The sequence below is a fragment of the Leuresthes tenuis genome, unplaced genomic scaffold (assembly GCF_036924035.1).
Source record: "Leuresthes tenuis unplaced genomic scaffold, fLeuTen1.0.hap1 SCAF_3, whole genome shotgun sequence".
NCBI lineage: Eukaryota > Metazoa > Chordata > Actinopteri > Atheriniformes > Atherinopsidae > Leuresthes > Leuresthes tenuis.
In genome coordinates this window covers 17,278,256-17,420,074 of record NW_027325357.1, presented here as the reverse complement: position 1 = coordinate 17,420,074, position 141,819 = coordinate 17,278,256, and the positions used below count along the sequence as shown (strand labels likewise).

General features: G+C 40.6%; 10 protein-coding genes across 19 annotated transcripts in view; 6 read left to right on the top strand and 4 right to left on the bottom strand.

The window, feature by feature from the left end:
* LOC140303448 (prostacyclin synthase-like) overlaps positions 1-2,647 on the top strand; it is a 7,239-nt gene extending 4,592 nt beyond the window's left edge. The window contains exons 7-10 of the mRNA XM_072382215.1: positions 966-1,119; positions 1,476-1,657; positions 2,076-2,227; positions 2,345-2,647. Coding sequence (XP_072238316.1) covers positions 966-1,119; positions 1,476-1,657; positions 2,076-2,227; positions 2,345-2,495 — 639 coding nt within the window. The 3' untranslated portion in view covers positions 2,496-2,647. The remainder of the gene's footprint in view (positions 1-965; positions 1,120-1,475; positions 1,658-2,075; positions 2,228-2,344) is intronic.
* A 981-nt stretch (positions 2,648-3,628) lies between these two features.
* On the top strand, positions 3,629-38,694 carry LOC140303456 (potassium voltage-gated channel subfamily B member 1-like). Its single transcript, XM_072382222.1, has 3 exons — positions 3,629-3,870; positions 4,707-5,364; positions 35,572-38,694. Exons 2-3 carry the CDS (start codon positions 4,810-4,812, stop codon positions 37,408-37,410), a joined length of 2,394 nt encoding a protein of 797 aa, XP_072238323.1. The 5' UTR covers positions 3,629-3,870; positions 4,707-4,809; the 3' UTR covers positions 37,411-38,694.
* Positions 38,695-46,194: 7,500 nt separating this feature from the next.
* LOC140303460 (retinol dehydrogenase 10-A-like) lies at positions 46,195-49,734 on the top strand. Its single transcript, XM_072382226.1, has 5 exons — positions 46,195-46,644; positions 48,354-48,452; positions 48,573-48,718; positions 48,807-48,938; positions 49,024-49,734. The coding sequence occupies exons 1-5, from the start codon at positions 46,195-46,197 to the stop codon at positions 49,142-49,144; spliced, it is 948 nt and encodes a 315-aa protein (XP_072238327.1). The 3' UTR covers positions 49,145-49,734.
* On the bottom strand, positions 49,414-59,677 carry cse1l (CSE1 chromosome segregation 1-like (yeast)). Its single transcript, XM_072382224.1, has 25 exons — positions 59,597-59,677; positions 58,317-58,409; positions 58,038-58,180; positions 57,647-57,748; positions 57,403-57,548; positions 57,228-57,318; positions 57,020-57,127; positions 56,605-56,697; positions 56,242-56,409; positions 56,011-56,140; positions 55,818-55,883; positions 55,262-55,464; positions 55,037-55,121; positions 54,753-54,814; positions 54,526-54,662; positions 53,173-53,276; positions 52,966-53,063; positions 52,714-52,864; positions 52,411-52,619; positions 52,181-52,278; positions 52,003-52,088; positions 51,776-51,857; positions 50,906-51,052; positions 50,190-50,421; positions 49,414-50,027 (listed from the first exon to the last, which is right to left on the bottom strand). Exons 2-25 carry the CDS (start codon positions 58,399-58,401, stop codon positions 49,938-49,940), a joined length of 2,916 nt encoding a protein of 971 aa, XP_072238325.1. The 5' UTR covers positions 58,402-58,409; positions 59,597-59,677; the 3' UTR covers positions 49,414-49,937.
* Positions 59,678-59,914: 237 nt separating this feature from the next.
* pbrm1 (polybromo 1) lies at positions 59,915-71,900 on the bottom strand. The gene is made up of 30 exons (XM_072382214.1): positions 71,807-71,900; positions 70,129-70,275; positions 69,884-69,981; positions 69,633-69,780; positions 69,393-69,542; positions 68,848-68,964; positions 68,699-68,767; positions 68,508-68,606; positions 68,332-68,417; positions 68,149-68,234; positions 67,807-68,023; positions 67,088-67,229; positions 66,898-66,992; positions 66,510-66,789; positions 66,170-66,275; positions 65,444-66,083; positions 65,145-65,356; positions 64,851-65,030; positions 64,543-64,700; positions 64,188-64,439; positions 63,957-64,102; positions 63,499-63,656; positions 63,173-63,356; positions 62,680-62,881; positions 62,389-62,590; positions 62,111-62,263; positions 61,524-61,685; positions 61,052-61,101; positions 60,566-60,779; positions 59,915-60,317 (listed from the first exon to the last, which is right to left on the bottom strand). The coding sequence occupies exons 2-30, from the start codon at positions 70,264-70,266 to the stop codon at positions 60,154-60,156; spliced, it is 4,908 nt and encodes a 1,635-aa protein (XP_072238315.1). The 5' UTR covers positions 70,267-70,275; positions 71,807-71,900; the 3' UTR covers positions 59,915-60,153.
* Positions 71,901-75,288: 3,388 nt separating this feature from the next.
* On the top strand, positions 75,289-79,069 carry wdr77 (WD repeat domain 77). The gene is made up of 10 exons (XM_072382213.1): positions 75,289-75,685; positions 76,076-76,261; positions 76,341-76,482; positions 76,897-76,946; positions 77,182-77,252; positions 77,734-77,791; positions 78,137-78,208; positions 78,295-78,403; positions 78,486-78,554; positions 78,639-79,069. Exons 1-10 carry the CDS (start codon positions 75,577-75,579, stop codon positions 78,784-78,786), a joined length of 1,014 nt encoding a protein of 337 aa, XP_072238314.1. The 5' UTR covers positions 75,289-75,576; the 3' UTR covers positions 78,787-79,069.
* Positions 79,070-79,896: 827 nt separating this feature from the next.
* Positions 79,897-89,236, bottom strand: LOC140303444 (uncharacterized). The gene is made up of 5 exons (XM_072382212.1): positions 88,934-89,236; positions 85,638-85,726; positions 83,533-83,623; positions 80,912-82,940; positions 79,897-80,810 (listed from the first exon to the last, which is right to left on the bottom strand). The coding sequence occupies exons 1-5, from the start codon at positions 89,010-89,012 to the stop codon at positions 80,714-80,716; spliced, it is 2,385 nt and encodes a 794-aa protein (XP_072238313.1). The 5' UTR covers positions 89,013-89,236; the 3' UTR covers positions 79,897-80,713.
* Positions 89,237-94,345: 5,109 nt separating this feature from the next.
* irf6 (interferon regulatory factor 6) lies at positions 94,346-99,586 on the top strand. 5 transcript variants are annotated; one of them, XM_072382207.1, is made up of 8 exons: positions 94,346-94,440; positions 94,945-95,123; positions 95,450-95,645; positions 95,730-95,822; positions 95,955-96,194; positions 96,539-96,931; positions 97,272-97,390; positions 98,528-99,586. In XM_072382207.1, exons 1-8 carry the CDS (start codon positions 94,353-94,355, stop codon positions 98,756-98,758), a joined length of 1,539 nt encoding a protein of 512 aa, XP_072238308.1. In that variant the 5' UTR covers positions 94,346-94,352; the 3' UTR covers positions 98,759-99,586. The 5 variants fall into 5 exon arrangements, with proteins under 5 accessions (XP_072238308.1, XP_072238310.1, XP_072238309.1 ...); XM_072382209.1 differs by having other exon boundaries at positions 94,357-94,620; positions 94,949-95,123; XM_072382208.1 differs by having other exon boundaries at positions 94,357-94,620.
* Positions 99,587-103,087: 3,501 nt separating this feature from the next.
* eps8l3a (EPS8 signaling adaptor L3a) lies at positions 103,088-110,972 on the top strand. The gene is made up of 20 exons (XM_072382206.1): positions 103,088-103,227; positions 103,793-103,872; positions 103,989-104,062; positions 104,171-104,235; positions 104,317-104,475; positions 105,580-105,729; positions 105,814-105,857; positions 105,969-106,051; positions 107,032-107,180; positions 107,329-107,434; positions 107,522-107,595; positions 107,687-107,761; positions 108,000-108,145; positions 108,238-108,436; positions 108,524-108,567; positions 108,655-108,751; positions 108,866-108,970; positions 109,295-109,380; positions 110,340-110,472; positions 110,588-110,972. Exons 2-20 carry the CDS (start codon positions 103,808-103,810, stop codon positions 110,597-110,599), a joined length of 1,866 nt encoding a protein of 621 aa, XP_072238307.1. The 5' UTR covers positions 103,088-103,227; positions 103,793-103,807; the 3' UTR covers positions 110,600-110,972.
* An 11-nt stretch (positions 110,973-110,983) lies between these two features.
* LOC140303440 (AMP deaminase 2-like) lies at positions 110,984-141,522 on the bottom strand. Of its 6 annotated transcripts, none has more exons than XM_072382204.1 (19): positions 141,288-141,522; positions 141,135-141,207; positions 123,572-123,702; positions 122,993-123,123; positions 122,367-122,435; positions 120,172-120,283; positions 119,885-120,071; positions 118,824-118,965; positions 118,396-118,485; positions 118,179-118,308; positions 117,867-118,061; positions 117,636-117,767; positions 117,376-117,539; positions 117,004-117,130; positions 116,741-116,904; positions 116,415-116,535; positions 115,129-115,302; positions 114,911-115,021; positions 110,984-114,498 (listed from the first exon to the last, which is right to left on the bottom strand). In XM_072382204.1, the coding sequence occupies exons 2-19, from the start codon at positions 141,142-141,144 to the stop codon at positions 114,283-114,285; spliced, it is 2,406 nt and encodes an 801-aa protein (XP_072238305.1). In that variant the 5' UTR covers positions 141,145-141,207; positions 141,288-141,522; the 3' UTR covers positions 110,984-114,282. The 6 variants fall into 6 exon arrangements, with proteins under 6 accessions (XP_072238305.1, XP_072238303.1, XP_072238304.1 ...); XM_072382202.1 differs by lacking the exon at positions 141,288-141,522 and adding an exon at positions 130,233-130,355 and having other exon boundaries at positions 141,135-141,250; XM_072382203.1 differs by lacking the exon at positions 141,288-141,522 and having other exon boundaries at positions 141,135-141,250.
* Between the last annotated feature and the right edge of the window lie 297 nt (positions 141,523-141,819).

Sequence of the window (141,819 nt, the reverse complement as noted above, 5' to 3'; positions counted from 1 at the left end):
TTAGTCATCTTGTTAAGCCTTACTCACATGTAAATGGACTTGATTCTGACTCATGCAGTGTTGCCTGCAGTTCAGCTGGAGAGATATTAATCAAATATTTTCTTCATCTAGCCTTCAGGTTATATACTCACCCTTGTCCTCTTGGTTTGTTTGAATTTATTCAGGAGTTTTAGAGTCACGTCTTTAGCTGTCACGTCTTCAAATGATCGTAAAACGTCAGTAGGCAGAATTGATGCATATTTGCATGGTGTGCTGGAGATTTATTAGGCAGTAAAAACATGATGAAAAACGGTACTGCTATCAGACAAAAACCTATTATGTTTTTATGTGAAATACATGCGTGTCTGAGGAAAATTACTTTCCTACAGATCTATAATATACTGTATGTGCTAAAAGCTGATTTAATTTAATGTATTAGTGAAACATATTTTGATCAATATACAAATGATCTAATGTTTGTTTGATAAAGTGATTAGTAATTTTCCAAGTCCTTTTTTCTCCTATATACCTAAATGTTCTATGTTTGTACTCTAAGCAAAAAGGACTCTTCCTTTTTTTCCATAAAACCAAATAGCTTCGATGTCCTGCCCTTGGATGCAGGCAGATGGCAGGAGACCTCAGGTTTCCAAAGGCTTTCCATTTTAAGTAAACCATTACTCCGCTGGGCTTTGCCAGCAGTGAAACACTCCAGAGCATAGCCCTTCTCATTCCAGACACATGAAAGGAAGCCACTCTTTTTTTTAACTTCCTGCAATATAAAATCCTTAGGCTTTTGGAATCAATGGAGCTTACATTTCAGTGAAATCTGTGTTTTGTTACAACTGTAAACAGAAGGTAGATTTGAGAACTGCGGCTGTCATGTGATGCTTTATTTGCTGTTACCAAATAGCCACCTGCGCTGTCACTATGCAACGCCAGAGTAAAAGACCTTATCACCAACCTCTTGTGTCTTTGTGTGTTTCCAGGGTAATGTTGGTCCTGCTGCATTTTGGCTGTTGGGCTTCTTGTTGACAAATCCTGAGGCTCTGCTGGCAGTAAAGAGGGAGTTTAGCCAGATCTCACAGATGGAGACCTCACAGACATCCTTCATGGACAGATCCGTGAACACACCGGTGTTTGGTGAGGATTTTATCCCAGATTTGTTAAACAAAGGAACATTTGATGGATTTTGATTTGAATGTATTGTCAGATTAATGACAAATTAAAGTCTTTTTTACTGTATATTGGCAGAGAAATTGTAGTTTCTAGAGTGAAATCTGGAATAATAGACAATAGGTACATTGGGAATGCACACAAAGACAGATTAATACAGAATTAATTGCTGTACAATTAACAAACTGATAAAAAAAAATCCTCCAGATTAGTAACAAAAATGTATTAGAAATAGTAAAATATTGCAGACTTTTGTTTCCACAAAAGTTATGCTGGCTCTTGTTTTTTTTACAAATATTAACCATTTCTATCTGCTCTCTCAGATAGTGCCTTGGAAGAGGCACTGAGGCTCACCGCTGCCTCCTTCATCACAAGAGAAGTAGTGCAAGAAAAGATCCTCTATATGGCTGATGGCCAAGAATACCTGCTAAGAAAAGGAGACAGGGTGTGTTTGTTCCCCTTCATCAGCCCTCAAATGGACCCTGAGATTTACCATCAGCCACAGGTTTGTCATTCTGTCTTGTTGGAGCAGCTGCTTTCTTGCTTCCAGCCTCTCAAAACCCTTCTGTGCTGCCAACATGAATTGTAGTAATTGTCTTAGGGACTCTTAGGAGGCAGACTTGAGTGCAATTAGCATCAGTATTTGTTTATGTAAGGGGGAATCAGCGCCTGCGAAAAGCTGACCCTGTACAACCTGGTGAGAGGTCAAACTAGGAGCTGAGGGCCATTAAGGGATTTCTTGTGCACGGGAACAGAAACAGAGCTAATGGGCGTGGGAAGGACAGTAAAAGTCTGCTTTGGAAAAAAAAAAAGAAAAGACACAGATCCACTTGTAATTGGACAACCAAATAAGCTGTGGATTTCATGATTATGAGATTGCTTGCATCTAATATCTGCTGTCCAAAACTATGCTTCCTCTGCAGAAATTCAAGTATGACCGTTTCCTGAATGAGGACGGATCAGCAAAGAAGGATTTTTACAAAGGAGGGAAGCAGCTAAAGTATTACACCATGCCATGGGGCGCAGGGACCAATGGCTGTGTGGGAAAGCCATTTGCCATCAGTACCATCAGACAGTGAGTGTCCTTGACATATTTCAACAATAGTTTTCAGATCGCTGAGGACATCAAAATATCGGTGACAGAATTTCTAGATTGTGTTAATTTTGTGTTAAATCTGTGTTTACACCTCAGGTTTGTTTACACTTTGCTGACCAACTACGATTTGGAGCTCTGTGATTCAAAAGCTCAGATGCCGGAGATAAATACCAGTCGTTATGGATTTGGAATGCTGCAGCCTGAGGGAGACCTGCTTGTTCGATATAAACCAAGAAATATACTCTAGGAAATTAAAAACCATACTTGCTTTTGCACATTTCAACATTGTTGATATTGTCAATATGCTCTTTGTACTTTTGTATTCTTTATTTATAAAATGTATATGAATTTTTTAAAATATTTATCAATAAATGTGAGTATTACGTTGTTTTACAGTCATGTGTTGTCACTTCTCCAGTGTTTGTGGTTATGATTTCTTCAAGTACTTCAGTAAAATGTTCATTTCAACTTCAACAACATTGTTTTGTAGATATTACTGACATGAGACAAAGGAATTGAGCTAGTGCTCACTGTTTTAGCTCCAAGAAGCTATGGGTTCTTTATGTAAAAAACGGAGGGTGAGTGTAATAGGAGGACAGCCTGTACTGTAAACGAAGCCAGTCACACATCTGTTACACTGACACATTCTCACTGTTTGGAGAGTGAGTCAGAGTGGAAAGCATATGTTTACTTGTTGTTAAAAAGCAGTTGAATTCTTACTTGCAAGAGAGAACATCTATCACAGACAAAGTACTACAAAGCAGATGCTCATGTTTTAACTTCAGTCACTTAATAAGATACATAATGGGCTTTCATGCAATGAATTATACCTCAATGCCCTACATGTTTGACCTCAGTGTATTTGTTTTCATTACTTTTGTGAAGTTTATTAACTTGCTTTTTCTTTACTGCTGACCACCATGAAATGAAGCCAGTCCAGCTACACTGAGAAGAATAAAGTTGACCTTGAACTCTCCTCCTTTAAGATAATGTATTTCAACAGGTGGAGAGCTCTCAGGGATTTTTAGGATCACTATAAAAAAATCCCAAAGTGCTTACAAGCACGTCTGCTATTTATACACTACTAGTCATCTGTGGATCCTTTCAATGGACATATTGTGTGTTTGATTTAATCTGTAACAACTGAGTTAATGTCTGGTCCGTCTATAGCCGAGATGAATGGGAATCCTGATGAAAAAAGTAGGAATGCAGTTTAGATGCAGTGAGATGTGACTCGCCGGCTCTGTAAGGGTTAACTTTCACACAGGCTGAGCCGCTGGAGGAGCCTGAGTGAAATCAGCCCCGGATGAATCCCGTCCACAGTCACAGGCGCCGGCAGTGACACTGTGAGCAGGTAGAGGCGAAACACCGAGAGTATTCCCGTCTAAGATCAGGAATTTACTTGTTGATTCTCACCAGGAGTGATGGAGCGAGCAGACTGGACACTTTAATACCTGTCTAACCCAAAAATGTTCACCATGTATGTGTGTAGCTCAGGATGCTTCCATCAGCTCCCAACAGAGCGTCGGAGACATTGACAGGCTTAACAAGTTGTAGCGCACTTACTCTTGAGATGTTGCTGACGTTTACCCATGAGTTGAATCGGAATATAAGGAAGACACGTATGTATTGTATTTGTTCTTGTACTGTATTTAAACATAGTTCATCTTCAGGTCTTATTATTGTAAGCGTTATTGCTCTGTAGCCCATTTGCTTTCAGTTAGTGATGTTGAGTCCGGTGTGTATTTTGCGTAGTTGGCTTCCACGAAAATTAGACTGCATATCAATTTAAATGCCCCCCACCCCCCACCTAAAAATGAATTTCTGATGCGTGACTCAGATATGCGCATGTTAGACGCAACAAAAATAAACTTCATAAAGCCTATCGGTACACTTATTACTATTTTGAAGGCCAAAAAAAAAAGCTCCGATCATGTAAGCGTCCGTGTGGGGCGTAACATTACAATTAACTTACAAAGACTGTCTACGGCTGTGTTATGTCCTAAGACTGCTCTCATGGTGTGTTATGGGCTGTTAATCAAAGTTGGTAATCGGTGCCAGTATTAGTCCAGCTTAATACCACTCTAGAGAACAGCTTAGCGACGCATTCACATAACAGCCCAGAACACGACAACTTTTGGGAGAAATTGATCGCCGTCCCACTCGAACCGACACCTTTCAGCACGGTGGACAGCGACACACCGGCGGAGTGATAGATCGGGCATTTCAGCACCGGACAGCGCTTACAAGCAGAGTCCAGTTTATCATTGGCCCGGCTGTCAACCCCCCCACCGCCACCCGTGTCAGCAAGAATAGCGGCTGTGCCTCTTAAAGCTGATTAAAATATCTATTTGGTTCTCTGATGAGTGGATAAACCACCTGACATTGCTACTGTAGGACACCGGCGGTGCCGCTCAGCAGCCCCCGAATCATTTCCCTCTTCTTTATTTTGTTTTAGAAACAAGAAACGACGGTGGGCCCTGATGCGGTCATCTTCAGGACCATGTCTTCTTAATTTACTGGACTACGTCTTTTCAAGTGTTTGACTGACTTGAGCGAAGATGATCAAAACTGGGCCTCGCTTGACCACCACGCTTCCACCGGAAACCATAGACATCATCCGGTGCAAAACCCATTCCCGCCGAGTGAGACTGAACGTTGGAGGGCTTCTCCACGAGGTCCTTTGGAGGACGCTGGACAGGCTGCCCCGTACAAGACTGGGCAAACTGAAGGATTGCAACACCCATGATTCTATAATGGAGATATGCGACGATTACAGCTTGGATAACAACGAGTACTTTTTCGACAGACACCCCGGCGCCTTCACCTCCATTCTGAACTTCTACCGCACAGGCAAGTTGCACATGATGGAGGAAATGTGCGCCCTCTCGTTCAGCCAAGAGCTGGACTTCTGGGGCATCGACGAGATCTATTTGGAGTCCTGCTGCCAGGCCAGGTATCACCAGAAGAAGGAGCAGATGAACGAAGAGCTCAAAAGAGAGGCGGAGAACATGAGGGACAGGGAAGGAGAGGAGTTTACAACCACATGCTGCTCCGAAAAGAGGAAGAAACTCTGGGACCTCTTGGAGAAGCCAAGCTCATCATTTGCTGCTAAGGTAATGTCTTAATCGGCCTTTCACTTGTGTCACATTGCTAAGGCAGATCAAGTGAAGGTGGTGGGTAATCTGAGAAATGGCAACATGGGCATGCAGCCAGGAGACCTCTATAATTGAAGTTTTAAATAATGACGTCTCCATTTTTGGATCCAGACTAAGAGTCTTTAGAATTAGAAAATAGCTCGAGAAATAAAAGCAACAACAACCCACAGTGAGCATGATAACATCCAGAGGCCAGCATAAACCTCTCTTGCAGGTTGGCTTGATCTGATGTCTCTTTTAACCTGAACAGGTGCTTTTAATCTATCACTTCCAATGGCTGGACAGGGGGAGAAATCATGAGAGAAAGCTGCTGATGTACTCAGAGAAGAGCAAAGCCATCTGCAAAGCGTGACTTGTTTCGCCAGTCAGCAATGAACAGCATGACATTCAAAACTACTTTGGCTCATCTTCTCTAATCGATAATATGAAATTAACTTGGTGTAATTTCCAAAGGGGAAGAGAAAAATCTCTGCTGTATTAAAACCTTCTGTTCCAGGTGCTTTTTGTAGGTGAAAAACATGACAGCCCTTTTTGTTTTGCTTTATTAGTTTCAGTCAGCTTGCCAATATGTGGATGTAATTAATGAACGTTTGTTTTCTGTGGCAACAACGAGGGTGGAATGAGCCTGTTCACTTGCTGTTAGAGTTGTTAGCATTGTGGGAAACCTTCCTGTGCAAAATATTTATTTTTAGACCTTCACATAACACCCTCCCTCCCCTCCCAGGCAGGGCTCTTGGCTTCATTTGCCACCTCTGCCTCATTACCAATCCAGTATTCAATCATCCAGCTCGTTAACAGGCTCATAGCTCACAATCCAAGAACAAGAGAACTTTCCTTTGCCGGACCAATAAGTGCCATCATGTTAAACTAACTTTTTGGAGAGCTAACTAATTAAAGATGGGACAGGGCCAATATTCACTCAAAATGTTCAATAACTATTGGCATGTGTGAAATATGAAACAATATCTGAAGTATAGACACTATTTTATTTGTTTTGTTTACAGTCATTGTAGCTTATTACATCACAGTAAAATAGTGTAGCTTTGTAATGAGGATGGGGTCTGAAAACACCACCTGTGCGGAACAGCATGCTAAGTGCTACAGGAACATAAGTCGTGATGGTCAAATCATTACTCAAAGAAAAATTCAAACACCTCTTTGAACAGGAGTTCCTGCATAATTTATGCAACTCGTCTATTTAAAAACCCTGCTCTATATCTGACCCTGAGTTACTGAAGCTTTTAATTATTTTCTTGAACATCCACAAACTTTGCGTTAAGAAATGCATCATTACAGCAGATACCTTGAACTTCGTTATTGTGCTATCAAGGCTGAATGCCTGCCAGCAAAGAAACAAGAATGTTAGATTAACAAGCAAAGTAAAAACGGACTTTTACTGTTTCATTATGATTGTGTGTACATGCACACTGGTTGTGACTATGTGTTTAATTCCTTTTCATTTAAACTTTTAATTCTGCTTTTGAGCGGCCTGGCTATGCTCCTGTAGAAACCAGCATACTGTGGCATGTAAACGCCTCGTCAAAGTTGTTGTGCTTTTCTGCTGGTAAATACAAGATTTAGATTACTGTTTTTATTAAAGATAGACTCAACTGTGCACTTACAGTCAGAAACCTTGTTACTTTAATGACCACTAAAAACAACGTGTAATGCGTATGTAAGCACACTGTCTAGTCATGACAATGCAGCCTCTACAGGCAATCTGTAAAACTGCTTCTATCTTCCATATATGATTTCATGTCTTTTAGGGCACACATAAAATCCTGTAAACAGACTGAAGAAGCTTCAGCTGATGCATTGCTTTTAATGATTGGAAAATATTATTTGATTAGTGATTTAGAGGTCTTCTCCTAGTGTGGGAGTATAAGAGCCCTGAAATAGTCGCAGTCTCCACACAATGAGATAAGAGAATAAATAAAAACCCTGTTCTTTCCATATTCAATAGATTAGGTTGTTTTGTATCAGGTGAGTTTTATTGATAACTACGAGACGGTTGTTGCTGATTGTGCTGAGTCAGCTGAAATGATTTGATCACTCAGGTTAACTTCTTCTGTTTTTAAGAAGCATGTTTTTAACATTGGTATGTTCCTGATTTTTTTTCTTAGTGGTCATTACCAAAAACAGTTTTTATTTCACTTCTTTTTATCTTCTTTCTATCCAAACATTTCAAATGGGTCAAGTTGATTTCACTTAAATTAATAAACAGCAAAAGTACCTGAAATAAAAACGTTATATAGTGAGCTAATTAAAAAAACTTGACAAATGTTTGATTTGAACTAACAAATGAACAAACCAACTTAATTATTTGTCAATGTGATTAGTGAGTACTGCTTCAGTTTGCAGCCTCTGGTGAGCCTCAGCTTTGCATGTAGTAGTTTTTTTTTTTTGTTCGTTAGTTTTTTTTATACCATATTATATCCTTTGGGATTCTTCCCTTTTTTTTAAATTACTACCACTGTAATCCATATTTTAACATAACCCTTAATTTGCTGTTTCCTACTATTAAAAATCAACATGATGAGCAAATATTTGTGTTCTAATGTAAATATTTGCTCATCTCTACTGCTGCTCATTGAGCTCAAATGACTTGGAACTACAAAGGAGAGATTAGGAGCATAACAAAATATCATTAATATTTTTATGTAATTATATTTTCGGTGCAAATTCATGACAGGCTCATGACACTGACAGTTTGCTCTTTTTTAGATTTGCACAGTCTACATCCTAGCAAGCATAATTTCCCTTTCATTCTGTCACTTTCGGTTATTTCATAACTTTAAATTTGAACATTGGCTCATCTCTGCTGTGGATGTGCCACTCGGCTTGAATTTATTTACACACTATTACAGAACTGGAAAAACATATTTGTGTCTTTTTGTGCTCTTGCAGTACTGGCATGCACACTCTTATCCTCAGATGAGCACACAGGAGCTGTACACGGTGCACCCTGTGTTCATTTAGGAGGTTGAGAAACTTCTACATGAGAGAAGGGGGAGGGAAACAGGTGCTTTTTTTCATATGAGACAGGGAACAGTGAAATTGACATGTTGAGATTCAGTTTGTTTCTGAAGCTAAGTTGCATGCTGAGTTGCATCTGTGAAATGTTTAGTTCCCAGATAAATATTGTGCCTCACTTATTTTTCAGTGCTGCTGAAAATCTTTTGCTTAGCTCAATGCCAGACAGAAGGTGAGATGCACAATACCTTTAACCCCAGATGTTTTCATTCTGGGCCTTTGGAGGTTATAACCTTCCCAAAATACACACAGGCTCCAGCGCTCTCTCCCAGACAAGTCATTTTTCAGAACAAAGCAGCAACAAAGAGCACAATGTGTGGGAGTGTTACTGAATAGTTTCACACTCTCTTGAATCTCCATATTACCATGAACTGGGGAAACTTGCAGGTAATTGTTTCATCAATACAAGTTTAGCTGTGGTTGAGCTGAGGCAGAACAGTTTGGACTGAATGGATGTCAAATGTGACATTTTTACATTAGCATGGGCCAGGGTTATGAAAGGGTGAGTGATTCTGAATGAAACCAGATCACATGACACGGCATGTCCCAGCATGCCTCTGTTTCTCTGCTTCAGTACAGTCTCAGAGGGGCTGAGGTATGATTCACAGGGTTTTTTTCATAGTAAGTTTTTAACTATAGAATACAGAGTGGATCTTATGTTTTACGTAAGATTTATGTTGTTATCTCATTGTTAATTTATTATAAGATTTATAAGTTTATGTTGATTTAATTTGCTGACAGAATAAGAGCTGGTTCTGAGTGCTGCGGTTTGATTAAGAGGTAAAACAGTCATTCTGACTGAGTTTTCACTTAACACTTGCCCACTCTGGGAATATAAATTCCTGTCGCTTAAAAGCCTTTCGATACTGTCTTAACTCTCACACTTTTGACCAGAAGTGCATACTGGGCAGCAAAAACCCAGTAATTGCATGCAAACTTCTCGTCCCAGTGAGCCATGGGCGATCATGACTGGAGGCACTTAACAGCACTTCTTACCACACATCAGTTATGCCCAGCTGGCTTCACCGTAAACAAAAGTCTGAGGTCACTGTGTGTGTTCAGCCATGCCTTGTTGCGGTGTCAGAGTGGAGTGATCTAATGAGTTATGTTACCTGCCACACATTCTCTCCATCTGTCTTGGCGGAGGAGTTTTTGTGAAAAAGGATGAAAAACATTAAATGTGGTGATGTTTAGTGGGCTGACATTTGATAGGGTCAAGGGCATGTGACTTCCAAGGATTACTGCGTGCTGATGGTGGTGTAGACAAGCATGCTGACCTCTTGTAGAGAGTCACAAAGAGTGCAGGAAGATCAGAGGAGATATGACTATACAGTTACTATGATTTTATCGATATTTTCAGCATTGACCCTGTGCGAGGGAGAGGATTGCTTCCTCCATCTTGATGTGTTTCTTTCTGTCTCTGCCTCTGGACCAACGTGCTTGGAATCAGACGGGATGTATTTTATCAGTTGTTTACAAGATTTGTTGCCGGGTTACGGCATTTCCTCTGCTAAGGTGAGCTTTGAATAGCCATAAATTTATGGCACACAGTTCCCAGCTGCCAGAATGATTATAGTGCCGTATATCACCATGTGGGCTAACACAGAGTCCCAAGTAGGGTTTGGTACAATGACAGAGAGATTTAGAGTCTCCCTGTTTATTTTCCCATCCTTTCTCTCACATCATCCCTTCTGCCTCTTTCTGCTTTCCACTGTTTTATTCCTTCCTCTCATTTTTCCAGTCCATGACAAGCTGTAGTCACATCATTGGACAAAATCTAATTAAAGAAAGAAAGAAGTACACAAATAACTTTGTTTTATTAATCTAAATCCATTGAGGTAATAGTTGAATTCATGCTTGCAGAAAGCTCATTGAAAATTCCTTTGATAACCTTTTCAATACTTCAACTTTTCACTGATATCAGCAAGCACACATCACTTACTGTTTCTTGTAGTTTTGCTAGTTTTAGACACAGGGAAAAGTTGGGACACTAAAGCCACCTCATCCTTCTTCTTCTTCTTCTTCTTCTTCTTGTTTGACAGAAATCACTTTTGTGCAATGGCAACCACACAGACACTAACGAAGCTGAGCTCTAAACAAAGAAAAATTAGCATTATCGATTTAAAACACTCCTTTGATCAGCGTGCAGAAAGACATGAATGGAAATTCAGGAAGTGGCTTCCCATCAGAGTGGCCGTTAATCTATAGAGAAAATCTGAGCGGCAGAGATAAGGATTAAATTGTTTGTGTTGTGGTCAGACGGTGCTCCGTATGCTTCTTATCTACTAAGCCTAAATTATCTCTTGTGGACTTCAAAGACTAATATTGCAACTTCCACAGTGCATTAATGCTAAAGTTTATTTCCTCCTGTAAACTATTACTGGTTTCTGCTGTGACGAAGTTAAAAACTTGGAGAAATGTGCTGTTCATAAGTCCATGTGTTTTCCTATTACCCATGAAGATGGTTTGAAAGAGCATGACTCAATTCTTGTGGTCTCTAAATAACTTTTTTGATGGAGTTGCAGTGTTACTAATGTGGACAGCATGCTCAGTTTGCCTGCCGGCAACTGTCTCCCACCACTGGACCTCGTTCATGTTTGACTGATTATGTGTCTACACAAATTATCCAATGCACAGACTGGCGATACATTATTTAATTTCCCCTGTGTGGCGGTACATTGGTTTACAGATTTAGCTCCTAGAAGACATGTACAAATACTAAACAATGAAAATAACATTTTGATGAAAAAAATATTTTCATGCCTGTTTAACCATCCTGAGTTGAGTCACTATGAATTAAGGGAGGGTTATACACATTCTCCATTTGAAGTAATGACACGGGAGACACCAGAACTGGAGCTCTGGGAGGACAGGAGTGATAAGATTATGCATTAATTTCAAAGCTCCTTCGTCTCTGTCATACATGTCTTGCACTGTATTACCAATGCATCAGATCAGTATGTGTGTGTGTGAAAGCTTAATAACTGCTTCACACTTATTGCTCATCAGCGGTCAAAGCCACATCCTGCTGTCTTCAGTGGAAAGGCTCTAAAAAGCTTTTCTACTGTAGAAGAGTTGTTCTAAACAACTGAGAAACACACACAAACAATCACAGATGGGCATTTAGCTGCTAAAAGCCAAACAATTTCCCTAAAAAGTTGGTGGAGAGGAAATGCAGAGCTAAAAGGAGAATTACCAGAAAACTTGTATTCATCAGGTCAACAGAAGCATGTTGTTCTGTTTCAGTGGGCGTCTACATAACTGTTTGTCTTGGAAACTTAAGAAGCACTCCATCACCCCTTATTTGAAAATTAATTTTGTCATGAAAGTTTAGGTTTTTGCTTTAAACATTAATGTTTTTTTTGGTATTTACTGACAGTGGGCAGAGGGAGAGGGGGAAGACATGCAGGCCCCAGGCCCAGGACTGGAATCTGGACCTACTGCGATGAGGATTTATAGCCTCTGTACATTGGGGAACCCACTCAACCCATTAAGCCACCCAGCGCACTGCTTTAAACATTATTGTAATAGTACGATGTATATATACAAATGATGCATATGGCTGAATAATGGAGATGGTTTCCTTTCATGACCTGCGTGGCAGTGTACAGGATGAACCTTCTCATTGTTAATTTATCATATGTTCTTTTCTCCTGGAATTGTATTGTATTGTAGTTGTCACAGCTTTTTATTTATTTGCAGAATGTACCAAAATATAAATATACAGTTAATTACTGCATTCTTGTACATTTCTGATCATGGTTTTGTCAGCAATTTATGTTTTCATCTCAATTTAGTGATCTTTAGTTGTATTCATAATCTCTATCTAGTAATTATCATTGATTAAAATCCCTTTGATGCTGCTAGTATTACATCAGCTACTGCTAATAATGATAAACATAATAATTATTAATCCATTGATTATAGTGTAACCGCTTTATCCTGGTGACAGGCTTTATCAGTTGACATTGGGTGAAAGGGAGAGTACACTCTGGATAGGTCACCTAGTCTATATCACAGAGATTGCATAGACTCACACTCACGTCTCTGGTCAGTTAACTAACAAAACTTGAATGTCTTTGGACTGCAGGAGGAAGTCAGAGCGACTGAAGAGAACCCACACAGAACAAACATGCTCCAAATAGAAAGGCCCAAGTGGCCAGAAAGTTCCTGCTTACTAGAAATACAGCCCAAGCTATAATACCACCATACTGCCATATGTTATATTAGCGAAAATATAATGGAACAGGCAAAAGTAAACTTTTTCCAAAAGTAATTCTCAGATTACCAAGATGCTCAGCTGTTGATGGTAAAGATTTGAGTACATTCCTGGAAATAATGATGTTCTCTCAAAAGTCCCGCATTACGTTGACTACTACCGAATACTGTTGAGATTTAACTGTAGAACATTCCTTATTGATGAGCTTTCGGGTTCCAGTTTGGCACATTTCTCAGGAAAAAAGTAGGTGACGTTTTCCTCCGGAAACTTTTCATTGTCGGTTTCCTCGGAGAGGTAATGTTATACGCTACATTAACTTGTCATACAAGCCAGCAGAGGCAACATGCACACTGCACATTCTTACCACGTGATATCTCTGTTTGACAGACCTACAAAATCCATGCTGTATTTTTCTTATCTGTCTTTGCCTTTATTCCTCACACACCGCTGCAGCCATGGCTGCAGATGTGCAGAGACATTCAGATGAGCTTGTCAGCGAGAGAACATCACTCGGGAGGATATAGAGTGGTCTGGGGCTTAGTGGTCACCCACAGAGTAAAGCACAACTTTCCAGAGAGTGAGACTTCATAAACCAAAACCACTGTATGCTCTTGAGGTAAAGCCGCAAGTCATGCTGAGGTTTTCACTGCTCACTAAGCAGGCTGAGATTGAAAAGGTCAGTTTTCAGCTGCATGACTGAATGATGGATCTGAATTTAGTTGACAGCGGATATATTTTCTGTGGATGGAGTCCATCTTCAAACTTTCAGACTTTTAAGTGCTACTCATACTTTAGCCTAGCTGTCATCAGCAGGCAACGACACAACAAAAAGATTGCTCATGTATTCTTAACTATAGTCACCTTGTTCATGTGTACCTCAACCTTGGTAACTCAGTAGCTAGGCCCATAGTGGAAAAATGCTACAGTAGCATTACAAGTTGAGAAGCTCAGCTCTTTGTTTGGCTAGATGACAAGGTCTTTTCTAAACATTGTACTTTAAACTCCTGTAAAAGTCAGTCCTTCTATAAGCAGGTAGCTTCTGTTTATTTGAAATGGTTGAGGGGGAAATTATTTCTAGAGGTTGCTAAGTCTTAGAGATGGACTTCAGTGTCATAATTTGTGAAAGCAGAGCAGCTCTCTTTTATTTGATCTCTCAATTGTCTGTTGATTCATGAACAAAAAGCTGCTTCCTCATGACTAAGCATGGTTTAATCTAGAGGAAAGACAATCGACACAAAAAATATTGTCATCATTTTTACCACTGTAATGGTTAACTGACGAGCAGTGTGCAGTAATGGTTGTCACCGTGTCTACTCGAATTTGAAATGGGGCTGGTCACATGATACCAATGGTAGACATGGTTCAGCGCACATATTCAATCTTCTTCCCTTTAGGTCCATTAGCTTATTGTTGTGTGTCCCTGTAAATTACAAGATGTGTCGTGTTAAAAGGAAGTGACAAAGAATAAGTAATGTTGTTGTGTCAGATGTGTGTAGCTATTTTTACAATAAAGACTATACTGGGAAAAAAAACAATAGAAGTGTAGGTTAAGAAACATTTTCCTGCATTAAAAGCATTACAGCCTTTGCACTACTGTAAGTTCCTCATATCTGAAGGCAGGTGCACACTTCAGTTTCCAGACTAACAGTAATTACCTGAACTTGATACAGAACCCAACACCTGGAAGCTCCGAGAACGAATAGTTAACAGTGGCTTCAATTAACACAAGATCACCTACAGGCTCTCAGTGCGGGGCATCACTCCTGCCATGGTAGACAGCCGGAATTAAAGAAAGCGTCAAGTTACAGATGCGAGGTGGTGATGTCACCTTGCGATAGCTGCTGGTCACACATTGAAACATGAAAGCGCAGTAAACAAAGCTTCATTTGCAGTGTGTTATCTCCGTGACAGAGAAGCAGAATAGAGAAACACTGCACTGCACATGTTATACTCAAAACTTTCCAGACTCTCTCAGTTGTTTCTGATTTTTAACAAACCCAATGAGAACAAAGTTCAAACACGTTTCAATCCCAACACCTATTGTCTCTGTAGTACAGCTACTTTTCAAAATGAGCCATGTCCTCTTAGGTACCAAGCCCAAAGCTTTAAATCCAGTTGTGTGATTTGAAAATATAATGCACAATGGATCCTCTGTTAGATGAGGAGATCGAGGTTATCTCGCCTCCACAATGGGCCTCAATGGGACGTATTTGTGTAGTTTATAGGAATAATTCAGCACTGTAGGCCAGGTGGATTATAGTGGGAGTGAGGTGAGAGGCTTTCCCAGAGGCTCCTCTTCTAATGACGGCTAGAGTAGTCTTTGCTTTGCTTGTTTTTCGGTGTGTTTGTTGATCTCCTCAACTCTCCGCTTAGCTGCGTGGACTTCAAAGGAGCAGTTGCTGCATTAGGATTGAGTGTGTGTTCCCAGAACTAAGGTGCTCCATTAAGGCAGAAAGTGCCGTGAAGAATTCAGTTCGATTTCTGGATCAATGCATCCTCCCACTCCCTTTCACACAGAAGAACTCATTCAAACACAGGTCTTCAATAATGACCGACTTTTCATAAAAAAAAAAAAAAAAACCTGCCTGTGAATGAAAAACCTGCAGTAATTCAACGGAAATCTGTGAGCCTGATGTATTTTCCCTAAAGAATCTGTGCTGTTTTTAAGTGGTTTTCACAATGACACATAGAAGGACAAGGCACAAAAGATGCTTTTGTTAAAATGATCCAGAGTGCTGCTCAACTTAATGAGGTACAGCCTATGTGATGAAACCACCATTGTGTGACATCCAGCACAGCCCCAGCAGGTTTTTTTCTATCTTAACACGATAATGGCATTCCACTCCCAAGGGACTTTTATAAATAAATACGCTGTCATATGCATGTACACACACACATAAACACACATGCATACTCCAATTTGTACACACACACATCTTTAAATAGACACATTGATGTCGTAATTTAGTTGATTGTTTGTTACAGGCTGGAACCTTTTCATTGGACTACATCAAGCTGTATGACAGTCTTCTAATTTCCCATCTGCAAAGTGCCAGATACACAAGTGTGTTTTGTTTCTAAATCAGCAGAAGGTCCATTAGAGGTGATTTCTCATACAGAGGGAGTGGGAAAGAAGAAGTGTGTGGGAGTGAATGAGAAAGACAGATTTAGAGTAAGACTGACTGCCTTTCAACTGATTGGTGTGATAGTGTAGTGAGATTGGAAGGTGGTCGAGAGGTGGTAATACAGTGTTCTTGGTTCTCCTCCATACAGGTGGAAGCTCCATCACATTAGATTGTACAGATTGGTGAAGTTGAAGAAAGAAATACAAACACACACACATCTGCTGTTCTTCTTTTTCCAGTGTAATTTTTTCAGACTTAAAGACATGGTTACAAAATGAATGTATTTGTACGCTTATCAACAATTAGATAAGAAAAGTGATACATTTTCTCATGTCTATACACTGGTTATCTTTGCTTTACCTGGAATCAAGGGGGAAGTGCAAGCCTGGCTCTTCCCAAACTTCATCCACACCAAGATCAGATGAAAGCCATGTACACGTCTGCACTGTTTATTGTCACTTGGCAAGAGTGGACAACATCTTACAAAGCTGTCTATAATGAGAAATCCCAGACACTGACAGCAGGATTTTCTGTGAATATGTTTGCCTACAGTCTGAAATCACACACTGGGAGGGAATTACGACAGCTGTGTTTGATTCAGTTTTACCAGTTCCACCACTGTCAACACTTCGAAGTAAAAAAAAGACCATTTCAATAGAATTGATAATTTGATCAATTGAATTGTTTATGTTTATGTTTATGTATTTAGCAGACGCTTTTATCCAAAGCGACTTACAAATGAAGATATAACAAGTTATATAAAAAGCTAACAATAAACTACATAGAAAATAGAATTGATGAAAGAGAATGAAGAGAGGGGTGGTTATCACAACGACACAGCAGTGAGCTAAAAATCCCTGCACAATCCTGTAAGAAGGTGCCACTTGGCCGGATTTTGTATGGATGCAGATTAATTTGTCTCATCATCTCATCATTTTGAAAGAGCAGCAGCTAATGGAGAATCCAGAACTTGGCTGGCTGACCAGTCAAGTAAGTTTTTCTCTCAGTCAGCAGCATGTGAAAATGTATGGTTGCACCTCTATGTGATCCAACCAAAAATCCACAAAGTTGCTAGGTTGAAGTTACAGCAGTTACATGGGGGACTGTTTTTTAACTGTCGCTAGTAACTTCTCTCCACCGGCTAGCTAGAAAGAGGTCAAAGTAATATTTATCTTATTCACCTGGCTCTTTCCAGGAAAATGAACAAGCATATTTTCAAAGACACTGAATTATTCTTTAAATGAAGATTAGCCAATGGTAGACTGCATCCAGAAATACAAGGGCTTGTTTGTACTTTTAATTTTCCAAAGAAATCTCTTTAATGTACCAAAAAGCAATTGGTAAGAGGAGGTTATAAAGCAATAGAGGCCCTGACTCATTGATTTCCCAAATGAAATGTGACTGTTTTTATTTCTATTTGAAAAAAAATATAATGACTGACTTTCCTGTCTGTCAACTGTGTAGTCTATCCTTCAGGTCTTAAAGTAGAGTTGTCATCCAGTGTGGCAAATATGACAACAAATGCACCGCCAGGTCTGACAGTCAAACCACACTGATTAGTGAGCAAAAGTCTGTTTAGAATGCTTAGACTTCAGCGTTATGTGAGGATTAAGGCCACATCCCTATGGTATGACTATGATAATATTGATGGTAATTATGTGAGACATCTGTGGTGTGCTGACTGAAGAGGAACTGGTGTTCATTTGTTGTAATTACAGTCAAGAGTAGCACTGTGGGTAGCAAAGTATTGAAGACAAGTCATACGAGTTTCAGATCACCTTAGTGGGACATGACTGATTGCCCGGATGATGACACAACAGAGGGAATTCGTTGGGAATGGCTGAAAGCTCTATACCTCTTCAAGTAGCCCACTCGAGATCCTATGGCCACTCAGCATAATGAAATACTGACACGATGGTGTTTCTCATTAAAATGATCCAGGAAAGATCCAACGCATCCGTTTGCACTTAAATGTTCACAGAGAACCTGTGACGCTTGTGAGTTTTTAGTTACTATCCCACTAATCTCTAGTCAGCAGTCTCTGTTTTCCTCAGTCTTTGCTGGCTGCTCTAATTTCTGTCGCTCCCTCCTCCACCAGACACTAGTCACAGGTACATCACCTTTCCTTGGCCTGGTGCTAGATATAGGCCACAGAGACATACATGCAGCATGAAGTGGGCCAAGGAAAGGAAACAGGAATAGGAATAGAGAAAGGAAAGAAAAAAGAGAAAGGAAATATGGTTCACATATCGAAAGTTTGGGAATTATGGAAGATAAACAGTCATTTAATAGTGTTCTACATACTTTACTCTTCTAATCTGTTGTTATATACAGTATTCTGTTTCATATCATGGTCACAGTCATACAATATGCATCAATAAAATCATAATTGTATAATTTGCTGACTGGCCACTTCATTCTGTGTGGCATTGCACTCTTAGAGGGAATTAAATTGAAAGCGTTGGTGAACTGTGGGGAACTTGACCCTCTTGTTGTTACATTAAGACATTTGTGGTTCCTGATGCAGCTCTCTGAGGACAAAAACACAGACTCAACTGGTAGAGTTTGGGTAGTCTCACTGTGGGAGTGTCCCATTTAGCTCACTCCAAGGATCGTAGTGTTGAGAACTGTTGACGTGACTGGCTGGTTGATGGGTGAATAGATTAATTGATTTTAGCCCAATCTCCCTCAGTTATAAGACTTCAGCGGTATACCAGTTGAACCTTCTGTGCACTGGCAGCATTATAATGTATATTTGGAGACAGATGCAGTAGTACGGTAAATGCAAGTGGACTTTATCAGCTAATTAATCAAGCAAGCATCATTTGCATGAATATGAGACAGATAACATGATTTTAGTCACATCATGTTTCCAACTGTCTCATTTCGAAGCAACAGTTATGTCAAAAAGGTCTTAGATGTGTTTTTTGACTGCAACGTGTTTCAGAAAATGTGCGGAGGCTCCAGACAGTGAGTTCTGTTTTTGAACATTTGAATATTTGCTTTTTCCTCTGCATATTCCACTTTAAACACATATTTGAAGAACTTTCTATTTTTATAGCTGAATGACTTAAGATGTTTGCGTTTTGTAAAAATGTGTTCTCCCCTCCAATGCCTCAGGATAATTTGATCCAGTGTTTGTCTTCTCCAGCCTTTCTTGTGACGAGGTCTCTGCCTTTGGTCTGTTGTTAAGCAAAAGTAGAGCTCTTCTCTCTAACATTCCAGTTTAGCTCACTGAAGAATATTCCTCTCACTGTGAAAAGCGTTGGGGTGCTTAGGCTGCATATTTAGGAAACTCCTGAAAGAGGTGCATTGAATGGGGTTGAATGACTTTTCAAACATTTGTTTGAAACTGAGCACTCAAAATGCCCCTGTGAACTTCTGCATTCATACTGCTGCTTCTGTTTGCAGGAGTTATCATCAATAAATGCCACTGTGCCTCTTCCACTGGCAGCCATAAATGCCCAAGTCATTATAAATGACAAATGAGGTGGTGCATTGGGCCGTGAGCAGGCTTCCTTTTTTATCCAAACCTTTCTGCTTCAATCATGTTGACAAAGACAGATTTTTGCCTCGTTAGGTCACAGGACTTTTAGAAAGCTGGTGTTTTCTTTTTCTCTGTTTTTGTCTAATCAAACCAGACTTTCTGAGACCCACAGCTTTAGGGTTGTTTGGTCTTCTTTTAACTGTAGATGAGGGAAACTGTCTTTGGAGTTTTATGATATTTTTCTGCACACCTTCTGTTTCTGGAATGAAATCAACTGAAAACCAGTGACCTTTAATAGCTCTGATACTATAGAGGTTCGCTGTGTTTCATTTAAACTTTATTCATTTGGAGTGTTCGTTCAAAAGATAACACTGCTAGCGCACCATATTGAGAATTAAAACCTTCAATCAAGCCTGAGCCACAAGATCTACTTTGCGTGAATGTTTAAATGGTACATCACTGCTCAATTAATATTTTGCAGCTTAGCTTAACATTTGCCGTGGAACCATTGCAGTTTTGGTGTAGTGTGCTAAAAGTTCCCACACAGTTCTTGAGGCCCTAGTATAAAACAACATTGATTAAATCACAGAGCCTGAGGATATTGAAAAAAAAACTGGTTGGCATGAATAATTTGAAGTGTGGATTGAGGGTTGATCAGTATCATGAGTTATGGGAAGTGCCACACACGTGATTGCTCTCATGTTTTTGGTTTTCCAAACGCTAATAAAACACATTACTCTCCACATTCTTCTAATACAGAGTTTTACCCAGCTCCATGCACACTGCTTCAGTATGTGGAAACATCCAAAGATTGCCAGGCTTGTTGAATGGTTGCAACTTGTCTACTTCTATTTTTAAAAAAAAACCTTGTGATATGTGTTAGGCCATGATATATTTAATCCTCTGATGTTGTTTTAATTCAAAACAGAGTAGTGATACATGCCCAAGTCATTTTTTTCTTATTATGCCATTATGTAATACTGTTCCTCATGCGGTTATTTCAGAGGAGTCGTAGCCAGACAGGACTGAGAAAATTAGACGAGAGAGTTGCTTGTTAGAGCTTCTTAATCAGTCCCTCTCCCCAGATCAAAATCAGTATTAGCTGGAAATCCTTAGCTCTGGTGGGTAAAGCAAAATCTCTAAGGATTTGCTTTCAAATCTTACTGAGATCTTGCACTTTCTGAGTGTAATGTCAAAAAGTGACTGTGGAAATGTTAAACATCTCAGACTCTGTCATGATTTCTGAGCCCTTCCATAAGAGTTTTTGTGGCTGAGGGATACAGCTACTGTAGAGTAGTACTGTTGCTATTTGGAGATGTAACTGGTTTACAAAAATGTTTAGGTAGAGGGCAAATGTCAAAGAAATATCTATGTGAATACAACGATACAGGTTTCCGCAGAAAAGCATTACTTTGTAACAAGATGAGAACTATTACTCACTTTGCCTGTCAGTGGTTTTAATATTATGGCTGATCAGTGTAGATTATACAATGGTAGAACAATGGCAGATTTCTATACAGGATATAATCTGTATCAAGGTCTACAAATCAGGATGTTTAGTTCTACGAAGAGAACCAATCTTAGAACTAAGACTCATTGATTAGGTTACTTATTACAACAAATAACTTTGTTTAAACTCCTGCGCAGGTTAAAGTAGTTTAATGTTGATAGTGCAGGTGACTTGATCCATGTGAGGTGAGATAGCTGAAGTACAGGTACACTGATAAAGACAGATGACTGTGTGGTGTGTTTACACTGTTTTTTTCTTTTTTTTACACTTGTTATGATTGTTTTGGAGGTGACCTTTTGAAGAAAAGAAAAGTAAATGCAATCTTAATGATTTCTGAGACAAAACAAATGACCGGAATGAAGTGGCTTTTACATTACCATGAAAAAAAATGAATGAATGAAAAGGTTTTGTTAAAAACATCAAGAAGGAAAAGAGAAAATGGCTGATTGAAAGGTCAGAGGGAAATATGCTGTTAGCAAATGTTGGCATGTCTCTTCAATGTCGCTGAAAGGCAGCTACAACTCTTACCATTCTGAGTGTACAAGTGATGTCATATGATAAGAACTATTACCATGCAGTATGCTATGATTACTCAAATAGTCTCTTGAACAGGGTACATGGAACGCAATACATTTCTCATCCTTAGAAATAGACGTCTTGGCTATATTATGGAAGGAACTAAAATAGTCAGTAGAAAGAAGCTATATCATCAGCATTGATGGTGATGCTAATGCTAGCTATCTTGCTAACAGATGCAAATTTTTATTGGGCATTGATGTTGCATGTGTTTTGGGCTTTTTTGTTTCATCTTCAATGTAGCATTATGCGTCATCAAAGGTTTGACGAGTTTTAAAAATTTGGAAAAAGCACAACCCTGTTGAGTACTATGTGTCTGTGTAGCCGTCATGGTGCACACAGTGTAACAAATTTGTGTACTAATGGAAGTATCCAAACTGAGATGCAGTGGCAGTCATTCACTGTTTCTTTTCATCATAGGGTTTGGTTGATTAGATTGGTTCAGCTAAGAGGAAATCTGATTTCACTACAAATCCGTATCCCGAGATTAAACCCTGTCAAATTCTTCATTTGTACCCCTCCGCTATAAAGATGAGTGTGAGGTCACAACACCACTGCAGACAGCAGGGTGGAAGCAGGTCAAAATGCTTGAGACTTAGAAAGCAGGCTCACTGTTGGGACACCCTGCAGCCTCTCTTTAATACATTACAGTAGCAGCAAGGCAGGACACCAGCTGTGCTAGCAGCAGAAGAAGCAGATTAGTCATGGGAAGGATAACGGCTGCAAATTAAAAGAACTCCCTGACTGATTTCTTTCACAAAGCAAAGCACTGTGGCTGGCCATTGAACAGGCAATACAGTTCCGTTAACTCAGCCTGCCAGTAAGGTTTGATCATTAACAGGGTTTGTGTGTGGCCAGAAACTGAATATAAGGTCAGATCAGATAAACATGGGGTCTGAATTCAGTGGGAGGTAAATCCAGGTAAAACATGTTATTTCCACATAAAATGTTGTCTTATGGAGTACGCAGTGAGGGTCAGGAGATACAGCAGAAGACTTGCTCCATGGTTTTAATCTGGGGTCCGAATTTCCATGTATGGCAGTGATTGGCTGGGCCAGCATGCTTGACTGTCGGCCAGTTTACAGCAGGCTGGATGGATCTAGGCAGTGTGTGGAGCATCATCCCACCAGTCTGACATGTGTTTAGCCTTTTATTCAGTGAGTGTAGCTCTCGTCTTGAGCGTTCTGTCTGGGAAACCGAAGTGAGGGCTCATAATTGTGAGAGGATAGTGTGTTTTTTTTTTTCTTTTTTCATATAATGGGGATTTTGTCTGCCATGGTGAAACAATAGCTGCTCATGTCTTAATGACTTGTGTCTCCCTTACTGTCTAACATCTCAGCACCAAGATCCCGAGGATGGCAGCAGCAATAAACAAATCCTTTCATAAACTAGAGCTTTGTTCCACTTGCAAATCATTGTCAGTGTCTTTACCACTTTATACAGATGGCATGTTTGAACATGGTCTGCTGCAGAGGAAATCAGGTGTCTGCTATGGTCGATAATGGCTCAGTGCCACCTACATACGGGCATTTCTCATGGGCATGATGAATATTATGAAGGAAATGTTTATTCTGGATGCATTGAGATAACAATTACACAATAGATTCCCACAGAAAATCTTCATGTTTGATTATTTATTTTGATTAATAGGTAGACTGCTTTGTTTGTTGTTATCAGTTGTTTTAAAGACAATACGATTTGTTTGTGATTTTAATAAATTTCCACAATTTGGTTCCATATTTGTGTTAAACGTAGAGTATGTCTGAAAGGCTTGACTTGTGAGCACTTAGTCAGTTTTCTTTTTTATGTAGAATTTTGTTTTGCTTTTTCTTAATGCGATGAAGAGTCTGAGCTCGATGTATGCCCTCATCGTTTGTCGCTTACATAACGGCACAGAGAAGCCCTGTGACACCGATACTGAACTCTTATCCAGAGCTACATAAATAAACTTCAAGCACTTGTCCATGTCTAGTGGAAATAAGAGGGATTATATACACTGAAGAACTGTAGTAAGTAGGATTGTTCTTGCTGACGTCATAATTTCCTTCAAGCACTTAGGTTTATGAATACACATTTGTGTATGTGTGTGTGTGTGTGTATTTGTCTCTATGCACGGGGTTTGTTTTACTATATTCAATGAAACCAAAAACTAGGAGCTTTCTCAGTGGCTATTAGCTGAAGACCTTAAAATTAGCTGTTACAGCTTTTAAACGTATGATTATTATAGGTTACAAAGGAAATAATTTTTTGGGAATCTATGTTTTAATGGTGCTTTTGTCCACAAAGACAAATAGGATGCACATGTGGGAGTTTTGGGAAACTTATTTTGTGGGGACCTTAATCTGTTTAAACAGTCACATTATGGCAACGTGTCTTTGTTATGGCAACAAAAATAAAGTCATGAACAGAATGTGACACACACACACACACCACTTTCGCAATCTCTCTCAACATGGAGAGAATTAGGGCCCTCAAAGAGAAGTAGAGGGATGGGGGATTGGTTCTTTGAATTGAGCAAAAAGCATCTTAAGCTAATTAGAATCTAAGGTGGGAGGATTTTTTCTCTGGATGGGCTTAGGGTTGGACTGGCAAAAGGTACATATGGTTTATACTTTAGTTGTTTCTCAGGAAATGAATGTCTGTCACTATAATGTTTAACTCCTAGCAACACAAGTGTGTGTGGTTTAGAGCTCCAGCTACAATTATTTAATCATTAATTAATCATTATTTAATCCACTCATTAGTTTGTAAATTAATCAGACGTCTATAAACAACCAGAAAAATGGAAAAAAAATACTAATAATACTAATAATTTTCTTTATAAAACCAAATAAATGTCTTAATCTTCCATTAATTTCAGCCCAGTCTTTCTCAGAATTTGTGCAGATGTGTTGGAATTTACAACAACATAAAACACCATAACTTCTGTGTAATCTAATATGTAATGTTGTTGGGATTGGACGTGGTCTTTGGAAATGTCGTAGCGAGCGGCCTGTTAATCAGCAACTGACTGATCCTGCTCAGGTATAAATTTCTTCCTTTATATAATCACGAGTGCCATCCTCTTATAGTCCCCTGAACACACTGCTGTATTAACAGCAATCTGTCAATCGATGAAAATTCGTAGATCGTCCACAACGTTTGATCACATGTGCCCTGGCCCTTGTTTTGTTCGTCCTGTTTTTGTGAATGCCTCGCTGCATCTGTTATGCAAAATTCTGAAAAGCCTCGTGTCTCCATGGAAACTATCAGCTGAGTTGCATATGCAGCAGTTTCGTCCTGAGGAGATCTGTGGGCAGTCTTGTGCTGCTGTTTGTCATGTGCATGTTATTTAATATGAAAAGGAAAGAGGAAGATGTGTGTAAGAGAAGCAAGGGTGAGCCTGTGTTCCTTCTCCCCCCTCTTACACACTATTATTCTCTTTGTCTTCTGCATTTTGTAGACCTGTGCAATTCCTGGTTCAGTCAGTCAGTCAGATCGCAGGCAGCTGCCTGTGATTGTTTGCTCTCTCCATATGTTGCCACAGACAGCTGGCCATGCTTCTTTGTCCCATTACAATCTCTGCCCACTGTCATAACAACTTGGCTCTGACGTGTACTGAAAATTTCCCAGTCTCACCTTTCATAGTGAACACAAACACGCAATGTGATATACAGTTTACTAAAGGTAAGTATGATGTATTAATTTTCTGCCCCTTTTAGCCAGAAAGTCTCCGTAGCCAACATTGTAACATTGTTTTATTTTCGTATCTTGGGCCCTTAAAATTAATGTTAATTTTAAAGGTTAGATCTCTCTCAACTGTAAATGTCAAACTCTCCGTTTTCCTTTCATGCTGCTCACCATCTTTTCTTTCTTTCTTTCTTACACAACTTCTTAACATTTCAGTAAGATATTTTAAAAAAAGATGGGTCACTTCCAAAGTTTCTTCTCTGCCTGTTGCCTCAGGGTTCCTTAGTGCCTGCACATCACAACTGCATATATTATACACCATACTCTGCACTTCAAACATCTTCTACTCTTAGTTTCTTTCTACATTATGCATTTCTCACCTTGCGTATGAGTGGGAGTCTCCAAGTGCAGTATCCTCCAGAGTGCAGGACAGCTGGACAGAAATAAGCAGGGCTGGGAACATTTGGAAACAGTTTGACAATGGAGTTTGAAACAGTATTTCGCGAACAGATAGACACATGCAGCTGTGGCTGTCAGTGGTCAGACAGGAGCTTCCCCAGTCTGCACACCCACTCCTACTGAATCATTCAAGAGGAGACACTGGCTTGTATACAGCTGCTGTTTCATCTCTGCAGAGTGAAAAATAGGTGATTTGATATTGCACCTATCATTTTTTCTACGTACTGTGGGATTTTTATATCTTTTATGTCACCTCTGGATAATTTACATAGTTGAATCCCTTTGGATTTTTAGTGCTACGTGAAATGATTGAATTTCACAACGAAACGCTGGGCTTTTTCTGCATTGTTTTCGTCATCAAATATTTTCATATGAACCCAACTGTGGAATGGAGCGCATAGCATTTGCCATCTGGCTTTTACAGCCAGCCATTTGCTCGTCATCCACTGCTTGGACAAAAATATCTTTTTACCCGTGCACACAAAGACGTGGCACACACATACCCTGAAAGAGGTATATGGTAACAATCAAATGGAAAGGGAAATGGTACAGAAGGAAATAGATCCTGACAGGCATCCAGTGGCGCAGCACTTTATATGATTGCAGCCTGGTGAATTTGTTGTCATGGCTACACTGAAAGGTGGGCCTGGCACAATGGGACCAGTTAAGATAATTTTAGAACTGATGCATTAGTAGTTTTACAGGTACATACAGAAAGGTGACGCCACTGTTTCTCTGCTTTAAAAGAAAAGACATAAAAAGTTCAAGACATTGTTTGATGTTGCAGCACAGCTTTTATCAGGGTATCCAGCTTCAGCTGTCAAATGACAAATAATTGAATGCACAATGACAGTAATGTGCCACTATTATAATAAATAAATGATCTGGCATCTTAGGAAGTACTTTCGTTTTTCCTGACAGGATAGCACTCACTTGTTTGGATAGTTAGATATGAAGCCTCAGCCTCTTAGCTTCAATGGTATCGTATGCATGAAAAGTGTTTGTGCTACCACTAAACAAATTTGAATCCTGTTTCTTATACCTCAAAGTGGTGTGATCCACAGTCTGCTTTCACACTCGCCATGAGCATCTACGTCAGCAATGGCTGAGCCTCAGTATCTTGCTACCATGGGTATCATAAAACTGTCAATGTATCAGAGTAGAATAAAATGTTTTAAAACATTTTAGCCCCATACAATTATGTCTACAGAGACAGGATGACTTCAGTGGTTTTAGAATATGTTTAATATCTATGCACTTCCAACATTTGTAGACGTTCTTTTATAAAGAAATTAGCTTATTTGCTAAATATACCTTCAGAGCTAAAATCAAATGAAAATAGTTACAAAACCAACAGCCAAATAAATTCTAAGGTCTTCTGTTCATTTTCATTTATGAAAACTATTTTATTACGTTTTTATAACTCCGAGGGCCAAATTTCAATATGTCATAATGAATGATTAAAAATCATTTATGCCAAGAATAAACCCTCATATATTTGATGTACAGTATTGAGGTGGAGAGGGAGCAGCTGTATATCCTAAAATAGTGTAAATGTACCTATAAAATATTGTACTGCACCTTTTCAGTTGATGGTTGTCAGAATTGTGTAATTGAATGTCCAGCACTGAAACTGAAGAGTAGACCTGATGATGCATCATTTGGGTGGTTGGTAAGTGAACAGGCATCTCCTGTTTCAGGTAAGCAGTCCAGGTAACTCTCTCCACTCACTGCTGACACCCAATCGTGTCACAGGAGCCGACTGACATCTGGTCTTCATGGTTAACTTTGACCTAGACCGCTACACCACAGAGAGAGGTCACCAGAGACAGGAAAATTAGTGAATGCTAATTAGCAGTCAGCAGACACCACTACTTGGTATTTGCTTGTTTCAAGTCTAAGAAGTTGAACAGTCTTCTTTTCTTTTAGAAGGTTCCTTACTTATTATGTAAGTTAAATTATTATGAGGTATCGAAGCGGCAGCCATGAGAAGAGCTGGTCGAATATCCTAAATATTACGGAAAGGCGCTTTAGTGTTTCTGTTACTATCCTCTTTAATGTAGAAAACACTGGACCATCCTTTATTAAAGGAAGGGATATAATTACATCCCACAATTCCTTGTGGCTGCAGCTTTCAAATCAACACCTGACTACTTTCATACGGTGTAAATAAATGAGAACAGAAGGGTGAGCATGAGCGGCCTGTGACAACATCTTTCACTTTGTGGCTTTTTTATTTTCTGAATTTCCAACACTGGTAATGAAGTGATATTTTATATGATATCTCAATAAACTTACTGCTAAACGTACTAAATTTAATTCCCTTTCAATAGAATATTTTTGAATAGGTGCATAGGTGCATTGAATAGAATGCACAATTTTCACTATACAACGGTACCCTGAGATCTTAATCATGTGATGGGACTTCACACGTTGTAGCCATGGAGATGGTTGGTAAGTAAATACAAGAGCTTGAAAACAGAAAATAGCTATTTGTCCTCAAAACAATAACTCCTCCAACTGAAATGATCAAAAAAGGTTCATAACAGCATTCTGTAAAATACTCCCCCTACAAGCGGCAGAAGAGAAATAAGACTCATGATTGGTTTCCACATCAGAGAAGACGCATTCTCAAGTCTTTCGTTTAACAAGTCCCAAAAGGAGGAAGTCAGAGAGAGATGGAAGGAGCAGCCAAGTTCTGTGCTATGTGTGACTTGATATTGAAACCAACATACGTCCCATCAGTAACACTTGCCTGACATTACCTTCCAGTTGATTTCAGGCAACAACAATATCTTTGTTTAGCAATTAAAAAGAAAAAAATCATCACAGAATCAAATTGCTGCTATCGAATGGATGCATATTTAGCATTAATATGACACACATCCAGGTGTCTTTTGGCAGAAAAGTCCAAGTTTTTTCTTTTCTTAGATAATTTTTCTTCCTGCATTTCAGTGTTTGCGTTAATACCATAGTATTTTACCAATGGAGTGCAGGTTTACTACAGCTTGCACCAAGTTATGACATCAACAAATTTGTTTATATAAAGGTAGAATCCCTCAGTGCCTATAGCCCACAACCAACTAAATAATCACCAACCACATCTTGACTCGTGTCATTCTGCTTCTCTTCCGGGCATCTCTCTTTCCTCTAGATGTTGATTACCTTCTCTAATTACAATTAAAGCTGACTTGACTTAACAGACATATTAATTACAGCGCACCCTGGTAACTTTCTCGACTGACACTTATCCTCTCGTGTAATTAACATCACGACAACCTTTGTGAAAGATTAAAAAAATATGCAGCGCTGGTTTCGCTGTGTGCAGCACTGCCAAATGGTTCGTTTTCACAGGGTTGACAGTGATTCAGCATGATGAATTCTGGTCTTTTATTGTGTTTTTCGTTTTATTATTTTTTTCTTTTCATTTGCCTGCCAACACTGCCGCCAGTTTCATAGTGAGCGAAGACCGTAGCAACAAGAGACAGCTGGAGCTCCAGCATGCAGAACAAAGTATCAAGAACAAAGCCAGATTTTGAGTATGTGTCATTTTCAGCTGGGCGTGATGTGTCTTCGCTGAGTGGAGATGTGAGTGTGTGCTGTGAGCCATGAGTCTCACCAGCGTGCTGCATTTCAGGCCCACACAAAAATATCCAGTGTCTATCAGGAGCGAACATCTCAGGGGAAACCATACTTATTCCATTGGTAGAGCTTAGACATGCAGACTGTGTGTGATTTTGTTTCCTTTTTGCAAACTGGAGGATACATACTCATGTTCATACTCATGTTTGGAAGAACTGCCTGCTTCTCTGCTGTAGCAGAGTTCAGACAGCATAGAGCAAATTAATAGTTCAGCTTATTTCCCATCATTTCACACATTTTTAAACACTTCTGTGAGGAATAAGAGTGAAACACTACATGTAAACTCGTCCACAACATTTATTCAGCCCCTGCTGAAATATCAAAAATTGAAAATGTAAAGACAGAATAAAGGGATAAAGAAGACGCCTCAGTTTCATATAGGCCAAATTTCAGATTCAGCTGTGTTTCTATACAGTTCAAGTCCAAATCAAAAAGAGCCATGTTCCCACTTTTATGTCCACAATGAAATTAATGATCATAGAGGTAACAAAATGGCAGCCCTTCAATCAAATTGTAAGAATACACAGGATGAAGAGAAAAGATTGTATAAGTTGCTGAATTAAAATAAAGAAATAAATGCGGAAAATAATCAAATTGAGTCACAAAAAATCACCTCCTTAACCAAAGCTTGAGCTCTTTATTAAATAGTTTGCATCAGAAATATTGCAGATAACAAACACTCTCCCTTACTAACTGGTCAGCCTATCTTGCATTGTTTTCTAGGCTTTTGAACACATTTAATATTACAGCAGCCTTTTCAATTGTTTATTACCTGTTTACTACAGTATTTCAGAGTTTTGTTGCAAGTTTAAAGAAATTTGATGCCTAAGATATCATGGAATTCTGGATATACAGTACAGAAGAAAAATTTGGCAAATGTAACATGTACTTAACAGGTTTGTTAAAGTAATTTCTCACCATAGAATTATCTGCCACCTTCTGGTCTTTAGTGTATACAGATGCTCCAGGTGTTTCAGAGTGAAGGCTTTTTTATCCCTGGCTAAAGTCCAGAGATGAGAGCGCAGATGTTTGATGGAGGGGACTGACACTCCCAGGGTGACAGCACTGGTATTGGTTTGTTCATCACCCGGGAGGAACACACTCATTTTATTTTCTCACTCATGCCTTCGTCTTTCACAGTGTCACCTCTGCGCCTTTTCTGTTCCACTCAATTTTTCTCTGTCAAGCATGAAGAAACATTCATGTCCCCTGAGAGCACAGACAGGTGAAGCGGCATACAAAAACCATTGCATAGAGAATTATCATTTACACAGATTTCCATTTAATTACATCTATTCCCATGTCCTAATTCTTTGGACAAACATTGAAATCATACATTAATTGAAATCAATTTTAACGTAAACTGGCTAAGCTTTAAAATAATCCATGTTGGACCCAGAGGCCAGAAACTATACATCAGTGCACACTCACTAAATGCTCTGTGCCTGTGTGCATCATCATTTTAGCACCATCTTCATACTTTGGAAAGGACACATCCTGTGAGTAGCCACAAGCTCAGTAATCCATCTCTGTCTTCTCCTCAGTCCAGAGGAACAGGATTCATGCTATGAGCTAAGAGGTGGGATAGGGAAGGTTGCCAGGCAAGGTGAAACAAGGCAGATGAGGAGGAGACCACATCTGTGCAGGACACAGGGGGTCTTGTCACTTTTGGAGATGCTTAATTGCACTCATTGTTTGTGTGGTTCAGAAAGAGATGGGAGAAGAAGAAGACAGACTTCATTGGGGCACTTATGTAACTTGACACTTTAGTTTGCTTTTCAACTATATTTGCTTAAGTTATCAGATTTGGAACTTTTTCATAACATACATTATATTATATTCTAGGTTCTACTGTTAATGATCTTCTAAATTTGTCCTGTAGTAAACGCATCTCATAAAAACACCAAAACCAGCAATGAACTGATCCTATTAGCAGGTATTGTCATAATCGCTAAGGCCTGATCCAGCTTATTTCTCTGTTGTCCTGTTGTGTAAGAACACATGAGTGAGCCACTTTGTTGCATTCTCTGACAAAGTACTTCTTTAACACGAACACTTAGCAGCTGTATGCTCACCAGTGCACAAAATCTATAGCTGAAAGAGGACCCCAACAAAGATGAGGTTTTCTCCGAATAAGTTTTACTTGCAAAGACATAATGTACCAAACTGTTTTAGAAAATTACCGAGCAATTTTCTGAAGGAACCTATGCATTTGTGACCCATTTCTGTCTTGGTGCCCCATTGACAAGTTAGGAAGGATGGAAAGCACTGGAAACAGACTTAGATACAGCTAAAAAAGAGAAACGATGAGAAGTGCAAAATAAATGTCAAGTCATTTTTAGAGAGCGGCTAGTGAGGATTAATTACCGCACCGCAGTCCTCAGGTGGAACTTTCCAAGGGGTGGCTGTAACCCTGGGAGAATGTGTTTGCAGCTGCACCGGGCTTCTAGCATTTCCCCTGCTGAGGAAAGGATTCTCCTCCTTGTTTACTGGGACTTTAATTTCATCTATCTTTTCCACTGAGGCCTCTAATGAAAACAAAAACAATGGCCCAGTATCCTGCAGAGGGAGTGTCTGCAGAGCCTCCACAGTCTCTGTGGGAGAAGAGTCTGCTGTCAGGGCACAGGCCAAGATAAATTTAAAGGCAAGTCACAGAAGTAGTACTATAAGAGGATTAGAGATGTCACTTTACACTCATGCACACACAAAATGACATAAGTGAGTCATTGTAGCACAATCCCTCTATTGATTCAGCTCATGTGATGAAAAGGGCAAATCCAGTTAGAACAAGATTGGACAAGAGGTGAATCAACATTTCACACAGCATGACGTAAAGGAAAACCCATAAGTACGAGACAAGAGGATTTCTCTAGTGACTACCATGCCACTTTGTTCATCATGTTATCTGTTTTCAGATCCAAATCGTGTTGTCTCGTGTGTCTGGTCTTTATCTGGCTGTCATCTCTTTGCCCTGACTGCTCTCAATCTTATTTCTTCAGCCTGTGATGTTCTTGAAGATTAGAGACGCACAACTTTTGTTACATTTAGTGAGAGTGTAATAAATAACCAAGGTACTACAAAATATGATGAGTCTGAGAGCATGTACAGTTGGGAAATCCAACTAACACGCATATAATGCTTTGTTTTTCACTCGTGGAAAATGAGCATGACTGAGCTGCACACTTTAAAACTGAACTTCTAATCCTGATGGGACACTACCTGTCTGGGGAATCTTCCTATCTACTCCTACCTTGGTCACATATGCAGCCCAGCTAACCTTGTGTGGGGAAAGCTGTGTGAAAACTAGGCTAAAACTCTGGCTCTGCAGTCTTTCATGGTCCACTGAGGATCCTCTTACGCCCACCTTTTTCAGGACAGGATTGCTTGCACTTCGGTAGGATATTAAATATTCAGCTTCCGTCCTCTCTGGGCTTGTAGGGAAATGATGCTTAGAGCTAATTAGTGAGGTGGGAGTGAAATGTATGTGTGATGCATGTGGTTATGTCCATTAAAGATGAGCAAGTGTTATAGTTTTGCAGAGGCAGCAGTAGTCCTGATCGGATTCATCTTTAGTTTATGCCAACAGGAAGTGAGACGGGCTACCTTCTTGACCCCAATGTTTGTCATTAAGAGCTAATGAGGTAACACAACACTATCCATAACCCTCTTGAACAGTGGATCTATGCCTTTATCCTCTGCAACGCACTACACCGCATTCCAGCTTTGGCACCTTTAGATGCACAGAGAGAATAAATGCTTCGTCTGTTATTCTCAATACTGGTATTTATTTTCTCATTGGGGTAAAGCTGCCCCACTCAATTTTTTGCTGCAAATATGACTTGGATTGCTTCATTCTCGCTTTGTCACAGACTTGTCACTGTGCCAGGTCTCCTCGGTAGATTTTTCTTTCTGCCTGGATGTGTGTCTTTAGTGAGATCACTTCCCTATATTCTCCTCCCTGACTGACTCTGGTGGGATTACTTTCAGGTTGGGAGATGAAAATGTGAGTCTGGGTGAGAAATTGATACAGATTGGAGCCAGTCATCCTTAGGGTGTTCTCTTTACAAAACATATCCATTTTATTCTCAGTGCTGTCTATTGTATTTAGTGTGATTCATCAACTGCACTCCAGCCATGACAGTGTGTCAAGAGAGATAAGCCTTGATCTGATGTGTATATTTTCCACTGTACAACCCAGTTTAGTATTGCTCTGATTTTGTTTATTTTCAGTCAATGCACATACAACACAATTTCGTTCTCCTGCCACTTCAGACTTTTGACATTCAGATAAGCTTATAGACCTCCATAAGCTCAAAATGTACTGAAAATAGTAACACATTTACCTTTAAGGGTGAAGTCAATGTTATATTGACACTTTATTTTTGAGTATGGTAATTGAATCGCAATAAATCAACCTCCAATGATTTTGTTTAAGTTTTCATCCATCATTTTGTGTCTCTTGGGATCCAGATCACATGGTTGGCTATTCTTGGAATGGCTCTAATAGAGTTTACTTTTTTTCTATGGCCCTAAATTTACTCTTACGTGGGAACTGTTTCACTGTCTACTCACCTGTGTCTTCTCATACCTTCCCCACATTTTTAAATTTTAGGTCCCCTCTCTTTAAAGGCTAAGGTAGGTGTACAAGCAGTCACCTGTCAACATTAATTAAAGCTTATGGGGACTGACTGGTACCAGGGAATAATCCTACTCACTAGGCTCCTGGGTCATAGCCTCCATAGTGACCTTGTGTTGGATTTCGCACTGACTGTGGGACAGGAATAATAGGTGTGGCACAGCCATACAGCCACAACAGTGAGTGGCCTTCTTAATCCACTGCACTATGGACATACCCTGTTGTACTCAGCAGATTATATCATTATCAGGTCCCTAAATTCTCAAGAGGTCTATATCGGTCTTACAGTCAGGCTCACTGGCCATGTAGGGTGCGCTTTGTAAAACAATTGTAGGTGTCTTGTTGCTCTGGGTATCAAAGGATTGCAGTGAAGAACTGTAAAATTGCACACTTGCTCAAAAAATTAAATGCAAGACACTTACAGGAAAAGAAAATATCTGTCCCAGAGATCACATTTTCAAAAGTTTAATGATCTGTGGGCAACTACAGAAACAGGAAGAATATTATCTCTATGGGATATTTTGGCACATCTGAAATGCAATTTAATGTCACAAATGGAGCTACACCACCATGTCACATTGAAGCAAAGTTTCTCATGGGACTGACCTTTCTCTGACACTGTTAAAGCTCCATTTTCCTTCATGAGACGTTGTGACTTTCATTCTATAGTTCAGGGGCAATGCTAACTTTAGCCCCCCTGGTCATAGACTGTCATGTTCGGCAGCAGTCTTTTCTGCCAACATGATAAACTGAGCAGAAGCAAAACCTCTCCTTTAATTATACAGTGTGCTCTGTGGTGCAGAATGTCGAATTAATGATTGGATCTACTTTTCTTGTGAGTAAAAATGTGATGAATTACGTTTAGAGGGAAATGTGCTGGCAGCTACATCAAAGGTAGAAAGACCTTCACACAAACACAAAACATGTTCAGAGCTTTCTTCTAATCTTTAAGCCTTTCAGATTTTTTTAATTGAAGAAACCGTCTCTCATTTGCATCAGTTTGTTTCTCATCTCTTCCAGACAAGACTGGATTAAGCAATAAGTCTTAAGCCATCCACATTTTTCTATCATGCATGTCCTGGCAGTAATTTGATTTGTTAGCTGACAAACTCAGTGACAAACTTTTCAGTAAGTAAACAAGAAGAACATATTTTACAAATAGAATACTCTAACAGCTATTTCAGGAGCTAAATTAGACTGGAGCCTACTTACACAACAGTGCTTTTAGCAAAATGCTAACCTCTGATGCTTTCAGTGATGTTGTCAACATACTGATGTTTCAACACATTCTCACTGCCAGGGCTATTGCCTTTTTTTCTTTCAAAACATACTAATGACCTCCTTCCAAATCTTAGTTTAATCTGTGAGTGTGCTAACATTAGCACTGAAGCACAATGGAAGCTGATGGTATCTTTTTCAATTTGAAGCAGCTTGGTTATGACACGGACAAATTGAAATTAGAACTGAAAATGGAAAAACATGGATATTTGGGGGAATACCAAAGTGATTACTGCTGAAGGGAGCATTCATTTCTGTATTAGATTTAATAGCATTACATCAGTTATTTAGTGGGTTATTTCAATTGAAACTAAAAATGTCAAATTTGCAGAACTGCAACAAGCAAAGTCAGGAGATCACAAAAGTTATCTTGTGGGAAGCATAAGTATCTGCTCAAAATATCCCAGTTGATCATCCGATAGTTGATGAGAATTTTCAGTCTAAGCCATAGAAGCGCAGGATAGCATTAAAGCACTAAAAATCTCACACGACTCAACTTTTTAAAAATTCTTTTCTTTCTGTGTTTTCCAGATCCTGGCAATTGTCTCCATCCTCTTTATCGTTTTGTCCACCATTGCCTTGTCTCTGAACACTCTCCCAGAGCTGCAGGACAAAGATGAGTTCGGTCAATCTACCGACAACCCACAATTGGCCCATGTCGAAGCTGTGTGTATTGCTTGGTTTACCATGGAGTACCTGCTCCGCTTTCTCTCCTCCCCCGACAAATGGAAGTTCTTTAAGGGTCCTCTAAATGTCATTGACCTGTTGGCCATCTTGCCATACTATGTCACCATCTTTTTGACAGAATCCAATAAGAGTGTGCTGCAATTTCAGAACGTCCGTCGGGTGGTTCAGATTTTCAGGATCATGCGAATTTTGCGTATTCTGAAGCTGGCTCGTCATTCCACTGGTCTTCAGTCTCTTGGTTTCACCCTAAGGAGGAGCTACAACGAACTGGGCCTGCTTATCCTCTTCCTGGCTATGGGCATCATGATATTTTCCAGTCTAGTGTTCTTTGCTGAGAAGGATGAAGAAGATACCAAATTTAAAAGCATCCCAGCCTCGTTCTGGTGGGCAACTATTACTATGACCACAGTAGGTTATGGAGATATTTACCCAAAAACTCTGTTGGGAAAGATAGTTGGAGGTTTATGCTGCATTGCAGGAGTACTGGTGATAGCCTTACCTATCCCCATCATCGTGAATAACTTTTCTGAGTTCTACAAAGAGCAAAAGAGGCAGGAGAAAGCCATCAAAAGACGAGAGGCTCTGGAGAGGGCTAGAAGAAATGGTAGCATTGTCTCTATGAACATTAAAGATGCATTTGGCTGCAATGTGGAGCTCATGGATGTAATGGTGGAAAAAACTGATGAAAAGATAGAGAAGGTGCATGATAATCATGTGTCTCCACAAAGAGGGACCCCCAGACGCAAGTCACCGATTGATCCCAGCAGCCCCGCTAAGATCCTTGAGTCAAGCTACCAAGAGCAGGCAAAGCCCTCTCGCAGCCCTCAGCATCTCAGTGTACAAAAACTGGAGGAGACATACAACAAGATGGCCAAGACTCAGTCACAGGCCAACATTAACAAAGAAAAGGGGCCCCATTCCAAAGCATTCAGTCAGAGAACTGAATTTGAAATGGGAAGCATTCCACACAAAGCCATCTCCAGCACAGTGGAGGCAGTGACAGACATGAAGAGTATGTCCAGCATTGACAGCTTCATCAGCTGTGCCACTGACTTTCCTGAGAGTTCTCGTTTTTCCCACAGCCCTGGCAGCAACATGACTGGGCGGGTCAGTACCAACCCCGGTCTGGAGCCCACCCTGGAAAATGAGCACGAAGGATCACATTGCGCAACTACATCCCAGGCAGAGGAAGGCACCAAGCTCAGCGCGTATCCTGACAGCCCCAGAGGCCTGCGCCTTAACAATCCACTCAGGAGCCGCTCACTTAAGGTCAGAGGTGGTGAGGACTCAGGGATGGGAGTCCTCTCTGACAGCTCATCAATCCAAAGCCCTGAGCCGTCCATCTACACAACTGCCAGTAGCAGGACACCCAGCAAGAGCCCAGATCATTTACTGTCCAGCAACTTCACATTCCATGACGCATCCATCAATAAGTTTATAGATGCTGACACAGATGAAGAGGAGCACCTACATGATGGTTCAGGCACCAACACGACCCAAAGACTCTTGGAAAAAGCCAGTCCCAGGTTTAGCCATCACTCCAGCTTACAGCAGGGACCTAACCACATGGAGGGCATCCAGAGGAAACTGGGGAACAGCACACTGCCATTAGAGGGCCAGGAGAACCATGTGGCTCAGGAGCTGCAGCCACTTCAGGAAGAGAAGAGTCACTCCAACTCTTAGAGTCACTAGAAAGAAATGTACCGCAGAGAGAACAGAGATGAGAAGAGGAAAAAGAGAGTAAATCAGAAGCACAGTAGACTTCCTGAAAATATGACAAGTACTGAGAACAGTTGAAGAAAATAATACAAAATGCTTCTCTCGTGAAAATACAAAAGTTGTGGATCTGCTCTCAAACGTTTTCCTGCCAGTGACTCCTGATCAAATCTATCAAGCAGTGAACTCTCGAAAGTCTGAGGAGTTTCACAATTCATGCATTTCTTTTAGCCTAGATCACAAACTAATTGTCAAACTCTAGTTGGAAGAATACTGAGTATCATTTTTATAAGCAAAAACCTACTTTTCTGAAATCCCTGGATACCACTTTAAAGCCACTGCAGCAAAGGCTCTCAAATCAGTAGCAAACCACAAAGGGCATTGAAACAAGGCACATTCAGGAGAGCTATTCAAATAGCTGTATTGCAGTATGGAAGGGGGAACATGCATTTTTCACTCTCTGCAAGTGTATAATTATACACAGTGTATATTACAAAGAAGATGGGTTGAGAATATGTATAGTTTGCTTCCTATAACTTCCTCCTTCAACACTGGCCTTTGTTCACGTTGTCTCCCATGTTTCATGTTTCTGTGAGGAAGTGAAAAAGCCTTAGTCAGACAGGCAGATAGTACATACATATGTGTGTGTGCAATACTTATCTTTCCGATATGGTATATTTATTGTAATGTAGCATTGGTAGTCTCTTGTCTTCAGTGTGACCTTTAGCCGAATCAAGAGTTTCATTCTGTTTCTGTTCAACAGGAGTTTAGTATCGACACTTGTACTGCACAGAATACATGTAGGTGACACAGAAAGACGCTGTAAGATAGCATCCATCATTTTTCTTCTTGTTCCCATTGTGCCCGACTGCTAGCAAGAGAAAGCACCTCAACGTGATCATTTCTTTTGTTACAAACACAGACTGAAAATGTCTTGCTCTTGCAGGTGTAGGGGTTTTTTTTTTGTCTTTAAATGTCTGTGTCTGTCCCTAAGATCGTTGTTATCAGATTTAATTTTCAATCAAAACAAAAAGTCTTGTGCTGTTTCGAAACTTTTTCAAAGGAGTGGTCATTCCTGTTGTAGCAGATAAACGGAACTCTGCATAAAGGACTGAAAAGCAACACTATAGCTGGAAAGACGGCAATGAAAATCGCACAGATTTTCTGTTGATCTCCAGTTTTGTAGGAGTGTTGACATGTCTAACTATAAAAGTCGAATCTCCTACAAAAACACACATTTATTGCATAAGAATTGAGATAAATTTATATTTTTAAGATATTTTATAAAATAATGGACTCTTAGACAAATATATTGTGCTAACCTCATAGTTTTGCATTTCACTGCACTGTATGTGCTGTCTTTCTTTGAAGGAGTTGCATTTATCTGATGATATTCTGTAATAGATATATTTATATTGTTCTCCCTGTAAACGCCTGTCCCTCTATCTTTTTTTGCAATGTGAAGAACCAAAGAACTGTTCTTTCTGATAACTTATACAGATTATGTTGTGTTTGATGTGATATTTCAAGATTTTTGATCATTCCCTTTCTAAACAGCAGAATCTGAAATGTTTCAGGGAACAACACTTGCTCATTTGGGACAAAGATGCCAGCTTGAGAATACGCTTGGCTCCAAAGAAGACAGCTTTTGATGGAGGATCCAAAAAAAGAAAAAAAAAAAAAAGAAAAGAAGGAAGAGGGAGTATGCAGGAACACAGCACTTTTTTTTTTTTTTACCATCATTTCCAAAGCTAATTCAATTTGTTTCACACTTTGGTTCTTGGCAAGTGGTTCAATTTCAGAAATCCAAAATGTTATGCTCAAATGAGTCCACAAGACATCCTGTAGTTATGTACAGCACGCCACTCAGGCACAGGAACAGAAAGGAGGTACAATGTAGGCCTCTTTACTTCAGAAAATATTCTGCACCTGATTTCAAACACCCAATCTGATCATCTGGTGCTTTCAGGTTTTCTTTTTAACTCATAACATATCATGCAAGCATACTACAAAGCAGCTTTTCTTTAGCACTGAAACTTTAAGCTTAAAAAGAAAATGTACATTTCCTGTAGATGGTTGTTTGCATTCATTAGATATGAGTTAGATATTTCTGTGCCTTTGCTTTTAACAAACACCGACCCTGCACACTGATTCTGCTCAAATGGAGTCCAAATGAGAATTAAGCAAACTCAGAACTCAGACTGATATATTTGATAGCTCAGCTCTTTCCTTTAACATCTTTCCTGTGCACTTAAAATGCACCAAACATTTACATGAGAAAGGCCCAGTCCACAAAAACAAACAGGTGCAGGCACTCTCTCAGCAGAGTGAACGACCACTGTTTCCATGGTGATGGTTGAGATGACTGGACGGCTCACATGTGATGCCTGCAAGGAGCCTGATTTGTAGAGTACTAACTTGGAGACTTCATTCATTCATCTCAGCTGTTCCCTGCTCACTTGTGTCTTCAGAGTTGTGAAACCTGGTGAAAGCATGTCAACAGAGAACGGGATTGCGGGCCTCTCGATCACACTGTTCCATCATAGCCTCTTTTCACTCTCCTGTTCTCACAGAAACACTCAGAAAACCACAAAAGAACAGACACAGCATGACCACATAACCCTGAACCTGAGCTGCCACTGCAGTGATGTGTACGAGGACTTCAGACACCTCTTCCTGGAGGGAATGAGTGCGAGATGGGCATGGAAAGGGAACAAATGGTGTGTGACAGAGAGAGCTGTGCATCAGAGCTGCCTGCTTGATTAGAACTGACATCCTGAATTATGGCTGCAGTGCTCTGCTCTGCTCCGCAGCCTCATGTCCAACTTCTGCCCAAATAACTCCTTAACAACAACACTATGATCATTCTAACCAGAATATTGAGATGTGTCTGCTCTTTTTTGTTCTTTTGTGGCCGTGAGGAAAACACAATGTTCAGGCAAAATGATTACCATTACATTTTGTCATCAAGAGGCAAAGTTGTGCAGCCAAGTTATGCTGTAATTTCCCATAAGAATGACTTCAAGTATTTTATACTTTAGAGGCATCCTTCTGAGATAGTTTCAATTGTCAGATTCTATAAATATCAACCTGGGCATACAAAGGGTACGGGCCTGCAGGAAAGGCTCAGTTACTATAATATCTACAAGATAGTCATAGTTCTGAGGAACAAACTTCGTAAGAGGATAGTCTGGAAAAAGGGAGGCAACTTACAGTCACTGGTGCGTGGGATAACACTGCATGGTAATGGAATAAAAATGTCAAACTGACAAATGGTCATATGGCTTTCACTGTTGAAGGTGTTGGAGGCAGAAGAAAAAGACTAGATAGATAGAAAAGGGAGGGTGTGGAACACGGTGTATAATGAGGGTTCATTAGAATTCATCACACAACATTCAGACATGCAGTAAATGACAAATTTTTGAAAATGAGCCTCTTATCATAAGTCAACTTTCCTCCAAACAAGCCATAGTCTATTTTAACAAATGCAACTCATTTGTGTGTTCTGAATGAATGTTAACAATGTCTTTATTGCTTTTATATTTTAATTTTTCTTTTTCTGAACTGCACTTTATTGATTTTTCAGACTGAAATCCTCTGCTGTCTTGTTGGTGGTTCAAACGTCAACGTAGAAAGGCACATATTGATTGAAGTACAATTTCCAAAAGCACAAATTTTGAACATCAACAGGTAATCCTTTTTTTCAGTACAATGTTTCACACAAGAGGTTCAAGCCAAATACAGAACTATAATTGAAATTTTCTGAATTATACCCCAAATCAGGGAAACAATCACTCTGTTTAAGTCACACGGCTCTGTATGCTGTCCTTACTGTGTTGGGGGAAATGTTTGTTTTGTAAAGTTTCATACTTTGTACCAGTTGAATTTGTAGAATATTATGTGTGTGGTTTCCTGTTTTTCAACGCATGTAGCGCTATAAAACTTTGACACAGAACTTGTAAATATCATTTAAAATAAAAAAAAGCTGTAGGATAATGTCTATGACGAGCAGTTTTGAAGCAAATTTCTTCTTCTACGGACTGATGCTTAATAAAAGACAATAATCCAAGGCTGCAGACTCTTTGTTTTAAACCAAAAGTGTCAACGCACAAGAGTAGGAAAGTAATCTACGAACGCATTCTGGTGGAGTTACAAAACGACAGGGATTGTGGTTTCCGGAAGAGCATTGTAGTTTATACAACAGCGCCCTCTGGTGTTTGGAAGTCTGTATTATTTTTCTGAAAATATTGAAAGTGCTATGCTGGAGCTAACATGCATAACAGGGTAAAAACGGGAAGAAACAGTAGTATTTGCTGTCACAGTTGCCATGTGAAATGTTTATTTGCTCCACACATTACTAATTTCCCATAGCCTAATCATCCATTCTCTATACCTGCTTAATCCAACTCAGGGTTGTGGGGGGGCTGGAACCTATTCCAGCTGTCATTGGGAGAGAGGCAGGGTACCCCCCAGACGGGTCACCAGTCCATCACAGGGCCACACAGAGACAAACGAAACAAACAACCATACACTCTGGTCTAGGGTCAATTGAGAATTACCAATTAACCAATTAACTTAACATGCATGTTTCTGGATGCTGTGAGGAAGTCAGAGTATCCTGAGAGACCCCACACATGCAACATGCAAACTCCACAGAGAAAGGCCCAGCCAGGATTTGAACCAGGAACCCTCTTCCTGTGAGGCAGGAAAGGTTAGTAACTGGGCTTGTAGAGATACTGTTGACCTGTTACTTCTACACTGATTACGTTACCTTTTGTGTATCCCTTGAAATAAAATGGTGCATCATCCTGAGTGTTTATGGAAAAGTGACTCATTACTTCATATTTGATTAGTTTAATTTTTAAGTATTTTGTTTGTTTGTTTGTTTTTATATTTTTTTCCCTCTCGATTGTGCTTCATGTATTCCATGTATCATACGGTGGGTTGCACATTAGAAATTGGTTTGAGCATAGACATAAATTTCTCAATCGAGACAAAGTATGTGTGTATACAAAACGCACAATAACATTTGAAGTGAATTACTACATGAGGGAAAATAACTGCAGTAAAAATGCTATGGATGATTGAGCCTAAGAATGTCAGAAAACCTTATTATAACCAACGGCCCATTCTCTGCTTGACATGGCAGATAAAAACCAAACGACGAGACCTGTGTAAATTTAATCTTGTATGTCTGCGGCATCAGAGCAGTTGTTTGAAAAGCTGAAATTCCTGTGATTCTGATGACATCTATGGGCAAACAGTGAGATAAAGGCAACTAGGCTATAACAAAACAAACCATGCTACTTCAAGTGTCATTCAGTTTAATACATGCATGTACAATGTTTCTCATACAGAACAACAGATACACACAACATATCAAGGAGGAATATTAACAGTTAAAATATCCAGCTCAGTTTAAGTCATTCTATCCTCTGTCACATGAATTCAGAGGTTTAATTTAAGTTCATATAAAGCTTTGGCATTCTGAGTCTAGCTGTCAAACTGAAGACCTTTTTCATGAGATATCTAGTATATAATATTCTACATTTGATTGAACAGATGTCCCCATAGTGAGCACTGAATGTAAAGAGCATGTGTAGTGAGAGGATGTTGTTCAAGCTTTTCCATCACTAAAGACAACTGCTTTCATCTGAGTAGATGATTCTGACTGAGCTGGAGTTTTTACACCAGCGGAGGATGACACAGGATCCATTCAGGAGGCGGGGCTTACCTCATACACCTCAGGGAAGTCATAAAAGTGACAAACGGGCTCCTTCTCATGAGTGACAACTGTGTGTGGATACTGCATTCACACTTTTGGCTGGTAATGTGACCTCCAGTGCCAAGTGAACCCAGAAGGTCTTGTGTTGAAGTTGCTACAGGTGTGTGAGGGGGAAGAGCCTCCATCCATCCACCCCCCTGAAGGGAGGGAAGTTCCACCTGAGGTGGAACCACGCACAGCCTCTTTACCTGTTGAATGTCATCAGGTTGAAAAGCACATGCTGCGACACAATCACAGAAAAATACCAACAGAATTCTGAGGCACCTTTAAGAAGGCGCGCTACAACAACATCACAAAATAATTTCACGGTAACACTGATATTCTTATCAAATCTGTTGAAATGGTCTGAATAGCTCAAATGAGTCGAATATCTGGTCTGCTGTTCTTTAGACAACGACTTCTACCATGGGGAGAGGTCAACATCCTGTCTGTATATACGATGACACACAACTACACAGAGCTACCATTAAGCTGATTAGTTTTGGGACTCATGTCTGCTACGGTATTTGGGTTACAGCATGTGTTGTATTGATCAGATGTGGCCCTAATGGCAAAAGCTGGGTTTTACTTGGATTACGGCAAGTGTTGTGCGTGCCAGGCATGGCCCAAAGGCTCAAAGAAAACGAAGATGTGGGCCATGTCAGGTCAATTTCGTCTGAATTTAGGCAAACTCGATAACCCTGGATCAATGGTATCATTCAATCCCAAATGTGGGCCAAAGAAAACTCCAGATGTGGGCTTTGTTTGGGCCGAACATCCTTTGCTGTGTGGGTTGTGAATGAAATTGGTGTGACACGCTGCTTTCCCTCAAACATCAGTGTAACATTTGGCTTTCAGATGTAATGAATGTGAATGCATGGGTGAGTTGAAAACAGACTGAATTTTGGTTTTCTCTTAAACTTTTACACTGATTCCGCATTGGAGTCTATGGGGAAAATTGGTCTTTTCCTGTCATTTGTTAGCCTGTAGCAGAAAAGCTGTAAATTAATTGGCTCAGAAAGTTTCACTGTGAGAGAGAGAAGACACATTTTCCTCTGGTTTTGATGAATGTCTGTAGACTGAGAACTGCAGATGGTTAAAGATTTTTCTTTATAATCTTTTAGGTTTCCCCACTTCGTTGTCTTTCAGTTACACTCTAGCTATGGATGTTCTACCCATTCATTTCTTTGTGGATTTTTCTGAGATAGACCACTGATCATTTCTGAAACACTGGACATACAAATAAGAGAAGCCACATTTTGACATTTAAACTGTGTTTCTACATCAAACAGTGTGCAACTAATTATGCAGGGAAAAAAAGCTAAAATAAATAAAATAAATAATAAAGGTATTCTTACAACATATAGTGGGAGTTTGCCTGCGCAGAAATCCCACCAAATACAGTTACTAAGTTATTGAATTTTTATAACTCATATCCCGCTTTTCAGGTGACAGGTTCCAGGTTCAAATATTTAAAAAAAGAAAAATAGTGACACTCCTGAACTGATTACTTAATCATATGAAATCATGGTAACTCTGGTATTTGCTAATGGTTTGCAACAGGTTTGCTGACTGTATGATGCAACTCACATTCATTTAATCATCACAGGTCATGCATTTGAAGAGCATTACTTAAGCGCATGAATTTTTAACCTTGATAAAACAAAGTGTTACCTTCAACAGCTACCCAACGTGTTTATAATGAATGCTTATGTCAGTGTGCTAAATCATCCGTACTATTTTCATGTGAGATCCTCCCAAGTCTTAAACAAAATCCACTGACACTAATGTGCTGATATTCTGTACGCTGACACCCAGTTATCATAATGTGTAAATATCAGTTAACAGCCCTTTGCTGACCACTAAATGTTACTGACCAGCCAAATAATTGATCGATAATAAGTTTTATGCTAATAGATCATCAAATAAAACTGACTACTCACTTCAGCACCATTCAGTTTCCCTGTTTCACAGTTTTTCAGTCCACTGTGTACTGGGATTATAACCAAATGTGTTATATCAGCTGTTTCCATCACAGGTTTGGCCTTCTTCTTTCTTTCATTCTTCTTTGTAAACAAAAGACAACCATTTATGAGGTTTGCTAGACAGCTTTTCATCAGCCACCTTAGTCATCATTACACTATCCCCTAAAGACAACAATTCTCATTCCTCATGCTGGATTACATTATAGTGATCATCAGCCCAGAGCTTTGGGGAGGATTACATCGCAGTCAATGCTAGTCACAACTTTAGGCTTTTCCCATGCAAGACACAAACGGTCTTCACCCCACAAGAGTCTCTGCAGCAACGACTTGCACTGGACCTCTAAAGTCTGATGCAAGGATAGTGCAGTTGTTAAAAAAAAGCAATTATATAATGTTAAGTGTAGCCTACTAACATAAAAAAAGGGATTTTCCAAAGGTCTGTTTATGAAAATGTGCTCATATTAGGGATTTGCACCCACGTGCTAAGAAGTTTATCACCTTAACATTTTACTCAGAGTTGGATAATCCGCCTCACATCATGGATCAGAAATAACTTTCTGTACGAGATGAAAAGAAAGTCTGTGTAATAGGTGACCTTTCACAGATAAACTTCTGTATTTCACAGTTACAGAGTTAAATAGGAGTTGGATATAGCTCTGAGTAAAGTTTTAATAATGCACAAAATGATGGAAGACTGACCAATAGGCTTTTTGGCTCTGAGCTGAGTGTTTGGCCTATCTTAATCCTCCCTCAGTCTTACAGCCATTGTTTATGTGCGAGTTATGAACGTGCTCGAGTTGGCCTTTCAGCTCCTCCGCCATCAGACAAAAAGCCCTTCATCAGTCAGCGCTCTAATCCGGCACACACATGTTATATAAATTGGGCATCCAAACCCACGTCACGCAGAGAAACAACCAAAACTCCGCAAAGCTTGGCAGTCTGCCTGTGCACTCGTGAACATCTCCTACGCGCCGAGGGACCCTTCTGAACCGCAGGAGCATCATGATTGTCATAGTGGACTTGGTGCTGATGCTCATCGACCTAACTTACTCCATCCTATGCGCCATCATTCAGACCGTCCTCCGGCCGAGGCTGAAGAGCATCGATGGGGAACTCTGTCTGATCACAGGAGCCGGTGGTGCTTTGGGTCGCCTGTTCGCCCTGGAGTTCGCCAAAGAGGGAGCGCACCTGGTGCTGTGGGACTGCAACACGGCAGCCAACGAGCAGACTGCCCAACTGGCGCGTGAGCTGGGCGTCAAGGTCCACACGTTCACCGTGGACCTCTCTAACCGCGGGAGCATTTATGAGACGGCGGAGAGGGTGAGAGCAGAGGTCGGGGATGTCTCTATACTGGTCAACAACGCAGGCGTAGTAGCTGGGCGCAGGTTGTTGGAGTGTCCTGATGAGCTTTTAGAGAGGACGCTGCTGGTGAACTGCCACGCGCTGTTTTGGGTGAGACTTAACGCTTTTACGCACACACCTATGAGCAGCAAGGAACTAATTTTTTGTAGAGACAGAGCTGCTCTAACCCCGCTTGACATGGATTATGTAACAACCATTCACTGTCCGCCCTAATGGCTCGGGTCAGTGTTTGTGCACCCGTGTGTGAAGGGATCAGAGCAGCCTGTACCGCAGCCAATGGTACAGCATGTCCCGACTTAAAAAAGTCCAGTTAGTCATGAAGTAATATTAATACCAGATTTCCTTGTGTGAATATGTTCATAAGGGAAATTTGTTCGCAAATTGATATAAATGTTAAAGTGGGGGCGGTAGTCACTCATTAAAAGGATAGAAGGACAGCACGCAAGGGGACTGGTGGATGGAGCATGTGATTCTTCTTTTTATCCCCCTTTAAGCCTTGGCCTTATGCTCACAAATGAAAAGGACAAGCCTATTAGCACCAAACACTCCAAAAGCTATCAGAAAAAGTCATACAGTGGGCGGTTGTTTTCCCTGTTTTTGTGGAAGCGTATTGGACGCTCAAAAGCACCCTGAAGCGGATGAGCCAGGATGTGACGTGCAGCTGTTCCCCTGTTTAAGATTTCATTGATGCCTCTATCTGTGCATCTCCATCTGGCATTAATAGGGGGGGACCTTGCTCTTAAAGAGTATGACTCATAAGAGCATTTTCAGTTTAATCAGTAAAGGCCTGAAACACACACACACACACACAGGGTTTCAGGTGATACTGGGAATACACATAAACATCTGTTTAAAACCAAGAAAGTACCTATTTCTGAAACTCACAAAGCTAAAGAGGACACATTCTTTTTGTTTTCTTTTTTTAACAACATGAGGCTACTCAGCTTGTACAGTTTCAAAATAAGACAAATGGACATCTATGTGCTGTTGTTCTCTCTCTTTTTTCAATGTATCATTTTTATAAAAGTGGGATGTTAAACTCCATAAATTTGCTAATATTTCATCTCTCCAAATGAAACCACATCCTTTTTTCTCCAAAGATATCTTTGCTTTTGCAAATATTTGGTGCTGAATTTTTCAGAGGATGAGGAAGAGTTCTTCAGATGATTCTTTTTCATAAAAACCCTATTTGTGGCTGCACAGGAAGACGGCACCACTACCGCAGACCAGTGATCCTTCATGAAGGTCTTTTCTCCAAAGGTTTTCTTTGTCTTCCAACGGCTCCTGTAAACAGTTGTTTCTTAATTACATTAACTGAGGAAATGACATCCTGAAACCGCATTGCCATCTTTTTATAGCCTTTTTCTGCTTCGTGGGCATCAGCTATTTTAATTTTCAATGTGCATGACAGCTGCTGTCATTGAGAAAAGATTTGCTGAGTCAACATTTAGTTTTAAAATTTACATTAAACTGGTGTTTCCTCACAGTGACTGTGAAGAAGGCAGGCTCATGACATCCTAATTAAGATCTGGGACCTTCCAAGAGCTCAAATCCCTTCAGGTGTCCAAACGTTTAACATGATGTACTTTTGCTTTTTAAACTAATAAAATTTGATGTTTTAATGTTTGAGATGTATCTCTGTGCCATTTGGGGATTTATTGATCTTCTACTCTCTCTTATTTTTTCCCAGTAATAGAAAATGTGATCAGAGGTGGCCCAGCTTCTGTATGCTCCCCAAAATGTGTTTCTGTTTTATGTCCTTTTTACTAAAATGACCTCGCTAAAACTCACTTCAACAGATGACAAAGGCCTTCCTGCCTCAGATGAAAGCAAGGAACCATGGTCACATTGTAACAGTAGCAAGCGCTCTTGGACTTTTCACCACAGCCTGTGTAGAGGTACGATGGGATGGGATCCCCAAACCCAGCAGGAACATCTTAGAACTGCCATTATCAAAGTATACTGTGTTAACTGACCTAACTGCACCTCATTCGGCTTTCATCTTCCCTCCCTTCCAGGATTACTGTGCCAGCAAATTTGGCGCCGTTGGTTTCCACGAGTCACTGGCACACGAGCTGCAAGCAGAAAACCACAATGGCATCAAAACAACCTTAGTGTGCCCGTATATTGTAGACACGGGGATGTTTGCTGGCTGTGAAATCAGGTAAGATGCCTTCATTTAAAACTTATTTGATTGGTTGCAGTGAAATATGGAACACTTCAGTCACTGCCTTTTGTTTGACATCAACCAGGAAAGAATTACGGAGTCTAATTCCACCACTGGAGCCTCTTTACACCGTCCAGCAGTCCATGAAAGCCATTTTAGGAGACCAGCAGATGATCTGTATTCCTCGCATTATGTACATTCCCTTCCTTACAAGAGCGTAAGTAATCAGAACGGTTCTTCAGACATCATCGCTTGTTGTAACAAAGTCGATAAATTAATGACTTTGATTTTTCTGTTTGTAGACTGTTGCCTTGGGAGGCAAATGTTGTGACGTATCGCTTTATGGGCGGTGACAAGTGCATGCTACCTTTCATCAAGAACGCCGAATTGAAGACCTCCAACGGCCATATCAAGTCTTCCTAAGACTGTTCGGTCTTAAAATGCTGTTAAAAGGACTGATGTAGACACCAAAGGCTCGTTGTGTGTAGATTACGTGACATCTTAAAGGAGAGAGCCCACTATCTGCACTAGCTCAGTCCCCCCCCCCTCAGACTTCCCTGCAACGTTTTCTTCTCATGCAACTTTATCCAGAACACACATGCATAAATGTTTGGAAATGCACAGTGAAAAGGAGCCGTGACTGTACCTGAAGGATCAAAGTGAAAAAAAAAAAAACTTTGAGCCTGCAGCGATAACAGATTTATACAAGTGCCTCTTTATTCACATTAACAAACAGAGCAGAAAAAAGGACAACACGCCGACAAATCTGAGGGAAACATGCGACAGAAAAATATGAAGCATTATGTTTGAGCCACAGACTTCACCCTCCATAACCATCAAAAGGAATTTAAACATACAAAAAAAAATGTACCAAAGAAATTCCTTTCATTAGATTCAGATGTTCTGTATTCCACAATAAAGTAAATTTTTACCTCTACTGCTGCTGCTGAAATAAAATGACAACTGCACCAGTACATACCCACATTCTTCCTATCCAAATCCTTGATAGCCTACTGTATAATACAGTTATGCCTACTTTTGGTTATGTCTTTAAAAAACCCTTAAAAATCTTCCATTAGAGAACACACCCCTAATTCAGGCAAAACTATTATTTCCATCATACAACTGTCAAATCTCAAATTCAGCTGAAGCAGGTCTGTCATGTGATCTGGGGGCCACTTTGGTCTCCTACAGATTCATCGCCATCTTATGGGTTTCAAACGAGCTGCACGGTGGCCGCCTGCAAGTACCCCTGCAGGAACTTCAGGGCCTCTGCATTCAGACTGGTGCTCAGCATTGAAGGAACCTGCACCACAAAGACAAAAGGGACAACACTGACTTGATCGTGCTTCTTTCCAGTCTTTTGATTGATTAAATCCTAACATTTACACCACAATCTTGTAAATAATTCAAATGCAGGCTGTTTTCGGAGGAGGACACGGACTACTTCCTGGATGTCTGAACGTACCCTTCCGGGACAGGCGGTGGAAAGCTTGTGGAGCGACTGGGCCAGCAGGATTTTTGGATTACCCACAGCGTCTCCGATTGGGTCGTGCTCCTTCTTCCCCGCAAAGGCCAGCTGTGAGAATGCGGTTTGATAGCCTGGTGTGTCTTCGATGTCAATGAAATGCTCATCATCTGGGATGCTGTCATCTTCTGGCAATTCAAACAGGCCAATGAGAGCCTGGAGCAGTGGGGTCCTGACAACACGCATTAATGGTTAGCTTTACTCAGGGTAATAAAGTTAATTTGCATCCTCAAATGAGGAACAAAATCAGTCAGGCAGCAGACTGGCCCAAATGTGAGCATGCACCCTTAAATTTCATGCTGTCTTACACTCTCCTGATCTCTGGATGTATTAAAAATGAGCACTAATAGCCGTCTTCACAGCTGACTACAAGTCATATATTTTCCCTCCATAAACGATGTTTTCTTTTGGTATTAATCTGATTGGGAGGCAAGATCTCAATTGCACATCTGTGCATCCCTCCAAAAAAATTCTGGCTTCTTTTGTCGCATAAAAAAAAAAGAGTTCTGAGCCGAGGTCAAACCAGACTGAACAAACGAAAACACGACTGAGTTGGTAAAGCTATAAATAATAGATCATATAGATAAAATAGATGAGATGAATAAAAACACAGAGCAAGAAACAGCAGGTGGGGTTCCTTCAGGCTGATTTCTTACCAGAGTTTCGTGTACTCCGTGTCCATCATTGCAGGACACTCTGTAAGGACTTTTGTAATGCCGACAGCGCAGATCTTCTTCTCAACTGCTCCGGACACCTTCTGAACCTCTGGAATAACTATTTTCTCCAACACCATACCAAACATTCTGCAACACAAAAAGTCGAAAGATTTTAAGGAATTTTTCCAAAGATCTTCTGCTTTTACATTAAACATTAAGACAGTCCTGCAAAAGAACTGGAACCAAGGGATACTGAGATATAAATCCCCATGAACCTGCCACCATGTCTCTTTGGTGGTTGACAAATATCAGACAGAAGGGGCTCAGCCCTGCACAGATGTGTGCTTACACACATCAGGTTGGTGTCAGGGAATCAGCAGAGACACAGACTTTTTTTTTTGCATCCGTTACAGCCTCCCTTATCGGCTCAGGATCAACTTCAGCCTCCCTCTGCACTTTCACCCCCCCGACATCGATGCTCAAGGACAGTGCACGAGTCCCGGCTCGAAAGGCAAGACCAGATGGGTTTTTCTTGCATTTGTATGTTCTCGTGTCATTTTGTGTTAGCAGTAAAATACATGAAATACATTTGGTTTCAACATAACTCCAGAAACTGCAAACATCAAACTGACCTCACTCTAAAAACTTGTGCTACATTTCCCTGAGGTGTGGGTTCAGGTATTTTTGGGTACGCAGAATGGAAACATCTATATCACAACTGAAGCGATTTTTAACAGTGAGATTCAGCCCTTTTACACTTAGCTGAAGCCAACTCCAGGTTCCATTTTCCACATGGGGCCACAGGCTGTACTTATACATCACAATGTTGTGAGTTTTACTTTAAAAAAAAAAAAACCAACATATACTTACTTTGGCTGGATGCTGTCAAAAATCTCCTGAAGTGCAATAGCTCCATATTTGACACAATACAAGTTGATAAACACCAAGAAACCTTCGAGAAACAGAAAACACACCAGTAAAAACTAAGCACATCGCTGCTATCCATGCAAGGTAAAATGCTTCATCAATGAAGATGTATCAACTATATCAAAAGCTCAGAAACACGAACATGAGTGTTAGAAAAAGACTGTACTAACTCTTGATGAACTTGGTGGTTTTAGAGCTTTGCAGCCTCTGGAAGAGCAAAATGAAGATCTGTTTCCTGTACTGGATGACAGATTCTCTGAAGGATGAAGTAATACAAAATCAACAAAAATTATAAGTACAATAACTTTACAACTGACCCGCCAATCTGAGGATTGTAATAAGACTTACGGCGGCATGTGCTCTATGATGCTGTTGAGAAGGTAAAAACCCTGGTGGTCGTTGGCTTTGGAAGCAATAAGCTTTTGGAAAACTCCGAGCAAACCAGGCTGAGGGGGAAAGATGAGCAAGAAAGCTAAACAATCCGCTTTGTTAAGAATTAAATGCTGGTATCCTCCATTTATCAACCAAATGGTGTAATAGTTTATGTCTTCCCTGCATTACACGCGACCTTTACTTACTACTTTATCTGCAGCAGAACCAGCAATCGTAGCGCCTCCCTTCTCGAGGTAAGCCTGAAGGAGGCGCACAAGAGGGGGGATGTTTCCTGTCCGCTCCCACAGAACAGGCTGCAGCAGATGGGGAAATAAAGCCATATAGGAAGCGGGAATAGAGTTGGAGTGGATCTCTAGGAGGAGGGACATCACCTGGAACACATACGGAAGAAACTCTGCAAAAGAAGCACAAACGAACAATGAGCCGAGTCGTCTCATCGACACGTCATCTATAGAAGGTGAAAGTCTCATTTCACAGCGCTGACATACCCTGGACATCGTTCTGAAGGATCTCCGTGAAGACGGGGAAGAGGGCTTCCTCAAAGCTGCTGACAGTAGTGGGGTTGGCCTTGCAGGTGATCCTCACAGACAGGCACAAGGACTCGAACAGGTAGTGGTTAAAGTGAGGCTTGCTGGGATTCTGAGAACATTTACAACAACTTAGACCGTTCAACGCATTTACTCCCCCAAACAAGTTTCTTTCTAAATCTATTTCATTGACGGAAAGAAATGGTTCGTTACCTTGCTGACTAAGAGCAGCTTGTGAGTGAGTTGACCAATCAGAGTGGGAATGTAGGGAACAATAACATCCTGCAGCAGGGAGAAGCTGCGCATGATGGCTTTAGAGACAGAAGAGGAGGGGGACAAAAAGCACGATGAGTAGACCCAAATCAGTTTGGATAAGACATTTAATGGGGAGCATTAAGACAACAGAGCAGTCAGATTTACCTTTCATGATGTATTCATTTTCTGCAGAGCCAGGAAGAGCCAGTGCTTTGAACAGGTTGTTGAGGAGCTGTTCAGTAAAAGGAGCCATCTCTGCAGATGTGATACTGACAGCATATAGAAAGGTTAGAAGCTACAGATAGAGCAAAGGTCCGAGTAGATCTTTTCCCCCCCTCACTCTTGTGTCATTTTGTCTCTTTTTAAGACAACATGTTTAACAGCTGTAATAGCACAGTGCTTTGAGAGGCAATCCCACCAGAGTGTGAAGAGATAAAGCCCAACACTGCTGCTCCTTGTACTATTTACAGTTCTCACACAGTCTGACAAACTACAGAGACGAACTTCTAAAAGAATCAACGGAGTACTACACGTAAAAGTCAAAGATGCCAAAGTTCACGGAAAAAAGACCCAGACACCTAACCTCCACGCGGGTTTCCAGGTATTTTCAAACTGTGTGTTTAACCAGGTAGCACAGATGCCAGCCCAAGTTTATTTCAACACTGACAAAGTGTTAAAAGCGATTACACTCACCAGACTGAAAATGTTAGGACACTTAACAGTGTTGCATTGCAGGAAAACTTTGTGTCTACACATCTGACAGCAAATATCCAAGCCATCATTTCCCCCCTCATATCTGTCACATTTCATTCTGCCTCCAGGCTGAAAACTATAAAACGGTAGCAGTCCAATACTGCGTATAACCGGCAAAGCTGAATATTAAAAAAAATGAATAAATCCTGGGTCCAACATCTGATCTGAACTTGGTCACATCCCAACTCATTTTTTGTTGATGACCACATGAGACGATGAAACAAAGTAAACAGCAACTCTTTACGCCAATGTTTTAAATGTACTGAAGACTGAGGACAACTAAAATCCAGCCTGAGCTGAAGTGCAGTGTGTTCAGCATTAGCCTTTTGTCCAATCTGATTTCACTTTACAGTTCATTTCAAATGTTTCCGGGGTATCAAAATAAAAGAACTCCCCTTATTTTATACACTTTAAAGTTTGTAGAAGCATCCAGAGTGCATCATGCAGCTAGTGGCTCAAGGTGCAAGGTGCTCCCGAGCTACGATGGCAGTATAAAACAGGCTGTGCTGTAGAGCTGGAGCCTTCTGATGATACTATGGCAACATGGCAGCGCATCGTAGCCATGGAGATGACCTGTAGGGTCTCTGGATATAAAGTGCTTCTTCTAATGTGATGAAAACACTACAGTTCATATTCTAACACGATTCTACACGCACACACAGCCCTGGTTATGATGATTGTTACACGCTGGAATTTAGAAGGATATGCAATATGAATTTACATTTAAGTTATCAACTTTTATTATTAATTTAACTTGATACTCACAGTGTTGCGTTGTTGGGGCCTCTCATTGTGAACAGCCTCTCCAGCGCATGGGCCGCATAAGTGTGCTCTACGGTGCTCTCTGCCTGCAGGTGAGATATCAGAAGAGGAACTGCCTGCAGCAGATGTTCTTTCGGGAGCTGAGGGGAAAAGACAGAAGGAGCCCTCAGGAAGGAGTTCATCTTCACTTTAGAGATGTAGCAAAACATGGTGGAAGCGCGAGTTCATACCTGACTTCTGAAGATCATAACGTACTTGATTGCATCTGCCTTCAACACTGGGAACTCATTAACTAAAACAAAATAAAAATACAAATTTGTGTTTTTAAGCAGCAGGGAAATTGCATCATTGGATAATACTGTTAAAAAAAACAATAACATTTCAGCAGAAACAAAAAAACTCCAAGAACTAAGACATGAAGATGGAGCCTCTCTCTTAATGCGAGATGATTTTTCAAACATCCAAGACATGTTGCAATTCTGCAGCACATCAAAAACTGCCAAAGCGCTCTTACTATTAGAGGATTTTAAGTCTGGAAGAATGTGGTTCGTTAAGAATTCTGTCAGATTCACCAACTCATTGGCTTGTGTTATTCCATGCTGTTGGGGAATACAGAAGAGGAAAAATAGAGACTAATTAAAATGCACAAACCGTTTCTAACACAGTAGTTCTGAACCATACTGAATTAGCTGTTACACACTACATTACGTCAGCGTTTGAAAATGCATATCAACCGCACCTTCTGTGTCTGAGCTTTAGACGCCAGTGATGTGACCAGATAGATGGCGGCATCCTTGTGTTTCCAGTTCTCTCTCGGGCTCTTGGCGTACTCTGCCAGCATCGAGTTCACGTAGCCAGAGAAGATCGCCGTGACAGGCCCCTCAAAAAATTTACAAAGGCCTCTCACCAAGTCGCACGCTGCCCTCCGACGAGTGTCGATGTCTGATAAAAGATTTGAGGAACAAAAAAAAAACAAAAAAAAACACTTAAAACGAATGCGATTTGATTATGTGGACAGATGACTTCGTATAATTTGTTGCTCAATGTGATGATACAGTACAATATGATGAAATCCAAGGAAAATGTCAGAAAAAACAGCATCTAGATGCATTGTTGTTATGGTTTCAAGTACACGGGAAATACACAAAGTAGGCCAAAACTTTGGAAAGTGTTTCTATAAAAAAAATAAATAAATAAAAACACCATGTGCATGTGGATGAGAGGTGCAAACACAGAAGAAAAGGTTTGTTTTGCAAAGCATCTGCGCTAGTGTGGACTGGGCCAGAAATCCTTACCGGATCCTTCAAGATCTCGCCTGATGTATTCCTCCGAGTTATCTTCAAAGGCCTCCTCATCGGCACCTGTTCAGGCATGAGACGGTAATCTGGTCAGTGTGACACAATACACACATTTGTAACCACACATACAGAAGTCAGAATCCGAGTCAGCCAGAGATAACATTTACAGATTTTTAAACTGATCACTTACTTCTGAACTCCATGTTGGGCACAATAACCTTCTCACAAATGCTAGTGAGTGTATTCTGGTCCTCAAATAGATGCTTGTAGTGTGGCCTTTCACAGACTGATGCCAAAAACTGAATAGCATTGCTTACAAGCTGCAACAAGGACAGAGTGCAGTGTCAGTGCGTAGATGGACAACAAACATCAATAACTTTAAATAAATTAAAAAAAAAGGATGGGGGCCGAGTACTCTCACCAGGTCATATTTGACTTCCTGGCCAGTGGAGACTAAAAGGTTCCAGATGGCAGTCACAAAGCGGGGCAGGTACGGCTGAAATTCCTCATCGTACTTCTGAGCGTAAAGCGCAGCATTGTCGCATATCTGAGACTTCAGCAGCTCCAGAAGACCGGCCTCCTCTTCATCCTGGGATGTAGCAAGAGATGCAAACATATCATTGTTAAAAGAAATGTCACTTCTTGTGTTTTAATGTTTATGTTTATGTATTTAGCAGACGCTTTTATCCAAAGCGACTTACAAATCAATTGATATTCAATCAAATTCAATCAATTAATAATTGTTGCACGCACAGGAGGAAAAAAAATAAAAAAGACAACGTACATCTGTCTGTAAAAGCTTATTATCCAAAGTCAGTAAGCCGTGAAAGTTGGTCATCCAGGTTTCCATGTTGTCTTCAAAAAACTCCGGAAGGTCCTGTGTAATAAAGCAGGGTACAGTTACACACAAACAGCCCCGATAATGATCAATATGTATGAATAGAACAAAAGCATGGGGTAAATTCAATATGAAACTGTCCTGACAGTGCCAACACGTGACTACTTTCCCCAAAGGTGTCGAGGAGACTTATTGGATTATGCATCATTAGTGATTAAACTAATCTAAGCCCAAGAAACAACTGTTAGCTCTAGATTGATTTGACATATTCCTTAAAGAAAGAATCCAATCCTGTAGCTGGAAAGATGCATCAAGAATATCCAAAACGGGAATATATTCAGTGCACAGAAACGGAACTGACCTGAAAGTTAAGACTGTAAAAAAGCTTAGAGATGAGCGTGAGAGACGAGAAGAGGACCTTCAAGGCATTGATGTCATTAGCATGAGTCTGACACAACTCAATTGTGGCCTGCAACAAAGAGAGAAAAATCGTTTTGAAACGTGTTGCCCGCTACACAACATTTAGCGTAGCTGTGCGAGTGCAGCAACTCAACAGTGAGCTTACAAACCTTGAACAGCTCTGTCAGAGGTAGGGCAAATGTGTCCAGCACCAGTTTTATCTCCGTCCAAAGCTCATTCGACTTGAACTCATGGCGGTACCTTGAAAAGCAGCGCAGAGAATATTTCAAAATGACTTTATAAACATACGTGTGGAGTACTAATCGTTGAGGGAGAGAGCTCTACCTCTTAAAGAGGGAATGTGCGGTACGAAGCACTCCGTTGATGATGTGGAAGTCTCCACTTCTGAAGCGGGTCACCATTTCTGTTAGAAGGTCTGGCCATTTTTGAGGAAAGTCTTCTCTGCCTATGATGCTGATGGCGTCGCTCAACTGTGGAAATGCATCAGAAATAAGACACCGTAGTTAAGCGTGCTGCTGCACTTCTCCAAAGTAGACCTGTTAAGCCATGAAAACATGCAACGATGTACCTGCTTTTGAATCTGTTCTGGGCTGCTCAGCATCAGATTTACAATGTTAGCTTTAATTGCCGTCCGGTCTGTATCAGAGATTTTGTTTGGCTCATCTTCAATCTTTAAGAAACAAACCACAACGTTAAGTTAAAACATTAAGAATGACAACAAAAATGTTTTAAAATGCACACCAGACCGTAAAAACATATTTTATAGTAGTGTTTCCACTGCTTAACGAATCACCATTAACTTAAACAAAGCAGAGCTAATCAGCAAAGTTTCTGTCACTTCAAAAGCAAACAATCAGGTAACTCAGGTGGATTATAATCTACTGAATTTAACCTCATGCAGTATTTGTGAAAGATGCAGCAGGGTGCTGGGAGAGTCAATGAGAACTAGTCGGACTCACAATTCGCCAGTTTCTTTTGATGTAGTTCTTGAACGTAACAGCAGCACAGACACGAATCACGTTGTCTTGGGACTTCTCCAGCAAAGTGAGGAGTAACAACGGGTAGTTCTGGTTTCCCTCCACAGATTCAAGAAACTTCTCAGCTGAGAGAGGGGGAGGAAATAAAAAAAGTGCTACAACGCAGAGCTTTGACACACAAATTACAGAGCTTGCACATACAGGTCAGTGGAAATAATTGTTCCGTATACATCATTATGATACACAAGTGAGGAGACTTACCTGGACGCCTGACTGTTGGGTCTGGGTCCAGTGTTTTCCTTAGGAACTCTGTCAGGGTTTGCAGATTGGCATCATTCAGTTCCATGCTTGCAACTATGGGAGAAAAAGACAGGGAGCAAATGAATGAAAGAAAAGTTTTTATTGGAGGAAGTAATTTATGGAGGAAGTGACAAACAATGTTCACAGACAATAGTTTTCACAAGTGTTCCTAAAGTCATGCAATGATCTAAGGAATAATGCTCAGGTGTTCATTTCGTTCATTACGTTGCATTATTTAATGCTACATTAATGGAGATCACGAAATGACAGATGTGGGCCATTTAATCAATAGCCGTTTAAAATGGTGGTTCCAATAGGGATGTCTCATTTTGTTAAATGCCCATTACCTTGACTTCTGCTCTCCAAGGAGAGAAATCAGGGGTGTACAGCTAGGAATGAGATGGGTGGGGTTCAGCTTTTATCTGATCTGATCAGATGTAATCGGTTCCATCGTTTTTTGTGGCATTGCTCGATGTGATTTACACAACTATTTTCATTAATATACATTTCAAAGGTTTGAAAAATGTATGAAAATAACTTCCTTCTTCTTTCCCTTTGCATTCTTCTCAACTTTTAGGCAATACATATTTTGTTTGTAACTGTATGTGTAACATTGTTTCTGCTAAAAAAAAAAATCAAATAAAAAAATCAAGTATCAAATTACCCTACGTGCGCTTGCCAATGTTATTGAAATACTACGTGCAGTTTACAAGACAGTTAGACTGTTGAGTAAGTTTAACATTCCTCTAAAGTGTCAACCATTCAAGCTTTATAACCACAAGCTAATAGCTAACCAAGCCAGACAGGCTACATTGCCTCAGTCTGGCATTGGCTGTTTCCCCGATGACTCCAGGTCAGTTTATGGAGTGTAACATATAAGCTAGCAGGCTAAAGGTTTTAAGTTTAAATATAAGCACGTGGCGTTGGTGTGTCAAGTTAAAGTGACATCTAAAGGTGTGTATTTTTAGCTCCACTGTCCCAACCAACCATTATATGCACACTACCATCAAAAGCGGTGTGGAGAAGAAAATTCCAGTTCCAGTGAATAGACTGATCCAGCAGCCGGGTCCCCAAGTCATTCAGCTAATGCTACAACTAGCTTGCTAATGTGTTTCCTGCTAATCATAAAGTTAGCTCATTCCGATCATTATGTACATACTCACCAGCTTTGATAAGACTGCGGAGACGCTTGACCCCGTATAAATAAATCTAATGACTGCTTAAGTGAGGTGATTTCTTACCGTTATTTTCAAGTTAGGATGATATGTGATGTGGAGCCACTACAGACCGCACATATGTGCTCGCTGTGCCAGTTTTCAAACGTCTGAGCAAAAGGAACTGCGCGGTCAGTGCATCGCGCACGCGCAGACCAAACCAAACCCGGAAACACGCCCCTCTCATGCTCTCAGGTGCCTCAACACAAGTTGTTGATAATAAATAATCATCGGTTTTTGGTTATGTTCTGTATACGAATGCTACATAGCCTCTTTGTAAGCTGTTGTATTACCTTGAATGTGATTCTCCTCTAATATCAACAAACTTAATATAAACAAAATGAATTCTTCACATTTTTAATAGTGAAATCATGAAGGCCTTCATCACAGACAGAAAGAGTAATGCACTGAGAACAGTATATCTGAAATGTAAAGCAAAAACAGTTTTAAAACAGAAAGCACCTGTTATGAATACAAATATTTTCTTTTTTTTTAAATCACAACACAAAATGAAGACTTTTAGTGAGCTTAAACCTCTTCCTGTCACACAGGTTTGGGGAACAGAGGCTCGCTCTATGAGTGCACTACAGGTTGTGCATCTGACGGATGTTTAGGGTATCTCGTAACATCAGGTCACGGAGCCGCCAAAGCGCATCCGCCATGGTCTTGTGGGCCCCTTTACTCTTCAACCAATGAGATGGTAGTCGACTTTCTTGCTCTTTCGTTAGACGCACATCTTGTTTCTTAGCTGCAGTGGAAAAATGACAAATTAAATACTATTTTACTCATGAAAGAAAAACATTTCAATGCATATGTTTTGGCCCCTAAAAAAAGCCACATATATTAGGAAAATACAATCAAATCTGTGCGTCCTCTCAGGGGTCAGAGGTTAAAGCTCTAAATATGTAAAGTAAGCATGTGAAGACACTGTATGGTTGCTTCTGTCACTAACATTTTATGTAGATCTACTCACTGTCCATCAAAATAAATATTCACCTGTGAGAGTTTGATCCCACTTGCTGACGGTGGAAGATTCTGCAGTAAGGCCTTCAATGTATCTGAGGTATGCCTCAGAGTGGAGAAGACGCTGAGATTTGGCTGGTGGAGACACAAACACCGGTGTGGAGGGCTGCTGGAGTGCAGGTTGTCCTACCTGGCCTTGACCCGGGTACGGGGGTGGAGCTTGCTGCCCTTGGCCCATCAAACCCATCTAATGAAAATAAATCTATTATGTCTCTGATTCAGACGGGAATCTATTTGGTGTAAACCTAAAGGCAGAATATACCTTGAAAAACCATATCGACTAATACAAATGCAGTGTTTGCTAACGATAACCGCTAAATATCCCTTTTATGCCATCAATTTCACAATGTTTACCAGGACTCTCATATTCATTTAGAAATTCATATCTAAATCAGGGCAGTAACATATAGCTAACATTTCATCTTTCATATCATTTCCAATGGTTTCCTAAGAGATTACCTGGGATCCATGAATGTTTCCAGACGTTGCACCTCCCATGCCATTGACACCTGTGAGAATATTCAACATCAATAATCAACATGATTAAAAAGTAGAGCCGGTCATTTTCTCTTTGTTTATATTTCAAATTCTACTTTCAAAATTTAAAAATAGGTATGCTAAAATTCCCAAGGATGCCAATCGTTGAGCGATAAACGCCCACATGTCAGTTTATCTATAACAAAGTTAAGGTTGTGGATAAAAATATGACGGTTTAATTCTTTTCTTCAGTGGAAGCAGAAATGTTTCTTCAAGCTGAGTGACAACAAGCTGAATAAAAATCCAAGTCCCAGTTGAGACAATGTGTTCTCAAATGACTAGTCATCAACATGAGGATCTTAGCCTAGTGGTACAGGTAGCCCCTCCAGCAAGTCAGATTGGTAGACAGGAAGCAACTGCGTGGCAGGTGGGGTGGCTATGACAGCACTCTTACCAAAGGGTGGCATTCCAAGGAACCCAGGTATAACAGGCAGGAGATGTAGGGGAAAGACAGGCAACCCCATGTGACGCTGTGGTATGCCAGTCAAACTAACCATGCGTTCAACATGGCCCTGCGAGGGCATCATAGCTGACCTATATGCACCCATCGTACCTTCTTAGGAAGGAACAGTAGCAACACAAGACAACAACATGCGTCAGTCATACATGCACTCACTACCACACATGCATTAACATGTTAATATGCAGTTTATGCAGTGATTTAATGACTAAATCATAATGATGCAGATGCACTGAATAAAGCCCACATAAAGAAGAGCTGCTCAATGGAAACATTTTAGCACACGTGCACTACAGTGAAGCATCAACTCCTGCATGTACCTGCAGGTACATGCAGGACATTCCACATGGTCGACTGTGATCGAGCATGGTGAGAGGGATGGAAAATTAAATCACAACACAACACAGGCTGACATGGGGTGGGATAAGGACACTTGAAGTGTGAGTAAATCTAGCAGTTCAGCTTCTTATTCCAGCCTTCTAGTGTACACTGGGGATCCATCTGCACCTATGAGGGGTTACCTGACACAGGTGTCATGCTGGGATTTAGCATCCCCATGGGGGTTGGGGGCGGCACCACCCCCATCAGTGCCCCTACAGGGGTACCTGCTCTAGGGGACGTCTGATGCTGGGCCCTCTCACGTTCCTGCTGCTCTGCTACTTTAGCTGCTCGCTCTGCAACAGTAAACACAAGTGTAAGGCATCAACGTTTTGGTTTCACACCACTAGCAAGTGGATTAATACCTGCATCTATTAATCTTTGTCTTAATAATAATTAACATCAAAAGAAGAAGACGCACCCTCGTACTCTGCTTTCCTAGAACTCTCCAGGTTCCTCCACTCTGTGCCAACAAGACGGCTCAACTCCCCAAAGGAGAAGTCTGGGTGCTGGGCTTTGATGACCGCTCGCATCTCGCTGCTGAAAAGGATGTAACCGCTCATGTTGATCTTCCGTTTAGAGCCCTCCTTCTTTGAGAGCCCCTTTATGGATTTAGGGGTGGTCTGTATCCGAACACAAGAGAGCCACAGATCAAAATGCGACAGCGGTGTCAATAGTTACCTACTTTATAACTATATACCTTCACCCTGACCTGTGGAGGGGTGTAAGGCATGATATCCATGTCACTGGACATAGAAGACTGCAGCTGAGGAAGAGACTGGTCCCCGAGGTCACCATCATCATCACCAAGATCTTCTAATTCTTCATCAGTCATGTCAGCAAACTTAGCCTCCAGTTCCTCTATTTTCCTGTCTAGCAGAGGTGATGGTTCTTTCTGGGGAACAATGAGCTTCCTATATAAAACAATAAAATTAAATTTAATATATTTAGAAGTTTCAGACCATAAGCTCTCTTTCCATTAACTAAAAAAAAAAAAACACAAGTATTAAATATATGAGGAAAACATCAAAGAATTACACCTTGCCAACATGATAAGATTATCTCTGACTAAACCAGGTCTCTCTGTATAACAGTTCAGACCTAAAAGTGTCACTGTTCGAGTATACAGGATCTTTCCGGAGCCAGTGTCTGATCATTCCTTATTACCTACAAACATTGACATACGTGTTTCAAGTGTCGTTCACCTATAATAGTAGATTTCGTCCTCCACCACCTTCCCAGAGAGTGAGAAACGCTTCAGACCCTTGAACTTCTTCATCTGCTTTTCACTCTCAATGTAGCGGCTCTCACAGAGAAGAACGTTCTCTTCAGGCACTTCAGTGGGCCGACATGACAAGTATTCTTTGAAAGATGCCACGACACATTTACCTGTGACACGAGAGCTGCGTCAATGCATGCATTCTATTAAACAAATAGTTTTTTCCTCATAGCTGTGTCACGCCACACTTTGTTGCATGCCGTCAACAAAGAGGAGCAGTAGGTTGAATACATGACACTTTAGGACAGGCACCTATGATGCAGGTCATGGGACAAGTCTCCTCCAGGTTGCTAAGGAACACTTCCTTCTTGTAGAACATCTTGGTGGGTTCGTGCTCTGTCTCTTCGGGATGGATAAAGATGGGGCCAAAGAAATAGCCCGCTCCATCTCGCATCCACATTTTCTCAATTCTGTTCAATGCAAAATGAAAGAAGCTGCCACATTAAAAAAAAAAAGAAATAAACTTGGGTATTTAATCATATTTCAACACCCGCAACTCCACAATTGCTCCTTGCTCCCTGTGTAATATATCATCCAATAAAGCAACCAGACAGAATTTGTGTGATCATAAGTAAAGGGAAGCAAGTCATGTATATGAAAAATTTAGCAAAAATGAACTATTTTAAATTATAAAAGAATTACACTGGTGTAAAAGTCCAACCCTACCGTTTTCTTATTCAATGCATACAACATATGAACATTTACGCTACCTGCCCACTCGGTGGCGCACCAGTCCATGAGAACCAATGTAAACACAGTCTCCCACTTTCAGCCACAGGTTGTTGTAACAGAGCTGGTCGTAGTATTGGCATCCTGGCTCCCCGTTGGTCATCTCAAATGGGACATCCTCCCTCTCCTGTAGACACAAACTGGTTTCCTGGCAGTGCTATTTTATGTGTACATTGTAATTTTTGCACAGAAACAACCAACTGGCCATTTACCTTGTCTATAATACAATCCGTCATTTTGCTTTCATCTATAATCTCTGGCGGCTTCTCTTCTTGTTTGGTGGCAAACATGGAAGCCACACGGACTACAGGCAGGGGTACCTCTCTGGGAACAAACCGAACCGAGCTCAGGGGCATGGCCCACATCTTGATCTTCTTGAAGGACTTACACTTGGCAGAGTAGCGCGACTCACAGACATAGACATCGTCTGCCCTGAATCCTTCTGGGTAAAGCTTGAAGTACTCCTTAAATCCCAAACACATTCAGTCAACACTCGAAAGCACAATCAAAGATGTCATTCTCTGCAACAAAGGTTAATAAACAGAAATGGGAACAGCAATCTTGTACCTTTACAAACATAACCACACATTTGCCCAGAATCTTGCTGACGGGAGCTTTGTTGTAATAGTCGCTCTTAAAAACTTCCTTCTCCAAAAACTTTCTTGTGGCCACATGAAATGTTTCGTTCGGCCTGTAGAACCAGCAGCCGTACAGCCATTTCTCCCCTGTGAGTAGTAGAGGTGGAAAAACTGACAGGATTATAAGTGCTCCCAATTACAAATGATAATGTGTATGTTTTAAATAACTCGAGACAATGATTTAATGCACTTCATGTCAAAAAATATCCTGATGACCGATTTGAGTGCAGGACTGACCAGTGTCATCTTGCCAGAGACGTTCAATGTAGATTATATGTGGCTGGAGGTTAGGCTCTGCAGGCTCCACATACACATAGTCCCCCACATGGTACATACTATCCTTGAAGCTGCAGTCCTGACTGTACGTTCGCTTCACCTGCCAGGCACCTCCAACAGGGTCCTCCCTCCTCTCAGCTTCTGAGAAGTCAAAACATTTTCAATTAAACGCGGCCATATGCTGAGAGAATGCACGGCAACACAGCCTTTAACTGTTTATGTGCTGTTAGCGGTGCTAAATGTTTCAGACGATACCCCTTTTCTCCTCTTCTCTCTTGATTTTGTCCTCCTCAAACTCCTTGGGAAGCTTTTCTTTCTTCTCTTTTTCCACGTCACTATGCAAGTGTTTGGAAGTGTAGCTCAGGGCAGGGGACATCAAGATCTCTCCGTTCTTACACAGCTCATCTCTGATCCGGATGAAGAACTGCTGCAGCTCCACAGCATCCTCAAAGATCTCTGAGTCTGTCCTGTAATGAATGCACGACGGGAACACTTTGTTGTTGTTTTGTTTGAAATGACAATAATCATCGATTAGGCTTTGAAAATGACCTCACCTATTCAAACGTCTGGCCTTTTCCAGAACTTCAAACATGTGGTCCTGAAACACGTCCAACCTCTTGTAACGCCCTCGATCCACATTTTTCCTGATGATCTCAAAATTGAGCGGCGGCTTCTCGGGGTTCGCAGGATCCACAGCAGGGATCTCGGCCAGAGAATCGCTGTAGCAACGCCCCTCGTCATCTTGGTGACCGAGCACAGAAACAAAGAGACTGCGGATGAGTTCCTGGATGAGGCGGGGCACATCGGGCACGTGAGCGTCGTCTCCTCCTTCCAGGTCACGCCTGGTCTCTAGAAGAACCCTGTGTAGCAACAGAGCGTCCCGGTAAATCAGAGACTCGGGCTCATTATAGGTGCAGGCATTGTTGAACATCAGCACCAAGTCTTCCACCAGTGCATCTACATCCTGGTATTTATTAGCCAGCATGTGGCTCTTGATCTTCTCCATGTCGATAGGTTTCTTGATGGCAATATAATAATCAGGCAGCTCAGCACGAGACGGAAGTCGCAGGAAGATGGTGCTGAGGCGACGGCCCCGCTTGTCCGTGTAGTTCTTCACAGCTTCATAAAGCTCATTCAGCTTCTGCTGTAAGGGTGTTAGGTACTTGGACTTCTTCAGAGTAATGCTGTTCTTTCCTGAAACAAAATAAAAAGTGCGAGTGTGACTCGTGCCAGACATCTGACACCCGCGCTTAGATTCCATCATATCGACAGTGACATACTTATTTTTAACTTCGGGGACATCATGTCATCATCATCAGTTGCTGGCCCAAGATCCCTGCGTCTGTCATTCATGATCTTTTCAAGGACGTCTGCATCATTGTAGACCTACAGGTACCACAAAGGGATTCATGAAGGGAAAAAATGTTTCTTCTTCTAACCCTCCTGCCATTAAGATAGAGAATTTTGCCAAACTTTCCACTTAAAGACTGACAGGTGGGGTCAGTTTTAAGAAAAGGAAACAAAACTCCTTTTCTGTGCTTTAGCTGTTTGAGAAACATTACAGAACAAAAAGCTCAAAGACAGATAAAAGGCAGACGCAACCACCAGACTGATCCATACCTGGGAACCTTCTTCATTGTAGTGTCGAGCATTGCGGAACATCAGCTTCATAGCCTCCACCATTGAATCTTCAGTCATGAACTTGTCTGATCGGATGTTGTACTCAATGGTCTTGAGGTCCATTGGTTCCAGGATAACCTTGTAGTAATCGGGGTAATCCTTTTTCGATGGCTTCACCATGAAGAGGTCACACAGTCTACGACCGGTGCCAGCATCGCGTGCCTCGGTCACAGAAGCTAGGAGAACTTTCATCCGATTCTTCTTCGTGTTCTTCTTGTGGCTGGAAACCAGATGCAAACCAACAAATAACCGTCACAAGAAAAGTCCCATTTCGAAAAAATCAAAAACGGCCAACTTCCGAGAGTGGAGCGAGTATGTGAAGTCGCACCTTTTTCTTTTGGTGCTACTGGTATCAGACGTGGCAGAGGAGAGCATGCTGTCGCCATCGTCATCGTCTCTCTGTAAAAGCTCCTTTCTCTTCATCTAGATATGTAGCAGGTGACAAATAAAGCTCTTCGGCAGATGAAAAAAAGCCAACAGAGCTGCATGAAAATAACAAGAAATCCTGCAGCACTGACCTGCTGAATGTGCTGAAGTTTGAGCGCACGCTTGTAGATGGAGGAGTGGGGGACGTTGTAGCGTTTGGCATTTTCGAACATCCGCGTCAGATCCGCGTCAATATGCTCCACACTTTCGTACTCGTTGCTCTTCATCTTGTTCCTGTGGGGAATTACGGGCTCTCACATTTGGAAAGGGGGGGCACAGAAATGCTGCACTGCACAATGAGTGTGTGTGATGCCGTATTTTCCCGTAGAAGATACAAAGAGGACAAAATGTCGGTGAAAGAAAATAAACAAATCATTGATTTAACATGTTTTTTTTGAGAAATTTAACAGAAAAAGAAAGAAAAGAAGCACGGCGGGTTTCCATTCAAGTGGTGTTTGAAAACATTTTGGAATTTTGACTTGGAAAAGTTGTATAAAAAGGCAAACGATTGCACACTTTCAGCTAATCCTTAACGAAACTAATTCCCCAACAGAACCACCCATGCCTCTTCTAGTCAACCTAACATCCACAACCGAATTAAAGCATCCATTGGCACTCATCACTGTAGCCGATGAGAAAATAATCAGCAGCACACCCCATGAAGAGAAATTCAAATAAAAATGTGACGTTAAGAAATAAATCAAAAATCAAAAGCGGATTGAATCCGTGTTTAAAGTATATTTTAAAAAGTTAATTATTATTTAAAGTTATGACCACTAAAAGAAAAAAATCGGTATCAGTTCTGCCATACTTGATCTGATGAAGGCAGATGGGCTGATTAATCTGATGGTAGTAGTCGGGGTAGTCTTTCCTGGACGGCAGCTGCAGGAAAGGCTCGGAAATCAGCTGGCCCTGATTATTCCTGGCACCTCGCACAGCTTCATACAGCTGGAAGATGGGGTTACTCATGTCCATGTTGGACGTCATACTCTCCGCCTCAGACTCCCCTTCATCGTAGTGGACAGACGCTGAGAAATGTGGGGAGAAAACGAACAGACAGCGCCACTCCAGTCGATTAAAACATCTGGAGTTAATATACAGAGCCTCCTCGCGGTCCAAAACAATCATGTTCAATAAGGAGCTGAAGATGTACCAGAGAGTATGCCCTCCTCGTCGCTTTCGTACTGAAGAGCCATAGTGATAGCTGAGAGACGGTCTCCCTGGGCCGACTTTCTATTCCTTACAGAAACAGAAAAGGAGGAACAGAAGGGAGTCAAATCAAACGTTAACATACATTCATCCTACGATAATCCAACTGAGTGGTACACTTCAGTACCTGATACGAATGCTGGATTTAATTGGCTCTCCGTGTTCCATCTCAGACTTTTTTTGAGCAAAAACCTTTTTAATGGTGTTCGCATCCTGAAACACACGAGTGTGTCAAACAGTGGGTAAGTATAGCCAAGCGCTGGTGAGGACGCGCTACATCGTCGTCTCACTTTACACACTGACCTTAAAGACCTGTGATCCTGGCTCATTGTAGGTTTTGGCATTCTTCACAAGCAAGTCCACGTCTTTAGCCATGGCATTGACGCTCCTGTAGTGCCCCAGCTAAAATAAAAAAAAAAAGGTTTTTCTTTCTTCTCACGTTTTCATCGGCAAAACAATCTCAAAACACCAGATAAGAATTTTATGTTGAGTACCTGGATCTTCTGAGCGATGATTTTCAGATCTATTGGCTCCTTGATGATGGCATAGTAATCTGGATATTGCTGAATGAAAAACATAAACTACAGCTCAGAGTCACTAATTTCATGGGAAATTCCTTAAGTCATACCAAAGGTGCTCCTACCATTTTGGAGGGAAGCTTCTGGAACAGCTCGCTGACCAGGCGACCAGTCGGTTCAGTATAAGACACAACAGCATCAAGGAGCTGCTCGAGAACCTCTTTCAAACAGGTAGGTGCACTCTGACATTTACAAATAGGCACATCGATTACCCAATGAATATGGTATGAAAACATAAATACATACAATACAGTTTTAGTGACATAGTGTCGATTATACATACTGTATAGTGACTAAGCCATGGTGTGAAGATTTTATATGTTTTTCTAATGTCTACTGAGAGTAAACTATCTGGAAATAAAGAGAAGATCAGGTTGTATAATGCCCCCTTCAAATAAATAATATATATTAAAACATACTGAATGATAGAAGCAGCTAATCGTAAGTTATTGTTATGATACTGTAGGTGAGCACACAACACACAGAAATATTCATCTGAATTCAAGTTCTGAAATTCCTGCTACTGATCAATAGATGTGTATTGTCAAAAATGCAATAATCAACAGTCTGCAGTGTAGTATAAGAGTAAAAACTCATTCAGAGAAGTCACCTCATCTTCAGTGGAACCTCCAGGGTTATCTTGTGCATCATATCCTTCCTCATCATCTTCATCATATTCCCCTCGTTGCACAAACTCATTCTTAGTTCGCAGGTAGAGGTCCCACAGCTTACAGGCTGCCTTGTATTCAGGACTGTCTGACTACAAGCAAGACAAATTCACTTCAAGGTTCAACTTGTATTTCCTTCTCGAGATCTCCACACACTCCCTTCGTCTATGCCATCTTATTACCTTATAATAAGTTTTTGCATTGTTGAATAAAAGCTGAAAGTCATTGGTTAGCTGATCGACATCATCATACTCTTCCATCTTTAATTTCTGCTGGATCTTCATCATGTCAATCGGCTGAGACACCACATGGTAGTAGTCTGGTTGATTCCTGTAATAAAAAGGGACTTCTATATTTACCGCTACTAACGTTTTCACTTGATTCATATTAAAGGATTTGCACTGTCTTTGTGATCACTCATCCCTCCCCTCACCTTCGCTTGGGGGCTCTGATGAACAGCTCACACAACATCCTGCCCTGGTCATCCTTGTAGTCTCTGATTGTGTTATACAGCTCATGGCACACGGCAATCTGCAAGGCAAGGATCCAACACTGAAAAATATCCACATCCTTCCACATGTCAGTCACTTCATCACTCTGTGTGGTACTAGAAGTTTCACAGCTCACTGGAGATTTACAAAAAAAACAACAAACTGTAACTGAAATTTGTAAAATTACAGGATCCACAGGTGGAATGTTTGAGGTCCTTCTCCTCTTTCTCCCAACTGAAGACACTAACGAAGTCTGGCTATCGTCAAAATCTCCTCCACTCACACTGCTAGAGGGGGATGTTGCCCGTCTCCTTTTCAAGGCCATGACGAACCCCTGAGAAGACAAACTCTAATCAAGTAACACTACAAGGAAAATAAGCATGCAATAGTGAGAAATAAAATGAGCCACACCAAGTTGCACTGTCGGTCAAGGGTATACAATGAAAACAGAAAGATCAGTCTCTTCAAAGCTCAATGGACTCACCAGCAGTCAGTGACTCCAGCTAGCTAGGTTGTCACAGATTCCACTTAATGCCAAATAATAGTTGTCAACAGGTGAAATGTAATGTAGCGCCGGGACTTCTGACAGGGTCAGTGGATTTCCCACAGCTAAACAGACGCCACGATATGCTTTTATATTCTTCCTGACAATTTTCTCTTAAACAAAACAGATGCAAGCGAATGGGAAGATGTATATTTCCAGCCTGGATAGGAGGGAAAACAGTTGCACTGATCCATCTGTTACAATGAGCCTTAAAGGAAGGAAAACAGAATGGCTTTTTTTTTTCCGGTTTAACACGTGATTTATTATAACTGATACTTTAAGCAAGTTTGAATGGAAATGTGCACATTGTAAGATGACAAGAAGAGGCAGACATGCAAGAGAGGTCGCACGTTCATTTGCTAATCCAACCTTTTCAGACAGTTTAACAGAAGTGAGCGTGATGGCTGGCTTGCATTGAACTGAAGGGTCCAGTGGTCACAGTGTCCAGTGGTTTCAGAGTAGTGGCAGCAATGTGGACAGTGAGGAAGAATGCATACATGTTTTTATTTTTTATTATTTAAAGAGAAAAAAAAAAACATTTCTGCCTCGACATTGACATTTAACAATTTCTTTGTATAACAATCTGCAGTTTATCCAAATTCCCAAGAATGTATTGAATGTCTTTATTAAGGCTCTGTACCCAAAGAGCAGAGATCATAAAAAATAAAGCCTGTGTTAATGTGATTAGTCCCCACTTATTTGTTAAAATGGCTGTTGTGTGTGGGGGGGGCAGTGGGAGCTGGTCCTAAGGGAAGATACCCTCTCACGTGTCATCACTGGAGAGGACGTGTATCACCTCATTTGAACTTGGGAGTACTAATGAAATATCTTGGGGCCGCTGGACATTGATTACATGGCAACAGAAACGGGCATCTTAAACAAACCCTCTGGCATCTTCGCAGACTACTTTATTTTCACCTTTGAAAAATCAAGAGCCCCACCAGTTCCCCGCTTTCACCTCGAATGACATTAGTATCAACGCACGGCCAATGATGCCTGGGGGTCTGACACCAACAGCTCTCCCAAATGTCACGTAGCAGCTGGCCGCAGTCCAGTGCGCCCACATCAGCAGCGAGCTAGCATACAGAGCAGCAGCTGTCCACGGACTGTCACTCAGCGTGGACACGTACAGACCGTTGGACAGCTAACGTTAGCTACAGTCAACGGTTGGCCTTTAATATGACACAGTTGAGACAAAGCCATCACTAACAACGATTAACGTCACAACGCTACCGTTAGGTGGTATCGACGACAGTTAGTAAAAAAAAAAAAATACATCTATATATTTTAGTGTAACCACTTGACACAGCTGCGGGCTTACCTTAAGTGGGCACGGTACTAGACCCACAAATTCCTAACCACCAAGAAAGCCAATCACTTATCGATTTTGGACTGAGGGACAGAAGTGTGAAGTTAACGACGGTTCAAACATGACTTCCGTTTTTTTTCTTCCACAATAAAAGCATTAATAGTTTCGATGTTTCTATTGTTGCAAAATGTCCCTCTCCTCCTGCTAAAGCGTGGAGTCTATTTAAGAAACAGGTAAAGCTGTATCTGTTTTAGCTTTCAAAACCCTTATCTGGGTCACAATTGAAATATAAATGCAGCTGATTTTGACGTTGCCAGTGGCGCAGTGAGCGTAACAGACTTCCTGTGTGTTGAATACCTCTTTACTTATGTTATCGTCGTCATTTAACTTTGTCATTTGGGTTGAAACTCAATGTAACCCGAGCAACACCAGGTCACTTTAATATGCAGACATGAGTCCTGTTTTATGTTTTTGTTATATTGTCCCACTATTCCTGTGGCCTCGGTGTACAGAAAAGACAGAAATTGTAAAACACAAGAAATTGTAAAAATCATAGATTGTGGATATACACTACCGGTCAAAAGTTTTAGAACACCCCAATTTCTCCAGTTTTTTATTGAAAATTACTACTTTAAAGTCTCATTGCACTCTGAGATTAAATGAAAGCACAGTACAAATAAGCAATTGGAGCTAAAGAAAAAAAGAAAAGAAATCATGGAATCAATTTATGGACCAAAATGTATTCTAAACCTTTGACTCATCAAAGTAGCCACCTTTGGCCACTTATGTTTTGGGTCATTATCTTGCTGTAGGATGAACCCCTGACCAACTAGACACATACCAGAGGGTATTGCATGGTGCTGCAGAATACTGTGGTAACCGTTTTGGTTCAGGGTGCCTCTCACTCTGTACAAGTCACCGACCCTGGATCCAGCAAAACAGCCCCAGACCATCACACTACCTCCTCCATGTCTGACAGTTGATGACACACTGTGAAACCATCCTTTTGCCTAATCGACGGCGTACAAAGATCCTGTGTGATGAACCGAAGATTTCAAATTTTGATTCATCAGTCCATAATACCCTCTTCCAGTCTTCAGTAGTCCAATGGCGGTGCTTCATGGCCCAGGCAAGCCTCTTTGTCTTATTCTGACGTCTGAGCAAAGGCTTTCTTGCTGCAACTCGTCCTGTCAAACCTGCAGCTCGAAGTCTTCTCCTCACAGTTGAAACTAACACTTGCTTACTATGACCACCATTAAGCTGTGCTTGAAGCTGTTGTGCTGCGAGCCGCCTATCACGCAAGCTGTTAACTCTCAGAAACTTGTCCTCTGATTCAGTTGTGGCTTTGGGTCTGCCAGACCTCTTCCTGTCAGAGTTTCCCCCAGTTTCCAGAGTGCCTTTTGATGGTGAAGGAAAGTGTACTCACTGACACCTTGACTTGCAATTTCTCTGTAGGAAAGACCTACATTTTAAGTGTTATGATGGTCTGTCTCTATTCCATTGTTAATTGCCTTCTTCTCGCCATTTTTGTAGCAAAACACTACTTTCTGCAGTAAAATACTGTTCAACTGATGCTCATGAGGATATGGTACCACAATGTGTTCCAACACTGCTTTTATGGAGACAGAGGGTAATCGGGTAAAGTTGGAACACCTGTAGGAATTAGTAGCTCTAGCTTAAAAGGCTTGATGGACCTCCACAGCTGCAGAACAGCTTTGAATTGTTAACCCATTTTCTGTTCCCTGAAAACAATTAATTCTGAAATCTACATTATTTTTCACTTTTGGGTAACCTAACCTTTTGTTTTAACCTCTGGCAGTTCACCACTTATCTTTGTACAATTTAAAGCTATTCATTGGACTTGAACGACTTGCATTGCAATAAATAACTGGGAAAATTTGGATGTTCTGACCGGTAGTGTATATGAAAATAAATCTAGGAGGACATCATGCAACCCTGGGTAGGGATGATGTAAGATCAGATCCCTATGACCTCCTCATCAAGATCTGCAGGAGAGAGATAGGTGGCAACAAAGATAATTTGCACACATGGAACAAACACACAGAGAGCTCGTTCAAACAGATCATTCTAACACATAGCTTTTAAACAAAAGGGATTTAAGTAAATTCTCCTTGGTCCTTAACATACTTTAGTATTGAACATGAGGGGGGATTACAGGTTAAAAATTGTCTTTGGAAGACAATAAAGATGCCATTTACCAAACATGTTTTGAAAACCTAAAATGGAACACAGTTTGATTTGGCAAAATATTTATAAAATCTGGCTTACATTTGTAAGACTTAACTTGCAGTGAAAGCCTAATATGTACTAAATAAAATCCCAAGATATCAGTGTCTTATTACTGAGACAAGCTTGGGCAAAATATGTCGCTACTACAGACTGTATGTGCCAACTGGAATAGTTTTTATGTATGCTATGGTTTTGCTGATGGCTTGACTGTGTAATTCTTTGCTACATTTTCTTCTAACTGATCACAGGAATGGTAACTGATGTTTTGTAGCTATGTTTTGTTCTGTTTAGATACAAAGAACCATGTCTTATTAGACATTATCAGACAAAAGAATGATGTAATTTTCGGTTTAATGGTTTCCACATTGCATATTGCTGGAGTGCAGCTCTGTGTTCTGTGTTATAGCATCAATTACTCAAACACAACTTATGGAACTTAATTTCAAACACTGCCTTCCACTTAACACACATATGTAGACTTAATTTATTTTACTTACAGTTGATCCAGTTTCAGGAGCAGTGCTCTTAATACTGTCTCCAAAGACATGGCACATCTCTACAGCTTCAGTCATTTTCATCCTGATGTGGCCAACTGAAATGTCTTTCTGCACAGCCTGAGCTGCTGAACTGTTGTGCACATATTCACAGCCTACAATTGCTCTTTGGGGTGTCACAGTGCCTCTCAGAGGTGAGCAGAATTTAATCTGCATCACAACATTAGAACAATTTATTTACAAACTAAATTGTTACTTTGGACCATCTACACATACAGAAAATAATGTACATAATTTCAGAAATAACAAAGCTGGAAGAAGTAAACTTATTTACTCAATTCCTTGAGTGCTTTGATGTGAAATACTCAACTACATGCAAAAGTTCTGCTAGGAAATTACATTACAAGTATTAGCAACAAAATGCAAACAAAAAATGCTAAATAATAATAATAAAAAAAACATTTGATTTCTCTTACTGATTTAGATAAAACATCATTTGATTTGCAATAATAAAGCATCATTGTGCAAGAGCACACAAGTGCAAGAGCAAGTTCAAAACTATTTCATGAGCAACTTTACATATTGGGAAATTAACACAGTAGAGAAATCTGTGAGACAGCTCTTTATTTGGAATGGTGAACGACTTATGTCATGAAACTTTTAAAAGTTAAAAGTAGTCAACTTTTTTAGGCGGAAGGCAGCAACCCGCCCGCCCAACCTGTTTACTACAAAAAAAAATCCTCCTGGAAGAAGAAATACCAACGAAGAAGACTCTTGAGGCAGGAAGTGTATGTCCACCGATTCCATGTGTTACTGCTCACTTATCATTCATTCGTAAATTGGCAACGATAAGCAACTTATGTTTAGTGGGATACAGACGTCGTTTCGTTTTTAGGATTTAATGATTTCTAATATTTCCCAAATAAACCAAAGACGATAACAGGAGTGTCTTTGCACAGGCGATAGCTAGCCAACGTCGAAGTTGCGCTAAAGTTAATTAGAAAATTCAGCAACTAAACAGTTAAGTGTGCTGTTTGGATGAAAAGTGCAGTTGATACCAGGATGATCAAGGAAAACCGGTGGAACATACCGCCCAATGCTCCTGCGTGCATGGAGAAACATCTGTGCGCGGCTCAGTACAGAGCAGGTAGGAAAAAGCTGCTAGCTGGAGGATGCTGGGTTATGCACGTGGTGTCGCTACTCTGTTATCACTCTGTTTACGTTTTCATTGGTGTGCAAGCGCTTCGTTCTAAATGAGGTATTGCTAAAATTCCTTTAATTGTAAAATGAAATAATTATTCGGGGTCTGTGCAGAGGGCTAATGTTGGCTAATATTTCAAACGAGAAGCATTTTATCGCACAAATGTGTGCTGCCCCGTGAGCTCAACTCTAGGCTAACGGAATAGTGGCTCCTGTTCTATGAATTTGGCTAGCCTTTAAGTCTGAAGAAATTGTGAATGTTTTTATATATATTACAATTACTATGAATATATATATTTTATAGGTATTTTTTCTCTCCAATGGTTTCTTTTAACAGATGGTACCCTGCTGCTGGGCACCTCCAGCCTCAGCGGCAGGAACTGGCAGGGATCTGTATGGATCTACAGTGACCCTGAACAGGCTCCCAATGAGGGGTTCTGCAAAGCTGGTGTGCAGACTGAGGCTGGTGTCACAGATGTCAAATGGGTGTCTGATAAAGGAATTGTTGTTGCATCGGATTCGGGTAAAACATCGCTCTTTAGAAGCTGCATGGAATTCAAGACTTGAGGCTTGAATTAAATTGTGTTTCTTCGGCTGTTCAGGTGGCTTGGAGCTCTGGGAGTTGGCAGAAGACGAGCACCTGCTGGTGAATCGCTTTACCAAATATGACCACGACCATATCGTCACCACAGTGAGCCCCGTTACTGGAGCAAACAGTGCTGTCACTGGCAGCATGGACTGCCGGTCAGACTCTTTCATACATGCAAAATGGAGGAAACATTTTAGAGGAAGAAAATTTTAACATCATAACATGCCCAGCCTAAAGTACTTGTAGGGTTAAACTAGGATGGTATCTGGTGTCTGCGAAGGCTATGTCAAAAGTGTCGTGCCTTCATCCATTTAATGACCCTTCACTCTTATGTATGAGGGATGCAGCCATCCTCTGAGATCAGAACATCTTAAGTAAAAACTGATCATTCAACCCAAACCTGCTGAACAGCTAAACACATTGAAGAGCCCCTGGATTCTTTCACCTTAGGGGTTCAGGGTTTATTATAGAAAGTGTTTATTGCTTCTATTTTAGAATTAAGCTTCATGAGTTTGTGAGATCACCCTTTAATTGCTGTCTAATGACATAAAATCTTTTCTTTGATGCAGAATAAAAGTCTGGGATCTCAGCCAGGAAACAGTTGTTACAAACTACAATGGTAAAGAAAAATCTAGAAACCTTTTTTTTTTAATAATTAAAGTGTGATTTTACTGGGCATTTTTCTCAATAAATCAAAATGTATTAAGTTTTGATTTTGTGAGTGGAAAGCCTTTTTTAAAAATTTTTTTTAAATCCATGATAAAAGTTTTACATATTTACAATTAATTACAGCAGTTTGTTAAGTGAAGCCGTACATTCACTAACTGTCCCTTCCTGATTCTTTCCCTCTGCAGTTCACACACAGCCTGTCAGTTGTGTAGCCTGCAGTCCTACTGAGGAGTCGCTCTTCATTTCTTGTGGACAAGTATGATACTGATTGCATTCTTCTCTTCACAGCCTTACAACCCCGTCTGTCAACATTATTGTGTCAAAATCCTGGAGGTTTTTCTTTGTTTTGTTTTTTTTCCCAGCAGAGGTTAAGGTTAATCAGGGTGTTTATCAGGGTGTTGGTTTTATTTTACCCTGACTAATGGCTCTTTATTTATGGTCAATTTGATCACTTTCAACATGCTGTGTTTAGACGTATACGTATAGCAGTTGGTTCTATGGTTCTTACAGCATTTCCAAAGATCAAACCAAACCTTTCTTTTCACTGAACTATATGTTGAGTTCCACCAATGTTTGAAAATAACGCATCAATGTGGCAAAAGTATGACTTTTTAGTCACACACATTTGAAAGGTGACACTTTGGGTATATCAAGCAATTCTTACTATTTGTTTATGGGAGAAGTGCAAAACTGGATTCTTGAAATGAACTCAACCGGTTTCCACTGTAATCTGTCAGGACGGCCGTGTGCTGATGTGGGACAGGAGGAAGCCAAATAAGCCTGCTTCAAGAATAGGTAAGGAACCTGTTTCCCAGCTTGGACAACCAGGTGAAGGCATTTTACTGTAGTGTCAACAGTAATGGGAACAACTCATTCAGAACTCAGGGGCATACTTTAACATCGGCACAGATGGATTGAATTGTTTAATCAGGCCTAATAGACCAAATTTAGCTAAACAGGAACAGTTAAAAATCTGTTTTGATAGCATATTTTGTGAGTGCGTAATTAGCCACCCGCCTTTCTGTTATTTTTAACAAGAGTTGATCTTCTTGAGCCCAGAATCTGTTGGCATAATATCACATCAGTATGTAACTGCTGGGCTAATGCATCTTCCACCGCTGTCTTTGTGTTTTGTCTCAGATGTTGAGTCACCCAGCTGCTCTCCCACCACTGTCGCTTGGCACCCCCACCACAGAAGCACCATTGCATTTGGTATGGCCCACCGGTAGATTATCTATGGACAGAAGTTTGATTCACAGGCGCGGTGTATTGCTCCTAACATGCTCATTGTGTTTCAGGAGACGAGCTGGGCAGAGTGACGGTGAAGGATTTCCTGGGGACAGAACCAGCCCGGATTGAGAGCGTTCACAGCCGCAGAGTTAACGGTCTCGCCTTCTCCACAGACAGGTAATTATTCTGCATGTCAAAATGCTCCGACTGGTCTTTCATTGCTCCTCTACATAATTTTGACACCATTTGTCCATTCTAGTGCCTCCTTGCTAGCCTCCATTAGTGACGACTGCTCCCTTGCTGTTATGAACTCTGAACTGCAAGAAATGTGAGTCTCTACACTTAATGCTTAAAACGAGAACTCTGTCGCCTGCAACACAGAAGATACTAACAAAATATTCTTCTTCTATAGACTCAGAGATCGACGACACCAGGATTTTGTGAAAGGTGTGTGTTGGCGTCACGGTAGCTCCAGCGCCCTCACAACCGTGGGCTGGGACCATCTTGTGCTTCACCACACAGTGGGTCCAGCTGCTGCACCTCCCAGCCCCTCATCTTAGTTTCGATATGGTCACCTTTGGGGGAAAAAAACAAATATTTAGAATAACTACTTTGCCCCCCATTATGCCATGTTTCTTGAAAGTTTTTTCTTGAAATTCCATGCGATGTAATTTGGAAAAATGCATTTAAATGTCTCACTTTTTTTTTTTTTTTTTTTTGCCACAATTGGACTCGATCCACTTCTGTCAAACTGTATGACTTTGTCATGTGTTATTCCATTTGAGGCAACTTTATTGTATTTCATGATTTTACATTAAAGGTAACTTAATGCTCTCAGAACAATGTAGCATCCCTTTGTGGTCCCTGGACACTGACATTCTAACAACTGTTGTCAATGGTTTAAAAGTATTGGAAATGAGAAGAATTGTGTTTGAAATAAAGAAAAATGACGGCAGACCACATCGACTCACTGGGTTAAAATAGGTTTATAGGGAGCAGGACCTTCACCCAGAAGAGTACGGTTTGTAACCAAAGTGCTTTGGTGTATAGTACTATCAGTCATGGAAATGTATATATTTGCAATTATTTGAGGGATCTTTTTTAAATTGTTGGTAGATAAATTGGGGAAACTCAGTCTTGTGTTTGGTAAGGATTGCTGCAAACATTCCCTTTCACCACATTAACGTTCTTCCATATGTGCCGACAGAGAGTTGTGGGTGTTAATGTGAGAAGTGTGGGCAATTTGCCCAGAAATTAAGATTACACGCAAAGAGAAGCAGTTAGGTGTCCGTCCTTATCTGTGACCTGATTCTGGAGACGTAAGTTAATTATTTTCACATGATGGCACTGGCCCAGCTTAACATCCCTTCGTTTGCAAAATGACATGTACTTTTAACATGTTTTGGTAAACTTCTAAATCATCTGCAGCTAATCAGCTTATTTGTGAAGACTCATCTGTTAATTTAGCTCTTCAGTTAACATGCGTTAGGCTCCCGATTTGCACCTGTAGAGTCTGAGTAACGCCTGAACTGATGTCAGAGGCTACTTGCAGAACTGACAGTTTAAAAATGGGTGCATTGTGGGAATGTGTGATGAATGCGGTTCTGACAGCATAAGAATATATTATTGGAGAAAATGCCCAAAAACAAAAATGGTAAAAGACATCAACGTAATGTACCGAAGTTTTATATTCTACACATACACACAAATACAGTTATACAAATTACTGGTTGAATTTATTTCCAGTTACGAGTGTCTGGATGAATGTGACAAAGAACCGAGCTTGGAGATTTAGAAAGACAAACAAAAAAAAACAGTAAAATACAGAACTGCATCTCAATTTGAATCTTACACTGCTATGTACATCAATAATGTAACTACATGACTCTAAATCTTCCTGTAAATAACACGTAAATAGATACAACACTTCTTAGATCAATAAATATGAGACAGATGCTGGAACTGAATTAAATGACTTTGCACTAACACACTTCTATAATGGACATGTAACAGTAAGAGAACAATTAATTTACAGGACACATAATTACATCGTATGTTATGTATTGTATTATACAATAAAGATTACAGATAGATCCCTGGAAGACTTGCATATAATATTTAATTTATCTGTAGAAAATACATATTAAGTGAGAATTACGCATGCGGAACTAAGACCGATTTAAGGTTGTGGTTAAATGAGCAACATATGCAATGCGCACAAAACAAAACAGCACTTTAACACAACTGCAATTGGTCCATCCGACAGTTGCTTTAACAAAGTACATATTTACTCAAAAAGGCTAAAGAAAGCACTGTGACAGCATGATCTCCATGATTAACTGAGCATTCAACAATCTAACCACATTTGTGTCTCAATATCGCTGGTATTTTTTCTGTGTTGTACAAATTCCTGCAGATAAAATGATACAATGGAGTATAGTATGCACTGCTGCATACAAAGTAGCTGCATCTACTTGGGACAGACCTTTAAGAATCTTCTTTGGTAACAAGAGTAATGGGTTGTTTGGTTCCAGGCCGGATGGTGAAAGTCTTACCATGTTGGTACTTGGAATGGGTTCCATTGCTGTGAAAAGACAGACATTTTGTGTTTAAATACAGTGACCAAACACTGGGCACATTGTCTTAGAAAAGGGACGTGTAACATTTGATAGCTGTCAGTCCTACCTGGTGGGAGCTTTTACTTGCGAGCTATCATGAAATTTTCTGGCCACTTTGCTCTCCAACTCCCGCATGTCCAGAGTTGCTGACTTGCTGACAACGGGGTCCTTTTTGGCCTGTGGTTTGGCTTTTGGTGCAACAGGGATCTTATTGTCCTCATCAGACAAAGTGGTGCCCCACTCATCAGAGGTGGACTCGGCCTCCTTTGCTGGGGCCATTTTGTGGTCCATTTCCAACATCTTCTTTTGTAAGATGCCCAGAAGAGTGGCCTGACCGGGTGAAAGAGCGGGGGGTAGCTGAGCGGGAGCTGGCTTGGGCTTTGTCTGGACTTGTGGCTTTGGTTTGATGTCTATGTCAGAAGGTGGGAGTTTTGGAGGTGGAGGGGGTGTGTGGTTTGGAAGAGGAGCCGGAGCTGAAGCTGGAGCTGGAGACTGAAAGACAGGTGGTGTTGGTGCCTTTTTTAGAGGTGGATCAGGAGGACAGATGGACGGGGGCGGCTCTGTTATCTCATTGAAATCATCAAATTCTGGTGGTGGAGGGAGCAATGGGATATTTAACTCCCCTTTCAGATCATTATGCTCTACAGCCTGAGAAAATGAGGGGCTTTGCTCTGCACTCTGTCTCTTCTCAGCCAGGTTGTTCACAGTCAGGGATGAAGCGGCTTTGACCCCACTGAGAGCTGGATTGGAAGACTGGATCTGATCAGGACAGCTGGATTTTGCTGGAGTCTGAATGATCTGTGCAGGTTCTACCTGCCTAACAGACGCTTTGCTCTCATGTAATCTGTGTACTGCAGGAGTTAGAGAAGAAGATGAGCCAGACCTCGAGATGACATCTATCGAACTGGGACTTGGTTGAATGCTTGCTCTGGGCTCTTCACTCTCCTTGGTACTACCTTCCCGTGACAAAGAGTGAGTTGGTCTGTGTTTTTCTCTTTCCTTGGCTGCCATTAAGAGAGCCAGTGGAGATGTTGCATGGCCATCCCGACCACCGTGAATATCATTAGCCCTCAGGTTGCGTAGTTTACGATCGAGTACTGGACTAATGTTGCGGCTTTGACTTGGAAATACTTCAAGTTTGTCCTTGCTCGCCTCTGAATTGACCTGAACATTAGTCCCTTTCTGTGGCTGCTGAGACTGTGGCGGTTTGCTTATTTCCGACTGTGGAGAAACTGTGTTACTCACTTTCTGAAGCTGCTGAGACTGTGGTGGTTTGCTTATTTCAGACTGTGGAGAAACTACCTCTGTTTTAGCCTCCTTGTGAAGCTCAGGTAGAGGTGATTTAGAGGGTTGGATCATTTTTAAGTTCTCCTTCAGTTCTGGTGCATCTTTGGGAGCTGGTTTAGGTGGTGTAGCCAATTTAGGGGCTTTTCCATCCACCTGGACAAGCACAGGAACAGAGTTAACGGACCCAGAGTCTTCCAGGAGTAACATCTGCTTAGGTCTTGTGTCATGATCCTCATTTCCACAGAGAAGTTTGGTCTTTGGAACATTATAGAGCTTTGCTGTGTTTTGGGGATTGAAGGTGGACAATGTGGGTGTGTGCACAGGTGGAGGAGGTGCAGGAGAATGTGGGGGGGGGGCAAAGTTGGAAACAGAGGATAATCTAATGGGCTTTGGAGGTGGTGTCTTATGAGTCTTGTGCTGCCTTTCAGCAGGTGGCTGTGGTGGGGCAAATTTTGGATGCTCAGGAACTTTGGTTGGTGATGGACTAGAAATGGGTGTAGATGATGCAGAGCCAGAAGAGTAAGTAGATGGGGGGTTCGGTGGAGCCATTGGTGGCGGGTTAAGGTAGGATAAATCTTCCTCCTCCATTGACAGTGGTGGAAAAGCAGGTTTTGGTGCAGGCATAGAAGGAGGCTGAAGGGCTGCCAGGTCTGGGCTGTCTAGGTCACCCATGAAGTCCGGTGGAGGAGGGATAAAACTCAGGGGAGGGGGTGGAGGTGCCACTGAAGGAGGAGGAGGAACAACCAATTCTCCTTCCGCAAGGTCAGGCAGAGATATAACGGATCCATTGGACAACTGATCTCCAGAAACTACAGAAGATAGAAAAGAGAGAATAATTGAGAAAAGTCAAGGACATTTGTAACGGGAGTACTTAGTATGTTTTAGCATAAAAGTATTAAGAGAGAAAGATTTGGTCTATTCAAATACAATGATATCGCCACAATGATTCTGAATGTTATCATATGCTTCCATTTTACATAAAGAAACCCCTGATCAGCAGTGTGTGGAAATCACTGTTTCAGCAAAATATCCTAAAAGAAACTAAAAGACACTAAAGAGGATAAGGATTTTAAAGCCTGAAAATCAAGTGAGATGAAAACCTTAATCTTGTCAGCATTGCTAAACTAAAATTAAATGAATGCAAACACTCCCTTTAGGTAAATATACCCTCTATCTGGTACGGCTGTTTGGAAATTTTCTGAGAGCTTATTGAGCAACTGCCTGGACAAACATTCACCTGCCTTGCATTTCCCCTATTTTGATTGCTGTGATCCATCAACTGAGTCTGAGTAAAGGCACTACAAATTACCTCGGCCCTGCAAAGTTTAAATAACGCTATTCTTGCCTTGAAGGCATGTTAAACCAAAAGTAAATATGAAACTAGATTAGTTAGATGCTCACCTGAACCGTTGAGCTTTGGACCATTGGCAGGGGGGAGGAATGGGACTGTGGGAGTTGGAACAGCAAACCCTTGAAAACTGTCATATGAAGACTGTGAAAAAGAAATCAAACACCATTAGACTGAGCAGTCATAATGAGACTAGAAAGCGTACATTATGTTCTTCAAGAGAAATCCTTTTTTTCTATTTTTGCTTGCAAGATTTCACTCTTGAGGTGAACAAACCCGTTTTCAACTAGTACAGGACTCATGCTTCTTAAAAGAAATGATGCATTATTAGTGTGAACAGAAGAAAAGATTTCATGATTCTCAGCTCTTAGCATTATGAGGAATATGCAGTATGGCTGTTTACAAATGCCTCGTTTGCATATGATTTCAACAAAGACAATACTCAGCGTTCAGCTCAAATCAGTAGTAAAAACACATGACCTTAGCTTTTAGTTTCGTCACAATAAAACTGTAGGTGGAACACCTCACTTTCACATTCTTCAGTGATGAAGAACATTTAGTGAATCAGAGGATACACCTATTATTCTTTGCGCCGTCTGTTGTTGCTAAAGAAAATCGCAGGCCAATAAATAGATACCTGCGTGCCTGTGAGTAAGATGGAAAAAAAAGACACTGACAGGCAGAGAGAGGCGCCGTTCACTTCACTTCACGCAACCTACACCAAAATAAACACAGACTGTTGACATAACAGAGATGCTCGAGACTTAACAGAGTAAATGCCCTTCAGAAGGGCACAAAATCCTTTCAGCAACGCTTGAAATATTTTTATCACTGCATGTCTGCCGCAGTCCTCACAACAGGTTCAACAGTTCTGTGAAAGGGTCTTAGTAATGAGCTGGAAAGAAATCCGAATACACGAGAGCTTGAAATGCTGTGTTTCAGCTACATTAATGCTTTCTAGCAGTAATGAATCTAAATGCTACAAATCTAATCGACAAGTGTTTAATTAGAAAGCAACTGGACTTCTTTTCTTGGCTCACTTGTAATTCAAAAGGCTTCTTCTGTTCAAAATAGGTGTGACTGTCCCAGCAGCTTATAAGCCTGAAACTCACACAGTGGTGCTGGACAGATAACAGATCTGATACATAAAATAAAATTGGTCTAATCCACTGTAAGTGCAAATTCAGCCAACAAACCAAGTCCTCCAAAAAGTTGGACATCTTCTTCATAACACACCCTGAACTGCACTGTTTGCCTATAATCCCACTTACGTAGCTGCACATAGTGACACAGTCCAAGGGTGTGGCAGCAGAGATCCAGTGTGCGATCCAGTTTGATTTCATCTGCTCTGCCGCTGTGTGATGACTCACTTTCAGCTGTCACAGCAGTCAGAGGCGTCCTGCCCATGTGTGGGTGTGCCACGTCCACATGCCATAGAACACTCCCAAACAACAAGGTGAGGTGTGTGAACCGGAGCGCAGATGAGCTGTTCATTTGCACCATAATGAGATAATGGGAGTCATACATCTGTCAGTCGTACAGACTGCTAACGTGGAGCTAAGTTAAGAGGAGTCGCTCTCAAAACTGCCAAACTGTCACTTGTGTTTTAGCAGTGGAACCACACTGCAGTACATGATGAGATAGTTACACTTGCGAAAACATGTACGGAAAAGTATCATTGCGACAGCATAAAACGCTCCATTACAGATACAAGTCCTGCATTAAGAGTTCCACTTAAAGAAAAGTATCAAATTAATTCTGTCACATGAGTGTGGTGGATATATATTAAGTGATTATTCAGAAGGCTTTATCACATATTTCCATTAGGTCTTAATTTGTTATTAATTAAACTTTCTGTCATTACAGTGGAATGTGTCATTTCTTGTAACAATCTCTTACTTCCAATTTAAGACTGATTTTGCAGTTATAGCTTTTATATAATGTCCTGCCTCTATGGCAATATCACGTTTTCCTTGAGTGATGCCTCTCATAACAATATTGCTTTTCATTCACAGATAAGTGTCTTATCTCTCCCACGTGAGGTATCAATAAGGAAAGTATGTCAGCAGAACAGCTCTAAACTTAAACAAACTCTCCAAACCACGAACAGAATGCTCAAACCCTTAACAGGATGGTGAAGTTTTACTGAGATACTCACAGCATGATGCTTGACTGTGGGTCTGGCCCGAACGCTGGCAGTCCCTGACTCAAGGATCACAGGTGACTCCAGCACCAACTCCATATTGTCTGATGGGGGGAAAAAAAACACATAAGCATTTATATGATGCAGTAAGTTTTAAACCTTTTTTTTTATAGTTTTTTTTTTAGATGGTCTGTTTATCCACAAACCTCACGAAAAATCTGGCCCAAGAGAGGAAACAGATTCCTTGGAGTAAGGCCAAATCCCTATTGCCTACCACTTGACTCAACCCTCCAATTTGCAGGTATAAGGTGCCCCATTTCTTTAAGGGATCAAGGACTAGTGGCTAGCCCTGCAGCTGGGGAGTTGGGGGCCATTTGGATGACAATATATCAACACAACTCTCTAAGCCCAGAAAGATAAGGCTCCACCGTATCTCTGCAGTATCTCTGGGAGAGGAACTGGGACCGAGCCCAAGTCTTAAACATGCAGGTACTGGAACTGCGTGCACCAAAGTGGCTTTTTAGTGGCTGTTAGTCAACCTGATTATGTGCTGCGTGGTCATTTGTTGTTAACAACCAAATAGCAACACAAAGCTCAACAAGTTATTGCAGTGTTTAATTACAGTCTAATCTGCGATAAAGTGAAAGTTCAGTTACTTACTCATACTGGAAGCTTTGGACCCGAAAAATCCTCAAAATTTGAGCCAAGAATGCAAAAAATACCCTTTTTAATAGGCGCCCATATCAAACAATATTTATCTATACTCAAATCCCATACAACCCTAGCCACAGGCATGGGACAATGGTGACTTCAAAGAGCAATCGGGCAAAGAAACAGAAACTAAAATCTCAGCTCAGCTTAAGATACAGAAGTACAAACAGTGACAGTTGTGGGAAGCTGAAAACCTTTTCTTGAACTCGACTAAAACTGACGCTATCAGATGTCACTGGGGTTGAGTGGGTAAAAAAAACAAAAAAGAAAACCATAATCGCTGTTCATTCCAGTGTCTGTCTGTTTGTGACTGATGAGAGACACTTGTCACTAAGAGGCAATGAGTCTGTATGTTCTTTCAGCTTTCTTGAAACACTCGCCATCAGGGCTGCAAACAAAGACCAACTGAAGACTTTACAAACAAGCAAAGCGAAGCATTTCTCCTTCCATTTAATTTAGTTCTGGGACAAAATCATCACCATGTCGTTATGATTTACTTGCGCTTTAAAGCAAAAACATGTCACTCAAGAAAAATATGGGAACGACAGCAGAATGAAATGGCTGTGGTGTTCTAACCAAATCATTAGTTTCCCTATTGTGTCCGATCCTGATTTCAATAGACAAATGTTCTCTCTCATGTTGCGGCTTTGCATAGCAATTGCTCTTGTATTTCCTGTTCTCACCAGTGAATTGGAACTAATGTCTAATAGAGCATTGGTAAACTGATAGCAATTTGTGAACATTGTCCAGGGTTTCAGTTACCACGGTTACACATAATTTTACAAGACCTTTTTGTTTTTTGTAGCTGGCGTCTGCTTTTAAACAACACAATCTTTGTATTCAATTTAAAATCATTTAAACTCCATCTGAAATAATAACTGTAGTCATACAAGTTCATTCTGACTGCATCTCATACTTTCTCCTCAGTAGATGGAATTGTCATTAGTAATTAATGTGTATGCAGTGGTCTGCAAGATTTACATTTGCTCTCTGAGCATGTAGATTACTGATTAGATTAGAGAACTGATTACTGAAATGTACTGACATAGCGTAGCGACATAGCTTGCTAGAGAATTGTTCTTGTTAACAATCATCATTAAAAACAGGTGACTTAAGAATGACAACAATCCAACTCCTCAAAACACATCCTGTCAATTAGCAGCTACTAGCTAGAAGATGGCAGTCAGGTGTTTTCTCTGTAATGTAATAAAGAAACTTCCGTCACTTGCAACATTGGTGGTCGAGCTGAGATCTGAAAGGCCAGGAAAACTCACTGAGAAAACTGCTTGTTTGACACCTAAAAGAGGATTCAGCAGACTCTGAGGTGGTGGTGAACTGCTCTGCTGTGAAGCCACGTCTGCACAAAACCCCCCTCATCCGCCACCTTTCTTCTTGTGCCCAAAATAATAAAGGCTGCAAGCTGGCAAGCATGGGAGTGCATATAACGTGCAGGGCACATTTTATTTGTACCGGAAAAAATGGGTTAAATTAAACAGAGATCTTTGGGTTCAACAATCCAACAGATTTAGGAAGCAAACACCACAAAAGCTGAAGATGAAAAGTGAATGCTTTTGACAAAACGACTATGATCATAAACATACGCCCCAGACCACAATGGACAACCTCAAGAGATGCAAACTAGAGGTTATGTCATCACCTCGCGCTCTCACAGTCTAATCATCTTTGAAAAATCTGTGGATAAATCTCAAAAAAGGAGTGCGTCCAAGACACTTAAAGAATATCTAAGAGCTAGAAGACTGTTGCAGAAAGAGTGGGCAAAAATCCCTCCAATGAAGAGCTCAAAGACTCTAAGCTGGTTTGGAGAGAAAAAACTGTGTTTACCTGCCCAAGGGCGTGTTGCTAGGAAACTGCCCAATCTTTTGCTTAAGGTCCCCATTTGCTTTCTTTGATGTTATGAAACTGTATTAAATGGCAAATAAACGTAATACTACTGAAAATATCTCAGATATGTGTCTTCTTTAGTGTTAGGCTTTCTACTCACCCAGTTCATTCACATTTAGACCTTTTGAAACTTTAGCATGTAAATATGTCATGATACATATCACTTTTATCATTAAAGGGTACGCCACAATCACAAGATATGATCATTCTACTTTGTCTCTCTCTCTTTCATAATAACCACACCCAAACTGTATCAAAACACATCCATGTGTCATATAACTCAGGAAACTGCTGTTTTGGGTGTAAATATAAAATTCTAGCTATCACAGTTTGGACATAAGTGAATGAAATTCAGATCAGAGCGAGCGGGTCAGTGTGGAGTCTGATTTGGAAAGTCACCCAGATTATCCGAGGAGGGACACTGAAATTTAAGAAGAAGAATAGTTTTGGTGGCACCTGCCGCATCTTGTTCAAAATCTTTTTAAAGTTCTAGCAGAGGAATAATGAAAACACCATTTAAGGCGCACTTATGAGCAGTTTTAACGTAATCATGTGTGAGTTTCTCAGAAATGGGCTTTGACATGGTTGCTCTTGTCAACACCAAGTCCAAAGGTCATGTTGTCCCTCAGTAAGTCGATCGTGCAAACAGCTGTTTACTCTGCAGACTGCAGTATTTGCCTGACCAGTCGTGTACTCACCCATGTCCTTCATTTTGACGTTGGTGTCGAAGAGAGATTGGTTCTTTCGACCCAAAAAATGCAGCGATCCCTTCTTCATTGTTATTGTTTGTGTGTACACGGGACTCTTGGCTTGGGCGGGGATCACTGGCTCATTGTGGTCTGCAGGTAAATCCCAGGTAAAACGCAGGCGGAGGGGGCTGCTCTTGACTTTCGCGGCAGGTGCACCACCGGACCACAAGTAAACCTGATTCCAGTGATTTGGTTCAAACTTTTCAAGACGCACGGAGAAAATGGAGCAAACTCCGCCCTCTAGCCCTTTCACAGCGCCTCCCTGTTTCTATACACTCCCAGTGAGCCGCAGCAGGTGAGATCAAGCTCTCCTTTTCAGCCACATTCCAACACAAGCCTCACCTGTGGTCTGAGTGATCGGCTTTAAAGCCTCACTGCGCTGTACTCTCACGGCTCAGCTCCAATTGCCGTGAAATTACTCTGTCATTGTGATCTGCACTTCAAACAAATGACATATCTGCTTAACTCACATTATCAGTAGCACAGACTGTTTTTTTCTTACATGACTTTTGTCTTCACATGATGTGAAGACAAAAGTCCAAACAGGATTTTATTAGAAGCGTCATCAGTTTTGACTGCCATTGGGCATGAAGACGGTGGGAAATGAGTTGCCTTTTTTCCGACTTTATAGATGAGAAACAAAACATTGTCACTCTTGTCATAAAATGATGTCACTCCGCCAGACTGTAATAAAATACTTTGATTTACATGCAATCCCGATTGTTGGTGCTTAGACTGTAGACTAAGAATTAAATCACACTTTACATACAAAAACTGTCATCTGCTCATCAAATTAGATACATTCTATCTCTCCAAACAATATAAAGCAATTAGCTTAATCCACTTAGATGAGCAAAACTTGAACAGTACTATTCTGCCAACCTTCGTGGTCTAAAACAAGCCTCAACTAAATGAATCAGTGACTGTCATATTTATTCCTGAAGGTATTTCATATATTAATATTACAAATGTGGGATGACAATTTACACATTTCAAGAATGCAGCATGTAGTGAGTGCAACATTTCTGAGTTATTTAAATGCCATGCTTTTAATGACTTAATAACAAGGTTGTTTAAGTATTCATGCTGTCCAGTAAAGCAGGCAGTTTTTGCCTTCCTTTGGCTAAAGTGTTTCTATTAAGTGTGTCTGCTGCACCTAAACCTGGTTGTCCCCGAGACAAACCACACTGGTCCATCCAGTTCCTCCATCTGTTGTTGGAAGTCATTACACGGCTTTAAATGAAATGCAAAGAATGTGTTAGCAAGATCCTTGAGTGTTTTACCTGTTTATTGTCCTGAACATACTGTACACACAAGCAGTAATAGTTATGCCTGCAATGAGCTCTTTGGCTCATTTCCTTTATTCAGTCACTAATTTAGTTACTAATTTCCACATTTAGTCATTCAGTGGGGACATTATGTTTTGATTTAATTTCCCACGACCTAATAAAGCCATTTAAATGGTTAATAAAGGTTTTATCACGTTTTGTTTAAACATAACTGCGTCCTGATGAATTAGCAACTTCTGCTTTCTTCTTCTTTGTTCATAAAATAACGTAACAACAAGTCATACCCATCCCAAGCTGCACATTGACTAAATATAACACGAGTGTGAAGACAGTGTACATTGCAAAATACCTTTCGTGCATGTGATAGCAACGTAAAAAAAAAAAAGACTGAAAATAGTTTTGCATTCCATTATGATGATGAGAAGTTCAGCTGGAACAGGAAATGAAACTGTAGATGAAATCTGAAACAAATTTCTTTTGTGGAGGAATGAGACAGCTTCATCTTTGTGGATAAAAAGCAGTTCCACTAGAAACCAGGGACACTGTTTCTGGAAAGAGATGTTGCTGACAGATTTTCAGTGATGTATTACTGATAAATGCTGCTTTCAGATTGTCATTGTTGTGTGCTGTCCGTCCGATGGACCTGCTTTCATGTCATTTTAATTTCATCAGTGATTTATGTTTGTTTATGAATTCACTGCTGGTTCTGCACATTGTTCACCTCAGTGTTGAAATGTTTCACCTGACAATGCTTACATTGCTGTCTTGTAGTTGTTTATATTTTATTATGTTTAGTTATTTATAAGTGTAACATGTGCCCAGTGACAAAGATGAAAATAAGTCAAACTTCTTGTGACTTCATATTAAGCTTTGGTAACGTGCATTCTCACTGTTAAACTACTAAATGAATAAATAAATTCTAAAAAAAGGCTTTTTTTCCCCATTGAGTGATGGAAGCAGTAAACTCAAACAAGGCAAATCAAACGCATGCAGCTAAGAATCTAAGTAAGAGCTCATTTTATAATGTTGGCCTTCTGACTCTTTGGCAGGCTGTAGCATTTTACTTACAAGTCATTTTTTTGTCAGAAGCATAAAATGGATCTGCTCTGTGATGATGTAGTAGGAAGTCTGGTGACTGCTATTATTTGTGAGAGAAGATGCAACTAGTGTAAAATTACAGCGTCAATGCAAGGGATTCAACAGTAATATTGCATCAAATGTATAGAAAAAAAAAGCTATTCTTAACATCATCCCACCCTTGTCAGCATAGCTGAAATCCTTTGGTTTCCGTATCTAGGCAGTTTTTTCTTTTCTTTTCTTTTGAATTTGACTAAATTAATATGACAAAATTGATTTGAATGATTTGGAGTCTATTGGACTACTAGGAACTGGATTATAATTGTTTTACACTGGACTGTATCTTTCACATTTGTTGTCACTTGGGGATTCAAACAAAAGAGCTTATTTCAGTAGTTATGCCTGTATTATTAGTACACATAAATGACTCCTGATTTCCTTCACAGCTTCACATGTAGTTGAAAACACGTTGAGCTTGACTGTATCCTCAACTTTTGTGGGATGCTCGCTCTGTCAGGTTGGTGCTGAGTGGAGAAGTGCAGCAGAAGCTCTGCTGGGCATATGATGTAGTGGAGGCAGTGATTCTTTTTTTGTAATGATTTAGGTGCACTCGAGCCTACATTTCATGACAAAATGTAGCTTTTCGACTTTAGAAAACCCCTAGTACAGTCCCGAGAACCTGTGAAAAGTTAACACAGAGGCCTCCCCTCAGCCTAGTGCTGTACACAAACCCAGCACTGACATCTGCTGGTGGGAAATATATCTGTCAGTCCATATTTGTGACTTTATAACAGTCTCTTTCTTTTTTGTATGCATTGAAATTAAACTCTACATGTTGCTGAAAAACTTTATACATGTTTACCTTTAAGTGGGTTAGAAATCCTACCACAAGAAGAAGCAGACTCATTCATTTCATTAACTGTACTTTTCACACCTCTGTGACTTTTTTGCCTCCTTCAGCTGTGTTATACTTTGATAGAGTTAAGATTGACATGCAATGGGTTTAACTCATTCATCATTACACGATGAGTTACATGAATTCAATCCATCACTTTAAGCGAATAAAGTAGCAAACACCTGTCTCTTCTTTTCCTTTTTTCATTCAAATTGAATCAAATCAAATTTAAACAGACAATTTAAAAGAACAGACAAATATATAATGGCGAGAAAACAAATAAATAAACCCAGAAACCCCACAAGGACCCAGTAAAGGCATCCCCTGGCATGTCTAACAAAACAAAGGTAGAGTAGAGAACCAAAAAATACAAAGGACACCTATGTATCAGAATGTAATCGTCTCCAATTGTTTTTATGTACTGAAAAAAAATGTCTAAAGAGGCCCTTGAGTTGTCGCCTCTTTAACAAACCATGGACTAATAAAGATGCCCTCTAGATTATTACTATTACGTAGTTCACGACGTCCAGAGATTTGATCATGTCACAGTATGTCAGAATAATAATAATACTGGCAGCCGTTATTAGCCCAAACTCAACGACAGAAAATGAACATTTTAATACATGTGGTGTTTAGGATTTATCAGGAGGGAGTCATAGGAATTACCAAACCACATCAGCCTGCAAGACTTTAACTCAGAATGGCGTCTTTGGGACACATTGCTGCGTTCTGTGCAGGAAAGGTCCAACCTCTGTTTTATATTTCCAACATCAGTGGTCCTCCATCAGCTTTAATCTATGGATTCTTGTTGGAATGTGGTATTGTGACTTGTTTGCGTGTAATATTCAATCATTTAGACAATCTTGTAGCACTTCTTCTAACCATCCCTTATGGTCTTAGGATATGACTAAATAGTTTCCACTGTATGAAGTATGTAAAGTGTTTCAAAATAAGTCATATCAGGACACTTTAAAGAAAAAACAATCTACTTAAATTCAAGTCCAAATCAGTTCAATTCAACTACTATATAATGCCAGTTCATCTGTCCGATTCGATCTCACATTTTTCAGGTTTTTTCAGGTTTTCTTAAAGGTGAGGAGGGTTTCTTCCTCCCAAACAAAGGCTGAATGCTGAATGCAAAATGAAGGAGCCTGATAGCTGGAAGCTCTGCAGTCCATTTTGTTGTGTGGCCCTGTAAAATCAAGCAGCAAATACAAGGAAGCCCTCCTCAGAGGTTTTTCTCATTAACATAGACAAGTTAGGTAAGTCTAGCCGTTTTTGATAGCTATGTTTGGCCTAAATTTACTGGCCTGAAGGCAAAACATAGATGTTAAAAAAGAAAAATCAATCTGAATGAGTGTAATAGAAGCATTCACTTTTTATCATCAGGTGGTCAATTTGTAGCCCTTCCTGTTAGTCAGATTTGCTGTATGTTAGGATATCTTGAACCCCCCCATTCCCACACAACCATCCCCTACAGGCCTTAACAACGACCAGTCGTCATCCCTAAAAATAAACACACACACACACACACAAAAGTTATTAGCATCACACACGCGGACGCCGGCGCATTATGCTTATTAATCCGATACTAGCTAAAAATGAGTGATGGATGCAGACAGGCGGTCTGCAAAGTTTCAGGGTGTGGTTTGTTTTGACTCATGGCTGTCAAAGGATCGCCATCAACCGTCCACGTCCACCTGCATTGTGCCACTTTAAAGAGCACTCAGGCTTTTGTTCTTCTAAATGGAGACTCCCAGGTCTACCTGCTGGACGTGTCGAGTCTATAATAAATCACGTCTGCACGTGGCTATCCTTACGATTACAAAGCGAGATGTGACGTTCGTAAAAAAAAAAAGAAAAAAAGAAAGAAAAATGACAAAAATCAACGTAGCTATAAACAGAGAGTAAAAGACTCGATGTAAACAAAACCACAGTAAATGTTTCTATAACTGTTCGTGTCCGGTTAATTTGGGTCCTATTCTCCTCTGGACTGGATCGGAGTGGAAATGCAGGAAGGTACGTGAGGGAAAATAAAGCGTCGCGTGCACCCACCACAAACTCACCAAGTTGCTCAGAAAAGGTGTGACACCGGTGTGACGTCACCATGTACCTGAGTTTCGGTGCAGAGGAATACAGGAAGGGAGGAAGGACGGAGCCGACAGAAAAACATCGGTTCCTCAAAGTTGCCGGAGGTAAGAGTTTCTCTCGGTGTTTTTAATCAGTCAGCCTCGTCGAAATTGTCATCGGTTAACTTTGTTCAGAGTAGATCTGCGGGGAGTTTGGACTCAGACAGGAAACTGTCGGTTTTGTTCCCAGCTGTTGGCTCACAGCTTATTAAGGACAGACCTCAACAACTTCCTGCTTGGGCTTAGGTATGTTTGCCCCCTCGTAATTGTCGCGTTTGGCTGCTCTCAGTTTAGTTCGTTTTATTGCTCTTTAAAAAAACGATAAATACTTTATTAAATGATTCGACCTGCAAACAGAGGCATGAATACGATCCATTAGTTTCATGGTGACGTTTTGCTGTTTTGAAATCTGTGGAGAATCCGGATTTGCAGGATTTGGGTAAACTCACAATGCTGCAGAATTATTTAGTGTACTAACAGTCAGTTTGAAAAATGACGCACGCTTCCAGGCCAGTTCAGTGTGAACCGACCGTTTGTCTTTTCTTTTTCTTCTTTTTTTTTTCATGCCAGTCAGGATGTCAGTCACCCCTCGACGTGTCCGCCTCAAACCGTGGCTCGTTGCGCAGGTGGATAGCGGACGATACCCGGGTCTGGTGTGGATCGACCGTGAGGCCATGCGCTTCAAGATCCCATGGAAACACGCCACGCGACACACACCCCAGCATGAGGATGAGGACACCATATTTAAGGCAATGTCTCTTTGACCTCAGTGAATTCAGAAGTCCATGCAATTGTTTTTTGTTTTGTTTTTTTTTTTTTAGCAGTGACAAATCTCGGCATAAGCCATGGAGGCTGTTGGTTCAGGATTTAGTCTGTACTTGTGTTGCTGTTTGCATTGTGACATTGTTTCAGTCTTTTATGAGACTGCATGCTGAAAGCGATGTACACTGCAACCAGAAACCTTTCTGGACATTTCCCAAACAATGCACCTGTGAGACGTGATGACACATTAAAAAAAAAAAAAAAAAAAAGTCAGTGTAATTGATCCCTGCATTGTGTGGAATTGTTTCTTCAGGCGTGGGCTGTGGAGACCGGAAAGTTCCAGGAGGGAGTTGATGAACCTGATCCTGCAAAGTGGAAAGCCCAGCTTCGATGTGCCCTGAACAAAAGCCGAGAATTCAAGCTTGTCTACGATGGCACCAAAGAGGTCCCCATGAATCCTCTGAAGATATATGACGTCTGCGACATCCCTCTGCCCTTCAGTAATCAAGGCAAGCAAGAGCTGCTTGTGTGTGACTCACTGTTTCATGGATTTTAGGATTTGTCATCTTGAATGGCTCCTTCTTACCCCACAGCCTCCTCAGACGCAGGTTCTCGGACTCCAGATGATGATGATGGTGATGATTTTCCTCACACACCAGATTCGCCTCCTCCATACCCCTCCAATGGTGAGTGAATTTTACTCAAGCGTTACCACTGGGTCAGTATGACGCACTCATCAAGCATGACAAATAGACACATTTGATTGCTGTTATCAGTTGATAATTTTCTCTTTTTAAATTTTTTTTCTTCTCATTTAGGCACCAGTCCATCACCGCTTATAATGTGGTCTCCAATGGGGTCAGAGTCATCCATGCCGCCTCCCAGTTGTCCTCCGTCAAATGAGGTTTGGCCTAAAGAGGAGCCTGCAGATGTGGAGATGCAACCGACACCTCTGGTTGACATGCCTGCTGCTCCTCTGCCCGATCCTTTGCTGCAGCCTCCTTCTCTACCCGACACCTTGTTTGCCTCTCCAGAAATGTGGATCAGTTCTCTCCCAAGTGAGTGTAGAAATCCAGCAATTAAAAAACTATTTGCTGGATAACCCAAAAGCAACTGATGAGGTTGTCTTGTTATAGGTTAAATCTTGTGTAGATGAGATAAGAGATAATTTTTTGATTAGAATTATAATCTACAGTCAGTATAGAGAGAATGCACAGTGATTTCAGGTATTTCATATTTAAACTTTCACAGTGAAGTCTGGGGTCATGGTTTGCTTTCGTATTAACAAACAAAGAAAAATGTAAATCACTGCTTTTGGGTGGACTGTTACTATAAATGAAGGCATTTCTTCAGTTAAGAACTTCAGGGATTTTAACATGTTTCGCCCCTGTTTCTGACCCAGTGACAGACCTGGAGGTGCAGTTCCTGTACAGAGGGAAGGAGATGTGTCCCACCGTGAATGTGAGCAACCCGCAGGGGTGCAGGCTGTTCTATGGAGACCTCGGACCCATGGTTAACCAGGAAGAGCTGTTTGGGCCAGTGAACCTGGAGCAGTTACGCTTCCCAACGACAGAGCACATTACCAATGACAAACAGAGGGTCTTCACCAGCCGCCTGCTGGATGTGATGGACCGAGGTCTGATCCTGGAGGTCAGCGGCCACGATATCTACGCAGTACGTCTCTGCCAGTGTAAGGTGTACTGGTCCGGCCCCTGTGCTCCAAACCCAGCTGCACCAAATCTCATAGAGCGGCAGAGGAAGGTCAAACTCTTCTGTCTGGAGTCTTTTCTTAGTGGTGAGTAACATGTTTTTGCTGTTTTTAATTTAAAAATAAATCAGTAGTAACTTAGAAAGACGAGGCTGAATAAGATGTTCTAAATCCAGATAAGAATATTGAAATCCAAATTATATTATATTCTATCACTTTTTGTGAAATACTTCATAGAAACAGACAAACATAAAATGGCAAATAGCCAAACTTTACCAAGTTTCCTAAAATGTGGCTTAGTGGTTTCTGTCTGTTCTTGCAAAAAATCAGGGAAGAGCACATTTCTACACCTCAGCTCTCGCCTTTTAGGAGGGATAACCTTGGCTTTAGAGAGTAATTCATATAAATTTCTTTCCTCAACGTACAGGTGTGATAGCCCACCAGCGTGGCCAAACACCAAACCCTCCTCAGTTTGAAATCAGCCTGTGTTTTGGAGAGGAGTGGCCCGATGGAAGACCCAGAGAGAGAAAACTCATCATGGTCCAGGTAAGAAATATTGGCACGTTGTAAAGTAAACCCAAGAATTCAAAAACGCTCTACAAGAATAATTGGACCATTTTCTAAACATTTGCATTTCAGGACAGAGTTTCTTTTTGCAGAACATGATTTTGTCAAAAGAAAACAATATTTGTATTTGCTTTATAGCTAATATTTGGTGGAAAAATTAAAGAAAGCTGAGAACACTTGTGTGTTGCAGGATTACAGTGACAACCAACCACTGTTCTTACGCAGCTCTGTTTTTGGGTTAAGGTCATTTAGTCCCAGCTCATTTTTGTATTAGCAGTTCGCAATGCTGGATATTTACACAAGCCTAACCTGCCTGGGATCAACCTGTAATGGGTCATTTGTGTTACATGGCTGCTGCAGATGCACAGTCTTGGAATGGTTGACATTCTTTCTACTTTCCAGGCCTCGAGCAGACCAGTGGCATGTTTCAGTGTTTGTGTCAGTCACAGTGCGAGAAAGATTCTTAAGTTAACAAATGTTAGTTTGCTTAAGAAGACAGCATTGCTTAGCTTGAACCACTAAGTCTTTAAATATGTAGAAGTCACTGACTGACTGTCTGTTGATGTCTCTGATTGTCTGAAGTCAGTCAACTTTAATTTTCCCTGCTGGTGCTTGTTCTCTCCATCTTAGTGCCAAAGCACAAAGAAACACATGGGTACAGTTTTCTACAATGAGTGTAAGACTTAAGAACCGACACTTTTTCCTTGGTGCCGCAACACTAGGTTTTGTCACACAGGGAAATGAATTATGAATGATGGCGAATGCAAGAAAATAATGATGGTAATATCACAATGTTGTGAGACAACGGTGAGTGCAGATGGACAGACAAAACAGAGCAGCACAAAGCAGCTTTAAGTTTTTCAAACCGGCCAAATTTAAAATGACAAAATCTGTTGGTTATAATTTAGTTAAGTTATATATATATATATAAAATAAATGTATACATTATTTTTTTTTGACTGACCCAGTGTTTGACCAATGAGCCTAGTTGAATTCTGTTTTTATTTAAACATCAACCAATTATTTGAAGGACTGGATTCTTATGCCATGTGAACTACACCACTGTAGAGGATGTTGTTACTGTGACTCAAATTCTGACCCTCTTATTCCTCGCAGGTCATTCCTGTGGTGGCCCGGATGATAAATGAGATGTTTTCTGGAGACAGCACCCGATCATTTGACAGCGGCAGTGTTCGCCTTCAGATTTCAGTCCCAGACATCAAAGACAACATAGTAACCCACCTTAAACAGCTTTACTGTCTACTGCATACCCATCAGGGCCAGGATGGCTGGGCTTTGCCCCCTGGCTCAGGCCTGAACATCGCCCAGGCCCTGCAGACTCAGTGAAGCGGCCCACACTGTGAACTGATGTGTATCTGTGTATTTCACACTGCTACTGAGAGTTACCAACTGTTAGCAAAGAAGTACTTATCTGTAATCCTATTTAGAAGTGTGCACACTATACTCCAGGATTCATACTTTTTTTAAAAAATATATTTCTTTTAGGTAAGACTGTGCTATGACTATGCCTCTGTATATTTGAGAATTACGCCTTGAATCCTTCATGTATCTGTGTATAAACCATAGTCTGTTGTAGTGGCTTCAAGGGCCAAAGTCCAGCTTTCTGCAAGAGAACATTTAACATGGTTAATGAGTTACAGATGTTGACCTGTGCCTTTTTTGTCTTAAATCCACAGTGAGTCAGAGATTATCTGAATATCCCAAAGGCTATCGGTCACAAAGTACTGTTGTCTACAAAATAATACTTCTAACATGGGTTTTGTATCTTGGAAAACATTCTGGCAGATGTAAATTAGAAGTATAAATGGCTATGGAACCCCCCCCCCCTTACACTTCATACATGATTGGAATGTCCACTGTCCCAGCTGTGATCATCATCATTTGGTGTATTAACTTGTTATAACGCATGGACAGATTTTCTCATAATGTTTGACCAACAGTTCAGCCATTTAACTTTTCCTTTTACAGTTGAGGATATTTGAGTTATCATATATTTTGTTTTAAGCCACAAGTTGTAGCCTTTTAGTGAAACAGCATTCAAATACATGTTTCCTTTTAAATGAATTTCACTGCACTTTGGGTGCTGGATTATGTTTTATGGTTTGTTGAATGTATTTACTGCATGGTTATTTTATCAATAAAAATGCTGAAAAGGGTTTTTTTTTTTGTACTAAATAGTTTCTTGCTAAGTAGCCTTGTGCTGCGGCTGACAGACATTCATTGCAGGAGATGAACTGCAAGTTATGACTTTCAGATATGCTAATATGCCACAGTTGACCTTGAGTGGTTAATTGGAACAGCATCAGGCCTGGTTTCAGTACAAAATGGAATAATTTGTTGTAGTTCAGAGAGAAAAACTGCAGGTTCTGAACTGTTGAGTCATAGGAGTACTATTTAAAAAAATTTAAAATACGACTATACAAAATGTGTGAAGATACAAAACCATTTCCAAAAGATAAAAAATAAAAAAAAAAATTAAAAGACAGTGATTTGCAAATATCATAAACTAATATTTTATTCACAACAGAACATAGAAAGCATATCAAATGTTAAAAGTGAGACATTTCAATGTTTCATGGAAAATTTTTGCTCAATTTGATGTCTCATAAAAGTTGGGGCAGCATCATGTTTACCACTGTGTTGCATCCCCACCTCTTTTAACAACAGTCTGTAAACGTCAGAGAAGTGAGGAGATCAGTTGCTGGTCCTTTGGAGGAGCAACGTTGTCATCTTTTTGACTGATGTAGGATTCAAGTTGTTCAGTAGTGCTCGGGATTCTTTTCTAAATTTTAAGTTTCACAATGTGCCAAATGTCCAGCATCCAGATTCTTCTGCTGTGAAGCCGGGCTGATGTAAAAGATGCAGTATGAGGTTTAGCATTGTCTTAGTGAAATGTGCAAGGCTTTCCCTATAAAAGATGTTGTCTAGATGGGAGCATATGCTGCTCTGAAACCTGTCTATGCCTTTTAGCATTGTTGGTGTTCTCCAGATTTTCAAGTTCCCAGTTCGGTAGGCACTAATGCAGCTGGATCCAGCTGGATTTTGAACCGAGTGCTGATAACAGGCAAGGTGGTTCCTCTCCTCTTAAGTCCAGAGGATGAAGAGTTCTTGATTTTCAAAAAGAAATTTCAATATATCTGACCACAGAACAATGTTGAACCTCTGCTTATCTTTACTTCTGAGAGACTCTGCCTCTCTGAGATGCTCTTTTATACCCAATCATGTTATTGATTTACCAAATAAACCAAATTATTTTCCACATGTTCTCCAACTGTTTCTTACTGGCACCACTTATGTTTCCAGCCTTTTGTAGCCACATCACAACCTTTTTGGGACGTGCTGCCGCCATCAGATTTCTGATTCATCAGATTCTCCCTTTCAACATTTAGTGTTTTATATGTCCTATTGTGAGTAAAATATTGATTTATGAGAGCCGCAAGTCATCGCAGTCTGTTTTTATTTACATTTAACACAGTGCACAGTATATACATATAAAAATATTTTTTAATATATAGTAGAAAAAGTTTGTAATGGTGCAAAAAAAAAATTTGAAAAATACATGAAAGATTCATAAATAAAAATATATTTCTTCTCATAATTTCAACATTTTTAAATGTGCTCATTTATTGCTCATTTTAGCTGATTTCAAACTGCATCTCCAAAGTGAGGTTGTTCAGTTGGTTTCATTAATTGTGTTTCCAGTCATCTAACAACAAATGCTTGCAGTCCAGTGAGTCCATTCTGTTGTCAAGTGTCTATTCCAACTCACAAAATAAATGCAACATATCTACCAAAAAAGAAATGAGACAGCATATAAACTATCTGACTAAATGGCCATATTTGAACTACGATTATTTGATACTTGGACCGCTAAATTCTGTTAATTAGAAAAAATTATGTTGATACATAACAAAACAAATGGATGAAGTAAATAAATGTAATCATAATGTTTCGGTTCATCAATGAAAGCACATTTTTTCATGTTTTTTTCTTGATCAGTTACATCTTTTATTAAATATTTTTTGTACAGTAATATTTAAAGATAATACTTATATATTACTTATATATGTAAGATAATGTGAAAGGGCAACGATACTCTGAAATGCAGTGTGAATGGGGGATAATGTAGCAATGTGGAAATAATTACTAATCAAAGTACAACCACTGTGTCATGGTTGTTATTACAGCACAGCTTTACTTACAGTGTTGCAGTACTTAAAGCACTGGAGCTGTGATTTATAACTACTGTTTAACGGGCTAAACTGCTGTGACTTTTATACTTTGTTCCATACCCACTGTTTCTGTTGATATTCTGAATGTAAACCCTGTTGATTTTCATTCAGTTCATGGCTGATTTGTGAGATCCTCTGAGCTAAAAATACCATGCTGTACCTTGTGCTGATTACATAACTGAAGAATTCATCCTGGTTAATGATTTGTGATGTGTGATATCATCTCAGGACATAGAAGCAGAGGGCCGTGAACAGATACGGAGTCCAAATAAGTCATGTTTGAGAATCGAGTGAGAAAACATGTACAGAGATGTAAGTTAAAAGTAAATGTTGGTATTGGCGTCAAATACAGTTGTGTCAAAAAGAAAATTCACGCTTTTTCCATTCTACGGTTTTACGTGTCAGGAAATGATCAAAAATAATCTGATCCTTAGCAGGAGTTTAATTAGGTAAATACGATCGTGATTATTATACCATGTCATCAGATAGAAAAGCAAGCTAAAATCCAGAAGCAGTGGGTGTAAAAACTTGGAAATAATAATAATTAGAAATAATGAGTAAGAGGCAGACAGTTGCTGCAGATCAATTGCACTTGATTATCTGATCAGCATCAAGTATGAGCACCTCTACAAAGACAGAAGTTTTAACAGTTTCCTGGTCTGAAGCATCCGACCATCAGCTGAAATTTGATGCCAATACTGAGCCCACTGCTAAACGGAGAACACTTACTGAGGAGGCTGAACTCTTTTAATGTGAGGAAATAAATCTTATGTCATTTTTATTGCTCATTTATTGAAAGTCATTGAACATTCTCTTTTATTTGTTGTTTCAGTGTTTTATCTTTCAGGGACAGGAATTCTCTCATCAGCATTGTAAACACCTGCTGTAAAATGACTGGGATCAGGCACAGAGACCTGTGTTCACTAAGGGGTGATCAGGTGGTTAAAAAGGCCAAAAACAATATTAACAATCACGATCACATCCTGGCATCTGAGTTCAAGATTTTCACACAGTCTGGAGTCCATCCTTCTAAAGTGAGAAAGATTATTTACAAGTGGAAATCTTTCAAGACAGAGAAATAGCAACAAAAAAACAAACAAACAAACCCAGAGCTACATCTCAGACTCAACAGGCCTCAGTTAGCATGTTAAGTGAAAGGAAGACTGAACCAGTAAGACACCAAATAATGACGTGGAGTAACAGGAAAAAAGAACGAGGATGCTCTGGCTCATTACTCAAATGGAAAAATCATAAAATGCAGCCTGATATCACTATATATAGGTTCTCATTTGAAGCCCTGGAAACTACGTAACAATGTGATTTCATAACCTTTGCTCAAGTAGGATGCCAGAATAAAGATCCCACACCCTTATCTGTGACGACTTGCTATCCCGCGGATCATTTTGCTTCCGGCAGTGGACTTTGTTCTCCTCGTTTATAAGGAAGTCTTGTGTTCATGTTGTCGAGGTGCAGGTGTAAAACATGAACTGAACTATCATTTCTACTAAAGTGCTAATTATACGTGAGGAAGTAATGGCAATTTTCAACTTCTAAACTTCAGAGGTGAGTGTTTGGGACACAATAATACCAATTAGTGGATATTCCTTTGTTTTTTTCTGGGGCTTACAGAGAGTGTGGATTTCATTTAAGGCAATTAGTCTACGAGACGTCCACCTCATCATAATGTCGTTCTTGATTAAAACATTTTAAGAAAGCACTGAAAATTGAGGGAAGCGGTTGTTTGATAACAGTTTGTGCTCTTTAACAAACAAAATGTTTGTGAATTGAAATCTGTCCATTTCTTTTTTTCATTTAATTTTGTCAGTGGAGACCATTTGGTTGTGTATATTTGAAATGTAAAACAGTTGGAATGACTTTATCTACGAGAAACGATAGTATGGTGGTGACATGAGGTTGTTCTGTGTTGCTAGGTGACAGTGAACAGACACTGTAATATGTCTTGTGTTTTTCAGTCACAAATGAACAAAATGTCTTATTTCATAGCCTCAGTCAGCTGCACGTGAAGGCAAATGGCACATAGCCTCTTAAAAAGTGCCTCATGGTTTTAGTCAGCGCATCGCTGTCACATTTATGGTACGTGTAATCCTTGTCATGTGTGATACTGCAGGTGTGTCAGAACAAAATGTTCAGGGATAACAGTCCCTTTGGCTCTGACAGCAGAAGCTATGCAGAGTCCATCCACTCTAAGTATGTATTTCAGAAAGTTTTCTGTATTCTATCAAGTCATTTACTGAAATTTTGATTACTGATATTATAATGGTTTGTCATAATTCTCTCATTATTTATTTCTTTGTGTGGGACAGTGGTTATTCCACAATGGATGAGACATCATCACAGATATCAAACTTGTCAAAACCCAGCGCAAAGTCAATTTACCGTGAGTTAACACTGCTGCTCTGAAAGAGTTCATACACTTTTTATCTTATCTATCTTTATATATTTATATGTTAAGAATCCCTCATAGCTCTGTTTTATGCTTCAACAGTGCAGAGGAGACAGTATGCAACATCAATGAACAAGATGATGGGAAAATTTCAGTACAGGGTGGAGGTATGATAACTTCATCATAAACATTTGTTGCTCCAAATCATCCTATGATAACTTTTGAGTTTCTATGGCCCCGTGTTGCAGCATTTGTTCACTTGTGACCTGGATGGGAAAGAGCTGAGAAACGTCCAAGACTGTGTGGAGCGTCTGCAGCTGTTAGATCAGATGGGTCGTGTGTGGGCTCAGAACATGCAGCTGGAGGCACGTGGCGTAAACCTGCTGTTCACAGACATCGAAAGCAAGGTAAACAGCATGTGGCGCCTGGGCAGAAGTAATAAAGTTAAAGTAAGGCCAGATGGGAGAGGTTACCCACAGAATGTATTAATTCACGAAAAAGAAACCAAAGCAAATCCTTTTTCTTATTATTTTATTTTAATTTATTTTTATTTTATTTTTTAAACCTTAAACTTCTAATTATTTGTCATCAGTCTTAGCCTATGGTTATTGTTGTGGGCAGGCGTGACCTCCTGTACCATTCAGTGTTGCATCAGAGCTGAAGAAGCCTCTGACTGAACACCCTCCGTTTCAACATTATGTCAAATGAAGAGTGCCAGTATTGTCCATGATGTTCTTTGACTTGTGCAACATTCTTCTTTGCACAATCAGCTCCAGCGGCTCTAGATAATTACCCAGCACAAAGCCAGCCTTCTGTATCATTTTGTTTAGTTTTTTTTAGTTACTTTGATGCTGCTGCCCCAACAGATGACTGCCAAGAATAAAAGATACAATGTGTCAGTGCTGTCAAAGTCCAAAGAGTTTGGTTTAGAGCAGGGATGTCCAAAGTGGGTCTTCGAGGGCCGCTGTCCTGCAGGTTTTATATGTCTCCCTGCTTCAATACACCTGATTCAGATTAAATGGATCTCTTCAAAAGATTGTTCAGATCTGCACAAGCCTGCTAATGATGCATTGATCTGAATCAGGTGTGCCCTCAAAGACCAGATGTGGACATCCTTGGTTTAGAGTACCCAAATGGGGAAAAACAGCAGTCCTGAGGCAACAAGTGAAAAAAATACTATATTTATTTAAAAAAACAAAAACATGAGAAAACACAGCTGAGCCAGAAAAAAAGAACTTAACGTAAGCTACAAAAGATTAAAAAATAAAACAGGACAGTGGAAAAACCTGTGCAACAGAGAAATGGTAAGCAGAAAACTAACAAAGACCAGGTAACAGCAGTAACAAATTAATAGTTTTAGGTCATGTGATCCTCAACAAGAGGTACAGATATATTCATACACAACAACAGATAAAATTAAAACATCTTACCACTGACATGTTAACAAGAAGATACTTGCTCTCAAAGCCCCTCTAACTGTAGTTTATGTACACACTTCTGTGTTTTCTCAGGAGGAGCTGGAGTCCATTTCCCTGAGTGACATCCTGGAGCTGAAGGCCATATTGGATTCTGAAGGGTATAACTCCTTGCTCACCGTGTCAGTCCAGTCCAGAAGAAAACACATCACCACTGTCTATCTGTTCCAGTGTGAGGATGTCAGGGTGCGGACACACTAATGAAGGAGGCTGCTGTCATGTTTGTGGAGTGATAGACGTGAGCTAATTCATGCTTGCTGTTGTTTCCAGGCTGACTATGTTCAAAAGGATCTATCCCGAGCACTGTCACACAGGTGAGAGGGTTCAGGCCTCAGGTACATTAAAGTCAGCATGAACAAATGCTCAAGCTTTTCTGACTTTTTTGGTTTCACTTTAATGTGTCTCTTATCATACGTGTGAAGCAGCAATGGAAGAGTTACAGGTGGCCATGACAGAGTGGCAGCCCTTCGTGATACCGGAGTGCCACAGTCGATTCCTTCTGACTATGGTGAGCCTGTAATATATTTACAGTATGAGTACAAAAGATAAAAACATTTCAGAACAGTTGTCACTCACTCACTCTCTATCCCCCCAAAAGGTAAAGAATGATGTCAAGTGAGAACAAGTGCAAGTGTAAAACTATCTTTAGAAGAAAAAATTGTTTTTTGGCTCTGACCGTGATTGCTTTCTAACCCTAAATAAAGTTACTTGCTAAAGCCAACCAGGAAGTGGTAAAGTTCCATCATAACACGTTCTGTCCTCATGTAACCAAGGCAACAAGCAAAGTGGCATTGATGAAGGTGATGGTTGCGTTATAAAAAGAATACATTTCAGTCCTAACCTTGATTGCTTTTTAATCCTACTCGAGTTATGTTTTAGCCTAAACCCAACCAGGAAGTGGGAAAACTGTTATTGTAAAGGGCTGTCGTCGTATTGACTGAATACTGAGATATTGACTGGTCCTTCTTGTAAGACCTTTGGGGCTTTTTAAACAAAAGACTTGAAAATGATGTCTGCTCCGACATGAAAAAAGCTCACACGAGTCGTATTTCCCTCCAGCTGCTAAAGGGGGCAGTACTTTATGGGACACCATTATGGGTTGTATCTAAAGTTATGAACAAACAACCTATTATTTGGTCATATCCATTGGAGGACTTGTTGGTCAACTATTAATTTGATCAATCCATCCTCAACACGTTATGTACCGATGCAGCTCCATACCGTCACTCTCCCACCTCCATGCTTCACAGTCAGGACTATCCAGTGATAATGTTTTTGTTTGTTAGTCATCACAGGTGTATTCCTTTTTATTTCCAATCTAGTCTTTCTGAAGAATTTGTTTGTTGATTGTTCATGAGCAGAAAAACTAACTGGCAACTCTAGAATAAAGCACACATTCAACGATGACACAGGGGCATAAAGCTGATGTGTTGATTATATTAGTAACGACAGCATCTCCTTCATATCTGCTTTTGTCTGTCTGTTCAGGAGAGGATGATTATCCTGAGCCTGAACTGCATCTGCTTCAGGACGAGGACGAAGAGGAAATGCCTCACGAGATGTTGCTTCCTAATGTGGTACCATCACCACAGCCCCCTTCCCCTCGTCGCCCCTACACAGAGTTCGACAGGAATGTGGTGAGTGTCCTTCATATATGAGACTGAAACCATGAAGTGTATGAATACCGCAGAGAAGACTTGTTATATGTAGCACATTTGAAAAGTTAAAGCTGTTCATTATATTTCAGGGGACGAAGAATCTGGTAATTTTCTTGTTTCTTTACAGGACATGTTTAATCACATTTTAAATGACATAGAGATCTTCATGGCGCAAATAGCTGCTGTAGTGGCCAAAAATGCAAAGAAAAAGAAGAAAAAGAAAAAAGGGAAAGGTATTTCATATCAAACATACATTTAAACTGTATCTAAATGCATACATTCCACAGACCATATTTTGTACACATTTTCATGTGTTTTAGTTCTGGAGGGCATGCCGCCTGCAGAGGAATTTGCAGGATGTCTCCATAAAATCAAATCTGGCTTAAACCTTCTGGTTTGTGTCTTTATTCACATTTACAAGCTATTTTTGCAGTATGTGTGCTTCCTGTTCACCTTGTAATGTGCAGTTGTGTAACTTTCGATAGGGGGAGCTCAAAGGGAAGCTCCATAATCCCAGTGATCCTGAATTTGTCCACTCCTTGTTCTCTGCATTAGCATACGTAAGTAAATGCACATTTGATAGGTTTTAGTTCAATCTTTCTCACCGCTGTTCACATGTGATGTGATCTTTCAACAGTTTGTAGATAAGTTTGATTAAATCATTTGCTTAACTGACTGAACAATATGTTTTCATGGTCCTGCCAACAACTAGTTGTGGAGGCACGCATCCTCTGCTCTTATAGTAGTAGTTGTTGGAGAACCGTCACCATCCTGAGAGGGTTTTTCATTCTTCCCCAGGTGGTATCTCACTGCCCTGAAGGTATGCCTCCCACCATTGTGGCACCACTGCTGAGCCCTCAGTGTATCCGTTTCCTGAGTGAAGAGGCGTCTGCAGAGGAGGACGAGCTCTGGCAAAGTCTGGGGGATGCCTGGAACATCCCCAGGTTGCTGCTTTTATCTATTGTAAACCGTCACAGATCCAATGGATTTTTACCTCAGGTGTGAAGCTGATAATCAGGTGTGGTTATGTAAATAGCACCCAATGGCCAGAGGATGATGAGGACGTCCCAACATACACTCTGACGTTCTATGATGGTTGGCAGCCCCCTGAAATATCTGCAACACCTGCACAGAGTGAACCTGGGAGCAGACGGGAGAGTCCGCAACCTGCACCAAGCCCACAGTATTCACGTCCCACAACATTACCCACACAAAGCTTTGGCACAAATGGGCAGGTGAGGATACTTTCTTAACACGGGCTCTCATTTGTATTCAAGAAAAATAAAGCAAAATACCTGTAACTGATTACTTGTCGTCCACAGACTTCTAACGAATGGAAACCTGCACCTCTTCCACAAAAATCCCGGTATACACAGCTAGAAATTTCATTCCACTGCAATGTGAACTTTTTACACCTCAGTGCTCCAAGTTGTTGATCTTTACCTGTTTTCAGCTCAAGGAAGGAAAAAATATGCGAAATGCGTGTGAAGTATGACTTCTTTGCAAGGAACCAGAGAGAGCTCACCATCAGAAAGGGAGAAATGGTTGAGGTGAGTTTCTATTTTTGTTCGTTCATTCATTAACTGAATATCAAATGACGCTCACATGCAATAGTCCAACAACTCTGCAAGATTACAACTCCTTTTTGCTTTGTTCATCTACAGCTGCTGGACAAGTCGAAGCAGTGGTGGAAAGTGAGGAACAGCCGAGGGGAGGAAGGCTATGTACCCAATAATGTCCTGGAGGCTAATGATGGGCAGCCTGACGAGGTGGTTACCACTCAGAAACAAAAAAGCACGGCAGGTCAACATAATCCTTAAAAAAAAAAAAAGTAAATAAATGAAAAAAAAGAGTGTGTGATGCTTGCTAAAAAACAAATAAATAAATAAAGGACTGAATTATTAACCTTGGAAAAAGCCAAATCCATCAGCACTGATGATCCATTTCCAGACTTTACTACTAATCTTGATGTGCTATAATTGACTATCTTTAAACATGAACTTAATGTAATGAAAAGTCCACTTTCAGATAACAGAAACTGTCCATAAAAACATGGGGAGAAAACACAGTGTGTCACTCTTCTATTTCCTAAGCCCATTGAGGTATCTCCTGTCCTAACAAGGAGATCCAAACCAGCAGAAGTGAAAGCCTGGCTCGAAGACAAGGGCTTCAGCCAAATGTAAGTAAATTCAAAGATTTAGAATGTGTTATTCAGTTAATGCAGATAAAGATTACGTTAAAGAATTCAACTCGACACATGTCTAAAACATGAGGTCTTCGTCATAAAGTTGGACCAGAAATGGAACATTTAGAAATGATTTGTAGCCACTGCCTTCGTGCCTTCAGTGAAGTGTCCAGCGACAGCATCCAGTATGATTGAAATTTGCATCACCTCTTAATAATCATTTCATTTCATTTCTGAGCTGAGCAGCAGAGTATTTTCCTTATATGAGACCATTTAGATTTACTGTATTAGAAATATGATGACAGTTGAATAAAAAACGTTACATCTACTGAGAACAAACAATATTTTTTCAATACATCATATGTTTGCTCCCTCTTTTTACAAGGAGGATTCAAGTTTTTGGAAACATGTCTTACATTTTGTAGATGCTGGGGGGGGGAGTTATCGCTCCGCCTTTGACAGTAAACATGGCTTGACTGTAAACATGCAGGACCTCATGAATCAGGCTTCCTTTTTATGCAAAGTTCAGTTGTCAGGAGGCTCGTTGACAATGCTCGAGCTGTCACAGCAGCTCTGATTACTATTCATAACTCCTGTCCCAAGTCCAAAACTGATTCTGCTGCTCTGTCTTTAAAAGCTAGATAGTGCAAGTAGTGCACCTGTTGTGTCATTCAGGGAGGACAGTCACTGTAGCTCTGATTAGTGGTAAGATGGTTTTGTGTGTGTTCACCCTCCCCAAAAGGACAAAAACAATCAGAGGCAAGCATAAGATTATAGCAAATGTAATGCTTTAAGGGCTCCTTTAAGCGAATAAATCTGCCAGACAAATTCATAATGTTAAAGCATTGTGGGGTGCTTAACTTAAAGGGGTGACTTTGAAATGCAGGTTACAGTTTGTGAATGTACACTGCAACTAACGCCCATGCTGATTTCATCAATTCCATCACCTGCAGCACCGTACGTTGTCTGGGTGGGCTGAGCGGCTCCATGCTACTTGGGATGAGTAGAGAGGAACTGAAGATGGTGTGTCCAGAAGAGGGAGGGCGAGTCTTCTTCCAGTTACAAGCAGTAAAGTCCACCTTCACTGTAAGTCACAGACCAGCTTCATTTGTTTCCACCAATCATCTGAAGATTGTATCGATATCATCCTGATGAATGCTGGTGTAAACACGCATAATCCTTTTTTCTTTTCAACACTTAGGGTGCCAGTTAAGAGACACCGACTGTACAGTGAAAAGCTCGTTATTGTGGGCTGAGAAATCTGCTTGGACCGAAACAACGCATACTGCAAGATTTCAGCTAATAATGAGCAACAGAAGAAGAGATGGTTTTTACAGAGAGTTTGACATGTCGTCACTCTTTTGAAACAAAGAAACCATGTATTGTATCAAATGATTGAAATGTCCCTTTACATAATATATTAGTGAAGTTGTCATGTGTCAATCTGAAATGTCAATATGTAATCAGATCTGCACATTGTACGATGAATTGTAAAATCAAAGTGCACTGGGCAGTTTAACAATATGCTAATGCTGCAGGATAACTGAATCTGTGATCATACTGCAACTTGTAAATAAAAAGCAAAGTCTGGCACACGTTTGGTGAATCAACATGCTTTATTTTTCGTTTCAGACATTATATACGAACCTTTATCAGAATCTGTAAATTGCTGGCAGTCCATCTCAAGCAATAATAAGGCTACATATCAACGGACATCAAATTAGGCAGGATTCTAGATGAAATTTTGATGTCAAAAAAAGTGATACAACTGTCAGATGAACACAAGCATTTCTCTAAATATTCATTATACTTAATGCACAGTGAGGTTAGCAGGCAGAGATAAATCAAGCTGAACATGAAGAAGATGTTTATATAGACCGTGAACTAATGTTTTGAATATGATTAATAAGTGAACGGTGTGTTTTTACGTTTTAAATAGTCAATGTTACTGCTAAGAGGACACATCACAGAATCATAATGCTGTTTGCTCTTCACTCTATTCACTGGAACAAATCAATTAGTATCAATACAATCCCACATAGTTGATTACTTTTATATTTTCACAGGCAAAAATGGACGAAACTGGCTGGTTTGTGTTTTTCTGCTTCAGCCTTCTTCAACAGTGTCTCTAGAATTTTTAAGTTCTTGCGCTTAAGGGAATGGCGATGGGACTTTGTAAATATTTGTTTATCCTTTTACAAATTCACGACATTTCACAGACCAAACTATTCACCGATTAGTCAGTGATGAGAGTCATGTGAGCTGCGGCCCGAAAGGGTTTCTGTTGCCCAGTTTCTGTTGTCAAAATGACAAGACGAGGGATTAGTATTTCTGAGGTAGGATGCTCCATGTTGCAGACATAACAAACACAGTAAACAGCAAACAATGAGTTGTAAAGCTGAGTGGATGGAAACTGAATCCAAAAGTTCAGGTGGGTCTGTTATAAAAGGGTACTCTATCAAAAACGTACTCCCATTCTTAACAAAAAAACCCAAAACATTAAACATTATTAGTAGTGAAACACAAATGAAATTAAGATGTAGTGACTATAAAAGCAGGCATATAATTATAAGTACAATCATCATTAGGGAACAATCTGTTTTTTTTAGTTTGGCTCAAATGAGTTTCGCACAGTGTGGGTTGAAAAGAATCTTTGCACCCGGCTGATGTATAAACAGAGTAGGTTTCCGTGGTTGTTGGTGTCTCACTGGCTACTTCAAATAAAGAGGCACTACCTATCGTCGATGTTTCACCGAATTAAAGCAATGAGTCGATAAAACACTAAATGTGATGGAACACAGCCACCGTATCAACAAGCAGGCAGAGTGAGCACTAAAACCTTATGCCCAGTTACTTGTTAAAGGCCAACAATAACAGAAACTTTATTCTGATGACAGAATGCTCTCATACACAATGATCAACAGTAACAAAACTGCTATCCTTAACATCACCATATCTTGAATATAAAATCTCTTATCTCTATTTTGAATCTAAAAATATATTAATAGATTAAATCCAACAATCACATAAGTTCCTCTGAGTTCAACACACAACGGCAGCACGTCCTCTGACACTTGGAAGCTACGTGCTATTCTCACTGAACAAATGTGGATTCTCTCTTATCCCGATCTATACATCAAACACATACATCCTGATACTTTACAGCTGGTTATTCAAATAGAGGCTCGATTTTTCTGATTAATTTCCCCCGGTCTCTGCTACAAAAAGCAATTTAAGGTAAAATCCAAAGCACACAGTTTGATTGGAGGCAGGACCGTGTCCAGTGGCAGGTCGTGCAGTGTGATAAAGTGGGTGTATCTTTAAAAAAAAACAAACGATATGACGCACGTGATGCCAGCTAACTGATCAGCAAACCCAAAACAAACCCCTACAGAATCATGCAACAGTTTTAACCATGTCCCAGCATGGTGTGCTCTTTTTCTGCTGCGCTGAGTTCAAATCTGTTTGCTTCATTACAAACAGGATCAGGATCAAAAGCTGGTCGGCTACCCTGAACTGCGTCGTTAAGATGCTTTACGTTACGATTTAATGGAAGCGACTCATCTTCTCCTGATACCCATTAGTCATGCAGGCATGCAGAAAAGCGCTTCTAAGCAGAGCACGTGAGAAAAATCCACCTTCCTCCTCGGAGGCCAGAGTGAAAGCTACTTCACACCAAGCATGCAGCTGGGTGCTTTCAGCTCCATCAGCGTGTGAACTGACAGCAAAACTGGACATGCAGCAGCACTCAAAGCTCGAAATGAAAAGGCACTGTCAAGTCTTGGCTTGGCGCGTATGAACAGAGTACTGCATGCAAAGATAAAAAAAAACCTCTGTGGCTTTCTACTTTGTTCACAGGAATAGGAATGAGTGTGATCAGGGCCCCGTGGACATACAGAGGGTGCTTAATGGCCACAGTGAAGTAACACCGAGTTTATCCACATATGCATGTGCTCTACGATGAGCATTTCTCTTATGTCTCTGCTACCGCTGTTATAAACCGCCATAGTAAAAGAATTAACCAGGAATCTATTGTGCAGCTAGAGAGGCCCGTTTTCTTTAAGGAATGTTTGCTGTCAACCACCTAAAGTCTCTCGTATCTTGAAGGCCATGCAGTAGAGCTTCTCTTTCAAGTTACACTCTGAGTTGATCAGAATCACGGAAGAACGATTGTGAATGTGCAAGAAAGCAAGAAAGAACATCTAAAATTACACAGAGCATCGCACTTGGCTAATATTTAGTGCTGCAGCATTCAGTTGAATGAAACAGGACACCTGTTAAAGTTTTCTTTGGGGTATGTCCAACCTCTAAGGAAAATCCCAGCGGGCTTTTACAATTACTGTATCTGCAACCCGTTGTTGATGAAATAATAAGAGAACAGATGTCCTGAGCAGCATAACCGTACACAGGAAGAGAAAAGGTTTACTAAAATGTTGTCTAAATGTGCTGTTTGTCGTTGTGTCAGTGAACAAAACAGGAAACGTCACACGTGGTCCTCTGATAATTCCATGAAACAAAAGAAAAACTGATGCTAGTTCCTGGAAACCTTCCCGATGTCGACTCAGACTCAACATGTCAGAGACACCCACAGACACAGAAGTTAAGGGGTTACAACCAATTGGGGAAATTCGAAATAAAAGAAAATGTTGGGATATTTTTCCTACACCACAACAGAAGTTGAAGAGTGTTGCAGCTGAAATACTCACAAAAACTGTAAACTCGGCTTTTTGGTGGCTGTGCGGCTGTCAGAGTGCGGCACACTCTTCTAAGGTGATGCTTGGTGGCGTTTAAACTGTGAAGAGGCCAAACAGCAGGAATATTCTCACGCCACGTGTCTTCAGTGTCATGCTGACTGGGGTCGGGAATTTATGAGATGAGACCGTGGGGGCTGTGATTTCAGCGCCTCCCAGAGAGAGGCCCCATGGTCAGAGAGTCCTCCTCCTCGACAGCGTCCAGCTCTTCGGTGCGCACGGCGTGAGTGATGAGGTGAAGCTCCTCGGTGAGTGTCTCGCTGCGGTACGCCACACGGATATCAGGGACGTTGGTGCGGCGGATGTCGTTGCTTTCAGGGCCCTCCTTATAATAACTGGGGCCCAGCCAGTAGCTTTTGGCCTGTAATTTAAAGAAGTGGAAACAAAAGAGTGGAAACCGATACCTCTTGGAAAAGTTTGACGCGTATTTTGGTTCTATGAAAACAGTCAAACATAAAGAAGCGAGTCTTCTTACAGGATTCCAGTTCATTTGGTCAACACTCTCATAGAGGTCGTAATTATACATTTTAGCAATGAGGTCACAGTGATCATAGAAAACGCATCATATACACGGGCATTTCTAAAATGTTCTGCTTGGATAAATACAACGTATTCTAGTGCAGCTCTACCATTTATCTGAACATGTAAACACTGTAAAAGGCAGAAACGTTTGAGAGCGCTGTACTGAATAGCCATAAACCTCACCTACACATAATTCACCTATTAACACACGTTTGAGAAACCAGTGGATGAACAGTTTTAAATGAGTTTACCTTGTGTGAAAATCCACTCATTAGGACGCTGTTTCTTGCCAGCTCACACATGTCACATGAGCTCAGTTTCCACACTTGAGCAGCAATGCTGTACTCTTCCATCAGGGGCTCCTGGGCGCAGACAAGCACAGCACAGACGCACATATTGTCAGGAAAAGGTTGTTGTTTTTTTCACCTGGCGTACAGTAAGTGCAGGACAGGCGAAGACTCCTACTGACCTTGGTGAAGTGGAACTGAAGTGGATCATCAGTGGACAGGGAGATTATGAGGCCTCTGGACAGATACTCCGGCAGGGGGTTGCGGTGGTAGCTGAGAAACAGGCTGTTGTTACTAAGCGGTGACATGGCGATGCCAACTTGAGCCAGGTAGTAAAGATACTGAAGCACCGGAGCCTGAGAGGTGTCAAAGAAAAGGAGCAGAAGAGACAAAAACAGAGAACAGATATGCAGTTGTTAGCTACAATAGCACGATATTGAGAATGCTCGACTGTCCCAGACTCAGCGGCAGTAAACTGCCAGCTGTGTTGAGCTCCCTCCATATGAATAAAAAATATATTAATAGTTAGTTACCAATGAACAAGGTGGCAGACCACCTGACACACATACTAAGCAATACACAAACAATGAGCGTCACATATTTCTTTATGTTTATTATAGTACATCTTAAGTACAAATTAAATATAAATATTATCCCTTCATGGTGAAAATGTTCTAATATAATAGAAAACAAAATCTGGGCATTAGGTAACAATCAAAAATAGAAGTAAATAGAAGTTTATTTCAAGTAGATCTACATTTTTATTCATTATGATGTCTACCGAGTCAACACACAGAAAGACCTGATTCACTCCACTGTAGTCCTAAGCCCCTCTGTTAAAACACCTGCTGACATTTTAGCTGTAAATTAATGATTCTTCATCTCAACCATGTTGATGACTCTGACCCAAAACAAAAGAGCAAGAAAATGTGTCCATAACGAATCAAAGCAACAGTGCTATGTAAATGTAAACTTGAGGTATAGTATATCATCAATTGATTCAAAAGGTAAAAGGTCTTGCGACTGAGATTGTGTTGGATGGGATGAACCAAAGGTTCCACGTTATTCAACATGCTGGAGATGCACAACTAAAGCAGAGAAGAGACAACGCTGTGCAGCAGCTGATTTAGATCACAGTGCATGTGTGTGTTCGTCAGGTTTGTATTTAGATATATCTGAATGGGCTTCTATTTCCTATATTTAGGGAGTAAATAAAGACTGATTATCAAGGGGGAAAAAACACAGATTGAGGGCATTGTTCCATCTGACTAATGCTATAGTGGCTTTTGGTGAACAAAAGTGCTGTTGAGGTGGACACATGTTCTAAGTAGGTGGGATATATCTGTTAAATTGATGTGTCAAATGCACATCAAATGTTACATACACAAAACTCAAACATAATATCAAAGAATGGCAGGGCCAAATATTTCCATAACAGTCTTTGGAAGTCTCTGTGTGGTTTCCTTACCTTTCTGAGCAGCAGCCCATGGGAGATGTTCTCTGACAACATGAAACCGGACACCAGGTGGTGGATCGGTCCCGCTTCACCACAGTGAGGTCGCAGCACAAATGTGTGGAAGCCGCGTCGTCTTTATCAGACAAATGTCAAAAATATCCCAAAGCACATCCACTTAAATCAAAGGTTGTTAATGCCGCAACTCAGAATAACTGCTGACAGGCTGTATACTCTGAGAGAAAGACTGTATTTGTCAATCATTACAAGGTGTTTAAAATGGATAGATAACAGGTCAAACTGACAGAAACCAACAACTCTTGTGCACTGCATTCCTTTACCTTCGCAGGTGGTTGAGTACAGTCATGTTGGCGTAGGTGTAATAGAGGTAGTAAGAGTAGGGTGGGTTGTCCTCCTCTGTCCAGTCAGCTGGCAGCGGACTGTCGAGATTAAAAATATGGTGCTCGGGTTTGGATTCATCGTCCACGCTGTCAAAGCCCACCACCTATCAACACACAAAACCAGACAGAGAAGGAACAGTCACTCTTTTTCTTCACTAGTGAATCATTAGGATATTGTGGATTTCTGCGGACGCCACACTCACATGATCCAGGAAGAGATGCAGCTCAGGGTGGCTGCTGGGGTTAATTGTGGCCTCAAACAGAGGCATGAAGATATTCTCCAACATCTCCTGGAAATTAGCCAGCTGCTTCTTTGTGTGGTACACATCACTAGAAAAGGGGTCATTGAACGGTCACTGTTACTGTCAAAGAAGTTTTTATGCAGTCTTTTTCCAATGAGAAAGTGGTTTCAGTGGTAACAGGGTGGAAACTGTGATTCATGACCTCTTAGACAGTTAGTGATTGTCACATGTTCCCTTGAAAGAGATCCCCACCATGTTTGTTTTGTCACAAATCATCGTGCAGACTGCATTCAACACATATCAGCTTCAAGTAAAATGAGGGAGAGGACTTACAATAAACGGGGCACCTGGATAAGCCAGCGTACATTATCAGAGTACACTCTGTGTTTGACGGCCCACTGAGCCAGGTTGTCCCATTCATCCCGGGAGCGGCCATAGATGGACAGTCGTAGCTCAGAGTTTTGGTATTTACTCTCCTCCAAGTCATACATCACCTCCTGGACAAATAAAGACAGGATGGATGTACCAGTCTGTGTGCGTATTCAGACACACTTTGCATAAGGTACACATTTTACAGATTAATGATTTCACACCTTAACAATGTGTGCAAAGTATTTTCCGTCTACGCAGTTGTCCGTCTTGATGAAGATCTCTCTGAGGATGGATTCTCCGATGGGGTTGTACTTGGCATTGAACTTGTCAAATCGATGAAATGTGTTTCGGTCCTGATAAGTAGAACATAAGATACAACAAATATCAATCTCATCTTTACCAGATGACCCTCACAGTGTACCGATGTCTCCATTTTCCCTCTCATATCTCACCGCATGCATGTCAAGCGTGTCCACACTCAGGTCGTAGGCTGTCAGGTTCATGGTTTCAAATACATCTTTGAGGGTCTGACCACGCCCGTGCTCCACATGAACAATTTCCTCAGGGTATTTCTTCATGGCTCTCTTGATGAAGCGCAGCAGGTGTTTCTGGTTCATGCAGGATGACGCATGTATATGTGTGTCCACCTGGACAGTGCAGAACAGCACAGACACACACACCGGTTATTTGCCTGTTCAAGTTGTTAAGGAGCGGGAAGCAGCTGGAAAAAATCTTAAAGCAAAAAGAATCCTGTTGGTTCTTGCCTTTCTAATGTTGTAGAAGTCCCTGTGAGGAACCTTCTTTTGAGATGCCAGCTCCTTCATCTCATTCAGGAGAATGTGCATCTGAAATTTAGAGCTTAGGTACTGCAGGCGACGGTAGCAGAATGACTTTCTATAAAGTAGAAGAGACGTGTTTTATCGAACGAAATGCTAAGCCCCCCAAAGGTCTGATACTTGATCGCATCAGAGCAACACTCACACTGGCCCGTTGATAATAAGCAACATCATCACATTCATGTCTTCAATGTACTCCTTCAGGTCAGGGTATGGCAGGTCAAGTTCGACGCTTCTGAAAAGCACAACAGATCAAATTCATTGAGACTAATTTTTTGAGTCACTGCTGTGGTGAGATTTTAACCGCGATTCCAACGAGCAGAATCATGCAAGATAACAATATTTTCACACATAAAAAATATATCATAATATAACAGCATTTTGTCTTTAGAACAAAAAAAAATAAATAAAAAAAAATAAAAATCTCTCATCAGTGATATTATATTATTACACTATTTTGTGAACTGAGACCACGATATTATCTTGTGTGTATTATCAGCAGAATATCACATGTTCATGTTAGGATTATCACCAGTATGTACTGACACTCTAAATACAGTTACAAACACATACTTGTCCATGTTGGTTTTCTTAGTGTAGACGTGGACTACACCACCAACCATCTTGCAACCGTATCCTGTGTCTGCTGGCATATTACTTGGGTTCATATTGTCGTAAGGATGCGTCTCTGAGACAGGAGGGTGCACGGGGGCATCTGGTAAAAACAGAGACTTGACTGATCAATCTCTCTAGCAACAGAAAAAAAGTCATAACAAACAACAACAGCACTGTAATTGTTCAAGGAAGACTGTTATTAAAATGTGACTCAAAGTGTCTTGTGTTCTGCCATTTGATCCAGTATTAAATTGTGCATGCTTACTTAAAAACATTGTTGAGGATACTTATGCCTTTGTGGTATCACATGCTTTTAGGCAATCCACACTCCTTAAATACTGACATAAAACAATGCAAGCAATGCTCAGTTATTAAATTAAAAGTTCAAAACAGCTTTGCAATCTTGAGTCCAGAACCCAGGCTAGAAGAAATGGTTATGATGTTGTCTTAGTCCTAAAAAAGTAACTAATGTAGTTATGTAAATAAAGCTTTCTTTGAAATAGGCTGAGCCATCCATAAGAAACAAAGCCATCATTATCCTTGGCTTGGCAGCTTTTTTTAAAAATGACACTGTATGGATTGGACTAATTTGGATTTTAATTCATTTGATTTGATTAGATTATGATTGTATTACAATTAAATGGATTATAATTGGCCTGAAGAGGACTATCTTTGAAGTACCTTGCGATAACATGCATTGTGATTGGGTGCTATATAAGTAAAACTGAATCAACCTCAACGATAAAGCAGAGATGCAAAACAATACTGACTCATGTTTTTCTTGGATGGAAACAAATGGCTCAAAGAGTCAAAGACTTCCCCCTTGTTTAGTGACAAACTTTTGGTGACTTTACATTGTAGGTTCCAGTTCAGTTGCACTGACTTATCTTGGCGACAGATTTAAAAACAGATAGCTGTCAGAGCTATTTCACTTTCTAATGAATTGATCAACCGGACAAAAAGATGCGTTTCTGTTCATCTGTTGAGTGTGTTCAAAACTAGATGTGAGTGTACTATACCAGCATCGACAGGGGTCTCTGGTATATCTTCATAGACTCCCAGATTTAGAGTACTTGTCCCAAGGTCCTGCAGGGAATGAGCTGTGGTCTTACAAAATGTCTGCATGGAACGGTTTATGTACTTCTCCCGGATGAATAATGCCTTCACCACACACTTGGCAGCATCTACCAGGTCAGTGAAAGGCACCTGGAGATGCATATAATCACAGAAATAAAAATGAATATGAATAAAATATGCTGTGCTTGAGTTTTTTTTTTTAAACAATCCACAGATTTGAGATTCTCACCCCACACTTTTCCTCTCCAGATATTGAGACCCGTTGATACTCTCTTTCCATCGGTATTTCCCTCTCCATAAAGCCAACATCAACAGTGTCCACACTCTTTTCCTTCATTAATCTTATCAGATACAGACATGGAAAGCACAGATTAAAACAAAGAAGAAGACAAGAGGCAGACAGAATAATGATACGCTGATAGAAAACAGGTGAGGGGGAAGTCTGACAGAAAGGAAAGACATTTTTAGCTTTTAATTTGCAGGTCAGGACTGTGTCAGTTCACTGTTGAACACTTTGTCTGGAAAGCTTCTCTTGATGTGCACTATAAAACTGACTTTTTGTTATGTGCACATCCTTCCATCTATCACAGACAACACTCCTCACGTTCTTTACAAATAGAAATATACAAGTTTCCTACAAGATTCAGATGTTCTATATTGGGTATCAGCTGTCATAGTTGTTTATTATGTTTAATATGTAGCTATAGTAGGTGTAAAAATTAGCTTGTCTCCTAGATATGATCTTAGACTCAGTCAGACCGACCACAGACAAAATAAACACTCTGACACAGGCTTTCAGCAGTTTACAACGTGAGTCTTGCTGAAGCCAACTTTATGCTGACAGTGATAATGGCCACTGTGCTTCTGGGAACCTTTGGCCATTACTTCTCTCTGGACGTCAACTTGCCAGCATGGTTTTTGTCCTGATGTAGAGCGTAAACTGTAGAGCCTTAATGCACAACAGCCCGATATTAAACCCACCAACCTGACATCGTGAAGACAAACAGCAATGATCAGTTGATGCATTGGCAACACGAGACCTCTGACGGTGTCATAGCAGAAGATTCTTCAGGTCTTTTAAGCAGCAAGGTGGGGCCTTTATATATACGAGTTGTTATATACAAATAACGCTGATACAAAGACCAGTCATAACCATGACGTCATAGTTACCTTAAACCATTCCAGATTATCTCATGCTGTTAGAAAGTGTTCATGACACGGCTTAAAAAGGCTTACTAACATCAAAGAATACCATTGCCATGGAGGGGTCTATGAACCAGCCTTCACTCCGGTTGTCCTTTCTTTTGTCAGATGCTAAATGCAGCATACAGACAACACTCTGTAGCAAAGCTTGCTGTTTGGAGACGCTCTGATCCAGTCACCCAGTTACCAGAAGTTTTTCTGTTGCTGGATTTGCTCAGATCTTTATGCTTGTCCTTTTTTCTGCTTTCAAAGCATCAACTTCATTAAAGAAGAGAAAGTTCATTGGCTTTCTGATATATCCCATTCCCTAACAACAAGATAATTGGTGCTATTTTTACTTTGACAATCAGAGGCTTAAATGTTGTGGCTGATTGGTGTATATGTTTATTATTATTATTATATTTTGTTTATACTAATAATTACTTTTGTATGTTCTACTTTTGCAGAGTAGATTTAGGCAGTGAATGAGGTGAGAGAGGGGCTAGATTCAAACCATGGACACTGCAGTTAAGTGCCATAAGCCATTTTTCTTTCTATGGTTTAAATAAGGTCTAAATATGTGAAGTCCAACCTGAAATGACATTCACATACTTACTGCTCTGACAACACATGTGGATTAGATTCGTGATGCATCTGTAATAATTTAGAGTGCCTTTGAAGCCCACTGTGCAGGAGTAACAGCTACTATGGTATTTCTGCATAATAATGAACTTCAATAGTTAATCCACAAAGCTGCATAATGACCAGAGCAGTGAGAATTACTCAGTGATCTCAGCAAGACTCATTCCTGACTAAATGCATTAAGTCGTGTTTCAGCTAAAAGGCACACCAAGGAATACATTATGCAAATGTTGACTTGTCTTTCTAACTAAAAATACTTATTTTTAGAAAAAGTAAATGGCCAAACAGCAAGGTACCCATATGCACGTACACCTGTCACATCACCAGCAGGGGGAGGATGTGATCCATCTCAATAGGATGAAAATGCCCATCAATAGTTCTGAAGGATATTACTTACACAAGTCCAGAGTTCCTAAATAATGTAGAGTAGGCATGGATAACTATAGAACAATCACAATAAATATCAATTTAAGAGGGTAAGTAGTTATCAGGCACATTTTTCAGAGAACGAGCAAGAAAAACAGAGATGATTAAAGTGACAACCACAGAAATAATCACCAGACTGAACATGCGTACTGAGGCAGAGCTCAGAGCACTCACTCTAGGTCTGCAGCACTGTCGATTTTCATGAAGTCCTGTTTGGCACGGAGCAAGATCTCTGGCTCAAGCCTTGGGGTGATATGTAGCGGCGCAGGATAGTGTGGGCAAGGCAAGGGCAGATGGGCATCAGAGGTAGTGAGAAAGAAATCGAGCACAAGAAAAAGGAAAGACCAAACAAATACAAGCAAAAACTCACACTCCAACGAGTCATCTCTCACTCACAAAAATACATACATTTAGACATAAAGGACAGTAATATCAGTTAGTAATGGTAAACCCTGATTATGGAGGGCGTGCCAGTTAACCACCCAATGATCAGCTTAGTGGTGTTGTTAGCATGAACCTTGGCAATAGAAACAGAACTCATCTCCTTGTGAAAGTTGGGGTTGTTGAAGATGTACCAACAGAACAGGTGCCGAGTGCTGGCTAGCTCAATGAGCTGATTGCGGGGATTAGTTAGCCCACACAATAGCATCTTGGAAGCTTATAAGCATGTGTGCAAGAGTGAAAGCAACATTGTCTTTTAAGAGGGGCGAGGAAAAGGAGGGAGAGCCGTGTCTATGTGACGCAATGTACACAGTTTATTTTAGTAGCTCTGTGCATGGAGTCCGTTTGCATGTTCTCACTTGATGTCCTGACTGATTTGCCTCTCCAGGCGGTGCCGTCGCTCTTCCAGCTGTTCGATGGGGCTGTCCTCTGGGAACTCATAAGGGGCACTACGCATCTCGCTCTCCGCCATGCTGCGTGTGAACAGCTCCTGGTTCAAACGTAGATTATAAAATATATGGTGCCATAAAACAGGGAACAATCTCAACATCTATGTAATCACGGACATGTGGGAGGCACTGAGGCTCACACAAACAGAAAACCATCAGTTATATTTACCCTCAGATAAAGTAAAAGGGGAAAAAAAAAGGGATGTGGTGTAAAGCAGTAATTCTAGTTTTAAAAATTTCAATCTTGCTTTTGATTCTTTTATTGGCTTTCTTTCAGTCAATGAGCAGACCTTACTTGAAGCTGAAGTTATCGACAATAATCACAACAGGTTTACTATCCAGACCCAATTTAAAGATACGACATTAGCAGATAACTTATATGGCAATACTGCCATATAAAATCAAACAATACTGAACTTAACGACATGGTAAATATAATCCCGACCACAGAGTTTTTATTTCAATGATTATACAATGTTGAGTTCTCACCTCTGCAATCTCTTTGTATTTTTCCTCCATGGATGTCCGCAGGTCGACTGGATAGTGCGAGAGAGAAACGGGTGTCCCTGGAAGGGATCGCTGGGGCTTGAGGGGCTTGGGCCCGGACACAGCACTGAGGTCTATATGAACAAAGGCGAAGGACCCCAATATGTGATCTGAAATACTTAATTACAGTCTTTACTTGTAGGTCATCCTGTGTCCAGTAAGGAAGGAAACTATGAATTACAAATCAAAAAGCAGTTTGATCCAGCACATGGACCCGAGTGCCACCGTTCAAACAGCCGAACATCTGAACGTCTGTATTAAAGGATGGCGATCTGACAGATACTCGTTTAACTTGGATAAACTGAATGATAAGTAAGGAATCTAAAAACCAAGTGGTTTCCTGCTGTCTCCTAAACTGTTGATAGATTCCAAATCATTTCTCTTTAGCAAAAAGTAACTTTAAACCTTTTAACTTGGTAATTTATTTGAGCTTTGAGTTTCTTTTGGTTACACATTTTGCACATACTCAACTAAAAATGGAAACTGAACAACAGTGAGGCATCCTTGAAAATGTTCTGCTCCTGTATGACCCTGATGGAGAACAACTACATCAATTATACCAGGTGAATAAATGCAGTAATGTCTGGCAAAACGCTGTGTGGTGTGGTGTGCTGGATTGATGAGACCTGTAGCTCAACAATTAGCTTAAATGTATTAAACAGCTCTGACAGTGAGCTGTTTACACCCCACAACACAAATGTGACTTAGCTTCTTCATTGCAAATGTCCAACTGCAAACACAATCGTGTGCAATGACTGATAAAACTCACAGAGGTTCAGATACACCCAGGATGGATGATACAGTAACGCTGATCAATCCCACTTCTAAGCATTCTGAGTCATTTAGTCTGTTGAAAACATAGACGGGCAGCTAAATATGTAAAAGTAGACAAAGCTAAATGTGACTGTGAAACCATAAATAGCAAAGAATTTGAGTTTGGTTCACCAGAGATTTCAATGTGTCCTATATTACACAAACTTGGCTCAGCCACTGCAGATTAGTCTCATGTGATACTTAAAACTAACAGGAGCACATTCAAAAAGTGGAAATCTGTTTTCTAGAGAAAAAGGTTGTTCAGTTATATCATTTGTAACATGAAACTGGAATCGCTGCTGTGCTAAAAAAGACCCCTGCAGATTTTTACAAGCTGAGGCAAAATGCAAACGCAGCACTCTCAATATTGAGCAATCTTTGGCCAAAAACTCCCTTTGTTCCCTTCTTTCAGCTACATGAGCCTGTTAGCCGTTTTCTGGTTCTGAAGCCATCAAAATGTGGACGTGAACCAAAGAGAAAGGAACACAACAATCAGCCAGAAGCCAATGGAAAATGCAAATTTGGCATCATGATGATAAACTATAAAGCTCTAGATAAAGAGGCTGAGATCTCAGAACATGAATGTCCCTATGAAATGAAATGTGGACTTAGTCTTGAAAAAAAAGCACATGCTGGCACTTGGATAGATGCAACACTCTAGACTAAACCAAAGACAACAGAGAGCTACCAAAAAGCTACATTAAAATTATCTCTGTGGTATACTATGAAGACCGTGATAGCTTACAAATATGGGAGAGAGCAACAATTTAGTTATACGTGCACACATAGCAATTTACTCAGGTTTTTGGCTTTGGGAGTGGTTTGCTCTCACTCCTCTATAATTGGAGCCATTGCTGGTGCGGTGTCTAGTCTGTAACAATTAGTCTCAACCATCTGCCGTCTGCTTCTGAAGCAGTGGAGTTTGAAATGAGCAGAAGGTAACTCTCCACAGAATACAACTATCGTGAGACGTTTGAATATTGCACACAGCGGCAACTTAGTAAAAATTGCAATCTGAGCCATATTGGTAAGACAGTCCACCGGTGTGAAGTCTAAAAGGAGAGCTTGAGCAAACATGCGTTACACCCTGAAATATTTCTGTTGCAGCTTCCTTAAAATTGTGTTATCAAATACCCGCTTAGGGTATTCATCAAACTATGTGCAGATGCGTGCTACTGTCTTTACACGATGTATAATGTGCGTTTCAAATTGACAAACAGGTGAAATAAAAGGATGGTATTCGTGTAATCCTCCAGATTTTTTCCAGAATTCCAGAGTTGGATAGGCTGGTTTGGACAATAAATTAACAAATTTCCAACAGCAAGTAACACAATAAAATAAGGCATAAATGACCTGAACAGCCGTGAAGACGTCTGTATAACCTCTAAATAATGTTTGACTCAGGCTTCTAGTTGCAGTATTTATACTCCATATGACTTGTGTACAAGTACAGAACATGGGGCATTAAACCCGTACAACCTCTTTTTTGCAGTATTGCTGCAAAGTCGTGACATACTCAGGTTTTTCAGTATCCCATGGCACACAAGTTGGCCGTGTGGCCTGCAGCTCTGCCTCAAAATGAGGTTTGCTGTGTGAGTATTTCTGTCTATTTCAGAATGAAATGTCTAAACCCTTCAACATCGTGACGACATTGTGAACTCATCTCTTATACAAGCACATATTATTGACAGAGCTGTCCACCTTAGCTTTGAGTCGCATTCCTGAGACCTGAGTCGGCACACTGCCCACGTGCTCATTAAGTAACCGTGGAGCTACCTCTGCTTTCTAAAGACCAGCACAGGCACTTCCTCGATGAGAATGAGATTCTAGATCAAACCCCAAGAGGCAAAACACGCATTCTTCAAATTCTATTCACTTAAATGTGCTTTAAAATGTTTTGTGAATAAAATCTATGCGTGAGTTTAAGATCTGTCTGAAGCTGGATACTTCAGATCCTGGTCAATAGAATATTCCGTTTTCTTAAGTAATGATAACACAACTCTTATCGAAGCTTTGATTAGTTTATTTTTCATCATGAGATGACTGATATTAAGATTATTGACTGTGGATTTGTGCTTTTGAAATGGCCACCATAACTGGTAGCAGATTAAATAAGAACTTATTTATCAACAGCTACTCTAAAATGATTGTTGGGTAGCTAAAGGCTGTCGGTTTGGTTTATGGCTTCTATTACGTCTACAGCGCAATCTTTTATGAGTAGGTCCCCATTGTGATCATCATGTGAAAATGCACAAAGAAAAGATAGCTCTCCCAAATATTATTCCACTGATTTACAGGCTGTGGTTAAACGCTAGAGGACACGGTGATGGGTAAACAACACTTCAGAATGATAAACTTGGTGAATTTCAAAACTTAATCTAGCTTTTCAAACGTCCAATGACGTCCAAAATGCACACATCTTTGTAAGAGCTCAAGGATAAACACAAAGCATTTTGGTAAGCAGCACCAACAAAAAACATTGCATTAAAAAATACAGCAAAGAGCAAAAACTACCCATATGTACGGTGCTCTCTTTAAGCTGCTGACAAATATAGTGAGTGAAATGACGGATCGCTGTATAGTCTCAATCTACACCAACAAACTGGGATTTCATAGCTTGATAGAGCAGCATGTTCACCACAGGAGAGTCTCAGCCATTTCTATAGTGTGAGCTAGTTGAGGTCTACGTTGTTACTCCGTGATTTCAATCAAATAGTTTGTGTAAAGTCACTTTGTGTCAATGTTATTGTAGCAGTAGGTCAATCTGCCAATATTTCATATATTTTGCTGCTCATGTCAATCTGAGCTTGTAACTGCAGGTTTTGAACACATGTAAGGATTAACTCAAGTCAATACTGCTTAATTACACTGAAACTTTACTAGATGTAGATATTCATCTTATCAGTGACTCTACAGTGAAATCTAGTAGTATTTGACATGTATTTTTATAGAATTCTAAAAGTCTAGATTTGAAAAAAAATTGCTTTGTTTGGGAAAATATTATCCAACTCTAGATTAGGTCTAGAGTTGACCGGGTATGTAGTTGTGTGTGTGTCGCCGAACCGGTTAAACAATGCCACGAGGTCTAAAGCGTGGCTCCATTTCACCAAGATTGATGCCAATGGTCATCGCTGCTAAGGCCAGCAACACGACTAATTTAATGAATTATTTGACCGTGCACAAAATCAATTTAAGAGCAGAAAGTTGCTCAGTGTTTTACTGCAAGAAGGGCAAACTGCAACCATCCTCCTCTCAGCATTCAAGTCAGCCTGTGGACGCGACAGAGCCCGAGCGGCATAATTCAAAATCTCTACCACTGGACTCGGCTTCATCTAAGAGTACAGAGGACGGCGCAGTGTGCGGCATTTTAACAGGTAAATTAACGTTCAGCGAAATCCGATAGTAATCTCAATGTTACTGCAACTTAATAACACTTGAATAAAAACTGCCAAGTAAAAAGTATTGTAGGATATTATTCTACACCAACCTGTCACCTGTTTGCAACTGTTTTGCACTGGAAATGATTTGCTGTTCATTTTTTCTGTAAGAAAATTGCTTGGATTGGAAAAATACTGAGCTGAAAAATAAAAGTGAATATTTGTACTGTTATGTCTAATGTAATTTCCTTTCTGTTAGAATTGATATTATAAAACTGGTATCGAAAAAAGTATAGTTCAGGAACCGGTATCGAAGTGAAGGTATTGGTATTTGTGCCGGTTTTGAAAAATCTTGATATAGACCCAGCCCTAGTTAGGAGACAGTTTTTTTGTTTAAGGTGTAAAAAAAAAGCTGCAGGAAGAAATCAAACTTAAGCAAAAGCAAACCATGTTTATTTCTCCCATCTTAACTGGCTGCATATTTCTCCAACAAAGACACACTGACATAATGCTTTGGATTAGAGGGTGTGTCCACCACTTTCATTTTAACTGCAGCAAACTGGCCACAGCGTCTCTCTCTGGAGCAGATGTGGGTCTCCAGCTGATGCGCAGTTAAGTTTGACTGGATCCAACCTTTGAAACAGAGGTGTTACTGATAGTAAATATTTCTTTAACCTGAACCAAGAGGCTGGCAGGGGCCCAGCTGACATTGTACCGAGACAAGACTGTTAAAAAAAAAAAAAAAATTTATATGGTTTATATTTGGCCATTTGTCTTATTATCAGCTATCATTTTTTTCCAAAACAACACAAAATTAACATATGCAAGAATCACATGATCTTCACTTGGGTTCCACTTTAACACATCATGAAAACACTAATAACTTAATTAATAACTTAATTCTAATACTTATGAACCAAAGTTTGACAGCAGAAATTTGTAGAATAATAATACTATAATTACAGTGTAGTTGTGATTGGTTTCTGCTGGGTCCTTAATTGCAGATATTAGCACACTGCCCAGTCTTACATGTTGTTATACGACACAACGGCACTTGTGTTAAACATGTAGAATTCAGTAATGTAAAATCAAACACTTTCTGCTTGTATTTGACTTGTGAGAGAAATCACTGGATGAATTATCTTAAATAAACGCTATCTAGAGCTGCAGGGGTGTTAAACTGGATCAAAGCAAACAGTAAAGAGCTTGTTGTTGCATGCGCTGTCCCCGTTGTCATGCAGCAAAGCATTGTGGGCACGTTAGCAGAAGAAACTGGCCGAGGGGAAAACAAACAAAACCACACCGGTGTGTATGTAGAGTTTTGTTTTACATTCTGGTCCAATATAAATTAGTTTCAGCTTACTTTCTGGTTTTGGACCTCAGCAAAAATGTTTCTTTTTCATTGCAGACTTCAATTTAATCCGTGAGAGGGAGGGTGATGACACACGCTTCAGATGTTCCTAAGCAACCACAGATGAGAATAAACCTCTTCTTTGCATCTTCACCTCTCAAAATCGGTTCTCATCATCTCCTCATTCAGAAGGGGAATAATAATGATGAAAAAAAACTAATAAAAAGTAGTAAAACCTAATACACACACACGCATACGTGTGTATATATATACATAGACACATACGTACGGAGAAGCATTTCAGTACCTTCTATTTTCTATGCCCAGATCAATAAAACATAAACAGCATATAAGAGGAGACAGCTACATCCCAAATAAACCAACACAAAGCAGATGACAGCTCATCTAAACACTGCACTAACACTCATAAGGAAGCTCGGTGTGGACAGAAAGTGAGACCTCAGCAGTGCACAGCGTAGGCTGCCTGAGGGTTAAAGTGGTAATGAAGATTCAATCCCGAATGGGATTTTTATTTTCCTTCAGCTCACACACGGCTGGAGCCCACCCTTTTGAGAGCTAAACACTCTTCTAGAACGGGTGCCAGATGTTTAATTTTCGTCAGGTCACTCTCAAGAATTTCAGGGGAAAAAAACTACTTGGCAGTAATACTGCATCATTCTGAACTACAGCACACAGCAGTGGGGACTATGTGTCCCAAATGTTAACAAACAGCAACTCACAGACTGCGTTCTGACAGCTGACAAATCTGTTAATGCTTTCCCATGTAATGCATGAAATTTCCTCCTCAACTCATCCCTTTATTTTTGTAGTTCCTCTCCGTGTCTTCTGCCTACTTTCATCTTATTACCTTATTCCAGTACACAAAAAAACTGTTTGGCACTTTATTCTGCACGATATGGCTGCTTGTGCAGTATTTCAGTACCAGTGATAAGTACCATACGTGATGTAGAACTGCTGAAACTTCTGATTACACAAAATTCACATGAACAAGCTCTCCATTGTAGTGGTACTGTTCGTGATCAATCAGCATATGTTACAGTACCTCTATCTGCCTCTCTTGTCCTGTTCTCACAGTCTCCGTTATGGTTGCAGTGGCCTTGTCTGAGCTCTTGCGGGATGCTGGGACATGTAACTAGGCCTGGGACGGCTGATGTACCCTCCCCCGCTGGTACAGTGGAAGAGAGAGAATGACAGCAAATGAGAGAAGAGGGAGACAGCGAACGCTCTCCCCACAACACAAGCTGCCCTGACACAAGGATCCTACTGTTCCCTTTCTTTCGTGCTTCCTTTTCTTCTCCTGCAGTAACTGTCGACACCCTCAGTGTGCTGCTGAGACAGTTTTCTTTTCCCTCTTTTCCCTGTTTCTGTGTCACAGCTGCTTCCTGGATTACACCGGTTTTCAGTGCATGAACAGCACAGCCTTCAAGCTCCCGGACTTAAGTACTGGGCTGGAGCATACCACGTGGCAAAAATAGGGGAAGGACCGGGATGAACCACTTTATGCTCTATTGTGCTGTAAAATGGAGGAGGCCCTGGATAACTGGCCACTCCCACTTCTTCTCGGCCCCCCCACCTCTTATTTGTGAACACAAAGCTCCAAGCTGTAAATAGGGTTTCTATTAATTTGATCTGTTTTAACAGGCAGATCACTTTGTTCTACAGTTATTATGTTCCTCTCTCTGAATAGGTCTGTGTTTATTCATCTTTTTCAGTTAAGCTGCAAACATTTTTTTTTCTTCTTACAGGCAGAAATGTTAAGATTGCCTTAAACTGTTTTTCAGGATTTAATCATCATGTTACTGTCACACTTCAGCCAGCATAATGTTAGCAATAGTGCCAACTTTTTAGCTAAAGTCAGCATTTGTTTAAGTGAGCACATGCGGCTGCTTGTGCAATCACATTTACGTCCAAGTGAGCTTATTTACGTACTTCACATCATGCTTCACCGCAGATCTCATGATGCCCAGCAGGGCCATTTGGTTTCCTCTTTCACATGTCAAGGAGAGCCTGGGTGCTGTGTTTCAGCGTGCAAAACAGCTCAAATTATCTAAAGTTTGGTTTTATAAGTTAGTCTGCAAAGCAACATTCAGCCAAATATGGCCACACAAAACATCAAAATGATAGTTAAACCTTGGTAGATAGTTCAACGTGGGCTGAACTGCACACAGATCCTTGTTTTTGTGCGATGCCGCAGCACACTCACACAGAGGCCATCACAATGACAAGGGGCTTGGCCTGCCATTAAAGTAGCTCAGTGACATTTAGAAATAATTGCACGATTGATTAAGTTGACCGAAGTGGGATCCACTCATGAACTGTGCTGTACTAGTTGGGTGTATTTATCTTTAACATAGATCAATAACAAAGTTAGACTGTATATTATACGCAGAAGCACAGCTTATAAAATAACAGATACTGCTCATGTAGCCCACAGCATTTGAAAAAGGATGGACAACATCCTGATTGCTCTGGATGTGTGACCCATACCATCACGGGCCCATAATGCTGTGGTGAGTGGTATTTTCATAACCCTTCTGCTGTGTAATGAGGGGCAGGACATCAGTAGTTCAGCTGAGGTCTTTCTGCATCACAGCAAATCAACACTGTCTACTTTGACTTTTTGCTACAAGCCAAAGCTTAATCACCAGTGAACATGAGAAGTTTTTTGATTAAAAGAAAGAAAAAAACTTAAGTAAAACTGATGTGGGATTCATTTTAAAAGTGTTGCTTTTTGTAATCTTCCATTTACAACGTCAATAAACTGCAGAGCGAAGATATTTGGGAGCAAAACAAAAGACTACTATGAGTCAAAATGATTAACTCCTCCTTATGTAACCGCTTACATAAAGCCATCCATTTGGGGGGGGGGGGGGGGGGGGGGCTATAGCAGCATTTGCACAGCTGGATTTTCCGGGTGAACTTGTTGAAGTTCAAGCTCCCTTTAATGTGCCGCTTTTACCTGAACGGGCTCCACACAGTACGGAGAAGTGAAAGCAACACATCTTACCACACAAAATAAGCCAAGAGAAAAACCCATTCCAGCCACTTGGAACTATGATATTGTTCTTCTGTTCAGTACCAAGAGTTCATGGCAACGGGACACAGACCGTCTGGTAAATCAAGTCCAGCCCGGCAGAACCTGAAGTCATTTTCCCATCATTTCTGAACAAGACGCTGAGATACTTGCACTTCTTCACCCAGGACAGACTTAACGTGGCATGCCTCCCTCCTCCTGTAGAGAACCGTGGCCGTGGATATGGAGGTACTGAAACAAAAATAGGATCCAATGCGATGCAGCAGAGAACCAGGAATCTCAGATCTTTTTCTGCATTGATCAAACAGGATACAGTGCAACATCGAGGCAACAGTTCCAGCTTGAATAGGTTACACTTCTGCTCTTAGTTCAAATTTGATAACTGCTTCACCGACAACGTAACTTCACTACATGCTGTTCTACTGCAGAGTTTGGCGTCTTATGCAAGTAGCATCTCATACAGCCTCAAGCAGAGACAAGGAGCTCCCTACAGAGGTTTGGTTTGCTCAACTCGTGTTTTTCAAAATCCACATCCCCTGATGTCATACATTTACATATTTGTGTTCTCAGCCAACACTTCTCTCGACAGTTAGCTGATTTCTAACATTTCCTCTCTGGGCTAAATTTTACCTCCAAACAGGTTTGGAGAATGATTGTTAAGAGCAAAACAACCAACAGTTCTGTGCAGATAAGCAGCAGTTCTTCTAATGCTATCCCTATCTTTAATGTAGTGTAAGGTTAGCAGTTTCCTTGACAAGATTATCAACAGAGGCTTGATAGCACCTCTGAGGATTGAGCTGTCTAATGAGGATTTGAAATAAAAGATGGCAGATCCCTCACCACAAACAAGGCTTACAAGTGAGTCTTTTATACATCACATTTCTGTAAACTTGTCTTGATATTCTGCCCTGAGCTTGACAGAAAGGACTGATTGGCAGACTCCTCTGCGCTGACACTACTCCAATAAAATCAGCTGAGACGTTTGCATCCCAAAAAAATGACCCCAGCTACTTGCTGTGAATACCACAATGTGTGCGTGGCTGCTTATCTTCCCCCAAGTTACATTCCTCCCCCTCCTTGGGTCTCCCCCGTTTTTGTTTCTGATGTTTATTTCTGTTTCCCAAGAGAGTAATCAACAGCGAAGGAGAGAAACTGTACACACATTTTCACTCCCTTTCTCAAAACGAGAGACAAGAGATGGCAATGCTGGTAACAGCGTTGTCGGGCAAACCTAATCTCTACCTCAGCAGAAAATTTCCCATGTGAATAAAAGAGAACAAATATTCAAATGGAATTTCTTCCCAGTATTTGGGCTCATGTGCTTCTCTGCCATAAGTCCACTGGGACTGTTCTCAAAATAATAAGTCTCCCTCGAGACAATCACATCCAACTACACACAAAACACACTGTATACACGTATTGACACATGCAGACTGGAGATGTACACACACTTAAAGAGAAACATAGATAGACCCTCCTTCCAGTCCTCTGTGATTAGCCAGACCGCGGTTGTTGTCGCCTCTGTGGGTTCAGCTCTCAAAGTATCTGAACATAGCAAAGAGGTGCACTATGTCACTTGACACTGTCAACGTGAAAACACACTGTACTTAGTGGCGCTTGGACATCAAGAGGTCAGCATCCTATTACTGACACAAAAGCTGTGTCAAGGATGTAAGTCAGAGAGGATAAAAGGGCTATTTCTTCAATTAGTAGCTTTCTGATAATGTACGTCCTGTGCCATGAGACTCATATACAAACACATCAGTACTGCTGTTTTTAGTTGACTTTATCTCCTAACACTATATATTATATATATTCACTATATATTCATGCTTGGATTTTCTTATTCTTCTGTATGTTTGGCAGAACTGCCATGAAAGAATGCTATAAATGCTACAAAGGGTTTTAACAGTAAACTGTGAACAATGTTACTACACTCAGAGTTTGTTGTTGTCTCTTACAAATTTAATATGAGGCTTTTACTAATGTACTAACAGATAGCTCAATCTATCAAAGCCAAAATGTGGCGAATAGTCTGGCTTTAAAATGACAGAACTGTACTGATAAACTGTACTGATAAAACTGGCAGAATGTATGCGTGATTTACTCTTATGGCTCAATAATACAAAATTAGAGACAAATCGTTCACATCTTTTCACATGTTATAATTGTAAAGCTCTGTGTGAGAGGATATAATTCGAATGACAATTAGAATTTCTGAGGTCAGAAGACAATAAAAAGTCAGTTCGGGACCAAACATCTGCGGCCTCTGGTTCATCTGTTATCAGATGAGGGGGATTAAATGAAAGAGGATCTTCGTTAGGCGCCATGCTGAGAGCAGAGACAGACCAAAGCAGCATGCTTAACTGTACCTCTGCAATGAAATACAACCCATCGTAACCATGTGTGAAAGCACTGTAGGTAAGCTTGCAAATCACCTCAGTGGGAGACGATAGACAGGCATGATGGTGAGTCTGCCTCCTGTGTGTTTCTCTGTGTACATACTTGCGTGTGTGTTGTGTGTGTTTTGTTTGGACAGATATTGTAGTGGCACTGGCTATCTGTATCTGGTCATCCTCTGCAACAACAGGTCCACCTGTTGGTGTGATAGTTTTCAAGGCCTTAGTTCACAGCTCTCTAAAATCCCTTTTCCACAACTGACATGTTATATAGGAATCAACTGAGCTATTCATAGCTCAGCTGGAATTTTCCACCCAAACACCAAGTAAACTGGTTCTCTGTCATATCTGACAGCAGGACCGGCAGAGGCTCAAGACATTGACAAACCACCCTCGTCCACACAGAATGCAGGACTCAGTGCAGCCCTTTCGTGACAGAGTCTCCCTCTAGTGGTGAGATAGTGAAGTGAATAAAAATGGGATGGGATGAGACGGGCAGGCAAAGAGGATGCAAGCAAGTCAGTTTAACGTTCTCAGGGCAACTGGGTGTTGATGTGCTAATGGATAAGGAAGTAACAAAGCCCTTAGGCAGTAACAGAACAGCTTATATGACTTAACAAGTCATAAAACGCTGAACACACAGAGATTCAATGCAGACTTGCAGGAACATGCAGCGGCAGGAACAACCTATCAAATTAATGATAAACCAGAGCAGGGAGAGGCTGGAGGAGAAGAGGGAGTGCACCAACCACTGCGGGTTCAACTGTTAGACTGTAGAATGACATGATCTATGTTTTTTACACTTTTTTGGAACAGCCAGCATAACTTTCTAAGCGTTGTGTATTTTGTATTTTTGTATGGACGTTTCGTGCCTGAAGCACATTTTATGTCCTTTTTCTTTTTCACACAGAAAACTGAACTTTCTGACTTTGTGAGTCTTACCAAGACAGACAGACAGACCGTAAACAAAAGTTAAGCGGAAAGCTAACTTGTTTGTCCCAGGTGGATGTCTCGTGACAACACTCCAGGTTGTTAAAAGAGAAGACCAATACCAGTATGTTGTTGCTTTTCATATACACGTATATAGAGAAAAGGACAACTTGTCTAATAATACAAATGATTGAATGTCGTGGTTAAAACCTCCTTGGCAAATATAATCATGGATTCATAAGAAAGGAGGAGAGATACTCTCATTAACTACATAGTGTACATAAATAGTGTCTTGTCTCAAATGCAAATGTATTTGAAAATGTACAAGCTATGGACTTTACTGTCTATACAAAATTAAATACCATAAAAACTGCAAAAATTGAGTATGAAATGCAGGTAATGAGGCGGCGATCACTGAATGTGAATCTATGATTTAGAATGGACATCAACACAGGAGTTTGAGTATCGGGGCACAACAGACAGGAAAGCAGAGGAATTCCCTCCTCCCACCTCTCTGCTAGATACTTTAATAACCGCTATAGATCACGTCATAACTTCGGCTGCAAAGCTAGGACATTACATATTCTGCTTTATGATGTGAGGCAGTGAAGATCCAGAGGGAGAGTATAGCCTGCAGGCAGAGACGTAGTCTTGCAGATGAGAGAGCTGACTGAGTAATCTGCGTTTCCACACGCAGAATCGACCCCAGCAGTTACATCAGAGAATGTCTTCAAACGTTTCGGTGGGCTTGAAATATGCTATTTAAAATTTTAAAAAAAGGAAAAGATGGAGCTATTCCTGCTGAGGTTACAAGTGGTAACAAATCAGTTACTGATGGACTGGGATTGTGACTTGTTTACAACTCCATCAGGTCACCCTACACCTAATGTGGATTTTTAACAGCAGTAATTTGCATGAAAGAATGCTAACTGGCTGATGTGGTCAAGTGGAAGTACCATGACGAGTAGCCTTCATGTGGCACTCGTGAAAGACTGTGAGTGCACGGTGCTCAGCCAAGTGGCTAATTGAGAGGACTTAAGTGACTGCACGAACGGAGAGACTTCTAAGTTATTTATTACTGCAGCAAACACAGGCTTCCTCAGCAAATACTGTACAGAGTGCGTCGATGAGTTACTGCTTCAGATGTGCTGCTGCGTCGCTCTTAACTCTCTGCTAAGTGCGGAGGAACACCAAGGATGTAGCTTCAAACCAAATCAGAATTTACATTTAACTGCTCTCACGGATGAATGACTGATCTGGCTCTGTGGTTTCTCCTCCAAAGAAAAGAAGCACGAATTGCTTAACAGTTAATAAAAGCCCTACGTTAGCGAGATACAGGCAGGTGACAGTAAGTCTGAGCAAAAAATGTTAGATCAGCGTCTTCATCAGCGTTCAAAGATAAATCTCATCTATAGAATCCTATCAAAGGCTGAACATCTCTACCATAATGAACATCAAGCTGTTATGTAGCAAAAAGATCAAAAAGAAATCTTGAAAAGCAGCTGGACTCAAAACAGCATCCTGTCAACTGCATTTCAGACATTTTGGTGAAAAATCAAAGCATTTCAATTCCAAAGTCCAGTGATTCAAATCAAAGCTCATCAAAGGCACTGATAGAATAATCTAACTGAAACTTATAAGGTGGAAAACTTCATCACTGGATGAAGTAACAATCAACGTGACAAGAGAGGAGAATATGCAACACAAACAATCCCACCTCTCTGATGGGATGAGAACTGATGAGATAAACACAAACCATAGCCGGTGGACCCCTGATAAAACTGTAGGTGTGACCGTGAGGGGGAGGGCAAAGATCCAAAAATCATCAGCCAAACAAGCTATTTATTTAAGAAAAGCATATGTGAAAGTTTATCTCTCATTTCCAATTCACATGCATAGATATCAGCAATAAATTTCTTTAAATGTCATTTGTATGAGGAGTAGCTAAACAAGTAGTTTGTGAACTGATGAGCAGATATTCAAATCTAATCAACAGCAGTTTAAGTAACTGATTGAATCCATCTCGCTCACACCTCACCTTTGCAGTTCAGTGGGTTGCAGAAGTGCATTAAACAAAGAGAAGCGTGCAAGCTGAATGCTTAATATTCAGCATCAGTCCACGCTTCAAACTGATTTAAGGCAATGCTTCAATAACAACAAGAAACCCAACAGAGCGACCAATTACAAATCTTTAAGGTGATCCCCAATTCGTGACTTTCTCCTCTAACTGCGTGAGCAGCATTAATATTTAAATGCCTAAGCACAAGCATCGGTGTCATTTTCTGACTCCTTATCGGCGTCACAGCTGAGGGTCCCCTTACTTTTATGGGACCCCCGCTTCATCAACACTCACCAGGGCTGGTGGTGCTCTGCAGGCTGCCTCTCTTGTGGAAAGTGGATTTAGGTTTAGGCTTCCCTTTTCCATCGCTGTTGGAGGAGGAGGAGGATGACATCTTAACAGCAGTGTTCCTGTTCCTACTTGAGCAGAGCGAGTCAGAGCTGCGCAGTGGCCAGCCGATGGAGAGAGGAGCACCAGCTCTACTGGTGGAGCTCTGTCTCATGGTGGGGCAAAGGGGCGGCATGGCCCATACTGGTCTGTAAGAAGCTCCCCTGCAAAGTTCGCTCCTCCTCCTCGCAGGCAGAAGCAGGTCAGCAGGCACGCTGCAGAGCGACGCACCGTAAGGCTGCTCAAGGCTTTCCTGGTTCCTGCTGGGGGGCATCCTCCTTGGTTGCCCTAGCAACCAGGGCACCAGCTTCCTGCAGCCAATGCGGTGAAATACAGCCACAGAGGAGCGCATTGCAAGTCAAAAGTGTGTTGTTAGCATGACAGCCTGCAAGCCTAGTGGCCAAAGACGCCCCCTCCAGCTGAGCGCCAAGGTGAGCCAAGAACAAAACCCTGTCTAAAATTAGCAGTTAGAGACACTAGATATCATAAGAAAGTGTTGAGCCGAGAAAAGAAAACAAAAACAAAAAGATCCAGATGACGAGCAGAAGACTAAAGAGGCAAAGAAGTCAAACTGAACAGAAAGGAAAAGCACAGAAGTATGTAAGCTGACAAGGGAGCTCCCAATCCCCTTTGCTGGAAAATTCAGAGGGGAAACAGACAGCCCAAACACACACAGCACAGACCCGCCAGACAGGAAGCTTTATAAATAGTGACAACCAATGTGCGGCAAGGGACAGTAACACGGCCTTTGACCGGTACGATACATGTAGAACTTTCTCTGAAGTTGTCACAGTAGTTTATAAGCAAAGTTTGGGGTTTCAAAGTTCAAAATGCAGCAACTTGTCAAAGGAGTCTAATATCATAAAGCCAGTGTCTTTCATTACAGATAAACTCAACACGAGTCAAAAAGTCTTTGAAGGTCTCATAAGTTCCAGAGTTGTTCATCACACCACAGTATATTAAACATTCGCCTGTACATCAAACAACAGCCTGTGATAACCTTATCTATATGCTGGTTTTCATGCCGTAAAGCTCTTCTTATCATGCTTTTGATGACAATTAAAGTTGCTCAATGAGATCCTTTTGTATGTTACAAATCAAACATTTAAAAAATGCATCACCTCAGACAGGAAACTACGACTGCCTCATGATGATGTTACAATGTATTTTGTTCATGTTGGGTTAAATATCACAAACCAGAATGCTGAGACCGAGAGAGAGTTTGAAAAGAGTGAGGATCTCCATCTAGTGGTGCAAAGAATTGATGCAGTTGGGCAAAAGTGTCCTTTCTGGGCACACCACTAAAAGCATTTTCAGTAAAATCTATAATTATACAGGCCAAGTTCTCACAAGTACAATAACAAAAACATCCCTTTCACATCATGCTTTCTGTGCTGATAATGTGATCCTGTGGGATGACTTTTAAATCTATCACCACAAACTGCCACTGAATTGCAACTAACGCTTATTCCAAGTAAACTCCCGAGTTAAAACACAGACAGCGGACAGATATTTAGTGATCTAACCTGTCTGAAACTAGACCCAAAAGCACTTGAACATATCCGCACAATAAAAAGCATGATTCAATCAACGTGTTCTAAGTATGTTATGCAGATTTCAAACAAACCCGCACAGACCACAGCGAAATTCTACGATACAAGAACATATCTTAAAGATAAGGTCTGCTGAGATGTGTCTCACCAAGCAGAAGGAGCAATCCTTTCTTATGTAGTTGCCAAGTTTAGGGGGGGGGGGGAATGCTTCAGGGTCTCTCCAGCCTTTTCTGAAATCTGACCTAGTTTTCAGAGTCAACACTCGCCATCTGGTGCAGCAGCAACAGCTAAAAAACCGAGGCCTACTTTTATTGAGAGACTCGAAAAAAATAAACTTAACCACTCCCTGGAACATGTCACAGTTCGGCAGAAACCAAAGTACTCGCTTTCTCTGAACCGTAGAAAGAAACAGAGGCAGGTGCCATCTCCTCTTTGACTCTCTCTCTTTGCCTCAGTTGCTCGGTCAAGCCCTCTGTCTGTGCCCACCGCACGATACCGCTGAAAGCTTTGAGTTTTCTTTTTCTTTTCGTGCTCCTTCAGAGCAAAGCTGCTGCCATCCGCAGTCCGGCTTTTCAAACTCTACTGCTTCTGCAGCTCACTACGACACCGGACTTGTAATGAAACAGAGCCCCTGTTTACGTGCTTGAAAGCTCTTTCCACAAAAGGTCAGTTTTGAAACATACTATGTGGATTTTTGGAAATGAAGGAAGTTTAAGAGTTGCCTTACTTGAGCAAAAAGACAAAAAAAAACTTTTGAACATGTTTTGTTAAGAGATGAGATACAATCAGAGTTCTTCCTCCGTTATGTCATAGTTACCATTTGACAAGAAACTTCTGTACAGAGTGGCCTCAAACAGTCTCTCATACCAGTGTTACCAGTCTTTCAGCATGGGGATTCATCTTGAATATTAGTACATTTAGTGAAAACACAAATGTTCAGTCCAAGGCATAAAGAGACAGAGGTTTGTAATACTGTACAAATTATAATGCCCTTTGATGAACAGTGTATTTGTGACTTTAGCAGCACAAACTAATGTAGTTTTCCTGAAATCTCAGTCATAGAGTATGCATTGGATCAAGTGCATCTATTTGTAGTTTGCAAAAATATCCAGGATCCAAACACCGGATAAAAGTGACTTTGTTCACATATTGGGGGGGGTGTCAGACTCATTAAATAAATCAGAAATAATTCCAAAAAAGATCAATGTTGTAGAAATCAAGTTAAGACTGCGACGCCAACACACTCCTCTGTAAAACATTCAGGATACAGACATAAATACACGCAGGAAAGTTTCCACACGGAGCAAAAACTCCCTTTAAAGATTTACCGGACAGTAAAATGTTCATTTTAGTGTCAGAAATGTGTGTTGAAACGTTCAGCACGAGGCATAAACTAATTCAATTTGAACTGATTAGGGTGAATGGCCAACAGATCAAATGCACTAAAGCAAACACCTTAATGTACAGATTACCGATAGATCAATTATATTCCCTCAATCCGAAAAGCCCTAAAATCTGAGAAATTGGCGAGAGCATGAAAAGACACATGTTTTTGCCCGCAATGTGTCCTCTGGTGACAAACCTTCTGACATTGTTCAGGACTATTTAGCCGGGGAGCAGAGGAGGACCAAAGAGGCTCAAGTTGACAGGAAGTCCTAAAGAGGAGACACAAACAAAACACGTTGTATTAAAATGCATATATTCATATAACTTCTTTAACGTGTAAAAAACTGACGTTAACGGGTGTCGCCTTCTTCTTCGGTAGTTTTACAACAGCGATAAAACGCGAACGTCTTGCCTTAAACAAGCTGGTGAGGAGTTAACCAGAGGTCTCTTTTTCTTTTCTTTTTTTTACCTTTTTTTTTAACGGAAATGTACTTTCCTGCAAAAGAGGGACGACGTTTTATTTTTAAAGGAGCCGCCAGCTGTGGTGTGTGGTTCAAAGGTCGCCAGATGTACTCAAACACACCCAGAAACACTGCGGAGGGTGTCCTGTCAGTTAGATAAGCCTCGATAAGGTCTTATCTGCAGCAACTGTAGTTAAAGGACCTCTGCAGTGTGACAGAGAAAACACTACTCCGAACACGACTCTAGTTTTTGCACCACAATATATGTAAAAAGGAAGTTAAACTAAACAGCTTTTTGCTCATCTGGAAGTCTTATTCCAATCTATTCTATTCTGTTGATTTATGTTAGAGATATATACTTCAATACACTATATATACTACTTCTACATATCCCCATTCAAAAATTATTTTAATGTGGAC

Bases quoted from the DNA above. Each gene is read 5' to 3' on its own strand.
- LOC140303460 (XM_072382226.1), top strand. From the start codon at position 46,195: ATGATTGTCATAGTGGACTTGGTGCTGATGCTCATCGACCTAACTTAC. The intron at 48,719-48,806 runs GTAAGATGCCTT...GACATCAACCAG, and splicing joins TTTGCTGGCTGTGAAATCAG to GAAAGAATTACGGAGTCTAA. The intron at 48,939-49,023 runs GTAAGTAATCAG...TTCTGTTTGTAG, and splicing joins ATTCCCTTCCTTACAAGAGC to ACTGTTGCCTTGGGAGGCAA.
- eps8l3a (XM_072382206.1), top strand. From the start codon at position 103,808: ATGTTCAGGGATAACAGTCCCTTTGGCTCTGACAGCAGAAGCTATGCA. The intron at 107,181-107,328 runs GTGAGTGTCCTT...GTTTCTTTACAG, and splicing joins CAGAGTTCGACAGGAATGTG to GACATGTTTAATCACATTTT. The intron at 108,971-109,294 runs GTGGTTACCACT...CTATTTCCTAAG, and splicing joins ATGATGGGCAGCCTGACGAG to CCCATTGAGGTATCTCCTGT.
- pbrm1 (XM_072382214.1), bottom strand. From the start codon at position 70,266: ATGGCCTTGAAAAGGAGACGGGCAACATCCCCCTCTAGCAGTGTGAGT. The intron at 66,276-66,509 runs GTATGGATCAGT...TGGTACCTGTAG, and splicing joins ACAATGAAGAAGGTTCCCAG to GTCTACAATGATGCAGACGT. The intron at 64,440-64,542 runs GTACAAGATTGC...TTGGGATTTAAG, and splicing joins GTGTGGTTATGTTTGTAAAG to GAGTACTTCAAGCTTTACCC.
- LOC140303440 (XM_072382200.1), bottom strand. From the start codon at position 138,351: ATGCGCTCCTCTGTGGCTGTATTTCACCGCATTGGCTGCAGGAAGCTG. The intron at 123,703-137,906 runs GTGAGTGTTGAT...TTGTTCATATAG, and splicing joins GCAGAGCACCACCAGCCCTG to ACCTCAGTGCTGTGTCCGGG. The intron at 116,905-117,003 runs GTGAGTGTGGCG...GTGTGTTGATAG, and splicing joins TGCATCTCTTCCTGGATCAT to GTGGTGGGCTTTGACAGCGT.
- cse1l (XM_072382224.1), bottom strand. From the start codon at position 58,401: ATGGAACTGAATGATGCCAATCTGCAAACCCTGACAGAGTTCCTAAGG. The intron at 54,815-55,036 runs GTAAGAGCGCTT...ATTTTGTTTTAG, and splicing joins AGACTTAAAATCCTCTAATA to TTAATGAGTTCCCAGTGTTG. The intron at 50,422-50,905 runs GTAAGAAATCAG...GCGTGTTGTCAG, and splicing joins ACGGAGTACACGAAACTCTG to GACCCCACTGCTCCAGGCTC.
- wdr77 (XM_072382213.1), top strand. From the start codon at position 75,577: ATGAAAAGTGCAGTTGATACCAGGATGATCAAGGAAAACCGGTGGAAC. The intron at 76,262-76,340 runs GTAAAACATCGC...TCGGCTGTTCAG, and splicing joins TGTTGTTGCATCGGATTCGG to GTGGCTTGGAGCTCTGGGAG. The intron at 76,947-77,181 runs GTAAAGAAAAAT...TTCCCTCTGCAG, and splicing joins AGTTGTTACAAACTACAATG to TTCACACACAGCCTGTCAGT.
- irf6 (XM_072382207.1), top strand. From the start codon at position 94,353: ATGTACCTGAGTTTCGGTGCAGAGGAATACAGGAAGGGAGGAAGGACG. The intron at 96,932-97,271 runs GTGAGTAACATG...CTCAACGTACAG, and splicing joins TCTGGAGTCTTTTCTTAGTG to GTGTGATAGCCCACCAGCGT. The intron at 97,391-98,527 runs GTAAGAAATATT...TATTCCTCGCAG, and splicing joins GAAAACTCATCATGGTCCAG to GTCATTCCTGTGGTGGCCCG.
- LOC140303456 (XM_072382222.1), top strand. From the start codon at position 4,810: ATGATCAAAACTGGGCCTCGCTTGACCACCACGCTTCCACCGGAAACC. The intron at 5,365-35,571 runs GTAATGTCTTAA...TGTGTTTTCCAG, and splicing joins GCTCATCATTTGCTGCTAAG to ATCCTGGCAATTGTCTCCAT.
- LOC140303444 (XM_072382212.1), bottom strand. From the start codon at position 89,012: ATGAAGAAGGGATCGCTGCATTTTTTGGGTCGAAAGAACCAATCTCTC. The intron at 85,727-88,933 runs GTGAGTACACGA...TCCCCCCATCAG, and splicing joins CGTCAAAATGAAGGACATGG to ACAATATGGAGTTGGTGCTG. The intron at 82,941-83,532 runs GTGAGCATCTAA...TATCTTCTGTAG, and splicing joins TCCAAAGCTCAACGGTTCAG to TTTCTGGAGATCAGTTGTCC.